At 41.4% G+C, this 144,179-nt stretch overlaps 1 protein-coding gene across 3 annotated transcripts; it reads left to right on the top strand.

Moving 5' to 3' along the window:
- Positions 1–25,200: 25,200 nt before the first annotated feature.
- Positions 25,201–137,200, top strand: FOXO3 (forkhead box O3; the record flags this gene model as incomplete). 3 transcript variants are annotated; one of them, XM_084227895.1, is made up of 2 exons in its annotated part: positions 25,201–25,833; positions 120,337–121,737. In XM_084227895.1, the coding sequence occupies 2 exons, from the start codon at positions 25,216–25,218 to the stop codon at positions 121,735–121,737; spliced, it is 2,019 nt and encodes a 672-aa protein (XP_084084021.1). The 3 variants fall into 3 exon arrangements, with proteins under 3 accessions (XP_084084021.1, XP_084084023.1, XP_084084022.1); XM_084227897.1 differs by lacking the exon at positions 120,337–121,737 and adding an exon at positions 137,114–137,200 and having other exon boundaries at positions 25,216–25,833; XM_084227896.1 differs by lacking the exon at positions 25,201–25,833 and adding an exon at positions 26,151–26,159.
- Between the last annotated feature and the right edge of the window lie 6,979 nt (positions 137,201–144,179).

Below are 144,179 nucleotides of genomic sequence, written 5' to 3'. Positions count from 1 at the left end.
CTCTAGGAGGCGCCATTTGTACTGCTGGAGCTAAAAGCCCACATGCAAACCCAAAGGGCAGGAAGACAGAAGCTGCCCAGGTCAGAGTGTGGGAGCAGGAGTACAGAGCCACAGCCAGCCATCACCTGGAGCAGGTGGCTGGGATTCTTCTCTCCTCATCCTTCAGATGGAACTGAAATGTCAGCCTGAAAAATGAGGAAGAATGGGCACCATTGTGACCCAGCTAGACTGTCAAAAAGTAAACCATACATGAAATTGCCATCAAATTGAAGCCTGATGAGCCTGGTGCCTTTACCCTAATGGGTCCGTCTCCTTGATACCATCTCTTAGAGGCCACTTCCTCATCTTTCCATATCCTTTCTGTTTGTTGGAATGATACAATAACCTGTGCCACTAAATAGAATGCCTCCTCTTCCAGGAAGCCTTTCTCAATCCTTCTAGGGAGAATGAATGAGAATGAAGTGTCTCTTTTTTTTTTTAATTTCTTTTTATTTTTATATTCCCCATACAATTGCAACCCCCTGATTTTGACCCCAATCCTTCCTTTCCCTGCCCCCCCCCCCAAAGTGTGTCTCTGGTTCATAGTTTTCTGTTGATTTTGATTTTTTTCTTTCTTATAGTTATTCTTTTTCCTGGTCCCTTATTTAGGTTTTCTAGATTCCTGTTATGAGTGAGACCATCAGTATTTTTCTTTCTCTTTCTGGCTTATTTCACTGAGCATGATCCCTTCCAGCGCCATCCATGTTCCTGCAAATTGCATGTGTTTATCTTTTTTGAATGCTGAGTAATATTCCATGGTATATATGTACCACATCTTCTTGATCCAGTCATCTATTTTTGGGCATTTGGGCTGTTTCCAAAGCTTAGCTATTGTAAATAGTGCTGCTATAAACATAGGGGTGCAGGTGTTCTTTGGAATTGATGTTTCTGTGTCCTTTGGGTAAATACCTAGGAGTGGAATTGCTGGATCATATGGAAGCTCTATCTTTAGTAGTGTGAGGAATCTCCACACAGCTTTCCATAGTGGTTGGACCAGTTTGCACTCCCACCAGCAGTGCAGGAGAGTTCCTTTCTCTCCACATCCTCGCCAACATTTGTTGTTGCTTGTTTTTTTAATATGTGCTATTCTCACTGGTGTAAGATGGTATCTCATTGTAATTTTGATTTGCATTTCCCTGATTGCAAGTGACAGTTGAACATTCTTTCATATGCGTGGTGGCCATTTGCATTTCCTCTTCAGAGAAGTTTCTTTTTAGTTCTTCTGCCCATTTTTTGACTGGATTATTTTCTTGTTTTTGTTGAGTCTCATCAGCTCTTTGTAGATTTTTGTGATCAATCCTTTATCGTTAGTGTTGGGTGCAAAAATGTTCTCCCAGTCAGTGGGGTTTCTCTTTGTTTTGGTTATTGTCTCTTTTGCTGTGCAGAAGCTCTTAAATTTGATGTAGTCCCAGATGTTTATCTTTGCCTTCACTATCACTGCTTTGGGTGATGCGTCTATAAAGATGTCTTTGAGGTGCATGTCATGTAGTGTTTCGCCTATATTTCCTTCTATATATTTTATGGTTTCAGGTCTTATGTCTAGTTCTTTAATCCATTTTGAGTTGGTTTTTGAGCATGGTGTTAGGTAGTAGTCAAGCTTCAGAGAATGAAGTGTCTTTTGTGACATTCTTCCGTGGCTTTTCCTTGCATTTCTCCAGTTGCTCCTACTTCCTTCTGCCCCGGATTGTATGCTGTTCCTCATTTATACATCCTCACTCCAGTACCTCAGGAAGACTTACAAATAGGGACTGAGTTTTATTTATCTCTGAGTCCCACCATAGCCAGGTCTGCATGGGCACTTGCACGTCACAAGCGTCATTGTTGGCAGGACTCAGTCAGTCCCAGTGTTGGAGCAGCTAAGCTTTGTTCTCCCTGTAGTAGGCTCTTGGGAGAGACTGGAAGGACAAGGCACAGCTCTTGTTCCTAAAAAACTTAAAATGCAACAGGGTGGGACCAGCATACGGAAAGTACCAGAATATGGTGGTAGTCTCTAAAATGGTGTGGAGGGTTTGTTCACTGCAGGAGCACTTGGTGAACACTGGGATGCAGAAAGGAAATCCAAGAAATTCTGGGTTTTTTTGTATTGCTTTTTAAAATTTTAGAAATAAAAACTGTATTACTCATTTTCACTATCTGACTTGCCCTTGGCCCCTCTCTAGGGCCCTGATCAGATAGCCACGGTCAGGTGACTCCACCTGGGGAATAATGGCAACCACAGAGCTGGGATCGGAGGAAATCACCCTCGCTTGCCCATTAGCCAGCAATGAGTCACCTCACAATACAGTTTAGGTGTTAGAGGAGGTCACCAACACGGCTACTTTTATAAAGACAAGATTTTTAATAATAGGCTCTTTATGATGTTTTAGAAATGATACAGTGGAGGACAGAGGTGGCCATGAAAATGTTTGTTACCCCATAGACGTGTTTGGATTGCTTGGGTAAAGTGCTTTAAGGAATTGTGGGACTTCAAAGTAAATTTTGTGCTTATTTTTGATAAGCACCTAAAAGAAAAAAACTTAATTGTTCTAAATTTGTTGATTTTTCCTGTGATAAATGGTCCAGTTATATGTTACTAAAACAGTAATGGGTAGTTTTGAAAATCAGTATCTTCAAGAGATGGGTGAGGTTTTTAACAAGAATGAGAAAGAAGCAGCCATATGACAGCTGTAATTGTTGCTATAAAGAGAACACTTTGAACATGTCTGGGAATATTACACCATGATGTGATTTGTGGCCAAAAATGATGTTGTGTCATTTATAAAAACTCCCACATCTGTACACTTAGAGTTTTTAAGTCTTCTAACTTAAGGGCTCATTTCCTAAAAAAAAAAAAAAAAATACACACACAAGACAAAATACCTCTTGGTGTCAAGAGAATGGAAGAAAAAACTTTGTATAAGTGATGGCTAAAAACTGAAAACTAGTACCATGAGTTCCCATTTATTCAATTTTCTTAATTTGAATCTCCATATCAGTATCTTATTCTGTATAGCAGTCATTAATTCAAAGTATGGAAATATACTGAAAACTAGAACCCTGAGTTAAAAAGTATTAAACTAAATTTTAAGAAGAGAATGAGGCCTTTCTAATCATAATCTTGAGAGCAAAAAGGTTTGAACCCTGCTAATGAAAAAAATAATAAAACACCTATAATTTTACTTTTATTGTAATCTTCAAAATATATTTTTGTATTTGAATACCTATGTATATTGATACACAGTATAGATCTGTAATTTTTTTTAAGATTTATTTATTTATACAAGAACAGGGGTACAGGCCAGATGCACGGGAGGGTGAGAGGATTCACCAAAGACAGAGTGGGGAAGAAAACAGGCAGACTGATGAAATACACTGCTGAGGGGAGCAGTGGGTGGCAGAAGAGGTCTGCCACACCATGTGGGATTCTCACCAGCTGGTGGGGATCGAACCTGCGCTATAGAGGCTGCGGACAGATTCACAGTGCGTCGCTTAACTGCCTGTGCCACCAGGGAGGCCCTAGATCTGTAATATATATATATATAAACATGCATGATGTTTAATGCCTGGGGTATATGATGAAAAATATTTGGACACTTTATTGGCATTTATTCTTTTTCTTCCACGAGAATTCAGGATCAAGTTTTCTCTGGCGACTGCCCCACCCTGTCCTGTCCAAGTCGGATGTGCTGTGTGAGTCTGATTCCATCCCAACTCTAGGAATATCCCACCCACTTGAGCACAGCATTTGGTTCAGGAATGAGCAAAGGGCCCCATCTGTCCTCACTGAGACAAAGGGAGATGCTTACCAAGGGTTTCTTTTATATATATAAATATATATACACACATACACACACACACACACACACAGATATTTTATTGTCCTTAAAAAAATATCTTAAGAAACTTACTTCATTTTTTTTCCCCAAACATTGACAGACTTTATTGTGGGGGGTTCCCACCTGGGTTCGCACCCTCTTAAATAAAAAAGTGCATAGAAAAGAAGGGATTTAGAAACCTTTGTAAAATATCTACATCCTGGGGGCACGTAAGGGGCGATTGCTGGGTGGACTGGAGGGATGGAGGCAGGGTCCTTGCCACCTGCATGCCTACATCCACCCTGAACTCGAGGGTGGGGGTGAGATGCTCTAAGAGGAACTGGGAACCCCCAGGCTAGAAACTTGCTTCAGCTTTTATTTACAATGAGAAAATATAGCATTATATAACAAAAGTTACAGCATATGGTAAAAACTATTCATAAAGTGCTTGCCAATGGTTTCTGACCCAGATGCTTCCTCAGTCTTCCGGGGCGTACAAGAAGAGAGAGACCTTGGGCCTTCCCCGTGGCTCAGCGGTTGAGCGCTGGGCTGTGAAGCTGCCCACAGCCTCTGCAGCGCCTGTTCGATCCTCGCCCAATGGGCGAGGGTCCCACATGGGCGTAGACCTCTCCTGCCGCCCGCTGCTCCCCTCAGCAGTGTACTTGGGTCCTTCCGCCTGCTCTGTTCCCCGCTCTGGCTCTGGTGAATTCTCTCACCCTCCCGCGTTTCTGAGTGTACCCAGTGCTTGTATAAATATATAAATAAATTTAAAAAAAAAGAGAGAGAACTTGTCTTTCTTTGGACTATGTAGCTTGTCAATATGAGGCCTGGCACCGCTACAGTGATTTCCATGTAATGGGCATGAGGCTAAAACCCAGAGAGGACCAGAGTGGAAAGACTCTTAGAGACATATGCCCTGGTGACAACGTGAACCTCTGGGTCAATCCTGACCTTTGGTTTTTCTAAATTATATGGGCCAAGAGATTTAGTTTGTTGGTTCTTTCATGTCCCTCAAAATATGAAAATTCCCAATTAAAACAGTTAAGGTATGGAGACATAAGTGTTTTTGGAATATCACTAATGGAAGAGCTGCCTTGTTGATTAAACTAAGACTTGTTCATAAAGTCTGTCCTGAAATATAGTCAGCTCTGTAGCTCAGAATAAAGTTGGATTGCCAGAGGGCCCTCTCTTCTTAGGGTACCTCATTTACTCAATTACAGCAAAAAGTTCAATTTGTTAAAAGTTGGCATCTGATGTTTTCTGCCTTCCTTTTTGGTTAATTTTACCATGCTCTCAGATAATCAGTTTCTTTTTACCTATTTCATACTAAGGGGTTAATTTATGAGACCAGTGGATTCTTCCTCCCAGGTGTGGATTGTAAGAGACAAAAGACTGATTTTTTTCAGAGAGCCTGGGAGTTGGAGATAGGAATTTGCATGCATGTTCTACTCACAGCCACAAGATGGCAGGAGGAGATCAGTAAACACTGGTCAAGCCCCAAGTTTTCTGGGCTTTGGAGAGGACATCCCCGGAAATGCTGCCTCCAGAGTGAAGATACCACAACTACCAGCGTCTGGCCAGCCTCCCCTTCTTGGGTAGGTTAGAATGGAAATAAATAACCTTTTTTTAGAGTCCCCTGAATAGCCATAAGAAGTATTGACCAAAAAAAAAAAAAAAAAAAACAAACAAACAAGAAGATGCTGTGAAGTTTGATAGTGAAGGTAAGTAAGAGAGGGCTACCTGCTTATGCTCCTTCCTCTCTCCTGTTACCTCTTTCTCTGACTACAGAAAAGGGTTCCTGGTTGTGACCTACCTTACTGTGATAAAGCAGGTAAAAGATAAAGATAGTGACATGCCCGAGAGCTGCAGAGGAAAGATGTTTTTCTAGAAATATTGGCGCCAGTCTATCATTTTTGTCTGAACCTCCTGGAACTTTTCTGGGCACACATGAACTGCCCTGGTGTTTAGTAGCCATGAACCAGCTGGGAGATCTCCAAATGCACTCCCAGTCCAGACCTCATCCCCTCCTTAAGTCAGACAGTGGCACCAACTGAGTTACACTCCCCCAAAAGAGCTGCAGCTTTACAAGTGCCTGAGGCAGTGGAGAAACATTTTCTTTGTGAGGGGGCTGGAGTGGCTCTAGGAAGGCGGGATTTGGAGCCAAGAGCTGTGGATGAGCTGTCAGCCTTGTTTGATCAAGTCTGCTTCTCTGGGCCTCAACATTCCCATCTCGAAATGAAGGTAATGCCGATCTCTCAGCTCCCTCACAGGCTCAGCAGAGATGACAGGAAATGCTAACTCTGATCTGAGTAAACTTTGTACATAATCATGTGTGGTGGTAAGAGGCTTTCTTTCTGGTCCTTGGTGTGGATTGCACCCTCTCCTGAGGCTAGTTGAGTGACCCCACTGGGAAAACTTGGAGTCACGTGGCTCATTGCTCTGAAGTATAGAGGGAAGACACTTCTCTAGCCAGCTGGCCAGCCAGTTTTGGCTTTTTTTCTCTGTCTGGTGAGTAACTTCATACTATTTCATAAATACTGTTTTTTCTTGGCCTCTTATGCTGTGAGATGAGCAACACAACTGCAGTGACTGTATCTTTTCACTTCAATCAGGAAATTCTTCTTGAGATGTCATCAAAGGTTTTTCTGTTCCCATCCTGATCTTACAACAACTCCACTTTACGTGGAGGTGAAAGTTAAAATTAGAGTTACTGGGATGAAAGCACTACCAGAGGAAGCAGAGTGCTTGGGGCTTGGCGTGAAGGTTCTCTCAAGGGATCTAGTTTTCTCCAAGTGAGGCCATGGAGCGTCTGAGACTAGCTCTTAACTGGAAAACCTGGCCGAAGAACAAACACTTCCTCAGTGGGAGTGTTTTCTGGAATGGGCACTGAGAGAAAGTCTGGTGATTCAAATGAAAGGAACTTGAGAAATAGAATTAAAGGGAAGACATGTCATTGGTACAAAACAGCTCTGGAACAAAGAGGCATTGGTGGAGTTATGTTCTGGAAGCACGGAGAAGGCTACATTGAAATGCTGAACCCAGCTGCTGGCTTGCTGAACACTGCCTGATGGGCCCTGCTGTGAGACTGAATGCGCATAGGGGTGCCTGACATTGGCTATTTTGCACGAATATTGGGACAATGGCAGCTGTGGCAGCAGCAAGAGTGGGGAGACCACAGCGAGGGGGTTAATGATGATTCATGGTGACCCTGCAGAGAGACTGATGTCAAACAGCATCTCAAGGATGCTTCCAGCAAGGATGTCAGCAGCAAGGGGGCTCAGGAGTATTGGGAGAGGATTTGATTGAGAACTCAGAGTAGACCAATCCACCCTAGTTAATTGCAGGGTTCGCTTAGGCAAATAGTGGTTGGCACAAACACTGACAGAGGCCTTCACTGGCAAGCCCCAGTTTCGCTTCCCAGGATTGTTCTGAAACATTACTCTTTCAGGAGTAATGCTCCAAACTTGGGTCTCATCTCCGAGGTGATTGATTCACTTTTCAGCAACTGTTTAATTTTTCAAAGTTATGCAAGATTAAAATGAGGGGGTGGTGGTGGTTATAAAACCCAGAACAAATGTTAAGGGCTTTATTATTAACTAGTCTCTTTTGAAAAAGATTTTTTTCTCCAGCTGAATGTTTCCTTCGACAACAGTTACAGGTCAGTTAATGCAGGAATGAAAAGTTATCAAACCCACTGTACACTACCACAGAATTCTCTTTCTGATGAGGAAGTATTGGCTCTTTCCTTAGCCTCATCCTGAAGCAAAAAAAAAAGTTAGGGATTTAGATATGGGGGAAGTTGGCATTCAGAGGCAAGATATCTATTGCTATATTTTACCCAAACTTTCTGTACGTGAGGGCACATTTTAATGTTCAAAGAAGTCAAGGTCCCTTCCACAACTATGGCTCTACTTTATTGTTCATTTGTTGAAAAAAAATTAGTGATGATAAGTATTTATAGTACCATTCAGATACCATTAAGTAATACCACTTAATTACCATTCAAAAATAGTCACATATGAATGTGTGAAATATTGTTTCCTGTCTCAGGCACCAGTTGGAGAATATTGGCGAAGCCATTATAACAAAACTCCTGTAAACCCAAGAAGGAAAAAGCTAAGCATTTCTATTCTTGAGGAATCTATCATCTAGGTTTTAAAATGGGTCTACACAGGGCTAACCTCACAGTCTTGGCATTAACACAGTACTGGGAGACTGAGAACTTTGTAACAAAGCAGGCAATTAGTTGGCAGTCAATATAGCCCCTTTCTAGAAGTGTTGCTGAGTAACTGGGGACTACTGAGGGGAAGGGCAGCGCGAGGCAGGTGATCTCCATGGTCAGGTCTGTAGCTGCTGGGAAGAGCCTGTGGAGAAATCAGAAGAGGCAAAAGTAATATTATGGATATCCTTTCCTCACTTGTTTTTCTACTTCCTGACTTTAACTCCTCATTGGCATGACAATGCTTGGTATACAGTTAACAACACTTCTCTCTGCCCTTGCTTCCCCCAAATAGGGTGAAGTCCAGATCACCTGTGATTGGAATCTATTCCAGGATCCAAGCCCAGCACGAGAGGAACAAGTGGCTATTTAGCAGGTCAATGCCTAGCGCCTTCTTTCAGAAACTCTCCAAGGCCAAGCCAGCTTGAGAAATGTAAATCTTGTGGACAGAAACTTAAGCTGAATTCAGCCAGGCTCTATTACAGGCTCATTCCAGTCTTTGAAAACTAGACTTCACTTTTTTCTCCAGAAATTAGTCCTCTTCCTCTTGATACCTTAGAGGGAAGTGGTAAAGAAAGAATAAATCAGCAGCCTGATCCAAGAGTAGTCAGCAGTCAGACTTTGGTTGTCAGGAGTGGGGAGGAGGGCAAGTCTGTTTCCCATCCTCTGGCCCCCAGAGAGAAGCCTGGAAGTTCAAAGTCTTCTTTGACATAGGTAAGAAGCTATCAGGTGAGTACAGGACGGCACCCTGGCTAAGCACAGGGAAAAACAGTGGAGTGTCATCACCCAAAGCAGTGATAGTGAAGGCAAAGATAAACAGCTGGGACTACATCAAATTAAAGAGCTTCTGCACAGCAAAAGAGACAATAACAAAAACAAAGAGAAACCCCACCAACTGGGAGAACATTTTTGCACCCAACACTAATGATAAAGGACTGATCACAAAAATCTGCAAAGAGCTGATGAGACTCAACAACAACAAAGAAAAGAATCCAGTCAAAAAATGGGCAGAAGAGCTAAAAAGAAACTTCTCTGAAGAGGAAATGCAAATGGCCAACAGGCATATGAAAAAATGTTCAACATCACTTGCCATCAGGGAAATGCAAATCAAAACTACCATGAGATACCATCTTACACCAGTGAGAATGGCACATATTAAAAAAACTAGCAACAACAAATGCTGGCGAGGGTGTGGAGAAAAAGGAACTCTTCTGCACTGTTGGTGGGAGTGCAAACTGGTCCAACCACTGTGGAAAGCTGTGTGGAGATTTCTGGACCTACTAAACATAGAGCTTCCATATGATCCAGCAATTCCACTCCTAGGTATTTACCCAAAGGACACAGAAACATCAATTCCAAAGAACACCTGCACCCCTATGTTTATAGCAGCACTGTTTACAATAGCTAAGCTTTGGAAACAACCCAAATGCCCAAAAATAGATGACTGGATCAAGAAGATGTGGTACATATACACCATGGAATATTACTCAGCATTCAAAAAAGATAAACACATGCAATTTGCAGCAACATGGATGGCGCTGGAAGGGATCATGCTCAGCGAAATAAGCCAAAAAGAAAAAGAAAAATACCGGATGGTCTCACTCATAGCAGGAATATAGAAAACTTAAATAAGGGACCAGGAAAATGAATAACTATAAGAAAGTGAAAATCAAAATCAACAAAAAACTATGAACCAGAGACACTTTTAGGGGGGCGGGGGCGGGAGGGGAGGGATTGGGGTCAGAATGGGGGGGCTGCAATTGTATGGGGAATATAACAATAAAATTTATTATAAAAAAAAAAACAGTGGAGTGTCAACCAAAGTTTTATATTTTACACTTGAGTTGGGGACATGGTGGCAACTATGGGAAGGAAATGTAATTGGGGCATATTATAATAAATCATAGATCACTAGGAAGTTTGGTAAAGCCCTGAGTTGAACCCTGGTTAAGAAAATTAGACTTTCCTAAAGATCACTGCTAAGACACACAAAAATTAAGAGAAAGCAGGTTGTCTTATAGTGATGCCAATTCAGCAGATATAAGAATCTTCTAGAGCAATGGACTTTTTTTTTTTTATGGTTAGAAGCTAAATGAGTCTGGTAACTATTACAATATTTTTCTCTTCTTTGCACTCAGGAGCACTTGGCATCCTTTATCAAAGCCATGATTATATTATGTACCTGCAAAAGGCTTCAAAAAAAATAATGTAATTTTGTGTAGCTCTGATGATTTGCTGATTCGGTAAGAAATCAGAGCCTACCATCAAAGGCAGCATCCATGGGCAAAGACTGTGGTTTAGATACCCACGATCTCAGTATTCAGTGATATCACAGGTATGGGAGAATTCCTCCTTTTCCTTCTTCTTTCTATCTTCATTCTCTCCTTCCCTCTCTTTCACATTTATGAGTGCCTGCTATATGCTGGAGATACAAAGACAAATTAGATACAGTCCCTGACCTCATTGGGCTTCTATTTAATGGGGAAACAACAGAGATGACCCTTGTTTTTGTTTGTTTTTTTCCTTTAAATTATAAAACTAAATCTAATGGTTAGAAATAGGTAGATCATGAAGAAATAACAAATGCCCACAACACTTAAATAAGAGAAAACAAAATCACACTGTTGCATTTTGCCTGAGTATCAATGATAATAGGCTAGAAGTTTTGTTTGTGAAAGGGTGCAAACAAAAGGTGTTACATAAGTGCTATTGAAGAAATTAATTAACACGGTCACAGATGTTAGTGCTAGAAAAAGCCTTTGGGATTCTCTAGTCTAGCCCTTTCATTTTATAGATCAGAAAATTGAGACCTGGGAAGGTCAAGTGGTCTGTGTGAGCTGAGGATGGAGAAGAGAACATCAGCCTTATCTGATGATCCCAGGCCTGGGCATTCAATAAATGAATTTTTACTTCTGTTTGCTTATTTTACTTAATTTTATTTTCTTCACTACCATTTTGAGGTATGATTGAGGTGCAAAGTACTGTATATTTTTAATGTGTACAACTTGATGGGTTTGGAGAGAATACACCTGTGAGACCATCATTACAATCAAGGTCATAAACTCATTCATCATTCAAAAGTTTATTTTTGCAGTGCTGTGAAGCTGTCCACAGCCTCTGCAGCATGGGTTCGATTCCTGGCTGGTCAGGGAGATTCCCACATGGCGCGGCAGACCTCTCCTGTCTCTCCCGCTGCTCCCCTCAGCAATGTATTTCGGTCCTTCTGCCTATTCTGCTCCCCACTTTGTCTCTGGTGGATTCTCTCACCCTCCTGCTCCTCTGGCCTGTACATCAGTGTTTGTATAAATAAATAATTTTTTTAAAAAAAAAGTTTATTTTCACCTTCTTTCTTTTTTTTTTTAAGATTTTGTAGGGTAAAGAAAATGTCAGGCTTTTCTGCCCTTCCGCCATCAGGATAGATGATGGATCCTTGTCCTGAATGCATGCCTGATGGCGGACACCTGGAGTAGGGTGTGGGCATAGGTAGATGGGATTCAGCTGAGTTAAGACTGTGCTTTTTTAAGGGCGGCGTCACGGGGGGACGCCAGCAGCACCAGTAGCAGCAGCAGCACCAGTAGCAGAAAGAGAAGCCGAGAAGCAGCGGAACGAACACTAGAGAGCCCAGATAGAGTGAAGACTTGCTGGGGGCTGGGAGGCCTGCCAGCCTGCCAGCCCCCCCGCCAGCACCCCTGCCTGCCATATGCCTGGTGAACCCCAAATAAAAAACCTGCAAAACTACTGAGGACTCTGACTCCTCCTTTACCCGGTCTGCATGGGATCAGAAAACCTGCACTGTGCCCAGTCCTGCCCCTTACAGATTTATTTGTACATAAAAGAACTGGGGTACAGTCCAGAGGTGTGGGGGGTGAGAGGATCCACCAGAGACAGAGTGGGGAGCAGAACAGGCAGATTGACTGAAATACAATGTTGAGGGGAGCAGTGGGCGAGCCAGGAGAGGTCTGCTGTGCCATGTGGTTTCTCCCTGGCCGGGGATCAAACTCGTGCTGCAGTGGCTGTGGACAGCCTCATAGGTTGGTTGCATCTTAACCCCTTGCACCAGCAGGGAGGCCCTTATTTCTTTCTTTAATTTTTTTTTTTTTCTTTTTAGTAAGAGCACTTAACATAAGATCTGCCCTCTTAGAGAAAATGTAAGTATACCATTCGGCAGTACTAAGGATAGGCCTTATGTTGTACATTAGCTCTCCACCACTTATTCACCTGGCATAACTGAAACTTTGTACCTTTTGACTGATACCTCCTCACAACATAGGACTTTTGAAAAAAGGATTAAGACAGTTTTTGCCCTCAGGTAACTTAGAGATTAGGAGGGAAGATTCCAACCTTGACTAAGCTAAAAGGACTAAGCTAAAAGAGAAGGAAGTGGGGTTCTGGGCATTACGTGAAAGAGAAAAAACTAGTTAGAGTCTTTAAGAGGAATCCTTTATTTCTAGACCAGCATGGTTCTGCTGGGTTCATGCAGCGTGACTGGCTGTAATGTTTACATCAGGTGGTGAGTGAACTCAACCAGCTACAACAGGGTGTGTGTGAGGTCAGAACCAGGGCCTAGTGCCCTCAGAGGCTGGAGGTGGGTCCTGAGCGATGGCCAAGTCAGCTGTCCTCCACATGGTGATGAGGGGAAGCAGAGATAGGGCTGGAGACTGTGTGGTGATGAGGAGAGACGGTGGTCTTTGCAGCAGACCTCACTGAAAGAACAGTTCCGTCGGGGCCTCAGTTGGGAAACCTCTAGTCTGTGGCTTCAATTTCCTCATTTATGAATTGGGGAGATCATTTTTACAGAGCTGTTGTGGCTTAATGATGATTAAACATATATAGAAGCTCCTAGTACAGGCGCTGCTGCTTAGCAGGTGCTCATTAATCTTAATTAAAATTAAATTGTTGAACTCCATCACCAGTAAAAGAAGAAATAAAAAACATTAAACCATCCCACAATTTCAAGTGCTTGTGAGAAAGTGGCCAAGGAGCGCACACGGTGCTGGTGAGAATGTATTGATAGCTTGTACAGCCACTTTGGAGAAGAATCTGGCATCCAGTGAAGTGGAAGAGGCACGTGTCTGTGATCCTCTATTAAGTATATACTATATATATTTATGTGAACATGCCTGGGAATGTTCAGAACAGCAATGTTAGCAATTGTCCTAAACTGCAAACAAGCCAATTAGCTATCTATCAACATTAGACTAGATCAATAAAATAGATATTGCTAGATCAATAAAGTAGATGTTGATAGATCGATGACTGTTCATACCATGGCCTATATGGCAACAAAAATGAATGCAACTATAAGAATAACAAGGAAATGATGACCACGAAAGTTAAGAGTAACTCATTTAAGGGAAGGCGAGGAGGATTTTGCTAGGGAAGGGATTTGTAGGGTGCTAGTGATGTTCTAGTTCCTGTTCTGGGTGTGGTATGGATGGTCTATGCATAACCATTCATTAAACTGTGTGCTGTTAAATAAACTAAATCATTCCGTGATTTTCTGCAAGCATGTTATATTTCTTGAAAAAATGAGAAAAAAGAGTATATGCTTAAAAGGTGTTAACAGGATACCATCCTCATAAAAACAGAACAATTAAAAAATAGAACTGTTTTTAAAGGAATTTTTAAGTGCCTTTGCTTCATAATGGATAAATTGAAAGATTGAAGGCTAATAAATTTTGTGGGATTTTTGTATATCTGAGAGAATGAAGTAGCATCAGGCAGGACCACATTAAGGAGCTCTAGAAGGAATTTTCCAAGTCAACTAACAGTCTCATCTTCTGAGTATTTCTTAAATCCAGAAGTTAATGACAGTTGACTTTTTTTACTACCACTGTAAAAAAGTGGAAGAGGGTTAACTCAAATAAAACACGTATAGACAAACCAGTTCTTACACTTTTGAGAAAGGAATGTAATGCCATTCTAATTGTCCAGTTAGGGACTCATTAATTTGAAAACAACAATTTATTGATAATATTGGGCTTATCAGGGGGGCAGAAAAGGCAAAGTGGCTTCTTCTAGACTGGGCCTTATGTAATTCTTTTTCCTGTGATTTCCCCAGGCAGGTCTGATTCTCCTCAGCAGGAAAAGAAACTTGATTTCCCCACTTAACCCAGAGAGTTATCAAGGCACAACTGAGAGTGGTTTCTGAGACCACTGACCTTCCCTTAACTCTTATGCCTTCCCTGCCACAGTTGTCTGCTATTAAAGGCTAACCTGTACAGTTTCTAGACTCCATGTGGGTCAAATGCCTTCAATTAGTTGCCATGAAAATCCATTCATCTTTCAGCAACATACTTTCATAACACAAAGAGTGAAAAGTGGGATCCAGTTCAAACCTCATCTTTTTATTGGTTGGTAAAATCTCCACAAAATCGAGAGTTTCACTCTCTGCAGTGAGCAGGCCTTCCTGACCAAAAGTGACTAGGTTTGGTGAGTTCCTAACCAGGACAGGTACTCCAGGGATTGCGTTCTTTAATGGGATTATTCACTTGACTTCATTGTTTTCAAAATACAGATTTTATGAAAGTTATTTTAAGTGTAAAAAAGAACCTTCAAATTAAACATTGGAGAAGTGAAGTTGCAGGAGGACTCTAAATGCTGTGCAAATGTGTGAAATTCAGATGTCATGCTTTCATGTGATCACTCATGTTTGGAGGCCTGGACACTTCCTCCCATGTCTCACTGAGCGATTTTTCACCCATTTTGATGGCCTCAGCTCTCTCTCCAGAAATGAGCACAAGTAGCCCTTAAAAAAGGTACATAAATGTGATATTAAAGAAATATGAACTATTCAGAGAATGGGGAAAGGAGTGAAGGTGAGCCTTTTCCTATTTGTGGAGAATACCTTCTGAGAAGAACATGTCAAACAACCAACTACAATGTCTTCTTCAGTGAGAACCTGCTTGCTCTCAGGTCATCTTTGAAGGCCAACTCCTGGAATGGTTTATAAAGCAGGTCCCACTCACACTATTAGCATTCCTATTCTGATAGCCACCACGAAAGGCTCCACCAGGACCTGCATGGAGCAAAAAGTTTCTCTAACAAAGGAAAAATTTTCTTCTAGGAAGTCTGAGCCACTGCTAATGAACCGAGTTCGAGCTCAAATACAATATCCTCATAGCAACTATGGTAGCTTTACTTGACCCTTTTCTATTCCAGGATGTAGTAAAACCTATTCATAGCCCCCCATCTTTGTTTCGTTCAAGAAATTTAAAATGCTTACATTAGACTTGCAAAATTTGCCAAACTTTAAAATGTTTCCTGTTGTCATCCTGTTTCACAGGTTTACTTAGTTTTTAGATGTGGATGTGGGAGAGGGAATAATCAGATTGAATGTGCTCAAGTCCTCAGTCACATCCTATGGGGGCTTTAGTATCAGACCCTTCCAGTAAACTTGACAATGAGTGGACAAACTAAATTGCTGCAGGAAGATGCAATATATTCTGAAGAGTAATGGTTCTACATATTTCCTTGATTTAAGTACCTCAATGTTTTAAAGTAATTTGTATTTAAGATTCCAATTACTAAGCATTTAAAATAGATTTTCTAACAAGTGGACATGGCATATGCTTATTTCACAGGTTTTCCCAAGATGAGACATGGAGTAAGCTGGACTACTCACAAAACCCAATGCCATCTGCCACAGGCCAGTCAATCGGCAATATCACATTAATTCTGCCTTCATGTCTTCCTTTCCTGTAGAAGTGATTTGTCGGATCTTACAACAGAATTTTTAAAAAAGGATTTATTTATTTATGCATACAAGAATTCGGGTGTAAGCCAGAGGTGCAGAGGGTGAGAGGGTTCACCAGAGAGAGTGGGGAGCAGAACAGGCAGATCTACTGAAATACATTGATGAGGGGAGCAGCGCGTGAGACAGGAGAGGTCTGCTGTGCCATGAGGGTAGCTTCCTGGGTGGCCTGGATTGAACTTGTGCTGCAGTGGCTGTGGATAGCTTGATAGCACTGTTTTTAACCCTTGAGCCACCAGGAAGGCCCCTTACAACAGAATTTTTTAAGTGTAGTCACAGTCTCAGTTCTTCTGCTGACTTTTTTTTTTTTTTTTTAAGATTGATTTATTTATTTATTTATACAAGCACTGGGTACAGTCAGAAGCGCGGGAGGGTGAGAGAATTCACCAGAGCCAGAGCGGAGAGCAGAGCAGGCAGAATGACAAAGTACACTGCTGAGGGGAGCAGCGGATAGCAGGAAAGGTCTGCGCGCCATTTGGGACCCTTACCCAGTGGCTGGGGATCGAACCGGCACTGCAGAGGCTGCGGGCAGCTTCCAACCCAGCGCTCAACCGCTGCGCCACCAGGGAGGCCCGTGCTGACTTTTTAAAAAGATTTATTCATTTTTTACACAAGAACTGGGGTACAGGCCAGATGCATGAGAGGGTGAGAGGATTCACCAGAGACAGAGTGGGGAACAGAACAGGCAGACTGACTAAATATACTGCTGAGGGGAGCAGTGGGTGCCACAGGAGAGGTCTGCTGCGCCATGTGGGACCCTCGCAGTCCAGCCGGGATTGAACCTGCTCTGCAGAGGCTGCGGACAGCTTCACAGTGCGGCGCTCAACTGCCCACACCACCAGTGGCGGCCCGCTTCTGCTGACTTTCAAAAGAAGAGTTGAGTACTTTCTTTCTTCAGTTGGCATACAATAACCAATGTGCTCAGCCTGGTCTCTGGGTCTTCAAGGACCTAAAATCTAATTGGGAAGGAAAAAAATGAAAAAGGTAGAAGTACTTTGATTTTAAATCTACTCATTTGTTTTTTAATAGATTCTTGTTTCTTATATTTTTAAATTTCTCCTCTATTTTTTGAAACATATTACCCACATTTATGTCCTGCCTCTATTTATTTCAATACCCCAAATTCTTGTGTGTCTGTGTCTTACTTTTTGTTTCTATCTGCTCTTATTTATGGGGACTTACTTCTTTGTCTTGTGATTTCTGTTTGTGAACTTCTATTCCTGAAACTTTTTATCAGCAGGCATTCTTTGGGGCCTGGGTTCAGATATTTTTCCAGAGAGAACTTGTATTTGCTTCTGCCAATTGTTTGGCGCACCCTGTAGTGTTCATCGCCACTGCTCATCACTCACAGTCACAAAACCAAGTTAGACTCATCAGGTTTTAAAAAATTTCATGGTATCATGAATTTGGGTCACCATCTTATATGTAGACCACACCCTGTTATAAACTCTTGTAAGATTTATGTATATATTTAAAAAAATTTAAACAAAGGCAAATTTTTAAAAAAATATTTTATTTTATATAATTCTTACATCATTTTTCATTTTTGCACAAAGCATATGCATTTTCATTTTGGTTATATTCCCCATACAATTGCACCCCCCCCCCCCTTATTTTGACCCTAGTCCTTCCTCTCTCTGCCCCTCCCCCTGCAGTGTGGCTCTGGTTTACAGTTGCTTGTTGATCACAGGCAAATTTTTAAGGCTCTTATTTTGCATAGCAGATCAATTTCACATTCATCTTTACTTGGTTTCTTTTGAGTCTCAGTTTTATGAAAAAGTTCCTTTTTAAACTTAATAAAATATATTTTTATTTTGTGTAAAATTATTTTTCCCAGCTTGATTATCACTGATAAATAATATTGTGTAAGATTAAGGCATAACACATGATGATTTGCTATATATTGTGATAGGATTACCACAATTAGGTTAGTTAACACATCTCACATAGTTACTTTTGTATGTGTATGGTGAGAACACTTAAGATGCACTCTCTAGCATTTTTCAAATATGCAATAGAATTAGCAATATAGTCGTCTTGCTGGAGGTTAGATCCCCAGAGCTTATGACCCAATTTACATTGGGAGACGTTCTTTATTATGATCATGGTCTTTGGCAGGCCTGAAGCTTTTTTTTCTGTCTCTCAGTCTCTGCACACTTATCAAAGTGGAAGATCAAGGATACTGTTGTTGGGCAGATTTTCTAGGAGATTGCTCACTTCCCAGGGGTCACACCTTAATTTTGTTTTTGGTCTCTGGTCTTCTTGTTTTCTTGCCAGCTCAATGATTCATGAAAAAAAAAAAACAACAAACATTTGAAAGTCTTTTCTAACTTTCATTTTCATCAAGAGGTTGTTTCCCTGGGTATCTACTCCACCATATTAAATTGAAGTTTAAAGACAAGGTTAGGGGCCTCCTCTGGTGGCGCAGGCTGTTGAGCACCGCACTGAGAAGCTGTCCGTAGCCTTTGCAGCGCCAGTTTGATCCCTACTGGAATGGCTGGCCTGCGAGGGTCCCACATGGCGCAATAGACCTCTCCTGCTGCTCCACTCAGCAGTGTATTTTGTTAGTCTGTCTGACTGTTCTGTTCCCCACTCTGTCTCTGGTGAATCCTCTCACCCTCCCGCGCCTCTGGCCTGTACCCAGTTCTTTTATAAGTAAATAAATAAATAAACCTTAAAAAATAAATAAAAACAAGGTTAGATGATGTATAATCAATAGTTAAGCAAAGTTGAGCTACAGTTTTTCAAGTGCTATTCTCTTCAGTTTCAGTTCAGAACAAACCTTTGTCCTCAAAGCACCTGAAGAGTAGCAGAGTGGAGTAGGGGTGACAGTGTGCAGGCAAACTGCCTCTCAGAAAAAAAAGTTGACTCCTTTGGGTACATTCCTAAGAGTGGAATTGCTGGGTCATATGGTAAGGGATCAGGGGGAAAAATAATAACAATAAAAAACAAAAGAAAATTAAAGGTAACTATAAATGTTGGCAATTGACTCAAAGTTTTAAAAAACATGTAGGAGAGCACCCCCTCCCACCCCCCCACCCCCCCCAACAAAACCAACAACCTGGTGGGGCAGATTTGACCAGACAACCACCAGTTTTGGATTGGTGGCTTGGTGCTTGGAGTTATGTTTTCTTATCTGGTTACAGCCCTTCTCAGTAGGCCAAAAGGCCCACATAAGGAAATACTGCTGGGGAGGCATTACAGGATTCGGGGAGAAGTATATGACATGGATTCAGAAAGTGAGATTGCTGAATCATATGGTAGTTCTAGTTTCAATTTTTTGAGGACCCTCATATTGTTTTCCATAGTGGCTGCACTATCCTTGGCCTGCCATTCACTGTGTGACCTACGGGGAAAAGCTGTAAAAATGTGAGGGATGGTCTCTGTTGAGGTAGGTGGTTCTAGGGATAAACTGAGATGTTATGGGTGTGGGACCTACCTGTACCCTTGTGTGTAGCAAATGGCTTTGCCATCACTCTCTAGCAGAAACTGACTAGATACACCTAAGGGCAAACCCTGGCATGTGAATAGGAGAGACTTCTAGATCAGTATTCTCAATCTTGACTGCCATAGATTCTCTGGAAAACATTTTTTAAAAATCAATGTTGGACCCTACCCTAAAAGATACTAATTCAGCTGGTCCAAGATGGAGCCTGGGCAACATTATTTTGAAAAGGCCTCCCTCCTAATATACAAAACCTAAATGCTTTAGGTTCATCTCATTTAACCCGATCCTTTCAACAATCCTAGAAGGTATTATTGTTATTTTATGAATGAGGAACTGAGGCTCAACGGTTAATTAACAGCCCAAGGTCACACAGCTGGTAAATGAGGGGAATCAGACTTTACTGTACCTATTTCTTACACACTGCAAATACAGTAATTCAGGGCCTCGATCATATTAAGTGACAAGTAAAGGTTATCATCATTATCTCAAAATACTGAAACAGCATCCTTTCCACTTTCTGTTGTCTGCACAATTCCATTTCAGACAAATCTTCACCGTTTTTCTGGTTCTCTTCCCCCCATAAACATACATATTTACCCTCCAAATGTATCATGGGGCAGTCACTGTCATGACTTGGGAGAGCTCTGCAGGGGTATATCTTGCCTGAAAGAGTCAAAGGGGAAAAGGAAAGACAGAGCTTGAGAGACTCTTGGAGAGGGTGGTGATGAAACCTGCCTGGATTGATGCCCCAAAGGGCAAGCCAAAGCTCACGCTCTTTGGTACAGAGTGTTCACTAAATGTTTTCCACGTGAGTAGTTTTCTGAGGAGTCGGGAAGCAAAGGTGTCAGAAAAAGTACAGTGAGCAGCTATGTATATGAATATTGGGAATCCTTTTTTTCTTGTCAGTTGGATGCTTATACTCTTTTATGTTTCCTCTCTTCATTGTTGAGGTGGACATGGAAGCCAAGTCCGAGAGGGAACTGAGCCCTTCGCTGACTGGCAGAGGGCTCAGTTCCTAGTGTTCTAACTCTGAGTTGGGAGAAAGTACACACCTGACCTGGGTCCAAGGAAGACTGGGTAAGGACACAGGTGCTAAGCAGTGACTCCTTCAGAAAGAGAGTCTTGGCATCTGCCACCGATGCCCTTGCAATTAGGTGTCTGAAATGGTTGATCTACTCATTCAGGCAAAAGAAATTTAATTTTTATTCCTTCAGTGACTGAACTTCCAAAATGGAGTAGAAAATCACCCCTTAAGTTATTTGTAGACATAAACAGGATATAATGAGTAGGAAGAGTTTTGAGCAAAACTTCTACCTTAGAGATAATGCTGGCATTTCTTCTGCATCTACAACCAAATTTCAGCTTTCCTGTACTAAACAGTTGAGGAAAAAACATGTGGGAGAAAAATGGAGAAGGACCAAGGAGGCTACCAGGGGAAAGCAAAAGGTCAAAGCCATTTCTGACTAAAAGAACAGTCACTGAGATTCAAATTCTGTTTTCAAAGCTTTGCCCATAGAGATAAATTACAAGGGTACATTCTTGGGGTGAGATGCATGCTGGATGTTTATAGTCACTGCCATTTGTAGTTTTGATCTTAGACTCATTTGAAACTTAACCAACACTGTTTATATAACCTCTTGCATTTGTTTTGCATTGTTTTAAAACCGAAGATACTGAACTTTTTAATGTCTTACTCTGCCCCCGTCTCCCCCCCCCCCCCAACTAACACTGTTAGGCTTTTTGAAGGAAACGTGTGTCATGCTGTCATGTCCCCGTCCTCCATTTTTCATCAGAAGGGTCTCAAAGAGCTCAATCTACTGAATTTTCAACTTCCAGTTTTTGGAGTGCCCGTGGGATATCCATCCTGTAAATGGACACTCACCATGTTTCTAGCGAAACTAGTGGCAGAGAGCCCAGACGCTGTAAACACATTCTTTCTGCTTCTTCAGGTTTGACTTTAATGACAAAAGATTAGATTTAGAGAAGGAAAAGGATGGGTTTCTTTTACAGTGTGTCATGAGTACTTAAAAACAAGCGACTGAAAGTTCTTTGATTTCATGCCCTAGCATGCCTGGTACAAGACCCTGGGCGACCTGGCCTCCCGGGGTTTCCGCAAAGCTCACCCGACTGCCAGACCCCGGGGGACATCGCCCCCGCCCCCGCCCACGCCTCGCCTACTCGAAGCTGAGCGTTGTGGTCGCACTTGGCCGTGCACAGCCACACTACAAACCAACAAACCAAATGCAAACGCTGGGCGTCCCCACAACGCCCGGCAGCACTCAGCGCCCCTTTGCAGACTTCCTCTTTCATAGACACCCCCAAGCAGCAGAAACGCATTTGCGCGAGGGCAGAAGTGTACACCCAAGACACCGGCACGTGTGGTTTGGGGCCTTGGGGCCAGGGAGGGCGGGCCCAGACCACGCGGGGTGATGTCCCCTCGCGGCCAGGGGCTTGCGTGTCAGTGATCCTGGGAGCGTGTGAAGCCTGCCCTGGACCCGGGGGCCGCGGGGCCGTTCCTGGGGCGGCCTCAGGATCCAGGGGGAAGCGCGCGGCTTTGTTGTGACTGGGGGAGCCGAGCGCGGGTGCCAAGCGGGCAGCGTTCCGCGGCCGGAACCCGCCGTTTGCAGAGAGGCTGGGGACCGAGCGCCACGCCTGCCAGCAGGCTCGGGGCCCGGGCCGCCCGCTACACACCCGCCGTGGGGGCGGCTGCCCGCGCGGTGGGCCGCCGAGAGCCCGTGGCGCAGGACCCGCCGCGTCCCCCAGCCAGCGCGGGCGGCCCCACGCGCCCGCCACTCGGCCGCGCCGCCCGCACCACATTCCATTTAAAAATAACACCCACGTGCGCTGGTAAACAAGCGCGCGCGCCGGCGGGGCCGCGCGCCCCAGGCGAGCCTGTGCGGCGCGCGCCCGCCCCGCTCCCGCACGTGTCTGCCGGCTCCGCCCGCGCCGCTCCGGCGCGCCTCAGGCTCCGCCCCCTCAGCAGGTCGCGCACCGCGCCCCTCCCCCGCCCGGCCTCGCGCCTGGCGCTCCTGGGCCCTAGCGCCCCACCAACGGCCGGGCGCGCCCGCGGAGCGCTCGCCAACTTTCCTCTCCGGACGCCGCCTCGTCGCGGCGGGACCCGTCGCCTCAGGTCTGCTCCCGCCCCCCCGTTCCCTGCCCGTTTTAACCCTCCCTCTCCTTTAACCCTCTCGGCGTCCGCGCGAGGCTCGTCTTCTGCTGCGCCCTCTCTTTTTCTCCTCGTCTCCCTCCCCTCCTTCCTTCCTTAGAATTTTACTCGATTGTTTATTATTTGCCGGGGGGCGGGGGCGGGGGGCGGAGAGGGGCGTCTGGGGCCTGGAGACTGCGGGCCGCGGCCAGTCAGCGCGCGGCGTGCCTTGACGAGTCAGCGGCGCAGCGAATGGCTGCGCGGCGCCGAGCGCCCGGGTCACGCGCGTGTGGGCACAATGACATCATCTGTTTGTACGCGTCCAACTAGCTTGATGCAGGGGCGGGGCCGCGCGTCACTTGAGTGACAGGCCCCGCGCGAAGCCTGGAGGCCGCGGCGGGCCGGGTGGGCGGACGCCTGCCGGGGCTCGCTTGGACCTTTTTGTGTATCGGGTTGCTGCGGAGCTCGCGCTGCGCTGCACGGTCTCCTCAGTGACTCGGGAGGACGTAGGGGGAAAAAAACACCTAATTTATGAAGCAAAGTGGGTAGACGCTGGGTGTGCGCGTGCCATGGGGTGCAGCCTTCGCGCACCAGTGACCGAGGTGGCCCCTGTGCGGGGCGCACCCGCGCGGAGCGTCTACACCACAGGCGCATCCCTGTCAGCAGTGCAGGACGCACCATGAGCCGTCCTGCCGTCACCTGCAAATTAGAAGCAAATGACTCCCCCTTCCCAAGGGTGCACACTCAGCCCTGGCCTCAAGGAGTGGGGAGTCGCCTGCTCTACCTCCGAGTTGCACTTCTTCCCTCGCTGGCCCTAAAACCCTTGAAAAGTGAGCACGGTCGCGGCGGAGAGCCCGCCTCCAGGTGCCCGGCCACACCTGCGGGCCTCGGCTCGCTCGCGCGCTGTGCGCACCAGCGCCGCGGCCCGCCGGCGTGTCCACGCCGAGGCACCCTTGCCGTGGGCCGCCAGCAGCCCCCCTCGGGTGTTGCTGGTGTCCGGCTCCAACGGGAAAGCGGACACCGGCGCGGCCCCAGAGCCGGGCCGGCCGACGCGCGCAGGCCGCGGCCCCGGGTGCCGGGCGCCCGCCCGGAGCCTGCCAGGCCACGCGACCGCCTCCGCGGCGCGCCCGGGACCCGGCCCCCGCCCCCGGCCAGCGGGCGCTTTGTTGTCATTGAGGCTCGGGCGGGGAGGAGGAGCCGGCGGCGGCGGGAGCCCGCCGAGCCCCGGCCCGCAGCCCCGCCGAGCGGCCGCGCAGGCGCGCGCGTGAGCACATAAACACACACACACACGCGCGCACACCCGCACGCACACCAGCCCCGCCGGCCCGCCGCCCAGCCCTCCCCCTGGGCGGGGACCGCCCGCCCGCCAGTCGTCAGCCTAGGTTGAGGCGCCCTGCGTGTGTCTATAACTTTGTGCCGCGGCCGCGGCCGTCCTGCTCGTGGAGGGGCGGAGGAGGAATGTGGACGGCGGCGGCGCGCAGGCTGACAGGCGGTGCCTCGGGCGGGCTGCGGCGGCCGGAGCGCCCCCTCCTCACCGCGCCCCGGGCCCGCGCGGGATTGGGCGTCCTCCCCGCGCGTCCCTGAAGGGAAGGAACCGAGGTAGGCGCCCGAGCTGTGCAGCGGGACGGCCGCCTTCCCTTCCCGGTGACTCCGGATCTGCTTCCGAGCTGGGCCAGGCGCTTCCCTTCCCCACCCCGTGACTCGGTGTTCGCGCCCCCTTCTCTCCCGCTAGTGTTTTTAAAGGACTTGAGTGAGAGGGGGAAACTGTCAAGATGGCAGCAGCGGGAGCAAGGAGGTGATGAACGCGCCCGTCCGGGTTTTCTGGCGGCCGAAGAGACTTGGCGCTTCCCGACCTGTTGGAAGGTTTATGTTCTGACTGGCCCCCTCCCTCCGCGCCTCGCGGGGAAGGGGGTGGAGGGCACCACGTCCACGAGCAAATAAACCACACAGCCCCCCCAACAGTGGCCGTCCCCGCTCGGCTCGACCCCTTGCGAGCCCCCGCCGAGCCGCCGGCCCCCCCTTCTCCGTCTTGCCTTCTCTGTAAGTGAACAAGGGCCCGTCGGCGCCCGCGGGCGCGGCGGGGAGAGGGGCGCGCAGCCCGCGCCGGCCCCGGGCTCGGGCCCCCCGGCTGGGAGGGGGCGGCCGGGGCGCGCGGAGGCGGCAGGGCCCGGGAAGGGGAGGAGAGCCGGGGACGCCGCTGACTGGGGCGCCGCCGCCGAGGGCGGCACTTGAGCGGGCCCGAGCGAAACATAAACAAACGCACGCCCGCCCGGGCTCCGCTCGGACGCCGCTGGGCTGCCCCGGCGCGGGCGGCCGCCCGCTTTAAAGGCGCGGCCCGCGCCCCTCCCCCGCCCCTCCCCTGCCTCCCCGCCCCGCACCTAGCCCGGGAGGGACCTGCGGCCCCGGCGGCGGCGGCGGGGGGAGGGGGCTGCCCCGTGCGAGCCCTTCCATTCGCTCCCGTCTCCCCCGCGGCCTGGCCAGGGGGCGGCGTCTGCGGCGCCAGGTTCGCGGGACGCACGTCTCCAGGTCTCCTTGCTCCGGGAGGCGGGCGCGGCGCGCGCGGGCAGGGCGGCCGCGGGCGAGGGCTGCCGAGGACTGCGCTCCCGCCCGGGATAACCAACTCCTTCCCTCCTCTCTCGTGCTTCCCCAGGCGGCGGCGGCGCCAGCGGCGGCGCCCGGGAACTCGAGCCTTCGCGGCGCCCCCGTCCCTCCCCCGCCGCACCCCGCCCCGGCGTGAGAGCAGCGCGCGAGAGCCGGAGCCCGAGCCCGAGCCCGAGCCCGAGCCGCGGGCGGGCGGGCGGCGGGCGGGCGGCGAAGATGGCAGAGGCGCCGGCGTCCCCCGCCCCGCTCTCTCCGCTCGAAGTGGAGCTGGACCCAGAGTTCGAGCCCCAGAGTCGGCCGCGCTCCTGTACGTGGCCCCTGCAGAGGCCGGAGCTCCAGGGGAGCCCGGCCAAACCCTCGGGGGAGGCGGCCGCCGACTCCATGATCCCGGAGGAGGAGGACGACGAAGACGACGAGGACAGCGGCGGGAGGGCCGGCTCGGCCATGGCGATCGGCGGCGGCGGGAGCGGCGCGCTGGGCTCCGGGCTGCTCCTGGAGGACTCGGCGCGGCTGCTGGCTCCGGGCGCGCAGGACCCCGGGTCCGGGCCGGCCTCCGCGGCGGGCGCGCTGAGCGGGGGGACGCAGGCGCCGCTGCAGCCTCAGCAGCCACTGCCACCGCCGCAGCCGGGGGCGGCCGGGGGCTCCGGGCAGCCGAGGAAATGCTCGTCGCGGCGGAACGCCTGGGGGAACCTGTCCTACGCCGACTTGATCACTCGCGCCATCGAGAGCTCCCCGGACAAGCGGCTCACTCTGTCCCAGATCTACGAGTGGATGGTCCGCTGTGTGCCCTACTTCAAGGATAAGGGCGACAGCAACAGCTCTGCCGGCTGGAAGGTGCGTACCCACCTCGGGCAGGCGGCTGGACCTGCCGGGCCTCCTGCGCAGCGCGAGTGCGCCTTGGGGCCGTCGGAGCGCGCCCGCCCGCGGGCGCTGGGGCGAGGGGTTGGCAGGGAGAGCCTCTGCGGTGAGGCTTTGGGGGTTCTGTGGGACCCCCGGAGGAGGGGAACCGGGAGACCATCACGGGGGGCCGCATTGGAGGAGGCTTCGGGGAAAGCCCGGGTAATGACCAGGTGAGGAGAAGGGGCGAGAGATGTCAGGGAGGGAAAGAAAGACGGACAGAGGGCATTCATTGACTGGAGTCCTGGGACAGCACGGAAGAGGTAGGTCCGCGGCCAACTTTAGAGTAATATTCCCCGTAGTAGGGGTGCAACAAGGGGCGTTGAGGTGGAATGCAAGGGCTTAGGGGGAAAGTATTTGATCTTCGGTGCCTGGATTTGTGGTTTCCAGTCCGTCGCTGGAACATGGTGCGTTGTCAGCAGCTGGAGGAGAACCCTTTGCTTCAAGTTTAGGACTTGTGGGTGTTAACTCCACAGGCACATCGATCCTATATGAAAAAGCTGTAGTTGTAAACCTTTTCCATGCGAGCTCTCTGCCTGTATTGACACCTTTATTCCTCGGCGACGTCTATCCAGTAAACCTGTTTTGGGGCTCGGAACAGGTCAGCTTGGCACCTCAATGCAGAAAGGTACACCTGCTCCACCAGCTGCACCTAGACTCTGGAGCTGTTTGAGGCAGGGGTCCAGGAGTGGAGAACTCAGGGCCTAGAGCTTCCTTCACCTGGGCCCTTTGGTGGCGGAGCTGGTGGGTAATGGCTTCTACCTATAAGTAAACCTGAAAAGAGGCTCTCTACTCTTGCATATCAGCCTCTTGGGGCACTGGACACGTGGTAGGGAGAGAGGTGTGGAAAGGCCTATGATGTAATGACTTCCTGCAGTTGGGCATCCAAAGAGATTAACTCCTGTGCCCCTGCTGGGATGCTGATATATTAGCAGCTTTGCTATTCTTGGGCACCTCTTCCTCTTGGCTCCTTTGCCCAAGATATGAATGTGTTAGTGCCAGGCAAGAGTCCTGTGCAGTTGGTGATACACATCACTTTATCAGTTGCTCTTATTTGCAAGTTAGCTTTTTTTTTTTTTTTTTAATAGTTAGTGGCTTCCTCCTTCTGTCCTTTCATTGTCTTTGGGGAGCCCTCTATTTTCCTGGGTTCCAGCAAATGTATAAATTTGAACAGTTTAACCTGTGTAGAAAGTTGCAGCACTGGAGAAGATCCTGTAGGTGAAAAAGCTGAAGAATTTAGTGTATTGACTTAAGTTTTTGTAAGAAACCTTGCAAACAAAGTGCTTTTAAAAGCATTTTTTTTTAATGGCTAGTATTGGTGAGGTCTTGCTTAGATACTTCAAAAGCAAAACCTGTGCTTTGATATTCCATAAATTATCTCATTTCTTTTCACAAATGCTGACAACACAAATCTTATTTTTGAATTAATTTTATTGTTTTGCACAGGAATAGCAGTTGTGTGATTTGAGGGCTGTTGACAGAAAGGATGAGAATTCCTTTTTAAAGCAGTGCTAATGGGATACCTTTAAAACTGAGTTTCCTAGTGAATAGCAATATCAATGTATAGTGTCAGGGAGGGTTGAGTCTACAAGATCTAACAAAAAGAATTTGCGGGTTTGGAATATTTTTCAAATTTCTCTCATTTGAAATCTAGTTCTGCATGTTTTGAATGTGGTGCAGAGGATCTATTAGTTAGAAGTTAACTCCTAACTTAGTCAAAAAGTTAATGTAGGAAGGGTTTTCACCTTTCCTGTGATTTTTTTTTTTTTTAGTATTACAAAACTAACTTTATTCCACAGATAACATTTCTTGCTATTGTATTTGTAGTTAAAGATATTAACAGCATAATAACACTTAGGCGTTTTGTTTTGTGTTCTTTTTTTTTTTTTCTTTTTCTTTTCTAAGATTAACTAGAGAAAGTGCTCCTACCAAAAGTAATCATGAATTGAGGCTGGGCTGGTTATGTTTTCATGTAGCTTATGGGACTTGCAATATAGATTTTGAGCCTAGTCATAAACTTTGTGGTTATATGTCATAACCATTTTTTGCCTCATGATTTCTTTTTTCCTTCTCTGCTATCTCATTTCCCTCTAACTAAAATCTTTTGAAGTGTTGTAACTTGAAATTCTCAAGGCTCAGTATGTTTAATACAGGGCGCACTTTTTGTGTTTTACTTTAAAATTTTTACATCAATTCTGTTTGAGTATCATGTGGCAATTAATCCTTAAAGACTATAGGAATATAATCTAGTTAAAGAGTTTTTGTAAGATGACCTTCATCAAAAGATGCAGCCATGCAAGAACTTCCAAATCTTTGATGAAAAAGGTCCTTTGAAACTAGGACTGGTTTCATATTCTGATTATGACTAATAGCCAACCTTATTTTTTTTTTTTTTTTGGGCTTGTGGTTTAGTGGGGGTGGAAGAAGAGGGAAAAGGGAGAGGTCAGGAGTTAATTGTGACCCATTTCCATGGGTCCAGGTTTCAGGAGTTGATTCCTATCATGATTAGTCATTTTGGAAGCATGCATGAGCATTTAAACCACACTACTTTCATTTTGAGTTATGCATTAGGGTTTTTAACTTCTAAAAATGCCTAGAATTCAGGTTAACCTAGTCACGTGTGCATGAAGCACAGTATGCAGGGTCTCAACCTTACTTCTTTTGTGGCATTTGAACCATTGCATTATGAGATCCTGTAACCAGAATTATCACCCTGAGATCATAGAATGAAAGAATTAGAAAAGAGGTCTTGAAGATCAGATTTAAGTCAGTGGTTTACAGCCCTTGTTGCATCTTAGAATCACCTTGAGCTTTCAAAAAATACCAGGACCCAGAAAATCTGGTTTTATTGGACTGGTGTGTGGCTTAGCATTGGGTTTTTCAGTGTTTTTTTTTTTTTTTTTTAAGTTTCTCGGGTGATTCTAAAGTAAAGCCAGGAAGAGTTTTGCTAATCTAGTTCAACCCCTTATTTAATAGTTGAAGAACCTGATTTTTCAAGTTAATGACTTTTCTAAGATCACACAGCTGGTTAGTACAGAGGTAATTAGTAGCCACAGTTCTGCATGTCCTTGTTCTTTATCACATGATTTTCCTGTTTAAATTTATCTTTTTTAAAAACACCACCTACTAAGTAACGAGTACTCTTACATAAGTAGAAGTTGCTTTCCTGAAAAGCATATTGCCTCTCAATCTAGAAATATCTTGGTTATTATTTCAGTGTCAGAAAGATAGACAAATAGTGACAGACAGAGGCTGAATGGGTATTATATTTGTTCATTGCCTGTACTATGGGTATTCAGAAATTATGAAGTGATAAAGGTGGCAAAAACCCAACATTTTTAATGAAAAGGAGCTCTTGGTTATGTTTGTCAGTTGCATACTTTGCCAGGGAAGAAAGGTGATGGCTGTCATACAGATTCCCTTACCTCAGGTATTAAAGTAGAAATGAAAATCAGATGTGGTTAAGAGGGGGGAGGGTTGCATTTCCTTTAAGTTTACATTTCAGATTAAGGTTACATTTCAGATTAAAGTTACTTGCACTGCACCCATAATTGAACTGTGAGTTTTCTTGGTCCTTCCTGTCTTGGTCAGAACCTCTTGGACTCCAGGGTTTATGTGGTAAGGCCTATGCATCTCCTGCCTACACCCACTCATCTGCATTTCCCATGGGTCATGGCACAACAGTAGGCAGCCATGAGTTTCTGTAGTGGCTCTCCCAGTTTCACAAATGTAGTATACAGTGTGATGACTTCTGCTGCTACGGCAGAGGGTAATTCAAGAAACTGAGTCTGCTTTCACGTGAGAATGTGTACTGTTGGCTTCTTCCCAGTGTAAAAAAGAAGAGGACTGAGTTGCCACATAACACTTATTTATGTCTTCATTGCTCTAGTTCTTTAGAGTGATGCATCCAAGTTTCTTTTCGATGTATTGAATTAAGAAAATGTTATTTTAATTGTAGTTTTTTTTTTTAATTTCAAAATGACAATCACAATATTTCCATAATTGGCTTGTGATTTGGGCCTCAGTTATCTTTTAGAGCACTTCACCAAAGGACATGTTAAGGTTGCATGTGAAGACTCTGCCTTCTGCTTGCCCCATGTTGCCAAAATGCTGTTTTGTAATTTCCTTTGGCAGTATTATCTTCGTCAGTGATTCTCAACTAATATACTTCCTCTTCCTACAGCAGCAGTACACTAGGGGGACTGTTTTTCCTCTTTTTCAAAGCTGTGTCATCGACCTATGAAGTGACGAAATTGGCCCCTTTAGACTTTGATCTGTGTGCCCCATATAGCAGAGACTCTTGAAAAAAGTAGCTGTTTGTTATGTTTATCTCTTTCTTAGAAAATGAAACTATAACAGGTTTATTTTTAGGAGATTTTATGAGTGTTCTACGTTAGGAGGATGACACGGTAGAAGAACATCGTATAGTTAAACTTTTTAATACCCTGCTTGTGACCTTTCCTTCAAACCTGCCATGTGTTTTTATGTGGAAAAATTAATGAAGCACTCTCCCACAAAAAAAAAAAAAAAAAAAAAAAAAAAAAAAAAACAAAACCTCATTTCCTTGGTCAAGAAAAATTTTGTTGTTACTTTTTTAAAAATTGTAGTTGTTAACTTTTTAAAAAATTTCAAAATGACAATCATAGTATTTCCATAATTGGCTTGTGATTTTGGCCTCAGTTATCTTTTAGCACACTTCACCAAAGGACCAGTTAAGGTTGTATATGAAGAATCTGTCCTGTGAACTGGGGGATCCAAAGAGTTGGATAAAAATTCAAAGTTGAGACTGTTTAGGCCTGTACATTCTGGTGAGGGACTTCACTTACTCAAAGTTGATGTATAAGATTCCAGATTCCTGGTGTTGGACAGGACATGGACTTTATTTTGTTTTCATATCTACTCACCTTGCCTGTCAGGAATGACTTGATTCTATTCTTGACTCCTTTTTCTTTCACCTTTTCTGTGGCACAAATTGAAGAACCACTTTAGATTTTGCTGCTGTTGAAGGAGTTGGAGTTGATACATCTATCTATAGGTGGGTTAGGATCAGTGGTTTGCAGCTGGTGTATACAGTAAGTAAAAAAAGGGATAGAGGAATTAAACCTTCTTCACTGGTTTGCAGTAAGTACCATTTACTTCATTTAAAAAGTATTTATCAAAGACATACTATGTGCAGGGCATTCTGCCAGTCCTCAGAGCAGTAGCACAAAGCAGATAAGATCATCCAGTTTACAGTTTTGTAGGAGGAAGACATGTAAATCTGTGCATTGTGAACTTGTCAGTGTTGTCCATTCTCTTTACCTTTTTTCTCTGTAGTTCTGCTTTCCCCAGTGCCTCAAAGAAGTTACTAACAAAATGGCAAATTTGGTGTTACATTCTGGCTTGGAGCTAGCCTTTAATTCTCTGCAGATCACTTTGGAGGTGAGGTACGAGACCAGTTACACAGCACTTATAGTTTGGGTTTGTTTGGAAAAAAGCTGGGGCCTTCCCAACTCCGCCTAATCTGGGGTCCCCAGTCCTGTCTCATGGAACTGACCGCTTTCTGGAGTAGAGTGGAAACTTGATGCAGCTGAAATAGTCTTCATTGCTTTTTGCTAAATTCGTAACTAAAAGAGGTCTTAAAGATCATCAAATTACTTCATTTTACAGGTGAGGAAACAGGCCAGGAGCATGTGAGTGACTTGTTCATGGATCTAGCGCTTGCAGGAGTGGACTAAAGAGTGTGTCTTCGTGAGCCCAGGCTACCACTGTTCTGTAATGTCTGTTGCTAACCATTGTGGTTTCACAGCTGTTTGTGTCAATGCTGTTCACCTCCATTTCTGCAAGTTCTTACTTCATTTGCTCCCCTGCTTCTCCTCCCCTTCTAGGCTGGCTCACACTATAGTAGCTATGTATCTCTTTTTGTGTTCGCCATCCACAGTCAAGGTCATCCTGGTGAAACAGCCTTCTCTCTTAACCCTACCCCACCTTGCTTACCTCCTGACTCCTTCGTGTTTCATTTGTCATTTTTCTGGGACTGCCTTATATTCCAAGTATGGTGTAAGAACTTGAAAGCAGGGGATGTGTCCATCAGAAAAACAAGGAATTCTGATATTTATTTGAGCTGTTTTTTGGATCACTGTGTTCTCAGCCTACAGGGATAGCCTTGATCTGGACTTCTGGCACCAAGAGGGGATAATGTGAGTTGGTGTTGAGGTGATGTCAGATGTAGCAACTTGGATGTTTGTCATTATGAAGGTGACATAAATCTTAAGAGCTTCTATCTTTGATGTTGATATGATATAGTATAATGATGAACTGATCCTCTGCAAGTCATTTCTTGCAGTGTCTTGTTTCCTAGAGAAGTGCCTGAAAGCTTCCTCAGTGCCAGTGACTATTCACCACAGAAACTGAGGGAAACCTGATCTTGAAATGAACTTTCATTATGAAAAGTTAGAATCAAGTGGGGGTGTGTACTGTCTGTGTGTATGTACTTTATGCAGTATTAATATTCACTGTCTAGAAGGTCACCATCTATTTATTCAGCCTAAAATGTACTTACCCACTTTATATTTCCTATAGTAGCTCAGCTGTTGATTAAAACTGTTATAATGTTCTGCAACTGGGGGCATAAATTCCACATGTTCTTGGAGTTTTGTATCCAGTGATTAGAAAATAAAAAGTATATATGAAGGAAAAAGTTAGCAAAGCAGTCTTTGAGATGGACCTTTTCAGGGCGAGTCTGTGGTTCTTCTAAGTTAGTTTTCTGACTAGGTAGTTAGACTAGTGATTATGATAGAAGACCCCAATTCTGATGGTATTACTTTCAGTATAGACTTAGTATCTTTAACTATTGTATTTTTTAAAAAAGATTTATTTATTTATGCGTACAAGAGCTGGGTATAGGCCAGAGGTGTGAGGGGTGAGAGGATTCACCAGAGACAGAGTGGGGAGCAGAACAGGGCGATTTACTAAAATACACTGCTGTGGGGAGCAGCGGGCAAGTCAGGAGAGATCTGCTGGCCATGTGGGGTAGCTCCCTGGCTGGGGATAGAACTCATGCTGCACTGGCTGCCAATCGCTTCATAATGCTGTGACTTAATCCCTTGCACCACCAAATAGTCCAAAACTATTGTATTTTTGACTAAACATCTTTTATTTTTCAGTATCACAATTTTCCCAATTGGAAAAAAAGCCCTGCAGCAGAGATCTGTGGCATAGTAGCATTTACCACACCTTGTTAAAACTAAAACGTTTGATTAAAATGTGTTTCAAACTACTTTTCTAGAGTTTGTGTCTTTCACTTTCCACTCAGGCTTTTTTTTTAGATTTTAGTCTTGAGACGTTTCCTCTGCAGTACATGAGTCACTATGATGGGCTGACATTACAGAAGTGAAATTACCTTCTCCAGTGGGCTGTGCTACTTCCAGGACTCTGCTGTTCCAGCACTCACCTGTGGTGAACGAGCCCTGCCCTGTTATCTTCTCGGGGCTCACCTTGCCTGGGTGTCTGATGCCCCCTAGTCCTAGTACAGAGGTGAGTGCAGAGTAAGGAGAGCTTGTGGCATACTTGAAGGGTGCAAGGCCAACCCTTGCAAGGCGTGACCTCTGTCCTAAACAAATGAAATGCATTAGCTTTCCTCTGGAGTGAAAGTCATAAATCTAGCAGATGTGCCTTTGGCAATTTATAGTATGTTTTTATAATTTCTTATTTATTTCTTCGCAGACTTTTGTACATGTGTGTGGAAGATTCCACGTAATGTTTTTCCTTTTGTTTTCAAATGAAAACATCAGGTCCAAGTGAAATGAAAAACTTGGTCCTGAAGCCATCGAGAATTTAAATTCAGAGCCAGCAGAGGGAGTACACAAGTCTAAGCTGATCCCACATGGCTAAAATAATACCTTGATTAAAAGATAAAGAATTCTGATAAAGAGTCCTTCCATGTAGATTTATGTCGTAATTAGAAAAAGATAATTTGGGGGAGGGGCGATTGAAAGCCTAAGGTAACTTTTTATAAGGAAATCCACTTCGGACCCCTAAACAGTTAAATGCAAGCATTTTTAACTGGAAAATATTCTCCCTTGCTTTTACATAGTTTTGCTTTTCCACTCCTGATAACATATGTGAGTATTCATGTATATTTAATATCAGACTTTTCAGAGTATGTTAAATGTATGAATCAGTGGAGTCGTTTATGTTTTAGTGCAGTTTGTTTGGGATTTTTTATATTTTCTAAAATTAACAGTCCGATTCAGATTTAGCAGTTATGGATCGACTGCAGATTATAACTTTGGAATATTTTACAGTTCTGTGATGCTATCATTTTTTTTTTTTTAAGATTACTTTATTTATGCATACAAGAACTGGGGTATAGGCCAGAGATGCGGGGAGCGGGAGGATTCACTAGAGACAGAGCGGGGAACAGAACAGGCAGACTGACTGAAATACACTGCTGAGGGGAGTAGTGGCCGAGACAGGAGAGGTCTGCTGCGCCATGTGGGTTACTCCCTGGCTGGCTGGGGATCGAACTAGTGCTGCAGAGGCTGTGGATTACTTCATAGTGCTATGCTTAACCCCTTGTGCTACCAGGATGCCCTGATGCTATTGTTTGTTATCACCCTCCACTTTGCCCCCATATTTTGGTGCTTGGTGGTTTATTATAACATGGGAGTGGGCTGAAGACTCTTCCCCTGCCGCCACCCCACATTCTTGTCTACTGGGAACCTCAAAAAGCATCCTTATTCAGAAATAAGGTCTTACTCAAAATGCGTTCATACTGGATTAGGGTAGACCCTAAATCCAATGACTGGTATCCTTATAAGGAAAGGAGAGGAGAGGGCACAGTAGATGATGTAGAGAAGGCCATGTGAAGGCTGAGGCAAAGGTGGGGATATTGTGGTTACAAACCAGGGAATACCAGGATCTGCCAGGAGTGGCCAGAAGCCAGGAAATATCCTCCACTGGAACCTTCAGAGGAACTTGGCTTTGTTGGCACTTATATTTTGGGCTTCTGGCCTCCAGCACAGTGAGGGTATACATTTGTGTTTGGATACATTAAATTGTGGTAATATGTTACCATTGACCCTAGGAAACAAACACAGTAGCATAGGGATGGAAGATACAGGAAGGGTTGCAGAAAGAAAAGAATAAAAAGGTTTTATCTGTCTACTTCTCTGTTTTTGAGCTGGACTTGTCATCTAATGTTGGTTTCAGGTATACAATACAGTGATTCAATATTTGTATATGTTGTGAAATGATCACTGCAATTAGTCTAATTAACATCCATCACCATACATAGTTACAATTTTTTTCATGTAATGAGAACTTTTAATATGTATTCTCTAAGCAATTTTCAAGTATACGGTACAATATTATTAACTATATTCTTTACACTGTACATTATATCCCTGGGACTTATTTTATAACTTAAAATTTGTACTTTTTCTTTCTTTTTTTTTTCTTAAAAAGATTCATTTATTTATTTTTTAAATATTTATTTATTTATTTATACAAGCACTGGGTACAGTCAGAAGCACGGAAGGGTGAGAGAATTCACCAGAGCTAAAGCAGGGAGCAGGACAGACAGAAGGACCGAGGTACACTGCTCAGGGGAGCAGCGGGCGGCAGGAGAGGTCTGCGTGCCATGTGGGACCCTCCTCTGGTGGCCAGGAGCAGCCGGGGATTGAACTGGCACTATAGAGGCTGCAGGCAGCTTCGCAACCCAGCGCTCAACCGCTGCGCCACCAGGGAGGCCCAAAATTTGCACTTTTTCATCACCTTCACCATGTCACATCTACTCTCCCCAGAAAAAGTTATATTTAGATTAAGTTATAATATTAATCATTAATATTAAATTAATCGGGGCCTCCCTGGTGGCACACGGGGTTAAGTCTCAGCAACATGAAGCTGTTGCCAGCCACTGCAGCACAGTTCTATCCTCAGCCAGGGAGCTAACCGACGTGGCATAGCAGACTTCTCCTGTCTTGCCTGCTGTTCCCTTCAGCCATGTATTTCAGTAGGTCCCCCTGTTTTGCTCCCCACTCTATCTCTGGTGAATCCTCTCACCCCCACCACACATCTGTCCTAAACCCCAGGTCTTATATGCATAAATAAATAAAATAAATCTTTAAAAAAATATGTTAAATTAATCATTCAAAATATTAATCATACTTTCTGCTAGTGTAAATTTCTACTTTCTTCATTCTGTTATGAAGGGTAGAGGGGAGGCATGAATCCCCCATAATTTCCCAGTTAGAATTACTAGACTTTGTCCCTCCCTCCCATTTCTGAGTGGGTGTATCTTGGGCTCCCCTCTGCCCCCATCTTTCCTTACTGAATTTCTTCTTGGCCTATTTTGTGATGCTCGTGGAATAGCTTTGTTTCTGAAGTGTGAACTTGAGTTTTATACCATGGCCATGAAGTTCTGGCACAGTTAGTTTTTGAGAGGAGAGAGGGAATCTCGGGTCATAAGTGAAAAGACAATATTGAATAAGATCCTTTCTTCCTTATTCCTGTCAGAACTGTAAAAGGTGTCATCTTCTCATTGTCATTGCTAATGGTGAGAATCCAGAATCTAGAACCCCTTCAGCTCCTTCTGGACTTGATTCAAGGCCTTTCAAAATCTCACACTTGAGGCTTCAGGCTCATATCCCCTCAGTATAATATTTATGTCCAAAGAGCTAAACTGATGTCCAAAAAAAACTCTGCTTCCTGAAGAAGCATAGGCTATAGAGTGGTTGTCCTCATAGAAGTAGTAGCAGCAGATTATTTCTGAGGTACTGGTAGGTGTTTGGGTTGAGTCATTCAAACATATTTAGGAATCAATATTGCATCTGCTTTGCACACTTGAAACTGATAGGTTATAATGCAGTGTTACGTCAATAAAAAATATTTACATAAAAAAGAATTGGATCTGTTTATTCTTATAGCTTGAAATGATAATTTTAGAGAGGAGACCCTGGGCTATATTGGAGTCAGTTTGGTTTTCAGAATAAAAAGCATAGCCAACACCAGACATTCTCAAGACCAGTTATTGTAAGAATGATAAAAGTAGTTACTGTTTGTTGAGCACTTAATATGTGCCAAATGCTCAGCTAGTCTAAGTATTAGACTTTTTACATCTAATACATATGATCCTACAAGATAGTACAAGATAAACATTTAAATATAAATCCCAATTTAAAGACAAGGAAATGGGTGGCGCAGGCGATTGAGTGCAGCACTGTGAAGCTGTCCGCAGCCTCTGCAGTGCAGGTTTGATTCCGGCTGGCCGGCCGGCGAGAATCCCACATGGTGCAGCAGACCTCTCCTGCCTCACCCGCTGCTCCCCTCAGCAGTGTGTTTTGTCAGTCTGCCTGTTCTGTTCCCCATTCTGTCTGTGGTGAGTCCTCACACCCTCCCGCGCATCTGGCCTGTACCCCGGTTCTTGTATGCATGAATAAATAAATCTTTAAAAAAATAAAAATAAAGACAAGGAAATGGTTCAAAGTTTATCTTGTTTGGGATTCGAGTCTTAAGTTTTTTTGACTGGAAGTTTTGTCTTCTATGCTCCACTGCCTCCCGAGGGTTGGGTGGAACTTTAAGTGAGAAGGAGGTAACAGTAAAAAATGAAATAGCTGCCATTTTAAAAGTTGCTACTATGTGCCACATTCATTACATATATTACCACTAATCCTCACATTAATCCTTCAACATACTATCTTGAATGCTTATCTTACAAGTTGTGGCTGACTCAGGGTGACTAACACTTCTCTGTGTGTTGGTGGGGGAGTGGACTTGGACCAATGATTTAGGCTTTTCCTCGATTTTTTTGCATGAGCTAATAATAGCTTTTAAGAATCGAGTCAGTGCCTGGGCTTTTTGTGGTGGAGTAGGAGTGACTTGAGAGTGTTGTCAGAATCTGGTTGGTTTGGGCATTCTCATTTCTGTTTGACCACAGCCTCACATGACCATAGTTTACTCTGGGTCAGATACGTAGTGTACTGTTTGGAACTAATAGAGTAATACAGAGTATGTAGAACTCCTTTGGATTGGGCTCTTATCTCTGAGAAATTTTTGTCTTGGGAAAACTGGGTATCTGTGCTTTTGGTAGAGACAACACCACCAAGAAAAATGGATTTCAGGAATAAAATTACAAGAGGTTCCTGGCAGAAGTTTGGCTGCCGAATCAGATCTCATAATTGAAGGTATTAAAAATATTTTTGTGAGGTGGTTGACTCTTTGCAGTGCAGTTACTAACGGATTTAAAGGCAGGCTGCCAAGGCAGAAACTGTTGCATAATGCGAATTGCTGGCCAGGTTAAAGTGTTTCTCTCTTCTGAAGAGCTTACTTCTTTTGTCTTTGAGGTAAAAATATGTATGAATAGAACCTAAAATGATGGTTTTAACGGGCTACCAGAGTGCAGTACTTATGTGCACTAAGATAAAATGTGGCTGGCAGAATACTAATCCCATGTGTGTTGGAGAAAATTTCGAACTCTCAGTTTCATAGTAAAGATAGGTGAATAGTGTCTGGATAGTGTCCAGAAGATAGACTGAAACCCTATGATAAATGTGGAGCTGCAGAAAGGTTCTGCCTGATAAATGAATATAACCAGGGCGGGCCAAGGGTGGGGGAGAAGGGGTGCACTAGGAGACATTTGCAATGTTAAAGTGTCAGTGGTCGTGGTGAACTAAGGTGTACAGTTCTTTATAAACCTGAAGGTTAAGGAGAGCACAAAATTTTATGCCGTAGAACTTACTGGATGTCTTCTTGAAAATTTGTACTACATTAGAAAGATCACATAGTTGTCATTAATTCACATAATTCAGATTTCAAAATGCTTCTTCCTGAAGTGTCCTCATAATTGATTTTCAAAATGATATTTCTTTCACTTTCACTATGAATTACCTAAAACATTGCTTTAGTTCCATGTTTCACATTAAGTTCAGCAGTGGCTGATGTTTGTGCTTCCTGCTCATCATCTCCTTTTTTTCCTTTTAATTTACCTAATGTTAGAAAAAAAAGTTTAATTTTCTTCTAATACTGTAATGATTTTATGAAGTAAATGTGTTCTCTGGATATATCCATTAGAATTGTTCATATTCATAAAAACTTAATTTTAAATTCAGTTTTGCTGTATATCTTCCAGAGTTTTTACTTTTACCTGATAAACTGTCTTGGGGCTTCCTTCCGGCATCCATTTCTAAAAGGATTAGTTAATTTCACCTTTATATATTTGTATCTTGGTCTGTACTCAGTAGCTTTTTGTCCAATTGGTAGAATGAGAAGGGACTTATCATCACTAGTTAGTCAATAGCAGTCCCATTAACAGCACTAGCTTGACATGGATTAATACACCCATCATGCAAATATATGGTGGCCCACAGGCTAAATTTTAAGCAAGATAACTTTTTAAATATAAAAATGGAAACTCTGAAGCTAAGCATTCTTCTGAATTTCAGTAAAAGAATAATGATCAATTCAATAAGGTTCATCATTGGTATAATCCTGAGAAACCTGGAACTGGCTTATGAAAATGTTGTGGGCCTGATTATTTTTAAGTTATCTTTGAGCTGATACTCGTATGTATCCTTTGGTACACTTAGGCTCTTGAGCTCCTGATAGACAGATAACTTCCTACTGAGCTCTCATATACTATTTAGTGGCCTAGATCTAACCTTCTATCTCCAGCCCTGCCCAGTAAAGATAGGCTTGAAGCCTCTGTTTGAGGCATGTCCTCTGCCGAGATGAATTTATTTAAATCAGTTCTTTTTAGTCTCTTCCCTTTTCAAGAATGGGCCTAACTTCAGGCTAAAAAGTCTAGGTGATCTGGCCATGTTTAAGACACATCAACTCTTTCACCTTATTTGCTAAGATGAAATTTGGTGCTTGATTCTAGGCATCATGTAGTAGGTGTTCTTTGGGAGAAGGGACGAGGTTTGTTCTGATGCTCTAACAGCAGGGAAAGCCTTGAGTTCATTTGTGGGCAGTCAGTACTGAATAAATGAAGTGCCGTGTGTGCTAAGTTAGGAAACCTAACTTGTGCTTGTGAAAACTACCGAGTAGTCTAAATTGATTTTAAGTGAATATGTTTATCAAAAAAAAATTTTTTTAAAGATTTATTTATTCATGCATACAAGAACCGGGGTATAGGCCAGATGTGCAGGAGGGTGAGAAGATTCACCAGAGACAGAGTGGGAAACAGAACAGGCAGACTGACTGAAATACACTGCTGAGGAGAGCAGCAGGCGAGATAGGCGAGGTCTGCTGCAAAATGTGGGATTCTCACCTGCTGGCCAGGATCAAACCCACACTGCAGAGGCTGCAGACAGCTTCACAGTGCTGTGCTCAACCGCCTGCACCACCAGAGGAGGTACCTTTATCAAAACTTTAAATTCTTATTTTTAAGATGCGTATTTATCCACATCTTAATTTTCTAATCAAATCAAATATTTTAAATTGATAAATCAGTTAAAACTGCTAAACAGTGGAAATACTGGCAGTCCAGAAACTTTCTAGGCTGCCAGTATTTGTCATGTTGATGTGAGCAGAGGCAATTTTTCTTTGTTACCTGCCCTGAGATTTCTTGCTCTGTACATTGACCACCAATACCACATTCTTCTAACTAGCCCATTTTGTAGTCATTCTGCCTTAAACAGGATCATGAAGCTTTCAAACATTTTTTTCCATCTCGTTACTTCTTTTGTCTGTGTATGTTAGGAAGGAAGAGAAGAAAATAACTAATTTGACTTTATCATCTATATCACATGATTTTGTGGTTACTGGGAGGATTTTTTCAGTTACTTAGGGCTCCAGAGAGTTACTTCATGAATCTCTTCCCTACCCTTAAAAAACAAACAAACAAACGAAAACATTTAATTTTGCCTTGGGGTAAATTTTATGTTTTTCTGGCACTTGATTTCAAAGTTGAACCTTTAAATGATTTGTTCATGAGAAGTCAAAGCTCTTTGCCTCAAGTTCCTGTTACTAAGTCTTCAGAAAAATAATAGAGCACCTTGTTAAAAGGGTTTCCTGATCTATCCTTTGCCCTGCAACCAACTCTTTGGCAAATGAGGGTGCTTCCTTGATCATCTTCCTTGAGGGCCTTTCTGATTTTTTAACATCTTGAGATCCATCTCAAGAGTTAAGAACCTCAGTTTTACTTGTCTTAGCGGCTCGCTCAGTCTTTTAACTTTCTATGTCTCCTAGACATTTTCTTAAAGGGGCTCATTACTGCCCTTTCCTCTGTCCCATCACCTTTCTCGTACATCAGTGGTTTTCAACCTTGGCTGCATTTGAGAATCACCTAGGGGAGCTAGTACCATCTAGGCCCTTTTCTAAAACAATTGGATCAGAATGCTGGTTATGGGACCGGGGCATCTTTATTTTTTAAAGCTGTAAGGTGGTTACAATAAATGCCTGGGTTAAGAATCATTCTCATAGAGAGATGAGAGGGGTATTAGCTGTGGAAGTTATCAACTGTGAGTTTTGGGCCTGTTTTCTACCCTGTCTTCCAAGGGAAGATTACAAGATAGAGTTTGCTCCCTGGAAACTCATAAAAAGGAGTGCTGTCAAGTTGGAATTTAATAATATAGTTGGATTCCCTTTCAATACAAGGATATTATTACTTAAGCCATGTTTAACTAGGATCTTCTCCTCTGCTTTCTTTCATGCATGTGGTTTCTTCAGTTTCTAACTCCAGCATGTTTTTTCTAGTCTCCATTGAACCCTAGTTAACTTACTTTGAAGTTTTCAGGAAATTGTAAGAAGTGACGGTGCTATTTCAAGTCTTTGCCTAAAACTTGAAAACTGAGACATAAACTATTACTAATACTATTATTACTCCTCTTTTGTGCAACCTAACCTGATATACCAGAGAATTTCATCATACCCAGATGCACTAAGCTAGTGATTCTCAGGGTGTGTGAAGCATCCACGTCATCCAGGGACTTGCTGGAAATGCAGATTCTTGGGTCTATCACTGACATACTGAATCAGAAGCAGTACTCTGTGTTGTAACAAGCCCTGCAGGTAATTCTACATGCTGAAGTTTGTGAACCACTGCTTTAAAGTCATTTGCTAAGTCTGGAATTCCTCTGGTGAAAGTTTAGGAGTCAAAAATCATAACTTTGATGCCATCTTGGCTTCAGAATCCTGCTAAGAGTTGGGGTGGGTGGGGAGAGACATCTTGTGGTGGTATCTGTTGAAATTTAGCAAAGGCCCAGCCCCTTGAGTATTCTAGACTTCCAATAGACCCATATTGCTGTGTGTAGCTGTCCATTCAGAGCAAGGGCACCAACCTCCCTCCTGCATGACAGCCATGAAGAATCTGTTCAAATGCACAGAGGAAACCAGTTGCTCATCCTTGTGCATATATTGTGTTGAAATGACTTGTGTTTAGGTCAGATACTTGTTTTGTGATGTTTTCCCCTTGTTTGTTTCGGTCTTTTGAGAATGTTCCTAGTTTTAAGACCAGCATTGGACCAGGGAAGTGGTCACAGTGACTCATCTACAGACAGTCGTGGGACATGTGGGAGAAAGATAAGATTAAAATGTGCTGGGTGTAATCAGTGTGAAAGGGTGAGTGAAGCGAAGGAGAAAGTGTGCAGTTTTCCTGGTGAGGTCAGAGGGAGGCAGTAGTGAGGAGATGGCATCCATCTTGGTTCAGAGTCCTAAAAGGCACAGGGGACGCAAGGCCTCTCACACCACAAGGTGAAACCAGGTAAAGAGCAAAACAAGTTAGCACTGCTTGTCATTGGATGCTGTAGTCCATTAAGCAGAGCCTCATGATCAGCCATATCAAACATAGCTGATGGCTTTAGGAATATAAATAGTGCAAAGAACAGTGGGCTGGCCAGGCCTTGGAAGTTCATTTCAGGATCTCTTAGCAGCTGCATTAGAATGTTGCCTGAGATCCATAAATCTTCTTCTGTCTCACACATTAAATAAATGAAAAAAAAAAAAAAGCCAGGATTAGTTTGGATTACAAATTCTTTTGCTCTTAGTAGTATACCTTTTACTATACGAAGCCCTACCCAAGACAGAATGACTTGGGTGCTGAACTGAATTCAGAGAGAAGGGCAGTGATCTGGGTTTTCTTTTCTGTAATGGGGAGGATGGAAAGCCACTTTCTTCAGATTCACTGAGATTCTTAAGAAGGATCAAGAAGGCAGGTTCAGGTGTTGGGACATTTGTAGGTTTATGCAGTTGTGGGGGAAACTGTGTTGAGAGACGTGCTTGGGGACAGTATGGGAGAGAGTCCTAAATATTGTCCTTAAAACTGTAAGCAGTATACAAAATTGGACTCCAGGGGAGTATTAAGGACTTTTCAGGTTAGAAGTCAGTCAGATGCAGCTGGAAACTTGAAGTACTCGGGGTGTTGGGATGCTTCCCAAAGCTGCCACTACTCTCAGATGAAATGTGTAAACATGTATGCGTTTGCTGCCATTTTGGTTTTCCAAAAGAGTGGCCACTGCTTGCATGTTTGGGAACAGGGAGAAGAGGGCATCTTAAAACAAAACATGGCATCAAGGATACCTTTAACAGAGAAGTTAAAGTGCCTTACAGAACAATCAGGCTTGTAAGCAAAAGCCTGCCTGGCAGCAGTCTAGAAGGTTTGGCTTCCAGCCTGAGGATCAGAAGAATCTGAGTCCTTGGCTCCTATGGCCCAAATCTAAAGACGGTCATAAGGGACATCTATCTACTCACCCCCTTTTAAAGTAGGAGATGCCTTTGGTTTTAAGGAGGTCATCCTTGTGTCCCAGCTTCTGCATGCTGCTAAATTGGGGAGAGTTGTAGTTAAAAGTGAAAAGTTACCCCCTGACCCTCCAAATGATAAAAATCATTATATTCTCTATTTGCATTGGTGTGAATGGGTGTGATGTGTAATCACAGCCTTAGATTTACCCATCATTTTTATGACTGGAACTAAAAGTGAACTGCTATTATTTGAACATTTATTATGTGCCAGACACTGTTAAAAGTTTTGTGAATGTTAGTTCTTCCATTCTACTAATGAGGAAGTTGATATAATGGTTAAGTGACTTGGCTAAGGCCATGCAGTTGTGATAGAGGTGGGATTCTTGCATCAGTGTGTTTCTACTTTGACTAAATAAACTCCAAAATCAGCAATTTATCCCAGCTCTAGAGATTTGGATTTTATAATACTGCCTGAGACTTCACTGAGCTGATCCTTCTTATCGTATCTCTCATTTTGGTTTAAAAGGAGAGAATGTAAGGGTGTTTGCATGAACTTCTGCTAAAATTGAGACATGTTCTGCCTGACCTGTCACTCTTGAGCCCATAAAGAACAAACTTGAATATTAGGTTGTAGACAAGCATTCACATTGAACGCAAAAGCATTTTAAGACTTGTACTCCTGTGAAGTGTAATTATTCTTAGGGATGGGACTCTCCAAACTACCTGTTTTCTCTAGGCTGTAAAGTAGATTTAAGTGATAGTCTAAGAAGGGTGACTCAGTTCATATGTTGTAGATTCAGAAATAAGAGACACAGAGGTGCTCTGATTCTGAACTGTATCTAAACTTCCCCGTGTCTCTCTCTGCCTCTCTCCTGTAGAAGTAGAAGTTACCTAATTGTATATCACCACTTGGTAAACTCCACATCTTGCTTCAGAAGCCAGTGCATCATCATGTGGGTCTAGCTTTCATTCTTTTCTTTGGATCCATTTCACACTTTCCGGCCCAGGACACTATGTATGGTGGTTTAAGAAGATGAAGTAACCAGATGATGGATGATGGAAACATCAGGAGAAGCAGGCCCAGGTTGTGGAGGACATGGGTGACTACATGATTGGCAGGGGTGATGGAGGAACAAGGGCAGAGGTCTAGTAAATGTACCTTGACAGAAGCTGGAGAGTTGTAGTGTGATTGTGAAAAAATATTGGGGCATTGGCTAGGTTTAGGACTCTTAAGCTATCATGTAACTTGTTCAAAGAACATTATCAAACATCACATATTGGTAATTTCTGTTAATGATGGCATCAGCGAGCATATTTTATCATTAAAATGCAAACAGTTTGGTTTCTTTCTCAATCATCGAACAGTGAGACATGGAACATGAGCCATTGCTGTTCTGATTATGAAAGGAAAGGGGGAAAGCAGTGTTACTGGCATGGTTCTAGAACAGTAAAAAAAAAAAAAAAAAAATCTGTGTTTTGGTAGTATCTTCCAAGGAGTTTAGAATTATGAATCAATTTCTTCTTTGTCAAAATCGAAGTACATCTTTCTATAAACTAAATCTCCTTAAGTCCCCAATGTTGAGGAATGAGAGGAAAGAAATAGGAAACTATGGTTGTGCCATCTTTTCCCCACTATCATCCTTTCGTGAACAGTGGCCTACAGCTTGGTGCCAAGGCTGTGTTAAAGGAACTTGGTGTTTGGTATTTCTCATCTGCATGAAAAATAAAAAAAGTCTTCATTTTTCCCCTGAGATGAATGATGGAGAGAAGGCTTTCTCAATATTTTAAAATTTAGGCTGCATGCTCACCAAGAAAAAGTCCTAAGAGCAATGTAAGCTATTTTTTTGAGTAGATACAGAGTTTTGACTATCATATAGGGACAAAATATTTTTCTTACACTCCTCATCCCCACAGGATAAAGGACAGATCACCCTCTTTCTTTGTTGGCTTGGTATAGTCATTTATTAAGTAAGTACCTTAAGTAAGTACCGCTTAAGTAAGTACCTACCGGGATTTAATAATCCTATATAACCTATACATGCAATATAGGGATCATCCTAAACATCATATTTTCCAGATGTGAGAAGCAGGCCTGGGGGCTTGTGACTTGTCCTAAAACTCATGAGGCATGGAAGTGAAGATGAAGCATGTGGTGAGAAGTCCACAGTTCCCAGCCCCACGTTCTATTATGCGACAGGCTTTCATCTAGAAGTTATGTGGAAATCTTTATATCTAGTTGTAAGAATTCAGAAACATCTCTTTCTCAGTCACTGATTAATAGCATTTTATAGAGAGGTTAAACTTTTTAGAATGAAAATTTGCATTCTGCAAGTAAACAGAGATGTCTTGGAAAAGACTGAAAAGAAAGTCAATGAGCTGCTTATATTAATAAGATGATGCATTTATTCTGTTTAACTTAATAGCTTTCATTTAGGTTTTTGTCATGTAAGTGATGAGTGGCTCTTCTGGAAGATGTTAAGGGGTGTGGCTGTTTTGGTTTTTTTTTAAAGAATAAAAATTTTAGGGCAGACTTCGGTATTTGTTTTTTCTTTCTTTCTGTAAATAAAGATAGGAAATCAAGTCTCACCCACTGCAGTGGCTGAGCCCGCCCCTCGATCTGTTATTCACTACCTATGGTAAGTGTAACTGGCCCCACATTGGCCAGTCCTGTCCTCATGACTTCTTGTACTCAGCCCACTCTTCTTGTCAGACCCACCTTACACTCCCCTCTCTTACACTCCCCTGTCTGCCTCAACAGACCTGTTTCCTAAGGGGTTTTCTAGAGGAAGGACTAGTCTGAGAAGCAAGCTAATGCTAAATTGATAATGGCACCTCTCAGTTGCAGAACTGAATGCTTTGAATGCCATCTTATTTTCTGAATGGGGAAATTAAAGATGAGAGATGTAAAGGAGTTTCTTAGTTATGAGCTGGCTCCCTGGTCACCACGGTCATCACCACTTTTATGCAGGATGACCACCTATATGAAGGTCATGTGCTTGGATATGTCTTCACTTCACACACCACTGTATCATTTTTTTCATGTAGGAGATGGTCTTTTTTTGTTTCCCTCCCATCCAGGAAATGGTCTTTTATTTCACTGTGGCTAGTGAAGAGTTGTTCTGTGGAAATGTACCAGTGGAGACTTCCTCAGGGGAGTAGAATGGTTTATAAACCTTCACACTTTAAACATGACTGCTGGTGGCAGCCCCATACTCCAAGGTGATTGGGAACTGAGTTTTCTTAGTGGTTATAACTTTGAGAGTTGTTACTTTGGAAATTGTTCCACTGTGTGCAAGGTTTCCAAGAATTAGTTACTCGTGCCAGAGGAATGGGCACAGTTAGCTGGATCAATGGCTTTAATTGGCAGCAATTTGCTGCAAGGGAAATTCACAGTTCCACCAGTCTTACTGCTGACAGCTCATATGTTAAATACTATTTGGTAGGCTTAGATATCATTTTCTTGTGTGTGTGTAGAACTGGGGTGCAGGCCAGAGGTGTAGGGGGTTAAAGGATTCACCAGAGACAGAATGCGGAGCAGAACAGGTAGATTTACTGAAATACACTGCTAAAGAGAGCAGTGGGTGAGACAGGAGAGGTCTGCTGCCACCATATGTGGGTTAGCTCCCTGGCTAGGGATTGAACTTAGTCCTTAGTGGTGATAGCTCTGAGACTTAATGCCTAGGCCACCAGGGAGACCTTGGATATCTTTTATTAGCAATTAAGTCCCCAGAACAGTAACTACTGTAACTACTGAAGTCTTAATTGATAAAGCTAAGCTCTTTGTATGTGTTGGAAAAGTTTGGTGTTCTTTGGAACAAGTACTTTGGCTTTGACATTGAGCGCAAGGGTGCCACTTCTAGTCACTTTAACGTTATTGGGAGATTTCATTCTTGACACTGATGATTGGTAGGTTTGTGGCAAATGGGACTTCTCATGCTGTGGTGAGTTAATCTGTAAAAGCTGTAAAAATTAAAAAATACAGCAAAGAATCTGAATAAAACTTCCATGAACAAAGTGTTCTTAGACTTATTAATGGAAAAAATTTTCGTTTCTCAGCAGTGAAGGTTGATGGCAGTGGTGCTGGCTTCTATAGCCTGGGCCATGGTCTAGCTGGTTCCCAGGGCTTACAAGAAGGACATGGTCATTCGAGGACAAGGCATGGGAATATGGTGCCTGGGTGATAGCTGTGATTATTCATTCATTTGTTTTCATTTAGCCAAGGTGGTGATACAGTGAAGACCAAGATGGAAGTATCGTTCAGAACTCATTGGCATGAGTTTACAGTATAGTGACCGCTAGGGACATGCAGACCCAAAGCTGCAGTACTTCTTGAGTGACTGAAATTAGGAAGGCCCTCATGGCCCAGAGTCTGAGCTTGTCTGGAAAGAAGGGCAGTCCTGCCGAGCTGTGCTTCCTGGCCTCTGTTTCTGCCCACCATTTTTTTCACCTCCAATGATAAAATGTCTGACAGTACCCTGTGTTGTTGGAGTTATTTTCTTTTGTTGATAAAAGTATTATACTGTTCAAAGAATTCCTTGTGGAACTTTTGCAACTCTCAAGGAAAAGTGATAAAACACAGGCCCCCACCCTCCACCCTCTCCTTGATAGTTTGCAGGGAACAAGGAGAAAGGGAGTTGTCTTTCCTTTCGCTTTGGCTTTGCTATTTGTTTGTGTAACCATGAAAGAGTACTGAGTCTGTTTTTTGTAAAGGAGATAACTCGGCTCATCCCTGACAGGCAGAGTGTTGGGTGAATTAGTGAGTGGAAGGCACATAATAATATGTGGCACTTTATGTCGTATTTTGATGATTTCAACTAGAATCCTGCCATCTGGAAACTGACATTTACTGGGATGCAGAGCCAGTTTTGCATGATACTGAATCCAATGTGTATTTAAAGTGGTTTGGATTCTCATGTGGCTAAAACCTAGGAGGTTGTAGGCTAATAGAATAATAATAATGGTAGCTTTTGCTAAGGAACCCTGTATAGCCTTAGAAGCACTCTAATGGGAGGTAAAAAGTAGGAATCTTACTTGGTTTCACAGCAGTGAAATTCATGGTAGCCCGCACAGACTTGGAACTTTGGAAGGGAGAAGTTGAATTCACCATCTATGACTTTGGTCCTTCCTTTGCCAACAACCATTCTCTAAAGCCTTCAAGCCACGAAGAATCTTTGCCATCATATTTTTCCCAGCTACTAGGAAAAAGGTTTCCCAATGAGAGTTTAAATTCTGTTGGAGATTCCTAAATCCATGCCTGATGGATCTCACAGTTGGCTCGCAGGCCCCTTGGCCTGGGGTCCAGCTGCTGACTGTTGAGTTTGAGCCCAGTTGGCAGTAGGTCCAGGAGAGCCCTCTTCACTTCTTCAGCATTTCAGCAGAGTGAGGCCGGGCACTTTTTCTCAAGGCAGCTGAGAGTCTCTACAAGGTGTGCCCCATGTCGTCCTCCAATTTAAAGATGCTTTTTCCTCCCATTAGAGTTCTTCTAAGGCAATTCAGATGACGCCTTAGGAAAAGCTATCATCGTTATCATTATTCTATTAGTCTATAGTCTCCTAGGTTTTAGTCAGATGGAAATGTAAACCACTTTAAATACACACTGGACTCATCCAATACAGTATCATCCAATACTGACTGCTGCAGAGTGATGGGGGAGCTGTAGTGGGCATCCATGTCCTTCTTTCTGCCTGTTGCCCTTATGTGTCCTTTAAGGAAGGTGCATGGGAGAAAGGTGGGGGGCACATGCCAGAGTTCTGCTTCTACCTCATTCCCACAGTTTCTCCAGGCTGCTGCTTATTTCCTCTAAAGACCAACACAGATGTGCTGTTCTTGGATGGTCTCAAGCCACCTTTCCCTAAAGATGTTCATTTAAAATTTATGTTCTTTTACGCCCCTCTTGTGCCACAGACACAACTTCAGAAATATATGCAGCATGAAAGGATGAAGTCTCAGGGTAAAGGACAATATAGTACTGACAGGTGCTAGAGTTAGGCCACAAATTTGGCCTTTGGGTTTCAGAGCAACTGAAGCAAAAAGGGATGTAAAGTCAGATTCCAGATTTGTAACTGTTTCAGATAAAAACAGATTAGTTTCACAGAAGCTTGGCTTTTTCTGTTATTGAGAAACTTTTTCTCTTAGGACATCATAAGGAGAGCCCTGATCTAATAGATGACTTTCTCATTTGAAATGTGGTTCTCAAAGGTATTGAGCCAGTCCATTATTTGAACATCCTTTCCTCAGTGGTGCATTTACACCTGTCTATTTAGGCTCATAAGTCCTTTTCTGGCATCCAAGGAGTTTGGTTGGGTGTGTATGGCTCTAGACCTAGGAAGTGGCTGGGACTTAGGGAGGAAGCAAATGGACCAGGTTTTTGGGGAAAGTTCTTAGCACATTCCATTGGAGAAAAACAAGGTAGTGTCGAAAACAGGAACGAATGAAGGGGCAGGTGAGGGGAATGCCAGGTAGCTGCTCTTTAGTTGATGTCAGCCCAAGTGCATCGGCATACTCTAGCTTCCAACAGGAGGATATGAGCCAAACCTGGTTCTTACAAGGTGTGGGCCTCAGCAAGAGGCTCGGAAGTCAGTAAGGCAATTGTGTTAGTATTTATGCAGTGCTATCTTCACAGTAAACCGGAAGGCTAGGGTTATTCTTTTTCAGTTGGTAAGAAGCCAAGCCTCAGAGCTGGGTCTGGCCCTGATATTTCAGGGGGTATTTGGTGCACCCAAGGGACCAGGCTTACCTAGCTTGTGTTGCACAATGAAGACAGACCCATTCGACCACCCTGCTCCCGACCCCTGCCTCCATCAGCATTCCCTATCACTTAGAACAGTTGCTTAGGGCTGGAATAAGTCTCTAGGTGCCAGATGAAGGGATCCTGAGATCAGCTGGTTCTAGAACTGCTCAAGGGAGTGAGCTGGTTCCATCGAAGGCCATCAGATGTGGGGGATTGATGGGAATTCAGTGTTTGGCAGTACTGGGAGTTTTGTGTGCCTACCTGTGGTAACTGTATTATGCTGATTCATAAAAAAAAATGTGTGTGTATATGTATTCCACAGTTTGCCTTTGAAATAAAAGCTGTGGCTCACTGCTGGACTTGTTTTTTTTTTCTCCTTTCCATTGTAGGCCAGTCCATATTTCTTCACACAGACAAGGCATTGTTTAAAGTACAATGTACTCTCCTGCTTTTGCATTGTCATCAGAAACCCTTGACGAAATGTTTAATTTCTGAGGTTATCTGGGCTTAGTTGACTGGAGCCTAGAACTTTCCTTCTGTCCACCTGTGTTGGGTTAAGTCACTCACAGAGCACACAGATATTTTTATAGAAAACCTAAGGATTTCTGTACTTTGAGATGACTTGGACCAGTGTTTCCAAACTAGTAACATGAACTAGGACACAAACTGAAGAGTGCTTCCCACCCCCTCTTCACTCCTAACATTTTGCTCTTCCTTTCTCATACCCTCCATTGACAGTAAGGCCAAGGGGGCTTGACTCCTGTAAGGGCCCAGGACTGGCCACAGTGCAGGTTTTCTGATCCCATGCAGACCGGGTAAAGGAGGAGTCAGAGTCCTCAGTAGTTTCGCAGGTTTTTTATTTGGGGTTCACCAGGCATATGGCAGGCAGGGGTGCTGGCTGGGGGGCTGGGAGGCAGGCAGGCCTCCCAGCCCCCAGCAAGTCTTCACTCTATCTAGGCTCTCTAGCGTTCGTTCTGCTGCTTCTCGGCTTCTGGTGCTGCTGCTGCTGCTGCTGCTACTGGCGTCCCCATGACGCCGCCCTTAAAAGCACAGTCTTAGCTCAGCTGAATCCCATCTACCTATGCCCACACCCTATTCCAGGTGCCCGCCATCAGGCATGCATTCAGGACAAGGATCCATCATCTATCCTGATGGTGGAAGGGCAGAAAAGCCTGATATTTTCTTTACCCTACAACTCCTAAGTTTAACTAAGTTTAAGTTTTCATCTGAATTCAAAGATCATTTTTAATGCTACTTTAACAGAGCTAAAGGCTCTTATTGGGACAGTCTGCTGACCTGTTGTGTTGCTTGTGACCTCATTTAAGAATGTGTTTTATTTCATCTTCTTTAAATTAACAAATTCAGCAAAGAGATAATAGGTATGAGTAGTTTTGTAAGTAAATTAACTTTTGAACTCTAGTATGTATTAAAAGTCTTCTCTGTACTAGGGCTTGTTCTTTTTGCTAGTGTGTGGATGCATTGACTTGTGTCATTGATTGGATATACTCTTAATTATTTTTTAGCTAAACTATTGAAAACTGTAAGATTTACCGAAAGACACAAATTGAAGTTGTTATATTCTTTAATTAATGAGCTATTACATTTTTAAAAATCAAGATTTCAGAAATTCAGTTATAGTCAACTCTACAAGAATGTCTTTGATATCCCAAGTAAGAAATTTGTATATAGTAAACACAGTGAGCTCTCTCCCTGTCTCATATTCTAAGTCCTAGTCTTCTCCATCTCTCGCCCTGGGAGGCAGGGCGAGCAAGTAAAACAAGCAAGTAAAAAACGAAAACACAGAAGCTAAGAAGAAGCTTAGAATATCAAGATACACTGCATCAGTCTTTGTGGTGATTCAAGATGCAGTGACCTGCTGCCTGGGAAACAGTGGCTGGGGCCTCCCAGAGTACAGTAGGCTGGAGAAATAGAAAATATAATTTGACTGGGCCTTACCCTCATGCTCAAAGCCTCAGCAGGATGCTTTCTGCTTTTCTGGGATTATTTTCTGCAACTAGGCAAAAACAACAACAAAAAAAACCATCCCTAAAACATACAGTTTGTCCTGGTGTAACTGGAAAGTAGAAAAGCTTTGAAAAGGAATTCTTACAGTTTTTGATGGAAAGTAATGATTGTATCTTAATTTCTTAACATTTATTAAGTAATCATAGTGGTGTAGGTTCTGCATTAAGACATTTAAAAATTGACTTTCCTGAGAATTTTTCCTAAGACACAATAGCCAAATCTGGATCAAGAGGTATAGACTTCCAGTTACAAAGAAGTCATGGGGATGTAATGTACAGTGTAGGGACTCAAGTCAGTAATACTGTAGAAAGAAAATCTCACTTAGGATCGCAGTGATGGTTGTACAAGTGTGAATGTCTTAATGCCACTAAATTATACAATCAAAAATGGTTGTAATTGTAAATTTTTTTTTATGTATATCTTGGCACCAAACAACCACCACAACAACAAATCACCAAACCTGTTTTTGGCCTCGGTGGAATTGGGATAATTTGAATTAAATCTGTTTTGAGGAGAAAAATGGATGCCATCATGGACCATGCCCTGCAGAGCTGTTCTCCATGCTCCAGTTTCCCTTAACTTCTTCAGAAAATTATTGTTTTCGAAAATAAAAATCTAAAGTGGTAGAGAGAAATATAGACTGTATTTAAACTGGCTTTTGTAATTTTGCCTGGTCACACACAGCCCACATTCTGGACCTCCCTGACGTCAGCGCCCCCCTGTGCCCTCTGCCTGGGAGTCGGGATTCTTGACTAGGCCAGGCCTTGGCTGCTCTGGGCCACACAGATGCAGGCACAACCCGGATCCTTGTTTACTTCCTCTCTCAGGGCTTGGGACATTGAGTACTAAGAAGGACCCAGTGCCTGCACAAGCTCTTCTGCCAGCGTTCTCTCTCAGCCCTATCATTCCTGTCTTGGAAAGTGCTTCATCTCTGAGACAGTCTTTTGTTCTTAGAGTGCAGGCATTATTTCCCAGTCAGGCTCCCTTTCCCAGATTCCAGTGTAGACTTGCAGGCCCACTCCCCTGCAGTCTAGCCCAGGGGAAAACCTCTGCTTTAGCTGCCAGTAACTTTATAAGCAGGAGAAGGAGCCAGGCAGGGGTGGGTCTTAGAGGGAAACCAGCGCCTTTTTTTTTTTTTTTAAGATGCTTATGGGAAAATGAAGGGGCTTTTCGATTGTACAGTGTTGCCTTATTTGCCTTATTCTAAGGCAGCCTTCTAGTTGCAGATGTGCTAAAACTTTTATATGGAATGCTAGTTAAACTTAAGTTAATCCTTGCAATTTCATGAGTAATCAAAATAAAAGTATATTGCCCAGGATGAAACTGTTGCAAAAATAAGTGGTATATTGTTCCAGAAATTAATCTTAATCAAAGGATATGTTCTGTACACTGTCATAATAAAAACATCAGTGTTAAGACAAAGCCAGGCACATAGCTATATAAAAGTAAATGTGAAGACTGAAACTCATGGACAGTATTTAATTTGAATCTCCCTCTTCTGGGGATAACATTCAAACTAGAGAGGGAGGTAATGGATAGGCAAAATGAAAATATTATATAGAGACTACCACAGTCAAAAATTATGAATGTAGAATTATGACTGATGTTCCTGTCAGAATTTTGGATGCCATGCTCACCAATTCTATGATGGTTCAAAAATAAGCAACTTTTCTCATTTTAGTCCTGGAATTATTGCTTTTTTATAAGACTCATACAGTTTGCAGACCAGAAGAGCTCTTTGTTGGTCAACCTCCTCATTTCATAGAGGGAGAAACTGAGGCCCCAAACTCAGTGGTTGTCTCAGAGTACCAAGCTAGTTGGCTAGGCAGAGTGGTCAGGGAATATTCTTATCACTCTAGATTACGTCTATATTTAGAAGATGTTTTTGCCCACCTTTGAGAGTTTTACAAAGACCTATTTGGGGCATGGGTAATATTGTGAATGCTCAGGGTACGGAGATTTTCTTTTGCTTCTGGGATCTTAGAGTTTCTCTTTCACAGCCCAGGTGCATGGACTTACTGGGAGATATTTCAGAACCTCTGTTTTCATATTTCTACCCAATAATGGGATAAAGGGGGTCTATTTAAATTCAGGATATCCCTGTAATAGGAAGGTGGTCATCCCGAGGGTCTATATGCCCCCTGAGGGAAGTACTATTTGAGCAATAGTTCCTAAAGTGTATTCCCTTGGAAATAGTAGTTTTGCATTTGGGCAGTTAGGTTAAGGAAAGTTTAAATGGTATATTCATTTTCTAAATAGGATTTCTCAGGGCAGTCCCATCTCAGTGGCAATCCCATTACATCCTTAAGGTAGTTGGATAACTCAGGAGTCAGCATGAAATCCAAAATTCTGACTCATCAAGCAAAAGCAGAAGGATCAAAACCAAATTAAACTGTTGCCCTGAAGTTCACTTTTCGGTCAGGCATTCAGGAAGCAGCGCATGAAAATTTGCTTGGATATGGTTTCCTCATAGTTCTCTAGGCAGCTTGAAATAACACCTTGAAGTGTCAGTAAACAAAAATCCCAGTTTATCAGTTTTTCTTTCCATCTGATTGAACAAGTTGTTGTATAAGGAGGTAAAACAAAACTTTGTATTCCTGAAGCCAAAGGTTTTGGTATCTGCTCTTCATTCAGTTGCATATAAGTTCCATTTGTCTTGAAGGAAGAAATTATGAAATTCTTAGAATGTTAAATGTATATGTTTTTTTTTTTTTTTTAATAGAGGCATGTTTTTTTTTTTTATTTATTTATTTGTTTGTTTGTTTATACAAGCACTGGGTACAGTCAGAAGCGCGGGAAGGTGAGAGAATTCACCAGAGCCAGAGCGGGGAGCAGAGCAGGCAGAAGGACCGAAGTACACTGCTGAGGGGAGCAGCGGGCGGCAGGAGAGGTCTGCGCGCCATGTGGGACCCTCCTCTGGTGGCCGGGGAGCAGCCGGGGATCGAACCGGGGGCGCAGAGGCCGCGGGCAGCTTCACAACCCAGCGCTCAACCGCTGCGCCACCAGGGAGGCCCCCTAAATGTATATGTTTTAAGACTAACCATTGCTGCCTCTCTATTTTAAAAGTTTGGAATATTGTAGTCTAGAAATATAAAGGGAATACTACTCAGTAAATAAAAAGAAACAGACCACTGACACAAAACATGGATGAATCTCAGAAACACACAGAAGAGTACATACTATTTCACTAGGTGAAGTTCTAGAAAAAGAAAACTGGGCCTCCCTGGTGGTGCAAGGGATTAAGTCTCAGCACTGTGAGGCTATCCGCAGCCACTGCAGCAAGAGTTCAATCCCCAGCTGGTGAGGGAGCAACCCACATGGAGCATGACTCACCTGCTGCTCCCCTCAGCAGTGTACTTCAGTCATTCCACCTGTTCTGTCCCCCACTCTGTCTTTGGTGCAGCCGCTCACCCCCCCACACCTTTGGCCTGTACCCCAGTTCTTGTATGCATAAATAAATCTTTTTAAAAAAAAAAAAAGAAAGAAAAGAAAAACTAATCCATGGTGACAGAAACAGATTAGCAATTGCTTACAGATATAGGGGTGGGAGGAGATTGGCTAACAGTCATAAGGGAACTTCTAGGGAGATGAAAATGTTTTGTAGCTTTATTGTGGTGGTTGTTATCCTGGTGTATACATTTGCTAAAATCCATCTAACTATGCTGTAAATGGTTCATTTTTGGGTATGTAAATTATACCTCAATAAAGTTGCTTTATAAAGAAAGTTTAGGAGAGGCTAAAGAGGTTGGAATTTCTTTATATAACTTTATGTAACTTGAAGAACCAGTGGTACATTTGGGCTAGTTTTTAAGCACTGTGAGCTAGACTTTTGCTTTTATATTTCTTTAGTTATTTATTTGTGATTAATCTTCCCACCATTTCTACCGTCCTCTTCGTTTTATGACTTGAGCAATAGAAATTAGTTCCTTTCAGAATCTTACAGTCTTTGTTAGTAGTAAGCAGGGATGCATTCAAAATTCATCTCAAATTATTTTTTGGGGCCTCCCTGGTGGCGCAAAGGGTTAAGCATCACACTATGTAAAGCAGCCCGCAGCCTCTGTAGCATGAGTTTGATCCCTAGCAGGCCAGGGAGCAACTCACATGGCTCAGCAGACCTCTCCTGTCTCACCCACTGCTCCCCTCAGCAGTGTATTTCAGTAAATCTGCCTGTTCTGTTCCCCACTCTGTCTCTAGTGAATCCTCTCACCCCCTGCATCTCTGGCCAGTACCCCAGCTCTTGTGTGCATAAATAAATAAATCTTTAAAAAAATTTTTTTTAAAATTATTTTTCAAGTAGGTTTCTGTAAGCTGGTACTTTTCTGGAATGGCAGTTTGGTAGAAGCATGAATGTGTATGGTGCAGGGAGAGGGACGTGTTCCTCAGATCATTGTGCCCTAGTTCTTCACACATGTCTAATCTTCACACATGTCTAATCTTGGTGTGAATGCTAAAAGAAAGTATCATGAATTTTGCTTCTGGCATTTGTTTACTGTGTCTGGGACCTTGGGCTGCATATTTGTGGTGGTTTTGGAAGTGCTGAGAAGCTGTTTTGTTGAGAGGGTGCTGAGATTGGTTGGAGGGGGCAGTAATGCAGTGGGGGAAGAGAGGAGGGAGATTCTCAGTACTTCCTTTGCTCTTCAGTCTTTCATCTGTTTCAGCATCATTAGAAACGAGAGAGGCCATTTTCCTAGTTTGTCCATAGAGAAATGGATGCATGCTTAGGGATGTATAATTTAGTGGGGAATTTGAACATGTAGGTATTGGAAATACTGTTGAGTGTTTGTTTTTAAGTTTCACATCCTCCATGTGCAGTCAGAGTTAGCCTCTAAGAAAGAACTAGCTTGTTCTTAATGGATCACATTAGCTGGATTTGGTACAAGTGTTTTTTCTTAGAAGGGAGGATTACACATTATAGTAACAAGATGTTCTTTTATTTCCTAGTTTATCAAAAGATGTTGATTGTGAAAGAGGGTGTGCAGATATTGTAGATCTTAGTGTTTTTAAATAGATGAGCTTGAAAGAGTGAGAAAAGGTTATATCAGAAGATTAACTGTGCTGAAGGAAAACTAAATACTGGTGATGGGGAGAGGGAAAAGTAAATATTTTTCTCATTGCTCCGTATTTATTTTGGACATCTTTTGGTTTTGTCTTGTTTTGTTAACTTTGACTTTTCTTAAAGCTGCTAAAGCATAAAGAGGAGAGATGGCACAAAGTTGAATTCTTATTCTTCCCCCTTTCTTCTGTTTCCTTCCCCAAAAAGTTGTTGGCCAATTAATTTCTAGTGGAGTGGGAAGAGGTCAGCCAGAGATCTTTAGATTCATTGAAGCTGTATGAAAATAGGTGAAGTTTGTGAAACTTTAGGGAAGATAAAAGAAGATTCCTTTTTCTTCTTAAGAAAGTTGTAGATTGTCAGAAACTTGTTTAGTACTTCTAAGATTTAGAAGCCAAATAAAGAAAACAAAACTGCCAACTTAACTGAAGTTTTGGTTTCTTGTTAATTGAGTAAAGGTATGAAAATGGCCTCAAGGATCCAGGGCTGCAACATCTTGTTCCCCTGGGGTTTCTCTAGCCAAGAGGCAGTTAGCCCTTTATTCCTGCCCCTTGTCGGCCATGATTCCCTCCTTGCTTTTGCCTCCCCCCTCCTTCTCTTCTTTTGGGTTGGGCCATGTTGTTTTTGAATTACTGCTTTCTAAACTGTTAAGAATATAGAATGCAAATCTGAACTATCTCCCCAGTGGTGGCCCTTGAGTCCCCTGGGCCTCTGGGTGTCTCAGTGACCAAGTCACTGTAGGTCAGGACAGCTTGGCCTCATCTTCAAATCTTGCTTTGTTGAATCTGGCAGCGCTCCAGCTCTTTGCAAACTGACTGCTGGCGAATAAGAACAGGCTTCACCCAAGCAGAGTTTTGTGGGGAGGCTCTCCCTTCCCTTTGTGTGATTATAAAAACCATTTCAAAACATGTGTGTTTGTGTGATTAAGGGAAGATGTGTGATTTAGGGAAAATATGTGATTTAGTTGTAGATTTTTGTGATATTTTCAAGATATTTTCATGGTGCTTCCCCAAACAACACTAGCAGAAACTGAAAGTTCACTTTATCCTTTGGGTATTTTAATGTTGTACTCAAGGAGAGAGATTATTTTAGAAGCCTGACTTCCACTCTATCCAATCCTCCTCCCCCATTGGGCTTTACAAATCCTTGTCAAACCACACACTATTGAAACCAAAAGACTATTGCTTGTTGTTTTTTTTTTTTTTTTGTATTTATGAGAGGTGTGAGCATATAGTGTTCTTAGGTGGTGATGTGGAATGCCAGTTGAGTTTTTTAGGAATAGTGCAAGTATTTCTGAAAAAGGTAGAGTGAAAATACTTTCCATTATAACTATTATTCACCAACTCAATTTAAGCTGCATTGAACTAATACTACAGAAAAACTTTGGTGCTTATTATATTGAATTCATTTCTCAAGCACAGTCATTGTTTGTATGAATTACACTGTAAGTTTTTGTTTCTAAAAAAGCTCAACCATTTGGTACAAGAGGACCCTTTTGTCTGTTCATTATCTACTTACTGTTCTCGCTGTCTTAGAAATATGCCTTAATGGAATGAAGGCATGTTTGTTAATACAAATCTTGAAAATTGGTTGTTTACTCTAGAAAAGAAAGGATTAATAAAGGCAGAAACTGTAGACTCTGCAGCCTTGTCTCTCATTCCTAAGACTTTAGGACAAAATCTGTGTTTCTGTTTTAAATAATTGTCTAAAAAAGCTTTTTCACACATGTGGAATCATAGTGACCTCTGTGAGATCATATATTATGAGGGGCCTTCTGGTGTTAACATGCCACACTGCCATTTTATCTTGTTAGTAATAAGTTTCATAGTTTTGCTGGAAATTGATTTTATAGTAATGGCCCAGTAAAATGCACATTTTATTGGTGACAGCCAGTTTTTCCCCATCATTCTCTCAGACTCTGCCTAGGTCCTGCTTCCTTCTTTCTGTCCTTGCTTAAGCTTACCATCTTTATTTTTTCTTCCTAAAATGTTTCCTTACTTTGAAGAATGCCCTCCAAACTTAGATTATATAATCTATCAGTATGTTATTTTATTGTAAAGGTCAAATGCTTTATTCTTTATATTTCTCTTCACCATTCCATTATCCCTTAGCACTAAAAGCATTTTTGCTATTATAATGCCATTTTTGCTATTTGCCAGTGGTTTTGAGGAGTAATGGGGCCCTATGAGAAAGTTGCACTGCCTATCTCCAGAAATATGTCTTTACATAAGATATTTGGAATATGATTTGATTATGATTTCAGGGGCTTTATGGACCCACTAAAGCCCCATTCATTAAGTCCTGTTTAATGTCCTAAATTTAAAAAAAAAAAAGGCTCAAAGTAAAAGAAGGAATGTGGATTCAGAAATACAGGGAAAAAACCATGTTCAGATTACTTGAAAAGTTATGGGCTGATGAGTGATGAACATCACAAGTATGTTTTGTAAGTAGGGGAGAAAAATGTTTGTGAAAGGATGGGAAAGTTTAACCAGCAAATGGAATCAGAGATAGAAACACTAAGACAGGACATGAAGAGAAAAAAGAGAAGTGAATGTGTTCCTATCCATAGACAGAAATTTAGGGAGTTTGTGAGAATCTAGAACCCTGGTCAAATTGCATATTTTATCTAAAAACAATAATCAGTAGTTGGATGACTTTGGAAAGTACTTAAAACACTATAACTTTTGGGCCTCCCCGGTGGCGCGGTGGTTGAGCGCTGGGTTGGAAGCTGCCGGCAGCCTCTGCAGTGATGGTTCGCTCCCCCGCTGCGGGGCGAGGGTCCCACATGGCGCGCAGACCTCTCCTGCCGCCCGCTGCTCCCCTCAGCAGTGTACTTCGGTCCTTCTGCCTGCTCTGCTCTCCCCTCTGGCTCTGGTGAATTCTCTCATCCTCCCGCGCTTCTGACTGTACCCAGTGTTTGCATAAATAAATAAATAAATCTTTAAAAAAAAAAAAAACACTATAACTTTTTATGAACTTCAAGATCATATCAGCAAATTGTAGCCCCTGAGAAGTGTCGCAGTAAAGAAACTAGTGTATATACAGTGTTAGCTACAAAGGATAATTTTTTGCAGAAAAGTTAGAAATGCCGATAATAGATAAACTAGTGCTTTCTAACGTTCAGAGTTTGAGTTTAGGATGATAATCTGAGCCACAGTAAGCAGAGAAGATCCCAGAGGACTAGAAAGAAAACTTCGCTCTGGAGGTGGCAGAAGGTGAGTGAGAACATAACTAGGCCATGCCTAGTGGTATCTTCACTTGTCCCAACAGCAGAGTGCCACCAGACTGTGTTGAGACAGACAGCTCAAGGGTGAAGCGCCTATGATGGCTGTATGAGAGGCCCAGATTTGAGAATGTTCTGTTGGACCATTAGAAGCAATGTTACCTGAAGATTCACTTTATGTTCCCCCACCCATTAAAACCTGAAGTCTACTAGAGTGAGAATAGCTAATAGGTTTAGTTATAAAATAATTGTGATTCTGAGTGTGGAAGGTGTTTTTCTTTTTGGCTGGGAAGATGCTCATTTAAGAGAAATTGCTTTCTTATTGAACAGAATAATTGTGCTGTTTTTAATTGGACCAGGACATCTCTGTGCTGCTTTGTTGTATTTAAACCCATTCTGGATAATGACTGTGAAATTATGGATTCTGTGGGCTAAATTTAAGCTAGCAATACAGGGCAAAGGAAGGGGTACTTGGATTTCACAGTGTTGTAATAGGATCAATTCCTTGAACCCAACATTGTCTTGGTTAAGTACCTCATGTTTTAATATGTGTGAAGGATTTCTGCACATAGATACTGTGCAGTATTAATAGGCTTTGGTGGCTCATTCTGGAGATGTGTATGTGGCTGAGTCCAGCCACAGCATGTGCAGTAGCCAGAGAGCTATTTCAGGAATAAACCTCATGTTTCCTCTAATTTTTAATAAGCACTTAGGTTTGCCTGACTCTTGAGATGTATCACAGAGTCCATCACATGCCACCTACTACAGTACGAAAGAGGTCCTAAAATTAGAATTCATGCTTTGGTTTTTTTAATTAATGGTTCTTCTTCCTTTGCTGAAACTTATAGGCAGCCATATTTGTTAAATAAGCTCTTCTAAACCTTCACGAATTTTTAGATAGAATTTGTCAACTCAGACTAAAACTATAAAGAAAATAACTTATTAAAACACATAATTTCTCTCATGAAGTTTCAAGATTCCTAGAGGCATATTTCAAGATTCCTAGGGGCATATTTGCTGGGGCATGTATCTTCCTTTTAGGATCAAGTCCCCATGCAGTTCATAATATATTATTGTAGCTTCTCTCTGCTTGAATCCTTAACCTCCTCCCTATGACCTTGTCCTCTTTTATTTCCCCCAGTTTAAGGAGGGAAATACTGCCTTTACCCCTTCCCACCCCCTGTGCTTCTCTCAGTTTGAAGCAGTCCTTTTTTCTTCATCATTTCTTGAGTCACCTCAGCCCCCTGGGAAGGAGTGGGTCAGCTGAGTTCTGCTGACTTGTTGCCACCCAGCATTGCTGATGCAGACTTTGACAGGGTGGGGGTGACAGGGGATTAACAAGCAGTTGTTGAATGATAAACCAAACTGTGGCACGGCACTGCAGCAACCACAAGCAGGATGCCTAAAAAAGAGCCACCAGGACACACTGACCCACTGCTCTGAACCAGCTGTCTGTGCTGGGGCCTGCTGGGAAATGGGGGGAAACCTAGTGTTTCTCTTGAACAAAGTTGTTTTAAAAAAGCATGAGTCAGAAGCATAATTCCTATAGGTTTGGGGCTGTCCATATTTATTGGGTGGGGGGGAGGAGTATTTCACATTTTAATTGTGATTGATTTATTGGAATTTCACCATCATGGGAACAGAAATTTAGGGAAAGAACTCTAAATATGTTCTGGGAAAGCTCCCATTCGTAGAATTGGTTTGGCAGACAAGTAACTTCCAGGAATGCCACCCAGATTGATGTAGAAAGATGTGAACCCTTTTCCTGGTCTCTTTTCCTGGTATTGCAACCTGGCTGGTAGTTAGAGACATTGGACCTAGGGCAGGGGCCCTTACTCTGCATGCAGGACCGGCCCCCTCCTTTACTACAGCTTCACGTGATGACCATGTCTTACCTGTGCATATTCTTTCTCTCTCCCTTTTTCTTTCATATGTAATTAATTTTAAAAGACTACTAAGTTATTATATCAAGAACTTGAGATGTAAATTGACTTCATATGAAAATTGGATGGATTGCATACTCCTACATCATAGTAACTTTTTGAGAGCGAGTTGATTTTTATGCTCTTCATTTTCCTTTTCCTTTGTTGTTATTCCAGTTAATAAGGAAATGACCCTTCTGAATTGAAACAGGTTTGGGAATGTACTTTAAAAACATAACCTTTTAAATTGGGATTTTTCTTTTAAGTCATGGCAATTTTATATAAAAGAAAAAAAATCATAGATTCTAACTTCACTTATTCTAGAATTGAGAAATATATTAATTTCTATACATCCGTAATGCACTTAGCTATGCCTAGAATAGTGTTTTTGTGTACATAGTACTGAAGTTTGTTGATTTTTGTTTTAAATACAGTTATTTCTTCTTTGAATGGTGTTTGACGTTTGATTTAGGATGTGCCATAAATTGCTTAAGATTATAAGTTTTTCGTAATGACCTTTCATGTAGTATGTGCCTTTCCCTGGAACTCAAAGAAAATGTTGTGTTACCACAAAGATGCTTCTCATCTTTTCTCTTATAATCAGCCACGGAAGGCTCTCTCAAGTTCCATGTGCCAACTTTTGATTGCAGTTCAGTGGATTTAGCTTTCTAAAATCCTCCCATCGTCCTTAAAACAAAAACAACTCAGTCCATTAAAGTATGACTCACAAACGTAGAACTGCTTTACAGTAAGGATCTGAGGAGCAAACCCAGTTCATATCTACCACCTTGCAGTGGTTTCTGTTAAGGACAATCACATTTCTTCTGACAAATTCTAGCCCCCTTTTTTGATTTTCACTTGACTGTGGATGTGGATTTTCCCACCTCAGGTTTCCTTCCAGAATGTAGCCATATTTCAGCAAGAAAACATTGGATGGCTGCTTTTTTCCTTAAAAACCCTTCTGAATCTGAATCAGCACTATCTGGGCGAGATTGAGTTGCGCAGTTCAGTGCCCCTAGATATCCCTGTCTTTCAGACTTGAGGACTGAGCTGTTATCTTTGAAAGACTATTTACAAAACCTGCTGTGCTCTCTGGGTGGACAAGTTTAATGTAGATTGGTGCTCCATACATGCAAGACTTGGAATGTTTATTTGGTTTTATTATTAAAGTATGTGTGTTCACTGAAGAAAGCTGCAGAGTACAAAAATGAAGAAAATAAAATCACCATAATTCTGCAGTTTATTAACATTTCATTGTGTTTATCTTCTCCTTATTTGGTTGGATGGAATTATGTATTATACCTATAGATTTAAAACCTGGTTTTTCTCTTAAGCCTTAGGAACTTTGTGGTTCACTGTCTTGAGTATTTTTTTAATAAAATTATGGCTTCTTTTCACTGTCTTTAAAAAATCATTGATGACTTTGTTGAAAAAAAATTAGCGTATTTTGTGATAATTGTAGATTCACATGCGATTGTAAGAAAGAATATAGGGATCCATGCAGCATTATCCAGTTACCCCTCATGATGATACCTTGTATAACTATAGTACCTTATAACCAAGATACAGTACAGTCAAGATACAGAGCATTTCAACGTCACATGGATTCCTCCCATTTCTCATATATAGCCATACCAATGCCTTTCCCCTACTTTCACCCTGATCCCTGGCACCCATAATCTGTTATCCATTTTTATAATGTAGTCATTTCAAGATGGTTATGTAAGTGGAATCATACAGTATATGAGCTGTTGGGATTGACTTTTCTCATTTAACCTAATTCCCTGGAGGTTTCTCCAAGTTGGTACAGATATTAATGGTTCATACCTATTTATTGGTAAATAGTATTCTGTTGTATGGATATGTCACATTTTATTTATGCATTTATCAGTTGATGGCAGTTTAGCTTGTTTTCGGTTTTTTACGATTTTGAGTAAAGCTGCCATGATTATTTTAATTTTTTTATTATTATTTTTTAAAAGATTTATTTATTTATTTATACAAGCACTGGGTATAGTCAGAGCACGGGAGGGTGAAAGAATCCACCAGAGCCAGAGCCAGGAGCAGAACAAGTAGACTGACGAAGTACACTACTGAGGGGAGCAGTGGGCGCGGCAGGAGAGGTCTGCGCACCATGTGGGACCCTCACCGGTGGCCAGGGATCGAACCAGCACTGCAGAGGCTGCAGGCAGTTTCGCAGCCCAGCACTCATCGGAGAGGCCCCATCATGATTATTTTTATACAGATTTTTGTATGAATACAAGTTTTCATTTCTCAGGGATCAGTGCCCAATCATGTAGTTTTAATGGCAGCTCGATATTTTATTGTATGGCACTGTTTTTCATTGTATGAACTAAATGTTACTTATTTAGTTAGTTGTTTCTAGATAGATTATTAAGGTACACCCCCACAAGATTTTCTGATGTTACAGATATCACTGATGAAAATCTTATATAAGTCTTTGCTTATCATTTTATTCCTAGAACTGAAATTGATGTCTCAGAGTATGCATAATTTTGATTTTTTGCTTTTTTACTCCATTATCTTTTCTTTAATAAAAAGCTTTTAAACTCTTACTAGCAATATGTGAAAAATACCCATTTTTCATATCCTTGCCAACATAGAGCATTATTACTTTTAAAAATCTTTGTAGGGCCTCCCCGGTGGCGCAGCGGTTGAGCGCTGGGTTGCGAAGCTGCCCGCGGCCTCTGCGGCGCGGGTTCGATCCCCGGCTGCTCCCCGGCTACCGGAGGAGGGTCCCACATGGCGTGCAGACCTCTCCTGCCACCCGCTGCTCCCCTCAGCAGTGTACTTCGGTCCTTCTGCCTGCTCTGCTCCCCGCTCTGGCTCTGGTGAATTCTCTCACCCTCCCGCGCTTCTGACTGTACCCAGTGCATGTATAAACAAAACAAACAAACAGACCAGCAAACAAATAAATAAAGCATGCCTCTATACAAAAAAAAAAAAAAAAAATCTTTGTAAATTTCTACTATACCCCTGTAGCAGCTTGACTGTTAGTTTTCCAATGTCCTTTACCTAAGAAAATCTTCCAGAATAACAGGTATACCATCAAGATCTTATTTTTGCATTGAGTTTGGGACCCTGCTGAAATGCCTGTGTAGAACCTCAGGGAATTTGCTGTCAAGTGGATACAAGGAATTACAAGAAATTGCGCTGAGCCTGCCTGTTCTCTGTGTTGTCTCTTATTATACCGCACATTCATCCAGAAAACCTAGACAAGGGTGTGCTATCATAAGTGATAACCTTAAAAAAAATAAGCCTTTGAGATGTAAACCATTTTTTATAAAGGCTGACTAATACAAACAATACAGATGTGCATGTGTTTGTGTGTGTAAATAATCTCTATTGGAACTGGTAAGAGTAAGTAAATAGGATGTTAAAGTGTTTTTTTCTTGCCCCATCTTATGCTGAATTGTTGTGGTATTTTTTCTGTGTGACCAGGCCATAATTTTGAAGGATTAATTTAGGATTAAAACTATGTATCCATGAAAACCTGGAATATGTATTTGTATTTTTCTGAGATAAATGAAATTTTTGGTTTGAAAATTATTTTCTGGTGGGATATGGGAAACTGACATTCCAATATAAAGCATTTTTTTTCTTTTTTCATGCTTCAGTGTCTGTGGTGATTTGTCCTTTACTTGTGGTACTGTATTTAAGATGAATCAGACTGATTTCAGTAAACGTATTGTTAGAACAGCAAATCACTTTTTTAGAAGGTTGGGTGATTTCAGAAGAGATTGTACTCGCTTACTTGTTTGATGCTAAGTTAGTGTCCTGTGCTGAAGAAAGACCCCATAGAAATAAATAAGCAAAGGAGGCTGGCAGAATTTGACATTTCTTTTTAAGTTATATGAAATTCTTATTTATTCAGCCATTTAAATACCTTCTCCAAGATTTTACAATCTTTGTGCTGAACACTAATAATAAGTGCATTGAAATGATTAGATCAAGTAAAGTGTCATCCAGTTTCTCAGGAGATGGTAAAGAAAACTTTCTCTTTCCTTGTCATTTTTCCCATTTTATCATGACCCTTAGTTCTTTGGTGATCTTAATATTACGTTTCTATAATCACGTCCATTTTTGCCTAAGAAAGAATGGAAATAACATCAATTGTGTTCATTTTTATTTCCAGGTACTATATATAATCTGACTTCCAGAGTGTTACTTTTTGTGTTAAGCGATGCAGAAGGGGTCAATGCTTAATGGTGGGAGAGAGGAATGATCACTGGGGGATTTTGGATAGCATTTCCTTTGATCTCAGACTGTACAGCTTTTCCCAAACTGATTTTTCCTTCAGCACAAAATAACCCTGGAATCTACTAACTTAATTCAAGCTCAGAGTTCAGTTCTATTTTTTTAAAGCATAAAAGTTTCTCTACATGGTATGCTTATTTTTTTTTTTAATTTAAAAAAGTAATTTTGTAGTGACTGTAGCTATAATGTTCTAATTTTGGTTTTACAAATCTTGTGAATCTGCTTCTGTGAACCTACCTAGGTAGCACTGGATAAAAATGCATCATTTAGTTATCCAGTTAACTTTAAAGCTATTGTAAAAGCGTAGACCAGCCCATGACAGTTTTCATACATGTTAAAGAACTGTATTGTTTTTCATGATAGTGTGTAAGGAAGACTGATACAGATGTTCTGTGCTGCTCTGGGTTATATTAATTGACCAATTACACTTACAATGTGTTTTGGTTCCATATCACGATGATTTGTCTCCAGTGACCCTTTTATTGCACATTTTTTATTGTTGCAGTTCCATTTCCATTGTATTGCTTTGGCAACTATAATTTGAATCAGATCTGAAAGGGGTCCAGAATAAAATATATTTTGATATTATGTTGACTTATATAAAACCTTTGATATCTACGTGGCTTGTATAGACTCTTTGTTAAGAGAGGGGTGCTATTTCTTTACGTTTTAATTGCATTTCCTCCTTCAGTGCACTATTCTAGAATAAATGTTTTTTATCTGAAAAATGATTTTAATTTATAAAGCAGTCATTTTATAATGATCATGGGCATAGCTTCTGGTTTGAGAACTCTGAGAAGAATCTTTGGCTATGAAAGTGACTAGGGATAGTAACCGAAGCTTCTGTGAAGGAATGTGGTGTTGAGGATGATCACATGCAGACAGCAGCATCAGACTCTCAGGCTTCTTTGGCTAAAATGGTGGTGATGTTTGATTCTCATCTGAGTGGTTGTTAAGAGATATATAGCATCATGTAGAAGTAGTTAATTGAGAAGGTCAGAAGGTACTACAGGAAAGGAAAACATTTTTGACAATTTAGATCAAAATTTTTGCGTAGATGTTTTAGAAAGCCTTGCTTATGAAAATCTGAAAGCACGATGAATGTCATAAGTAATAAAGGGAAACTAAAAGACAGTCATATCTACTGGCAGTATATTCCTTGGTGAGTAAATGAGGTGAAGATCTTTTGAGTTCTTTGCCCTCTTTAGTGGCAGATTATGTTTTTGTGGATTACTCTATCTTTGGATGACCATGTGGAAGAATTTCCTGACATATTTTGTTGTTGTTTTTGGATTTGGATAACAAGTATTGGCAATTTGCCTTTGCCTCAAGTTAATGAATAATACTGTTCTAAAACTTCATTGTGGAAGTTTCATATATATTTACTAGTACAGAGTATCATTTTTGACATTGACTTATTTATGAACAAGAAATATTTGATTCACATTTATGTTTATACCGTGTTAAAACAAGAAATGAATGTTAGAGTTTTAGAACTGTGTTGGAACTGAAAATGAACAACAGCCTGTAAATTCAGCCAGAGTAAACAACCAGGCTGGATGTTTTGGGGCCCAAGTTTTTGAGGGCTGATTTTTATTGTTGTTGCTTTTGGTTTGGCCCTCTCCCCAACTCCCCCAAGTATCTGTAAGATTTATTATTTATTTCTACAAGCACTGGGTACAGTCAGAAGCGCGGGAGGGTGACAGAATTCACCAGAGCCAGAGCAGGGAGCAGAGCAGGCAGAAGGACCGAAGTACACTGCTTAGGGGAGCAGTGGGCGGCAGGAGAGGTCTGCGCGCCATGTGTGACCCTCCTCCAGTGGCTAGGGAGCAGCCGGGGATCGAACCGGTGCTGCAGAGGCTGCGGGCAGCTTCGCAACCCAGCACTCAACCACTGTGCCACCGGGGAGGCCCTGGATGAATTGTAGTGGCCCCATGAGAAAAGAGAAAAAGGTATTTTTAAATCCAGATACTTCTGTTTTGCTTTGCTGATTTTCTTCACACAGTTCTATAGGGATCTGGCCTTTTGGCTTTATTATTTTTTTATTTTTAAGTTTAAAATGTTACTTAGGCCAAGATAAGCTCTTTAGGTGAGTTCATAGTCACATTCTTTATTTTAAGTAGCCTTCTCTTTAACCCTTGCTAATTTTTTGGATACTTATTGTGTATCGGACACTAGTAGGGTCCTTTATGTACAGTGCTCCTGATCTACACCTTTAAAGCTACTTATTTCTCAGAAAAGGAAACAGAGGCTTAGAACTATTAACAGCTTGCTTAAAATGGCACTTCTAATAGATAAAAGAATAGAATTCAGATGGAATTATGGTAATCACGCCTCCAGCCCCCTTTATTATTGGCCCACAATATGATCAACTCACTTTACAATGAATCCTTCCTATAATATTAAATACAAATCATTTTATGTGTAATACTCACTTTAGATTGCTACCAACTATACCATGCAGTTGAGGCATTTGTGTAACTGCTGGCATATGAGCCACTCTGGCCATTTTTATCTTTTGTCACACTGGTCCATGATGGTTTTTTTTTTTTTAAGATAAGTTTTGTTTTTTTAATCTTTATCCATTCATATAAGTGGTTGTTTTTGAATTGTATGAAAATATTGTATGCTCTGCTATAGCTATGGGTCCTAAAGAGAGTATTAAAATGAAAATTTCATTTAAATTGAAACAAGAAATTATAGAACACGATGGTTTCTTGTAAAAGTTGGTGAATTGTTATAAGAATTTGGCTTTTCTCATCCATTCCATTAGAAGATAATTTTTTTAATTTTTTTAAAAATTTATGCATTCGAAGATTCTTAGTGATTTTGAAATAACCTTTGCCAATTTAAGTTATTTATTTTTAATTTTGTCTCCTCAATGTCAATTAAAATGAAATTCAGTATGTTTGTTGTTTTATTGTACAAATCACACTTATAAGCTTGGTTATGTGCCAAATTTCAAATTATGCTATCTTAAAACAAGTTTATGCAATATCAATGTACTACTGGGTTTACATTCTGTTTTTACTGAGTCTCTTCTGTAGAATGGATTAGTGTCTTGACTGTAGAACAGATTAGTGTCATAATAAAGAGTCTAGTGTATCTTATTTCCAGAGACAGTTCAGGTGTTGTTGGAATTACCTTGGAAAGAGATTTGGTTGTTTTGTTTTATTTTAACACAGGGCATATTGGGACCAGGCCAAGACGGCTAAGGGGAATGAACATGGAAATGTAGTACCAGGTTGAGGTAGGACAGCTTCTAAATCAGAAGAAAATAAGGTTATGGGAAGTGATATAATGCAAATACTTGTAAAATGTGGTACATTTTCATCACTCAAAAGACCAGAAAATTAAAAAAAAAATTTTTATCTTGGAATATAAGTGTGCCATACTTGATAATTAATTGTTTTGCAAATTCTCATTGGTAAAATGTTTTGGATTTTTTAACGTGGGAGTTATAAGTAAATTTGTGCCACTAAACAACATTGTTCTGAAAGAGCACAATTATAAATTTAAAAGCGGTGAGGCAGGATCAGAAAACAGCTAATTTGGTTTTAAGTGTTTTCAATCTGGAGTTTGAAAGGTTCAGAGCGGTGAAGAAAAGGAGAGCCAGTCTAAATTTCTCAAAGGAAAGGAAAATTTATTGCGCCCCGGGCGGACCTCATGGATCCAAGGTAGGGGTCCGTGAAGCCGCGCCTGTTGTGAGGAGAGATGTCCCTTTTATAGGGTGAGGAGAGGTCAGGCAGGAAAACTGGGTTGACAGGGGGAAACAGGTTTAGGCAGAACAAAGTTGTTTTGGGTGGAGCCGAGTTGTTTTCTCCTGTTTATGGCTTCAGTTTAGGCTTGGTGGTATCAGTGGTCCTGGTGTCAGGGCCATCTTGTCTTTTTCTATGTGGGCTTCCTCATTCCTGGCCCCTGCATCGACCTTTTAGAGTTATATGTAGTTTGGTAGTCTGATCAAATCCTCTTCCTCGGTTGTCAATAATGTTCTTGTCAGTGAATAACTAATTGGTGCTCTTGCCTAGAATTCCATAAAGTCTGGAGTTGAGGAAATCTTTTTGAAACTGATTCCTCCGTACGTCACCCTTTTTGTTCACCACCACAGACTGTACTCTGGCTCCCCTTCCCAAGGGCAGTTCATTGGCACCTCTGTCTGGTAGGGTTGTGTTTTCTGCATAGTAATGAGGCCTCTGCAATTGTGACATTCCTCCTCCTCCTCACCCTAAACTCTGTGGGTTCTTGTGCAGTGCCACTGGTAGAACAAAAATCAAAAGGAGAAAAGGGGGGAAAAAAAATCTCAATTTGATATGTCTGCAGAGTTGCCATGGAGTGACTAAGGAAACCCTGTTAAAAACTTTCTTCTTCCCTGGAAGCAGCCTTGTGAACAAGGCAGGTTCAGAAAGCCAGAGAACCTACAAACTTTTTCTAGTCCCTTTTCCAGCCTGTTCTACCTTTAACAAGGGCTTAGTGATTAATCTGCATATTTTAAATGGCTAACATGTGTATTTTCATCTAAGCACATGCTAATTTGCACAGCTTTTATTTTTTTTATTTTTATTTATTTTTTTTTTTTTGCACAGCTTTTAAAAGCTGGCAATTTTGCCACCAATTGGTGATTTTATAGGGTCGGTGTCCCATGAAGATAGCTCGACAAGAGTAAGTTAAAGAAGGTGAAGCTAGTTCAGTCAGCAAGTGTCCATATTGGGTTTTGTTTGTTTTATTCTTTTGTTATATTTAAAAAACAAATGAGCCCCTGATTATGGTTGAATATTTAGGATCAAGGTATTGTCGTTGGTTCTCAGACTCATGGAATTTAGAACTGGGCTTTTAAGTTAACTTGTGTATTTTGTCTTTCAGATGCAAAAAGGGCATACTTAAGAGAGGAAAGATTATTTTTATAAAAAATGAAATACTCTGGAGCAATAATATTTCCTGTATGCCCTTATTCAGAATTTTGCCTTGCTAATATTGCGTTTTCTGCTGTTGGTAAGATTATGTCTTGAAAATGTAATAGTAAGATATGTTTGTTTTTGATCCTGTTTGTCTTGCTCTACTCAAATGTCCAGATGATTGTGAATAAATTCTGTGTAGCTCAAGGGCATCCCCTATATTGTTATTTTTCTGCCATCATGACATGTTGTAAGAGATGAACATTTTTTAAGAGGGTCACAGATTAAATTCTTTTGATGCTTTAGCTAAAATGAACACTACGGAAATTTCTTTTTGCTCAATAAATGTTCCTTTATGCCTACTATGTGCTAGGCACTGAAACTTATGTTCTTTAGCAGTAGATTGTCTTGGAAGAACTGATCTTAAGGGGTATCAGTTTCTCAGTTCAGCATAGCAGCATTTTGAGAGCCGATGGCATGCTTGATCTCAGTCTTCTGCTATTTGCTGCCATTTTCCAAGGACCTTGGGATCATAGAATATCAGAGTTAAAAGACATTTAGAAATTTTAGTTTAATCCCGTCATTTGGGATGAGCCCCAAATTCCCTGAGTGGACAATGTAGAGCGTTAGCTAAGCTAACACTTAGCCAAGTAATTCTGCCCATTGTGAAGGTTTTGTTAGCCAGATCTCCAAATTTTACCTTAATTCAAATGGATGATTACCAGATGATGTGATGCAGAAGTTATTGGAGGTTAGTTCTTAAATATCTTTAAGAGCAACCTTCTATAATTTATAGTCCATAGAGTAATGGTGTATAACTGGTAAGAAGAGTAAATGGATTATCTCTAAGCCATACTGTTTTTAGTCTGTTCCCCAAAGTGAATGGTGAATTGTCACGTCTCTTCCAAAAGGTGAGTGCTCAGAGACAAGGTAGACGTGGGAGTTACTCTTAGGAGAAGGTGGTAGGTAGGAATAGTTGTGCTGACTGGGGGTAATGTCCAGCATTCCTGGAGATGCACCAGGGTATTATTACATATCCAGATGCCTATGCCTATGTTCTAGTCCCAGGTTTAACTACTCAGAGCTGAATGATCTTGGGCAAAAGTATAAAGCTCTGGATCTTGATCTTTTTAATTTTAAAATTAGTTAAATACTGTTATGTTTCCTTCTTTCAAGTTGATGGTGAAAATACAGTATTGAGACTAGAAGTGATATTGTTAAGAAAGGAAGAGGAAGGCTAAAGACCAGCTAGGCGGGCCTCCCCGGTGGCGCAGCGGTTGAGCGCTGGGTTGCGAAGCTGCCTGCGGCCTCTGCGGCGCCGGTTCGATCCCCGGCTGCTCCCCGGCCACCGGAGGAGGGTCCCGCATGGCGCGCAGGCCTCTCCTGCCGCCCGCTGCTCCCCTCAGCAGTGTACTTCGGTCCCTCTGCCTGCTCTGCTCCCCGCTCTGGCTCTGGTGAATTCTCTCACCCTCCCGCGCTTCTGACTGTACCCAGTGCTTGTATAAATAAATAAATAAATCTTTAAAAAAAAAAAAAAAAAAAAAAAAAGACCAGCTAGGCAATTTGTTTCTCTTTATGTAACTCTGTGGATTACCTTTGGGGCTAAGGTTTGTGTTTCTGGGTTGGCTGCATGAGCCAACAAAGTGACCTCTTAAATTGGAAAACCAGTAGTGTTCCCTTGCCTGTTTCTTCACACCATACCCCTTTAGTGGCCAATCTTTATGGTCCTTCAGTTGAAATGGAGGGCCTGACAATTTACTCGAACATGCTGGTAAGATGCCTAGAGGACTGAACTATTGACTCAGGACTGCTGTCTGCCGGGGCCAGAGTCCTCTCAATAAATTCAGAAAATGTACTTGTTGGATTAAGAAGAAAAACATGTATATATACGTATATAGTTTTGAAAAAAAAAAAGTTGGGGAAAACCTATTATAACCCATCTTTAATTTGTGTAAATTCCTTGAAGATTTGGTCATATGAACATGAGCTTATTTATTTATTTAGATGCATTAAGAGATTTTCTACTCTTTGTTTTGGGTGTTTGTTTTTTATCAAAGCATAGGCTTTATGACAACTCTTTTAAATTATTAAATCTCCTTTAATAGGACAAAGATTAGATGGACTTGCAGTGTATTTAATTATTTCACTATAGGAGAGCCCTTCTTTTCCCTCTTTATTTTAATATTCTTTAATTTTATCTTTGTGTTGATATTAATATGATAGTAACCATTTTAATAATTTCCTTTAAAAAGAACTAACTCTACAAGTCCTGAAAGTTGCTTAGGTTCTAACTGTGAACTTTTGATGAGGACTAGGAAATTTTGACAATAACTACAGGGAAAATTGCCACACAGGAAACTCAGTAGAATTAAGAGAGGAGGATTTAGTGCTCTTAAGTCTGTGCAAATGAAAATCATGAGACTGGACCACTCAGCCTCTTCACTTTTGTGCTCTGAGCCAAAGAGGCAAAAAGAATAGAGAAAGGAATGAGTGTTGTGTGTGTGTGTGTGTGTGTGTGTTGGGTTTTTAGAGTGAATCCATTCCCATTCTGTGGCCTTTTTAAGTAGGAAAAAAGTGAGAGGGGTAGGATATGGGTAGAATTGGAAACTTACAAGTACAGTTTTAAACTATTCAGAAAACAACTCCCACGCTTTTCTTGTGCTTACACTTTATACATTTTTCCTGTGCTTCCTGTCTCCCCCAGCCCCACCAATTTGTGACCTAGAAAGGACATAGACTTTTCTACAGTTCTGTTTAAACATTTGGATAATTTTGCAGTATAATAAAATTGTGTTCTATTTGTATTCTCTTTAGAACAACAAGCAAACAGACAAAAACCCAAAATGTGGTAATTTATTTTGAAATTTACCTGTGGAAAAGTTAATCAAGTTGTATAGTTTGAATATAATAAAACTTAATAATTTAAGTTTTGATAAACAGGTACAGCTAAACTAATCATGATAGAAAACATGTCAAATATTTTCATCACTTCAAAAATTCCCCCTTTGCTCCTTTTCAGTCCCCGACTTCTAGCCTCTGGCAGTGTCTAAGCTGCTTTTGTCTTTTCTAGAATTTCATATAAATTGAATCACTGCTATATGTAGCCTTTTGTGTTAGCACCTTTATCTTAGTTAGCATAGTACAATTGAGTCTTGTCCATGTCTTACTTTTACTGTGGTTTGTTCGTTTTAATTGCTAGGAAGCATTCCATTTTATGAACATTCCATTAGATAAATATAGCAGATTATTTTATCAATTTAATAGTAGATTAACACTGAGTTGAATAAAGCTGCTGTGTAGGAGGAGTCTATGGAGGATATACATTTATTTCTTTGGTGTACATAAATATATAGGAGTAGAATTACTGTTGTATATTGTATGTTAACTTCATAAGACACTGCAGTGATGCAGCTGTTCATATCATCTCCAACTTCGTAACTGTCAATCATTTACATGTATCTGTTGTTGAATGTACTGAGTGTGAAATCATAGATCTTATAGTTTTAATTTGCTTAATCATTTTCTTACTTTACTGTAAAGTCCAATTTGTACATTTTATGTCCTAAGAAATTTTTATCTATTCTAAGTCATAATAATGTTTTTCTTCTGTTTTCTTTAACAAATTATATAGTTTTAGCTCTTAATTTTAAGTCTCTGATCCATTTTGGAGTTCATTTTAGCATATTCACTTGTTCACTGAACATCTTTGACAACTTACTATATTTCTGGACTCTCTTGTGTTCTATTGATCTGCATACCTTAATATCACATACCATCATGTTTTATTACTGCAGCTGTATGCCTACTTTTTAAAAATTCTTCGGACTGTTCTGGGGCCAGTCTTCTTTGATTTCTTTAAGCAATGTCTGATGATTTTTGGAGTACAGGACTTGTACATCTTTTGTAAGATTTACCCCTAAGTATTTCATTATATTGATACTTTTGTCTATATTTAAAAAGCTTTATTTCTAATTATTCATTTTTATTATATAGGAATACAATTGGCTTTTGTGTATTGACCTCTCACAGTTTTGCTAAACTCAGGTATTAATTCTGATACATTTATTTTTTTTATTATTTTTTTTTAGAGGCGTGTTTTATTTATTTGTTTGTTTGTTTGTTTATATATGCACTGGGTACAGTCAGAAGCGTGGGAGGGTGAGAGAATTCACCAGAGCAGGGAGCAGAGCAGGCAGAAGGACTGAAGTACACTGCTGAATGTGTTGAGGAAAATGTTTCACACATAAAAACAAATCAAAAGGCAGCATGAAACCATGTAAGATCTTTAACATAGTACTTGGTCAATGATGCTATGTATCTTTGGGTTCCTAAATATCAGCATGAGAGCCTTATGATGTTAACCTTTTTTAAAGAATTGACACTTGGCATTATTGATTTTTCTCTTGCTTATGTTTTTAGTTTGATTCATTTCTGTTATTTCTTTCCTTTGCTTCTTGTTTAGTTTGCTCTTTTTCTGGTAAATTAGATGGAGTCTTAGATTTTTCATTTGATATCTTTCTGTTTCCTAATATAAACATTAAAAACTATAAATTTCCTGCTAACTACTACTTTAGCTGTATCCAACAATGTTCATTTTTACATTCAATTCAAAATAATGTTGTTGTTTATCTTGAGCATCTCCTTTGACCTAAAGTTTATTTCAGAGTTATTTAATTTCTAAGTAATTCAAAGATTTTCCAGATACCTACATATTTTTTTCCAACTTAATCTTTTTGTGGTCAGAGAAACTACTTTGTATGATACCAGTCCTTTTAAAACATACTGAAACTTGTTTTCTGGCCTAGGATATGGTTTATCTTGATCAGTGTTCTTGGAAAGAATGGTTATTAGCTGTTTTGCGTGGTGTGGTCTACAAATGCCACCTTTAGAACAGAGCCTGGTAAACGGAGAAAAAAAGGAGCTCTGGGTCAAGGCAGAAAGCATTCTGCCTATATTCTGCAGATGTGGTATCTTTACTTTCTAATTTGGAGCATTTGTGATTTGAAGAAGAGATACCTACATTTCCGTATGCTAGTCATTATTTGAATAATTGCCTCTTTTAGTCACCCAAACAATATTGAATATCCACTGAGTACTTCTTAGTCCTTATTTCCTTATTCCTACTTCTTAGCAGTTGGAGTATGCCAAACAAATGAAATAAAAATAATTTTCCTATTCTGGTTACCAGTTGGATTCTTGCATTTATCTCCTAAGCTTTGACATTCAGAAAATGGAAGTGGAATACAGTATATTCTCAGCTGTAAAGTTGATCTCATTTCCTCCATTGACCATCTGTATCCAGTAACAAAAATTTCATAGCCATATCTATTATTTAATTACTTAAAGTAATGAATGGGTTGAACCATGCTTGCCCCACTTTTAAAACAGTTCCTCCTATAGGCTCTTGCAGTAGGAAGCTAATACCTCTGATTAAGAATAAAGACTAGACCTACATAAGCATATGTTGTATTGCTGTATCTGAAGTCATGAGGGTGTGATTAATGGTCCTTAAGAGTTTTAATTTGGCGTGTCTTGCTCCTAAATCTCACTTAAGCTTGGTTGCAAAGCCTGACAAATGAGTCTTCTGTACATGCCAAGCTAAGACATGTCACCACCTTCTTGGGGCGTCATTTCCTAAACCCGCCTGGGTTCTTACAGGTTAAATTACAGGACCAAGCTTTCATGGAGTCATAGGGAATCTCCACAGATCATTCTTTGAGAATAGTTAAATAACATTCCTTGCTAAGAGGATGGTTCATTTCCCAAATCAGTTCTCACAGTGTCCTTTGTTAGATCTTTAAGTTAATTAAATCTTTTCCTTTTATTTTTGGAGTCAGAAAAACAGACCATGCTGATATTTAGGAACCCAAAGATACATAGCATCATTGACCAAGTACTATGTTAAAGATCTTACATGGTTTCATGCTGCCTTTTGATTTGTTTTTATGTGTGAAACATTTTCCTCAACACATTTAACAGTACATAATTTTTTGTCTGTCCTTTTCCTTAAATAGGAGGGAGATAGTTTCTTAGCAGGAAAATATGTGGTGGTAAAAGGTCTCAGTTTATTCCATATGATTAGTAGATGCTTCTCCAAAAACTAAAATTACCTGCTTTTTGGTGGAGGGGCCCGTGTGTTTTTCCTATGGTATTTTATACATGGAAGGAGCTGTACACTTTGAAGACATGATACTTTTCTGGTGGAATTGAGAGTATTTGTTTTGTGAAGCCATGTTTCTGATTCTGTTATTTCTTGGAAAGAACTAATAATTTGTTTTTAGTAAAAATTTTATTTTCCAATAGCAGCTGCTGTTGGCAGCTTATTACTGAAGATTTCAAGTTATGGCTTTTAATTGGGGTGTGAGTAGAAAGAAACAAATTAATATTATTGTTTTTACTGATACAAGTTGCTTTCTTTGATATAGGGCCTATGTGAGCATTTTTATTGCATTTATTTTTATTATTGACACTCAGCAAATGGTTCTCTGTGCCTATGGCCTCCCACGATATCCAGAAAGTTGGCACTTTATTAAATGTTTGAATGAATGGCACAGCCAAAAATATTAAAATGCATAATAGAATTCCGTTCTTCCCCCCTCCCCACCCCACCACTTCCAAAGAGAATTTTGGGGGTAGCTAGTATTTCAGTTGTTCAAGTTGGATAATTTCGTTTGGATGGAGAATCTATGTTCTTGTGAAATTGGAATTTATGAAATAAGACTGGAAAAAATAGTGTGTGTAATTGGGCACATCCTGTACTCTGTGCAGTGAATTACCAAACCAGTGTAATCTCCTTTAAGCACTTTGGAAACCAGGCTTATATATTCTTGCTCTGTCTAAAAAGCTAGGAGTTGCCCACGAAGAACAGCAGTTCACCCAGGCTGTAGTCATCGGGATGACATGTGGATCCCCTGCTCGTGTAAGTGAGATAGCTCTCTTGCTGGCTGACATGCTTGTGTGAGTCGCACAGGCATCAGCTGCCATCATACCAAATGAGGGTCAGCCTTGGTTATTTTATAAAGCCATGGCAGGAGTCATGTCCAAAATACAATTAGGGCAATGTCCAGAAGAAAGAATTAAGTGTGGTGCATGATGTACCTCAGCTACTAGGTTGAAGTCATTGGCATGAATCTCTCATCACGTTGCCTAGTTTCTCTTCAGTCTAGTACAAACATTCTTGGGAGGGAGTAGATGGCTCATTAGAATGAATGAAAACACCTGAAAAAGCGAAATCCAAACCTGGGACCAAATTAGGTGTTCACACCCTCCTCACCTTGTAAAGCATAAAAGCCTTTTAAGTATTCTTAAGATGGTATGCAGGAGGACATGTGTATATGGATGTTTTCCTGGGAAGTGACTAGGTAGTATTTGCTAGACTCTCAGAAGAGTGAAGAGTTCATGACTCTATAGGATGAAAATGTCCTGACTTGGCATGGTAGTGGGCATGGCTGTGAAAAGGAAGTTAAAATTTTAAATTCAAGAGAAAGGAGAAAAAGCATTTTATTTTTTTGTTTTTGCCTTCATCTATGCCTTTCTCTATCACCCTGTTCACTCCAATTCTGAATCCTTTTAAGGAAAGACTTTGATTTCCCCTGTGGGCAATAGTATTTCCAGTAGTAGGTGAGGCCACTTTGAGACATGGAACTAATTTTTAAAGAACTTTGTGCCTTGAAAGTACTTGTTCTTCTCTGCCAACCCCAGTCCTTTGGCTTTCCCAGAGGTCTACCAGCCCTTTTATACTCTGGCCTTTGCACTCTTACAGACTGTGGTCTTGAGCATAGCATCTAACATTGGTTATAAATGAGTCTGGAATGAAAGGAATCTGTATTTGAATCTGAGTTCTACTACTTATCAGCAGTGTAACTTTGGGAAAGTCACCTAGGCCCTTTGAACCTCACATTTTTTAAACTAGAAAATGGGGACAGTAATATTCCCTATAATACAGGGGTTGTAAGGATTAAAAGAGACTATGTTATAAAGTACCTTGCATAGAGCTTCCAGTAAACCTTGGCTACTGCTGTTACATGGTGATGTTGATTAATCTTTCCCCAGCTTGATTGTCAGCAACTGAGGGCAGGAACCATGTTTTATCCTTTTGTATATCATCTAGAGCTTCTAGAATAATTATTCCTGGTTACTTTTTCCATGTGGTCCCAAGTCTCTAATGCACTATAATTACTGTTGAACCTCAGTGTTTCTGAGGTTTTATAACTTTTTACGGTGTCAAGTCCATATTCATTGGATAAGACAGAGACTTGAATTCAGTTCCATTATTTCACAAATGGCAAGGGTCGGGGAGCAGCTTCAAGTCCTGTGCTGCCTAAGGTAGGTCAGACATTTTTTCTTGTTCCATGTTAACTTCTGGGATCATTCTCCATTACCATCTCCACTTCAGCCAGGCTGAGCCTTCTCAGTGTAATCATATCCTTTTAAGACTATTTTCCTTTCAGAGCATAGATTCACACTGAAGTTCATGTCTTACTTCTCCCTCTAAGAAAACAAAGAGTATGTGTAGAGGTATCTTAACTCAGTAGCTCTCACCAAGGTTAGGGTGTGTGTATGTTTGCTCTCCCGTAAGGGACACTTAGACACCCTGTCACAAGTGGAGGGCTGCTACCAGAGTTCTAGGTGGTAGGGGCTAGGGATGCTATTAAATATACAATGCACAACCAGCCCCCCACAGCAGAGTTATCCTGTTCAAAATGTCAGTTGTGCCAAAACTGAGAAACCTTGCCTTAAGCCTGACACCTTTTGGGGGGGAAATCAGAGAGCTCTTTAGCTTCACTAAGTCGGGCCACTTAGTGCTTGCCAAGTATTGCCTGATGCCTGATGGCAGGATGTGCTGGAAGGACTTCAGAATTTGGACTCTTGTAACCATGTTGATGTGACATTAGTTATCGTTGTGGGCCTGAAGCCACTGGTAAGTAAATCACAAGTTCTGTCTGGAGTGTTGGAAAGACGTGTTAGGAATAGTTAGGGCAGCTGTCCTGAATGTCCCTCGGAGAACAAGAAAGTCAGGGAGAATGCAAGCTTTCTGTCTTCAGGCTTACTTTGAACCTGAGCATTACTTGAAACATCCAGTAGAAGTTAGAGGAGTGAAGGAAGATGGATCTGGTCCAGGGAAACTTTTGCTTGAGATCAAATGAGAGGAAAGAGTCTCTGTACCTTGGAGAGTTATTAGGCTATGATTGACTTTTTTTTTTTTTTCTGCATTAGTATAGTTTGTCTTTCTACATCTCTTTCCTTTCCCTTCTGCATAGTTTCCCTGTTTCCCCTTCCTCCCACAGACACATAGGCCTTGAGGGGGCGGCCTTTTTGCTCCTCAGAAAGCAGTGTTTGTATGTGAGGAGCAGCAGGCATCTTACTGGACTACTCCTTTTATGTTGCTGAATAACTTACACATCCACTTTCCCAGTGGCTTCACGTGGATCCATTTGCCTTGCTCTTTTATCCTGAGTAGGGGTGGCAGCAGCACGAACAGCAGACGTAGATGAAGTGACTCATTTTTTGAGATGTCTGTGTGAGAGCCAGTCCTCCTGTGTGCTGTCTCCCATTCAGATATTTTTTTCAGAAACTTGCTTTTCTTGAGTTCTAGAATTGTGCATAAAAGGACTTAAAAATAAAACAAAACCCAAAAAACAATTGGAAGTGTTTCCCTTCCTGAGCTGCAGCAAAAGCAACAGGAGGGTCTACCAGTTCCAGGACAGTGGGAGAGGCCACAGAGGGCACAAAAGTTTTGAGCTCAGAAGGAGCTGGGTGTCCACTTCTGTTTCGTGGCACAGTCCTCTTTCTCATCTTGCATGTCCTGCACTAAAACAGCCTCTGAGCTTACCCAACCATCTGCTGATGATTTCCAGCATCAGGTTTGGGGGAGGATTCTTGGGTTAACCCTCGGGATGGAGATCTTGAGCGCTAGGTATCTCAGTAGCCTTCTCTTGATAGTATGGAAGTGGCCTCCTTTCAGGATTTCTGGGTCATGGGTGGGAGTGTGGGTAGGAATTGTAGGGTATTTTGTGGGTGAGTAGAAATATATGGGCCAGGTAGGTTTTTGTGAACCTGCCTGCAATTTAAATCTTTCCTTCATAATGTCTCACCTCACTGTGGGTGGAGAAGCTTACCACCTCTACCTTCCCAAGGACAGCTTAGCCAGGTTCAGGACTGATAAACACTGGCTCAGCCCTCTTGTGGGCTTCTGGGCTTGGTTTTCAGTTGTGGAAAAGCTTGTTGCTTTTTTTTTTTGCTTTTTTTTTCCTGTGGGCAGGCCTTGTCAAACTTTCTGTTCCCAGGTAGTGCTTTTTTGATGTTGTTGTTATACACAATCACAGTCTCTTTCCAGGAAGGCAAGAAATCTACCCCTCTCAAACTCCTAACCTTTGTTAAAAAAAAAAAAAAAAAACACAAATAGCAAATAAAATAAATACCAGTTCGTGCTGTTTCATTAAGGAGTAGAAAAATCTCAGCTACTAAAATTCATGTCTTTTGGCTGTGGGTTCATAAACAGAACTTAACTAGAAAAGTTTTCCTCTTTTCACGATATGAACTGTTCTTAATGTTTCTGTACTTATGAAGAGTTGATATAAGAATTTTCTCCTTCAGTTAGAAAAAATAGAAAACAACCTGAAGTTATATTGGTTCATATGTTAAGTAGATTGTGAAGTAATGGAGAAATCTGTATTCCTCAGTGAAAATGGGTGTCAAGTTAATGTGTAGGTAGGAGTCACTGTGCCACCAAGATTTTGACATCTGGATTGTGTACACATTTCAACAAAACACTGTAAGCTGGAGCAAGGAAATTTCATTCTTACCATGAACTTGTTTGATATTCTGTATTATAAGTGAGGTTCTTTCACTTGCTTGGAGACAAAGTCCCTATCAGATGGCACCTGGGCTTCCCATGGACTTACCTTGTGTCTATGCTGAAGGTTTGGAATGTGGATGGTGGAATTCAGGGTATATCTCCTTCCTATTTTCTGAGGAGCCATTTCTTAGAATAGACTAACGGTAAAAAATCTTTTGGTTTGCTCTAGAAAGATACAACTCTATGGACACAAATCCAAGGAAGTACAAGTGAGTATTAGTTTTTATAACTATTTTAAGATGCAAAAGAAGGGGACATTATCAAGTTTATCAGACCAGTAGGTTGTTGCTTAATAAATATTGGCAGGATCGCATCTATAGGTTCTGAATGAGTATACTTTTTAGAAAAGATAATTTGTAGTGGTAGGGCACATTCTGTAGTTTGGAAAGAAGAGCTTAAGTTGCAACCTCATTTTTGTAGGAAATAATAGAAAGTTAGTGTGCATTTTGGTAAAGTTTTACGTGTATTTTATATATCTTAAAATAAACTGCATAAAAATGAAGGTCAAAGGAGTCACAGTATATCCTTAGCTGAGTAGAAATGGGTTCTGGTATTTCTCTCTCTCTCCTTTTTTTTTTTTTTTTTTTTGCAATTGCATGACATAAGACTCAGACTAAAAGGTTTATTTACTGAATGCAAGCCATATGCATGGAATTAATGATTTTATTTGGTTTTATAGTTTAAGCAGGAGGGTTGATAAAATGATAATAAATGAACTAGCATTTTTGCAGTTATGGTTTTCTAAATAACTGTTATTTAGTTTCCTGTGAAAAGTTTAATTCCTTAACCTTTCCATGTTTTTTGGTGAGTTCACTCAATTGTTTAATGTTAAAATAATGATTGGACTCATAGTTTTATTAGATCTTAGATGTGGTTTCTCCCTTTGTGTAGTCACAACTGATTTCATTCTTCACAAATACAGTGAGAACCAATGAAGAGCTTAGGTTGCTCACAGGGCCAAAGCTAAAGGCATATCCCTTGTCTGGCATGAGATACTAGTCTTCATGGTATTAATCATTTTTACTAACCTATGATGGTGAAAGTAATTATTTTTCTAAAACTAAAGATATCCTTATTCTGGGAAGCTGTGGTGAGAATTTTGAGCTCTGCTGCCTGTGACGGGGTCTTCTGATGAGACCTCTTCTCTGTGCCTCAACTTTGGTGAGAGAGAATAATGCAACTTGGAGACTAAAGGCTGGAATCCAGCCCTACCCTGTCGCCTGTCAACTGAGAGACCTTGGGTGAACCAACAACTTTACCTTATCTTTAAAATAGAAATACTATTACTCTGTGCTGGGATTTAAATAGGGTTGTAGAATATTGAGGTTCTGCCTCTTCTGTCACAGGTGCTTAGTATGCAATGGTTTCTTTCCTGCCTCTTACCTTCTTGTAAGGGAGGCCAGAGAATTTTTACTTAGACTTGTGTATAAATTCATCTGGTGTGTTGGATAAGCTTAGTTATCTGCTTTTCCTTTCAGTTCTTTCTAGGTAGACCGCTTGGCTTAGAGGAAGGTCGGATTGAGGGAGGAGAGAAAAAGCTGCCAGCTCTGAGGGAGAGGAATAGTCTCTGCTATTAATTGTAGGTGTACACCTCAGTATGACCCTAGACTTCCAGAAAATGATAATTTAGGTCCAGTATACTCTTGTAAGATAGCTATTGTTTTAATGTTTGGGCATTGAGAAGTGTTAGTTACTTAAAATTTCACTTACGCTTAAGCCCCGTGTTATCCTGTGGAACAGATAGGTAAGTTGTATTAGGTGGCCTGGGTAGAATTACAACACTGTTAACATTGCAACCTCTGAGGATGCTAGCTTTCTTTTCTGAGGTCTCAGAACTCTGCTGGTGTTGCCAGTGCAAATACCTGTAGTATCCGGTCTCCTAGCAAGTGGTTGCTTTTTCTGAAATATCTGTTACTACCTTAAGGCAAACCTCATTATTTCAGTCCATGTTCCTGGGTTACCTAATGACTTGAGTACATATATCAGTGATAAACAGACAAGCAGACCATTGATTTTTGAGGCGAAGAGCAACTATATAGCCAGGGAGAGAAAGATAAAATCATTTTATAAGTGACAGTGGTTCAGGGTACTATATCTTCTTAGATGTGTGTGTGTGTGTATTTTCCCAGAAATCATTGATTTCATGGATTTTTTTTAACCTCTATCATTCTGCTTATTTTAGAGTAGAATGCCATGTGAGGATAATTTTGTTCATGATTAATATGGAATTAATGGAACATTAATATGTTTTGCAACTGGCCATGCCAGTATTTTTACTAGAACTTTAGGCAATTTTAATGAATCTATATACTCTGATATAACTATCAACCAGGTACTTAAAACTAGGGGACTTTCCAGAGGTATCACATAGGAGGTAGCATGTAAGCTGAGCCTAGAATCATGACCAGAGTTTCTTTAAGGTGAAGAAGGCTAGATGAACTCCATGAGGATAAGGGCTGTGTGTTTTTCATTCACCATGTGTTTCTAACCCCTACCAGTGTGCATGGTGTATGGAAGGTATTTCATAAGTGGTTGTCAAAGGAATAAATGATTGAGCAGTGAGAACCCCAGGTAGAGGGAAGATAAGAGAACAGGTCTGGCCCAAGGTAGACAGGAGCCTGTGACGGGCCTTGAGTAACAGGACAAAGGGTTTGTCTTTATATTGTAGGGCACTGGTAGTTGGTAGAGACCCTCTTCCATGCCAAAATGCTGATTTTTTTTTTTTTTAAGATTTTTATTTTTGTGTCGAAGATCTGGGTTATAGGCCAGAGGTGCGGGTGGTGAGAGGATTCTCAAGAGACCGAGAGGGGAGCAGAGCAGATGGATTCACTGAAACATACTGCTAGGGGAGCAGTGGGCGAGACAGGAGAGGTCTTCTACACCATATGTGAGTAGCTCCTTGGCCAGGGATCAAACTCAGGCTGTAGTGATGATAACACTAAGACTTAACCCCTAGGCCACCAATGAGGCCCCCCAAATGCTGATTGATGGTGCTTCTCAGACTCTTCTGGGTCTAGTAGGAGGAGGAGGACTTGGTGCTCTCTGGTAGATATCCAGCAGGGGTCCAGCTGGATATGGCAGTCCAGTTGCTGAGAGTTTGTTATCTAGTAGTCTGCAAAGGGGGGAAGGAATCACACATGATCTTAGCCAGAAGGCCAAGAAGTGATTAGAAATCCAATCTTATATTAACCATTTTTAGTCTGTACCAGTCTCTGCCTTCACTTCTTATACAGGCTGGTCAGGAATCTTTGGGGACTGTTGGAGTGGGAAGAGCTAGAGTCCTGGGTGCGGGCAGTAGGGCAAGGGTACGTTGTTTCCAGTTATTAGATCCCTTTAGCTATTACCAAGCTCAGTTATTTCTGATGACTCTCCCATAGTTGATTCATGAGTGCTGAGTGGGGTATGAAAAGTGGTCTCTTTCCTCTAAGAACTTGCAGTCTTATTAGAGAACTCACACCCCTCCACCCCCCACCCCCCCAAAGAATAGCAAAACAAAATAAACACAAACACAGATAGTGTAACTTGCAGTATAGTTCAATGACGAAGAGCACAGAGGATGGAGTCAGAGTGTCTAGGTTTAACTCCTTTTTCTTCTACTTATCAGCTGTGGCACCTTGGGCAAGAGACTTAATGTCTCCCGCCCTCAGTTTGCTAATCTGTTAATAGTATCACCTACTTCATAGGGCTGTTGCAGGGATTAAATGAGTCAATATACATATATGTACTGTATAATGAGTCAGTAGCACTTTCATATTTAAAGTGCCTAGGATGGAGTTTGGAACACAGTGAGTACTATATAATTACTTCAGAGGTAGAGTCCCTAAGCCTGTTTCCTCTTTATAATAAGGACTTCACAGGATTATCGAGGTTTAGTGAAATAATGTCTGTAAAGCACCTAGCACAGATCCAGGCAGAGACTAGTTTGACCAGGTTGACTCAATCAGTTTAACCAGAGTGCCCAATCAGTGTCCAGTCATTCTTATTATTTGATACTTGTCCCTGGTCTAAGTTTGCTTGGTTTTTTTCTCAGAGCTATGGAAAGATAGACTGTATTTTACTCATCTATTTTTGCTTTCAGTTTCAGGATCTACTTTTGTGTACAAAATATGCATTTGTTATCAGGCTGCTTCATGCCAAGAAAAATGACAAAATTACTTCTCTCTGCTCTTCTCTCCTTCTCCAAAACCCTGTATGAGCTTGAAGTCCCTGGCTTGCATATTTAAGTATTAACTAAGATAAAATATGAGCTCAGGATGGGCTTTCTAATGCCTAATTCACAGTTAACCTATTTTCTAAATGTTTTCTCTCACACAAGAGAACTAGCAAAGACAGGACAGTTGGGTGGTCCTTTGAAAAGAACTCTATTTGAGAGAATTGGGGGAGGTGGAGAGGAAAAGTGGTGTTTCTCCAAGGAGCTTTGTTGCTTGGTGCATGACTCTTTGGTGCGCCATTTGTTTTATCCAGGACATGAGATAGAGACAGGCAGGAGGAAGGAGGCTCCAACAAGATTCTAAGCAGGTTCTGAGATGTTGAAAGAGTTTAAACCCACACTATCTGCCAGTTAATTAGGAAGAAGTGGAGCAGCACCCTATACCCTGGATCAGGGTGTGGAGGACACCTCCTCCCTCCTCCACTCGCACTGGCAGGCAGAGATAGTGGTAGGTGAAAAGGTTTCCACACAATGAGTGGTCTTTCGATCTCTAGGGACTTCTAAAATTGGCATGGGGGTATCGAGGGTAGCTTTTGCTTAAGATCATGTAATAGTTAAGAATTTGGGCTTTAAAATCTCATGGACTCGAGTGTCAGTATGAATCCCTCAACTTTCTGACTGAGAACCTCGAGCAAGTTCTCTAAGGTCTCTATATGACTCTATTTCTCAGAGGCCAAGTGTCACTTGAGGGTTAAACTGAAGTCTGCATATTAAGTGCTTGGCATAATTCTTAGCAAAAAGTAAATTAAAAGTCATCTATTATTGGTGGTGGTGGTGATGGTGATGATCAGCAACAATCAGGTGAGGCGAGCAGATAGAGGAGGAAGCAGGCAGCATCCCAAGGAAGAGGGATCAAAGTTGCTTTCTAGATTGTGAAGGACTTCCAGGACCACCTAGTTCAGTGCAGTGGGAAAGACAAGTAAAGTTCAGAATAAGGGTTGTATGGTTTTCTGTACTTTCTTGCCGTGGGTGCCTTAAGGTCCAAGACGGTGGACTCAAATAGGGAAGGTAGGGAGAACTATTGGGCAGGGAGTGATTTGGTAGTTTGTGTCAGTGTAGGGGAAGGTTTTTTGTTTGTTTCTTTCCATCTTATTCAGTATGTTGTACTTTGATGGCATGGTGAAGTAAAGGGACAATAATATTAGAAGCAAATAATTGTTTTCAGAAGGGATTAGGAGGAGGAGGTAGAAGCTTTCGTTAGGTTATATTTCTGCTTCATGGTAAAACCTCTCTTTCAACATTATTATTCTATAATCTTTTTTTAAAACTCTTTTTTTCTGTCAGGAGACATTAAATAAGCTAGGTATCCACTCTTCATGTGCTTTTCTGAGGCTTTTTTATGAATAAAGTAGAACTTGTCTTTAAACACCTTTGATAGGAATTTAGATTATAAACCAATGAAGACAGATATTTTTTATCCAGAGATCCCAATGACCTTGATGGTGAACCTGTGATAAAAGAATTAGAAATACAGACCAGGGGATTCACTTAAAACTGCTTGCCTGGTCATGTAATTCTGCACTTCTGGGCCTGAAAAAGGAACAGCCTAGCTGAAGCTTAGGGGCCTCCTTACTGCCAGGTCATCCTTGAAGCTCTTTAAACAAATTTGTAACATGATCAGTATATATATGATCTCTGTGTGTGAGGGAATAATTGGTTTAAACTCTGTGTTGGCACTTTCCAAGAGAAGATTATTTCTCCTGGGTGTGGTCATAGACAGATGGCATTAGGGAGCCCAGCCTGTAGGTTTAGAATGGACAGGGGACAAAGGTATAGGAAATTTGGGGGGTATGAGTAATAGTACATTCTAAACAAAGAGTAAGAAAGGTATGAAGAGAGAAAAGAGGAAAGAGAAAGGATAAAAGAAGACAGAATGGTAAGAACAGAGAATAAGAAATAATCCTAGTAGGATAGAGAAGGAAGGTATTAGGTAGAAATGGTTTTAGGTAAGGTTGAGATAAAAGGGCAGAGATGGAAAATGAGGGGGTGGAGGTGAGTACATTTGATTTGAAGGAGATAGTGCCTGAGGGATTTCTTTGTGGCTGGGAGACTTTCTAGGGAATGTGAAGATTTTGGGTGTTCAGGGTGACATTCAGAACCTGATTGAAAGAAGGGAGCAACTGGGCATTTGTGTCTAATAGGAGTAGCTTGAGCTCTTGTGCTTTGGAGTGGGAAGAAACCTGAAGGCAGCTTTGCTTATCCATTTATGTTAATTATATTGTATTTTATGACTAAAGCCTATCTTATCTTTTTTTTAACATTTCTCTAAATCAACCATAACATAAGCTTTTTTTTTTTTTTGGCTTGTTAAATTGTATTTATAATTTATTTGTTTATTTATTATTACTTTCTAAATTTTATATTTTTTTTACATCATTTTTCATTTTTGCACAATGTATGCATTTTCATATTGGTTATATTCCCCATACAATTCCCACCGCCCCTTGTTTTGATCCTACTCCCTCCTCCCCAAGAAAAAGAAAAATACCAGATGGTCTCACTCATAGCAGGAATTTAGAAAACCTAAATAAGGGACCAGGAAAAAGACTAATTATAATAAAGTAAAAATCAAAATCAACAAGCAACTCTAAGCCTATCTTATCCTTATCAGGTCAGCTAGTTCCACATTTCCAACTTCTTTCTGTGAGTTAGGTTCATTTGCATACATCTTGTCATTTCTTTCTAAAACAAACTTTTTGTGATTTGTTTCACTTTTTTAAATAAAGGAGAAAAAGCTCTATTAGAGTGTCCAATTGTGCTACCCTTCCTTATTTCAATCCTGTTGCCATTAAGGGTCATTGTATTCCTTCTCAAGGAACATTGCTAAAAGTCTGTTAATTGATTAGAGTACATAAAAGAATTATGGACTTTTGGATCCTTTATTGCTTTTCATGGAGTAGAAGTTTGTGTGTGTGTGTGTGTTTATAGTATTTTGTATGCAAATAAAATATTTCAGACATTTTAATACTATTTTTTATTTTTAACTGAGATGATATTGGGGTACTTCCATCAGGAATAACTACCATAGTGTGCCCACCACCTACACACTTCTCTGTTCTTTCTCCTCCCTCCCACCCCTCCCCACATGGTGTTTCAGTTCTGTAGTCATCTGTCAAGGTTTACTTATTAAGTTTGTCTTTATCTGATTTTGACATGATTTCTAAAATATATTAAATTGTACATCTCTGGGGTAGAGGATCCACCAGAGAAAGAGTGGGGAGCAAAACAGGCAGATCTACTGAAATACACTGCTGAGGGGAGCAGTGGGCGAGTCAGGAGAGGTCTGCTGCGCCATGTGGGTTGTTCTCTGGCCAGGGATCGAACTAGGGCTGCAGAGGCTTCGGATTGCTTCATGGTGCGGTACTTAACCCCTTGAGCCACCAGGGAAACCCTGTACTACTTTCTTAAAATAGATTTGTGGAACTTAATTCTTCACCATGGGTGATGCTATTTTCTAAATCTTGTGGTTTTGAGACGACAGATGACTATAGCTCTATTTACACACACTCTAAAGAGTATCTGGGTGGGGATACAGTGGTGAGCAGGACATACACCATCCCTCCATGGTTGGAGTCTGTCAGTTTTGAATGATGATGTAGACCCTTCGAGCGGGAAAAGTGCCAGTCTTTCTTGCCAGCCATCACTCTCTTTAGGGACCTGATTTATACATGTGATCATTTTCTCCTCGAGTCTACAAACCCTAGCCCCTCAATCCACATGAAGTTTGAGGTTTTGCTTTCTTGGGGTGGCGGAGGGGGGAGAAAGAAGGAACGAGAGGGACACATAATTGGTTGAGATGAAAACAGGATAGTGTTGATGGAGGATTTTTCTACTCTCTAAAAGTTAGTTTATAATCTTTAAAAAACTCATTTTTTTCCCTTATAGAAGCACATTAGATAAATGAGGAATCTACTTGTTTTTATGTGGTTTTTTTTTTTTTTTTAGGCTTTTTTATGAATAAAGTGGCACTTACCTTCAAGCACCTTAGTTTGGAATAATAAATCTATGAAAACTATGGTGCTATGTTTATGACGACCTCATGGTCTGTCCAAGTTTCATCTACAATTTTCACTGTCTTCCTGGTTTAGAACACAGGCCAGTGGGCTTCTGAAGAGACTAAGGATGGCCATTGCTTATAGAATTACTATTACTCATCTGACAGTATTATTTGTCCTTGCAAAAAAATTTTAGTAGAGGTAACTAGAAAAAGAAACTGATTTTGTCTGTGACATGAACTAGCTCTGAAGTGAACACATTCCATTTCTAGATGTTTTCCAGGAGCAAGTCCTCCCTTAGGTACCGACTGTTGGGTGTCTCCTACTAGTTGTCAAAGAGCAGACTTCAGCATGTACTCCCTTTTTCTCTTTCCCCCAAATCTTAGGTGTGAAGATCTGTGAACAGATTGCCAACTGATAAGTATAAGAATGTAGTCAGGGGGGTTTGAAAATACTTAGTTAGCTTATGTATGAAATATTTTTAAATCACTGATCTTTCAGTCTCAATTTAAAAATTCTGAAAATCAGACATTTAAAATACAGAGTATATATTCAACAGTTACCAAGATTTTTGCTTCCTTTGCTTAATTTATCGTTTTTTCTTCCATAATAAGTTTAAAACAACTCCTAAGCCTTTTTTTTTTTCATATTTTCACCTCTATGTGCTTCATTTTCTCTACTATATGTACCATATTTCATTGGCATGATCTATTGCCCAATTTATAATGATTTTTTTTCAATTATAGAAAAAATGGCTTTTTTAAAAAAGATTTATTTATTTACTTATGCAAGCACTGGGTACAGTCAGAATTGCGGGAGGGTGAGAGAATTCACCAGAGCCAGAGCGGGGAGCAGAACAGATAGACTGACGAAATTCACTGCTGAGGGGAGTGGCAGGAGAGGCGCGGCAGGAGAGGTCTGCGTGTCATGTGGGACCCTCGCCGGTGGCCAGGGATCCAACTGGTGCTGCAGAGGCTGCGGGCAACTTCGCAGCCCAGCGCTCAATTGCTTCGCCACTGGGGAGGCCCTGCTTTTTAAAAATAGTTGTTTTGTTAGAATCCACATATGACATTTGGATGTTAAGTCTTTTTTAATCAAGGGCAACCTCCAGCTCTCCTCCCCCATTGGTTTTCTGTGCCATTGATTGACTCCTTGTGGAAAGTGGGTCAGTTGTCCTGCAGAATGTCCCACATTGTGGATATATCTGTTTTCTTGTGGTGTCATTATCTTGTTCTTCTATCACTTGAATTTCCTGAAATGGAAATTAGCACTTCAGGTTTGATTAGATTCAGGTTCAACCTTTATAGTTGCCCAGTACTGTGTCCTTCATATTGCTTCACACCAGGGAAAGCTGCCTTAATCTAATTAATGAAAAGTTTTACTAGTGAGCACTGAGCTTGGTTTAGACATGGTGCCAGGCACTCTGAGGACTTCAAAGCTGAACACAGCATAGACTCGCTGCCTTAAATTTCTTTTTGGAAGCATATTATGACCAGCAGCATGACAAAGGGTAAGTGTAGTGGGGACAAGCAAGTGAAGAATTAGCCAGTCAGATAGAAGCACTCTTCTATCAAGAACACTTACCTTTGGCCTTTGAAATATTAGCACTCTGAAAAATACAGAAGCATAATACTTTCTCCCATATAATAGCAACTATGGTCTTTCTGCAACCAGTTTTATTCCGTATAATTTTTTCTTGAGTAACTTTTATTTCTCCCAAACTCACTGTTTTTGCATTATTTAAGGTACTATGATATTGTTGTAGGTGTCTTTTAATGCTCTGGGTCAAGCTAGGACCTGTATATATCCCTATAACCTCCCATATCTATTCAGACACAAAATGTAAAAGAAAAAGCTGGCACCATGTTTGAACTGGAGATCCATGGATGTCAACTGACTGTTTCTCCATCTCATCCTGCCTGGCTTGTATAAATTTAGAACATGGAAATGGAACACAGTGCAAAAAACTTTTAATAGACACTAATATTTCTTTTTTTTTAACTTTTTTTTTTTTAATATATACAAGAACTGGGGTACAGTCAGAAGCGCGGGAGGGTGAGAGAATTCACCAGAGCAGGGAGCAGAACAGGCAGACGGACCAAAGACACTGCTGAGGAGAGCAGCGGGCAAGGCAGGAGAGGTCTGCTGCCCCATGTAGGGTTCTCCCTGGCCGGCGGGGAATCGAACCGGCGCTGCAGAAGCTGTGCACAGCTTCGCAGTGTGGTGCTCAACCACTGCGCCACCGGGGAGGCCCACACTGTAATATTTCTTTTCCTTATTTCCCTTCTTTGGGGGAGGAATATGATGGAGAAGTTTACACTTAATCAAGAATGAAGTTGGAGCTCTAAAATTGTGTGTGGTATTTATAAAACTATTCTGGAAACCTATGAATTAGCAAGTATTGCCATGTTACAATCTTTTTACTGATCTCTTCTAATTTCTTGTAATTTTTTAACTTACCATAAGAAAGTAAAATTCAGCTAGAAGATACGCTCTCAATTGAGGCTTCATAAGTCAGAAACTTAAGCAGAACAGGGACTATCCAAGATATTAGTAGATTCAAAATAAAAAACTCTTCCGTGTATTTTAACATTGAATATGCTGTAAGATACTTAGTGCTCAATACTGGTTGAATAAATAAAAGGTACTGGGACACTGGTGTTTACTCTTTTTTAGAAGTTGAAAATAAACAGTATGATTACAAAGGGGCAAACCTTTAGCTCCCCTTTGTAAGGAACTTTCACTCAGGCACTCTGGGAAGGTGTGTGTGCAGGGGGCAAGGCGGGGGTGGGGAGGGTTGGTAAGTGGGCACATACAAGAGCAGGTTTTATCTGCTGATTTTTTTTAAGATTGTGTGTTCATAAAGAATGTAATAGTTAAGATATTTATAGCCTAAGAAGCTGCTGACTAAAACGCTGGATTTCATTCATAAAAGAAAAATGGTATTTCTTCTTTAAAAACCAATTCTGTTGCAAATGACCAAAAATTATTAGGGATCAAGCTTTGATGCATTTATTGCTTGAAGGTCAACTACTTAGGTCATTATAATTCTGACCCCCCTTTGTGCCTACAGTACAATGAGCTCTTTGATATGGTGATACCACATTCTCAAGATGAAGGAAGGTCACATGTTTGGGGCATTAAGAGCATGATCTACTCTTTTTTCAGTTCCCTGTTGTAAGTGGCTGTTGAGAGTCAAGTTGAGAGGGGAAGCTGGACTGATGAATGGCTTTTGTCTACCTTTGTACTATTTTTTTACCTTTTTTTTTTTTTTTTTTTGCATAGAAGTCAATTTGATTGTTACCACTTAAAAGGAAATGTTGAAAATCATCAAGCTGAGAACCAATTGCCCAGAGCAGCAGACAGCCTTCGATTAGGCTCAGTTTCTCAGGTTTTTATCACATACTTGCTGAAGGAGTTTTGATTGTCTCCAAACACTCCTCAAGTCTATGGCTTCTTTATGTTCCACTGGGAACTTTTGCTAAGAAGGAGGTGTGGGTTGTTAGGTGGACTGTGGAGCCAGTCCATCTGGGTTTAATATAAGGTTCCACAATTAAAACTATTTGATCTTTGGGGACTTCTCTGTGCACAGTGTCCTCATCTATAAAATGAATTAATAGTGCAACCTGAAGGATGCAGAAAAAGGTATCCTTCTTTGTTACGAAGAAGCACTTGGTAAGCATTAGCAACTTCTGTTATGTGTGTAAATTTATTTAGAGATGCAGTTCAGGTATTGAGTATGTTAGAGAGAGTGAGGATAGGATTTCTTTTAGGTGACAAAGGATATTTTCTTGAGCAGTTCAAGTATTGGGGAAGAAGACTGAGCTGGGATTGAATACAGTAAGCAATGGAAAGATTCAGGGATGACTTCCTCTCTGCTTTAAAGCCACTGGGAAAGGAAAAGCTTATGCTTCAACTGCCAGGCCCTAACCAAAACTAGCGTTCTTTTTTGACCTATTGGATCCATTTGCCAGTAATTTGAGCTATGATTGTTAGAATGGTTGAAACCAAATTGTGTATTTGAATTCCCCTCCACCCTCCCCCACACCCCATTCTGCCTAGGAGAGAAAGCTGGCTCCAGAAGAAACTAGATCTTTAAAAGTTTTGCACTTATGGGATTTGCTTCAGAGTAATTGGGGGTGGTGGTGCATGGATAGGGGACAGAGTTATTTATATGTACATATAATGAGATTGGTCATGAGGCTGGATGACGAGTACATGGGAGTTCATTATAGCAGTCTTTCTACTTTTGCATATGTTTGAAACTTTCCATAGGAAAGAGTTTTTTTTAAATGATCAAAAAGTACACGTTGCATAACAAATTAAATGGTTTGATACCATTAATATAAAGTTTTTAATCATGCAGAGAATATTATATGTTGTTTATGCATATATATATATTTAATGAAAGTCAAACTTTGTAGAGTTCTTGTTTATGACAAGGATGAAAGAAAAGTGGAATGAGCAGAGGAAACAGGGTGTTTCACCTGTATCTATAATATTTTATTCCTTTTTTACCAAAGTTATTTGAAACATCACCAAATAATAAGTTTTGTTAAAGGTGAGTATTAGGTATATGGTGTTTTATATGCTGTATATATTTTTTCTCTTTAAATTTTATCACAATTAAAAATAATAAAATTGTATGATTCCCTGACAAGAAATGTTTGTAGACGTGGGGTGCTGCAAGGGGTGTGAGAAGTGCCTTCCCTTGTTAGAGAGGCCCATCCTCACAGTGGCGTTTCACATTGTAGGGGGTGATGAAATGGCCCTGGTAGGGTTGCATAATGGGATAGAAATAGAGGTAAGAGGGTCAGAATAAAAGATAGTTAGCTAGGCAAAATTAGTGTTTTCCAGAACATGCTTGACCTATTTGCCTTAGTTAGAAGGTTTGGGCTAAGTCATGGGGGATGAGTTAGTTACAATGACTCAAGTGTTTAGAGACAAGAAAAAGGAACATTTTTTTAAAAAGCCTGACTTTTGTGTATAACTTAACTGGTTCCCCTGATAAAACTTCTCAGAAAAAAAAAAGAAAGCCATTTCTACTACTGATTGGTGGTCTGTGTGCTAATCTTGTCAGCCTTCTCGCATAACTGGGATTGAGCTGTGTCACCCCTCCCACTAGGGAAGCAAGCCCTCAGTTTGAGGAGTGAGAAGACCGATTGTTCTGAGGCCTGAGTTCATGGCCTGCTTCCAAAACTCGACTAGCACCTCTCTTCCTGCTCTGGAAGAAAGATGTGGAGATTGGAGTGCTCATTGTGTGCAAGGCCATTCTGTGTGTGACTTAATATATTTATAGATGCTTGTATATCTATATAGATAAGGATATAAGTATAAATCTATTTGTAGGTGTGAGTATATGCATTTGCACACATAAAACATTAACTTGGTATCTTGGGAATATAGATGTAAGATGACCACTTCTTGGTATTTTTGTTCACTGACCTCTCAAAAGATCACTGTTTCCTATGCTCAAGAGAAATCATTGGACAAAAGGAATGGATAATCCCTGCATGCCTCATGGATGATGGTACATGGGGCAGGACAAGCATCTGCTTTCAGCTTTGTGTGCTGGGATCCTAGAAGCTGAAGGAGGTGGCCTAATTAAAAGACCATCCCAGCCCTTTACCACTGTGTCTCAAAAAATAGCTCCCTATGTAACCAGGGATGAAGTTCTCTAGAGCATGTTCTGGAAGTAGTGAGGATGAGGATTGGAGTGAGCGCACCACTCAGAAGGGACCTCCCTCTGGGAAACCACAGGAAGCAAAGACCACCCAAACTGGCAACCACTGGCAGAGCTCTCTCTGTTCTCAGGAGGACTTAGTTCATGTCCGGTACCTATCAAGGTTTATTTGTATTCCCTGGAAGAATTTGAGAGGTTCCAAGACCCAGGTTACACAGGTAGCTCTAAAGCTTCCTTCTAGGCGGTCCCAATGAGCCACCTCTGTTTACATCCCAGGTGCTCTGTAAGAGCCACCCTGCAGATGGATCCAAAGGGCTTCTGACATGCTGAGTGAACTGCTGTTTGGGAGGGTATCTGGGTGCCAGGCAGTTCTTTGCCTTTGACCTTTAGATTAGTTTATAACTTTGTATCTTCCTCTAATTAAGTTTTCCCCACTTAAGTTTTCCCCAAAGCAGGCAAAAAGTAAAATGAGGCATGAAGAGAATTCACATATACTAAGTTGTAATTTTCCATTACCTACTTTTCTCTAATTTTTTGGCTACTTTAACACTACTTAAAAAAACAAATTTTTATGTTTATGTTTGCTAAGTATCATGTGAATCATCTTCCTTGAGGTCCTGCTGAGTGCCGTGACACAATATAGAACATAGAGAGCCAGAGAAGCCAGCCTAGAGATAGGCAGGGGGCTTTGTCCTAGAGTCCTCCTTCACTTACTTGTACCTTGTTAGGGATTTAAAAGTAGAAATCTTTGGGTCTCCTCCAGAGTAGCCAGGGGCAAGTTCAGTCAGTAACAGAATGGGGCAGTCAGTTGTTGAGTGTCTTCTTGGACGTGTAAGAGTCACATTAGATAAGCTAAGCTGAATGGATTTACTATACACATCAGACTCCTGCCTGATAAAGACAGAAACATGCAGTTTGTTTTTCTGGAGGTGTGGTTCTGCAAAACTGTATTTCTGCCAGTATTTTCTCAATAACATCTTTCTTTCCCCCTGAGTTTTTCTCCCCTCATGAAAGCCAGCAGTGCGTCCCTTCCTCTTGTTCTGGTCTTTTCTGTCTCTTCAGTAGCTCTTTGGTCTTCTTATGTAGTGAATATCTCCATTAAAGAAATTTTTCTCTGCACTTCAGTTGAATGATTATAATACCCAAGTTTTCTGACATATACTCAAAGGTAGCCATATATCAAAAAGAACATCCTGAAATTCTCATGAGTGTTAATAAAAATTTAATTTGTTAAGCAAATATATGTCCAATTCAAGTCAGTAAAACAGGACAGAAAATTATGTTTTCAAATTTGTAAAACAAATGTACTTAGAAGAAAAAATGAAAACAAAATATATCAAGCTGTCAACAATGGTTACATTAGGGTAGTTGGAATGAGTAACTTTTTACCATTCTTCAAATTTTTAGCAATGTCATTACGCACATACCTTGGAGATATTGTGGGTTCTGTTCCAGACTACTGCAATAAAATGAACAATGCTATAAAGCAAGTTACATGAATTTCTTTGGTTTTTCAATGCGTATGAGTTATGTTTGGACTATACTATAAAGTGTGCAATATCAGTGTGTCCTAAAAGAAACAATGTATATATCTTAATTTAAAAATGTTATTACCGAAAAAAAATGCTAACCATTATCTGAAACTTAGCAAGTTATAATTATGGAGGGTATGGTAAAAAATGCAAAGTGCAATAAAACAAGATATACCTGCAATTGCATACTTACATTACTACCCTTACTACCTCCCTCCACTCCCCCATACACATTTATACAACATTTTTAGATATATTGGCCAGGGGAAAATAAGGAGGAGTATGGTACAGAGCAGAGGTTTTCAAATCTAGTTAATTCTAAGAGACCCAGAGATGCTCAGAAGGTCTGTCTGCAGGCCTGAGGGAAGATCAGGGTTGTGAGAAGAGACTCTGGTCTTCTACACCCACCCCTGCCGCCACCACCACTAAAACACAAACACACTTTAAAAACACCAAGAGAGTTAAGTGCTCTATTGATGAATATATGATTTGAAAATCACCAGTATAGAAACAGTAAACTGTGGCATCAGAGCCAGGAAACCTTGCAGTGTGTGACTCTGTGACACTGGTGTTCCCCTCTCTGAGATGATGGGTTCAGGTGAGGTGATGTAGGAACTTCTCTGTTCTGATATTTTAAGACATTTGAGAATTCCAGGCAGGTGGTATCAATAAACTCAGGTAAAGAAGGCTATGACTCCCTGCCTCCCCTTGCTGCCTCTCAGTTTTCAAGGCCCCTGTAGGAGCAGCCATGTTAGCAACCCCTATGTGGGTGACAGTTTGAGTTTCTAAACTGTGGTTGGTTTTCTACACAGGAGCATGTGTTTAGGATGAGGAACTGGGAACCAGCACAGTGATGTGTACTGTGCTGTTTTTAAAGATGACTTACTGTTTCAAAAGCAGTAAGTTTTAGAAAAGTGGATGGCACTGTCAGCATAAAGTTATTACCAATTGACAGTAGGGAAAGAGCCAGAAGAGTGACCCTCGGAACCCTGGTACCAGTGCTCCCTGGACCTCATACAGGTGAAAGCCCAGAGCCTGCTTTCTTTCATGTGCAAAGCTAAATCTCTACCCCCAGTTCTGGGAAAGGAAGCGAGGACACCATTGATTTCCATACTATTCAAGCATTAGCTTTTTGACTTTTGGGGAAAGGTTTCCTCTCCTTGTATATAAAGTAGGTGGTGTAAATAAAGCCATGAGTACAGCTTATTGGTCACAGTGTATTGGACTGAAATGAGAGAAGCCAGATGTGACCATCTAATTTCTCACTGTATTTTACTCTCAAAAAGCATTCTCTGGATTGGAAAGCTCTGCTTGAGCAAAGTTGCAGTGACCCCAGGGGACAACAGTGACAGGGGCCCTTCAGAGGGGAGCAAGAGTTGCTGGACAGACAGGTTTGGGTTTGCTGTCAGGATGAGCTTAACACTCCTAACCTCACCCTCAAATCCATCTACTGCAATTGCCTAGGCACCTTGTTTTTATACTTTATTTGAACAATCTAACTCTCCCTAAAAAGTGCCTATTGATTTTAAAAACTTGGATGATAAATTGTAGTCTTGGTCCTATAGCAGAGAGCTGTAGACTTTACTTTGTAAATATTGAACACCACACTGCACACATTAAATTGAGTCAATCACTCTAAGGTGCAGAAAAAGAAAATTTGCTCATTCTCGGAGTTACAACCTACTACAGAGGCATTATCAAACAAAACTATATACCTGTGAAATAGACCGGTTCAGAATTGCAAAGCACCAAGCATAAGACAGCTCTGCCTTTTGAAACGAGATACCAGCTTCCACATACATGGGGCCAGAACACTGATCTGAATGCTGTAGGTATTGTGCTTAAAGTTGGAATTTGAAGGGAAGTGATGGTATATGAAGAGGAAGAGAGTCACTACTCCCAGAGAGATGCACAAAAAAGGGAAGTAAATTGTTTTCATTGGAAAGGAAGTTTGAGATGATGTTGTATGGTAATAAGAAGGGTGGAGGCTTTGAAAAGTACATGCAGGATGACTGAAAAGCTTATCTGCAGCACAGTAGGCATTAGGATAGTCCAGTGAAAATTTTCCAGGTGCCATAATTTAGGCAGCAATACATATAAACTGAATTAAAATGGAGATTCTTCCTTTCTCCAAATCCCTAAACTCCCCCCACCCCACTGGCCTTGGCCATACTTCCCTATGTAGGCCTATGTATTACGTCATTGTGTGCTTTAACAGTAGTGTACAATTAATTGATGAGCTATACTTTCAGAGACCACAAACATATATTAAAGAAATTCGCAAAGATAGGCTTCATCGGTAACAAAAATGTCAGCATTTCTTGTGAATGTATTCCCATTTATCCTGATGTTTAAGATTTTTTTCCATGTGTCATTTTTGCTTGTGTAAACCTTTTAGCATCTATTATATTTGCATGTTAGAATATTTTATCAACTTGGGTTTTTTTGATCCTTCACAATTTCTTACATACAATTAGTAAATATGAAATTTGGATTATTAGTCATGCAGTGCATGTAGTGCTTTTGCACTTCCTTTTTATTGCTTTGAGTGATTTTACCCTCTCATGTTAGGTTTTTCTATAAAGTTGATGGATCCTGTTCATTCAACTAATTTGTATTTGGCCCGACTACTTGTTGGCATAATTGTAGATACTGAGCTTCCAGTTACTACTGATTAGAAACAAAATTAGTACTTAAGTGTGATGGGATTGTTTTAGCTAATTTTGGTTTCCTTGCGATGCCTTTAAATTTGAATTATTTAAAAATATTTGATCATCAGTAGCAAAAAACAAACATTCCTACTAATGCTATTAAATCATTTCTGTAAATGCTTTTGAAATCAGTCAACTTTGGTAACTTTGACACATAAAATTTCTTAGTTTTCTTCCCCTACCGTGTGTCTTAAAGAACCTCCATAGTTCCACTAAGCACTTTGTGTATTTTTTTAAGATTTGTTTTTATTTATGCATGCATGCAAAAGCTGGGGTTTACGCCAGAGGTGCAGAAGATGAGAGGATTCACCAGAGACAGAGTGGGGAGCAGAACAGGTGGATCTACTGAAATACGCTGCTTAGGGGAGCAGTGGGCGAGACAGAAGAGGTCTTGCTCTGCCATGTGGGTTAGCTCCCCGGCCTAGGATCAAAATCATGCAGTGGCTCGCAGTAGTTTGATATTGCTGAGATTTAACAAACTCTGCGCCACCAGGGAGGCCCCTCTACTAAGCACTTTGAACATCGCTGGGTTAATCATTTTCTGAAGTCTCTTACCATTCCAAAATTATGTTTTAATTTCTCTGTGCCATTTTTCTCTGTACTGATTAGAATAATAACATTTAATGTATCAATCAGAGTTGTAATAACTGCTTGATATAGATTTAGTGTATAATTTCCTTTAATCCATTTTGGGGTCTTTAGTGACTTACTATAATTGTTCCCATTGCAAACAGGATGGGACATAAGGATCAGGGGTTCATAAGCAGCCATTGAAAAATTAACTCTTAGTTTGCATTGTTTTAGACAAGTCTTGGAAGAATCACAGGTAGGCATGTCTGACCCTGTCCAGCTGAGTAGAGCTAAGTCCAATTAGTGGTCCCGTAAAGCTAATTTATTCTGACATACTGAACTCATTTATATAGATTTAGAGTATAATCTGTATTTCACATTCTTTGACAAGTGCGTCTAAGCTTCCCAGTTAAAGAATTTCTGTGTGCTTTCTACTTTTCATCCAGAGAAAGTAACTCATAATATGTTAAATAGGTTTTTAAGCTCTCATTTCTCCACCTTTCAGTAATCTCTCTGGAAAACTTTAGTCGGAAATTTCACCCCAGTTTTTATGTAGTGCTGTTCTACAGATGATGACTTCATTTTTCATTCACTCTTGTAATTGTACTGTATAAACAATTAGTAAATTCTTTACTGAGGGTTGGCTTGACCTTTTTATATGTAGTAAGCTGGATGGAGACAGAAAGATGAGGACAGGGCAGGCTTAGGGGGAGGCCACTCGAGGACCACAGTTTTACTTCTGTGACTTGTTTTGAGGTCACCTCAGAACTAGCATTCACCCTTTCAAGTGCCTAGAAACAATTCCTAGGTGGGGGGAGAGGCAGCGGATGGCTGGGTCTTGAAAGCAAGATGAGCAGCTCTCAGAAGAAATCCACAGTTGCTATTTTGTTGGTTTGTTTATGGAATGAAAGATGGCTTAACAGCACTCCAACAGTTTCTTCTCTTGCTCAATTTTCCTTGCTAACTTAACTCTAAGAGGAAAGGACATATCCTGTGTGTTCTGCTTTGTTTTGTCCCTGCTCAGCCAGTGAGAGTGGAATACCCGACCACCTACACCACCCCCTAATGAAAGTGGTCTTGTCCAGAGCTGAACTATGGAAAATTAAGGCAGTGGAGCAGGAATGGTAAGACTTGACTTGGGTTTAGAATCCAACTGTGATTGTCCCTGGCCTCATCTCTAGGTTGAAATAACTTCAGAGGTCTCTCACTGGTGACTAGTGGAAAAGGAGCACAAAATTGTCAAAGTATTTATTCTGGGATGTACCATCCCTTGGATAGTAATTTTTTAAGATAGTAATTTTTCCCAGTGGAGAGACTGATCCTGTGCTGTTGTTCCCCAGTGTACCCAAAGAGCCTGCCTGTAGAATCTCATATCCCTTACGCACATCTACTCTGTTGGGAAAGACCTGTGTGTGACTCATGGACCAGGACACTGCTGTTCCATGCACACAGGCCCTGGGTCTTGTTCCCTCTTGCCCCTGAGGCCTTCACTACTTAGCATTTGGGTTCTGGAGGCAGACCCCTGGAGTTCTGATCCTGGAGTACCCACACATAGCATGTAGTCTTAAGTAGATTTCTTCAAGCTTCAATTCTTTTGTGTAAAACAGGGAATATTGTCACCAACCCCATTGTTAGAACAGTGCATAGTAGATAATAAGTATACAATATATGTTAGCTTTTTTATTATTACTAATCTTCCCTTACTGGCATCTACCCCTCGTTCAGTCCCCATATTATTGTTCCCAAGTTCAGCAATGCAACCTTTGCCAAAGTGTATGGACAGTCCTCGCCGCCTCCTTTTTCATAAGGGTTACTTCTTCCTCCTCATTAAAGCACTGTGTTCTCAGCACTGTGATCACTACCCTCCCATCCTCTGCAGTGACTCTTGTTCACATTCTGCCTGCCATTCTGCTGTATGATTTCTAGATTTTCTCTTCTTCCTTTTTTTCACTAGGTAGAATCCTCTCCTATGACTTTCATTATTTGACTGCTCATCTTACAGGTCTTACATCTTTCTTGACTTTCCATTCTAAGTCTTAGGTCCATCCAATCCACCCTGTTGTTTTTCTCTCATGGCCTCCTGTTCACCTTCAAAGCACTATTCACAAATCTATTTGTTCAATCAATAACTGTCCCAAACTTCCTTATCTTCCCCTAACCCCACAAAATTGTAAAATGCATGAATGAGACCATGGGTCCATGTCAAAGTTGTTTTCTTGTGTTTGTATACCTGGTGCATGGAACGACCTCCAGAAGTACATGTTTGAATGTGATGTATGTATATATGTATGTAAGACCCTTCCAGAAAATCAGCCCTGGCCATTCAGGTGAGGCTAGGGGAGATGCTGTTATTGCATCCACCCCGTTTGTCCACCTAGATCTATCCACTGTGTCTGAAAGTATTATGGAATTGTGCTATTCACTTTTTACCTTCAAATCACAGGATCCTTATTAAAGCTAATGATCAGAACACTGAAGTAAATTCCAGATGCTACTTCCTAGGAGGAATCAGGATGGAGGAGCTGGGTAGTTTGTTTAAATCCTAAGCAAAAGGAAGTTGGGATGATTAGATTTAGGGTATGTGTACATAAAGGCAAAATATTAACCAAATAAAATCACTTTCTAAAGCAACTGTCAGTCCATCAAACTTTCATTTTGATTTGGAAGGGGGTTGCTGTTTTTGTTGTTGTTGTTTTTTCCCTATTTAAAATTTCCTTTACAAAGGAAAGGCGCAGATGGTTACAGTTTAATGAAAATGAGTTGTGGGTGAAGTGGCCAGCCCTATGCTAGGAGTTTCGTGGGAGACACCAGAGAAGTTGGCTGACCTGGTCCAGTGACCTCATTGTCTTAACAGGGATGTTGATGCTTTGGGGCTAATGCAGAGCTAAGACTTTACTGGTGTGGACGCAATAGTATATGAAGAAGGTGTATAAGGATGTTGAAAAGAACATTTTAAATCCTGAAATAAAGTCTTTCAACCCACACAGGCTTAGAGTAACTGTGTAGTATTTATCTGTAAAAGGTATATAAAATATTGGTTATTAAGTGACTTCTTTCCCCTGAGTAAGTCACCCATCTTTTCTTCTTCTGGGAATGGCTTTGTTTTCATTTAGTGCTACTTGGAAGGTCCTTGAACTCTTCCCTTAGGTGTCATTGGTTAGAACTGGCTGGGAAATTTAGTTTCTCTTTTTTCTCCTTAGCCCTGTGCCCAAGTAAACATAAACATTCTGTTAGTAAGGAGAAGAGAACAAAGTGGTCTTTCCACTAAGTCAAAGGTTATGTATGTTTTTAATATCAATAGCAGTTGATATATTTTTTATGTTTGTACCCACTTAATATTTTTGACAATTCAAATATTTATTTTCCCAGTTACCAAAAAAAATCCTGAATCTTAAAGATTAAATGTTCTCTCCTACTGTATTTGTATTATGTAGTCAGTCTACTTGAAGCATGAGTATGATTCCTAATAAAATGAATAGTATCCACATTTTAAGCTTTTAAATGCTTCTGAAGTTCAACATGGACAACTTACTTAAATCTGATACTTTATACTTACTGAGACTTTTAGTGCTAAAGGTGAATTTCCTGGGAGATGGAGAACCTGTGAAAAGGGTGTACTTATTTCATTAGTGCTGGGTTTTCTTGTGGATGCCAACCTTATTCAGCATGGTCTAGTTCAAAAGAGAAAATAAAGGGAGGAATTAATTTGTCTTTAAAAAAATGTGTTGAGAGTTTCATGTGTCAAGCATACAGAAAAAGAGATGTAGTTGTGCTTTTTGGGGGGCAATTTGATTCTTTCCATTTGTCTTTTATCTTATGACTTCATATTCATAATGTACCTCTCCTCTGAAATATTTTAATATTCATCACTGAAAAAAATACCACATAAAAGAGCCATCAGGAATGACAGAAAAAGCTATAGGACTTTTCAAATGCCCAGGTGCTGTATAAATTTTAAGCATTTATTAATTTTTTTCTATTTTTTTGGACCTCATATAGATTTAAGCAAAGTAAAACCTATTTACTATAGTAAGAATATCTCACTGTAACTTAACTGGTATTTTTTAAATGATGGCTTTTGCTAAATTCTTTTGGCAGCTACTCTAGTCTGAAAGCACTAAAAATTGATTACTTGCTTGTTGTTGCTAATAGTTCTTTTTTTTTTTTTTTTTAATGTAGCCCCAGTCACCCAGCCTAGGCTGTGGTCTCTGTGTATTAGTATCTGGAATGTGTGTACAGGGATCTGCTGCCAAAGTGGAGTGAGTTGACTCTAATTTACTCCTGGGTGTCTGCACTCTTTTCCATGTATATCCACAAATAGTATCACAACAAATTAACATAATTTTCTGATTGATGTAAAGAGTAACCAAAGAAAGCTTGTGTTTGGTGGCCAAAATACCACACAATGTGAGTAAAGTAGACCTGCTAGCCCACTTTATAGCTCTCTAATTGATAATTATTTCTCAAAGAGCATATTATTTGGTCTTGTGGCAGCAATCCAGTATCATTCCAAAGGCATTGGACGTGTAGGTGCATGTGAATACTATAGTAAATATATGCCTCTTTTTGCCAAGAATGGAAGTAGATTATCCAGAGGAAGGGGGCGGGAAAAGAAAATACCAATTTCCTATGTACCAGAACATGTCTGGTTTAAATCAGTTAGTTAACGACCGTAGAGCTTGAAGTCTTGTAAGATTTTTACATTTTACAGTAAAGGCTCCTGGTTCATATTTAATAAGGTAGAAAATTACTCTCCTCTTTTAGAAACTTGGAGAGAGTATATAAATGTGTAGATGCATGTGTTTGCTCTTGGTTTATGGGCTCTGCCTAGTATGTCTTCCTATTTGCAGGTCTAAAGTTGCTATATACTATGAGGAATGAAGAAAATGAATGTGGTAGCTAAACATGGAAGAAGGAAAGCCTGAACTTCTCCATACAGGACATTTTACAATGACAAAGTTACTGTGGCAAGGAGAAGGACCAGAGCATTTCCACCAGGGTTAAATTTGGGATAGCCTATAAACAAAAGGATTAAAGAGAAATTCTCCCCTCTAGGAATGGCCCAAGGACTCCATGATGGAAATCTGCACCCTGCAGAAACTCAACAAATGATGCTAAGAGCCCCCATGCAATAAGTAGTAGGTTGTCAAGGAGATGGGGAGCGGTGGACATATGCAGTCTGCTCTCGTGTGGTAGAAGAGGAAGGCAAGAAGAAATAAATCTAACCTGCTGCTCACCAGCTCTGCCCCTCATAAGCAAACCATGGCATTGAGCAACAGCTGAGAAGATGGTGATCAATCCAGATGACACTGCAAAGTGACTATCAGGGAGCTTCTTTCCCCCTTCCCCTCCTCTTTTATTAATGGTTTGTTTTTATAAAGCCACATGGGGTCTTCAGCAGAGCCAAGTCAGAACATTCAAAATGCTGGAGCCATGTGTGTGTGCCTTTCCTACTTGTGACCTCATTTTCCTCCTTCATCCCATTGGCTTATGTTCCTTTTCGTTGATATAGGGGTGGAGAAAAAGCTTAGTTTTGTCTTTTACTGTTAGGGATCTATCGGCATTTTGTAAGCTAAAGCAGTGAGCTGTCAAGAACCGCAGATGTCTGTGATTTGACTCTATTGGTCTGCAGACTCTTAGGTTGGAGGCAAAGGAATGCGTTACACACTTGTGGCACTAGCAGCATAAGCAACAGTATACTTTGTATCAGTTCTCCTTGTTCCAAATCCCACAGGTGTGACACAGAGGGACGCAGGTTGATTCCTGCACCTGCAGTGGGTATGTTAAAGGAGAAGAAACCCTGAGTTTAGGAATCCTAAATTTTTTGTAATGGGCATTAAGCACCACTGCCCTTTGCTCTAGAGGGAGACACACCTTTCAGGGTTGCTTACTATGCAAATAAAACATCCTTGTAAGATAATCCAGAACAAAGGACCATTAGTATTTCGCTTGCAATACTTACAGAAACACCAGCTGCCCATAGAGGATTGCCACCCATCCTGGATTTGTTAAATTTATAAGCTAGTGTGATTTTGTTTCTGTCCACAAATTAACATTAGGACTAGTCTATCTTACTTGGGAAGACTGCTGATGTCATCGCTGTTTGAATGAACCTGATGTACTTGTTTCAGGAGAAACAGCTAATATAAGATGGTAGTATTCCACATAATGCCTCAGAGAGTTGGAAGTATATTGCTTAAAGCTATCTTTGAACCTGAAAATGGCCTAGCAACATCTGTTGCTGTGTGTTTCTTTCCTCCCTTGTCTTGATGGAAACTAATTAATCTCAGCAGTCTCTGTATGTACGATCATTGGTTAAGCTTTTGGGAAAGACATACCTGCTCACGCTGTGAGCTCCCACACATTTTCTGTTAGCAAATGGATAATCTGATTAAGGGGGACGGGGCCTGAAAACCTTCAGAAGCCCGGAAGTTGTGGGAGAGAATTTTAAGGCTATACCTACTCCATCAGACTCAACCAGGGAGGTAGTTATGAGGCCAGAGAGCCTGCATCGTTGGAAATGATCTTGGAATCATTGACGCCTAGTGTCTGGGGACCACTGGGTCATGCTCACTGTGACACTTGCTGATTGAGGAGTAGGCTCACCCCCAACTTAGACCATACTATTCATAGTCTTTTCTGACGAATTCTTAGTGTCGCTATATAACTACTTTTGCCAGTTATACTATCCTCTTGCCGCTTGGGTGAAAGGTTCTACTCTACTAATGCAAGTGCTTTCTTACCTATCAGTGTACATGAAATATATTACAGCCTAATGCATATTGGTACTAAAATATTGCATTCCTGTTGTGGCCTTTAGAAAAACTGTGAGTTAACCCATGCACACTCCGTAGTTTCATTAATCAGAGTTGGGGAAAAGGGGCAGAGCTCATACATTACCTTACACACTTGGAACATGCTACATTTTCAGTTAGAATACACTGATCTCTGAAGAATTCAATGTATTTTTTTTTCCTTCAGAATAGTGGAAATGTGTCTGGTTCTTTAGTTAGTAGAAATGTCCTCTCTTTATTTCATCGCTTTACATGGACTTTTGAACTGTCTGCTGTTCATCTCTACATGTAATTTGCACCCAGGAGTGTCCTAGAATAATGATTGATTCACTTCGTATTTAGTAATATCATATTGGTCATCAGCCACTTTTGCATCCTGTGATTTTAAACAAAAATCCTGCAAAACCAGTATAGGGAAATGCTGCAATTGCAGGTGAGGTTGTAGGGTAGGGAAAGCAGTTCCTCAGGAAGCTCCTTATTAGCTGAATTTCACTAGAGTGTGGATGAGAAAGAGGGTACCTGTAGGCCTGAGTCAGTGTGCAGAACAGAACTGACTGCTGTATTCTTTATTCCCATAAAGAAAAAGTATTAGTTTTGTTTTGCAGTGGCCAACATGAGATATTCTATTATGTGGTATTTTCTTTTTCTGCTTTTCACCAGTAATACCTTGATTTTTGATGACTATTAGAATTATTAGTGCTGACATTTGGAAGATACACTGTTTCCAAATGCATACACAAATGTCTGTTTTGTAAATACCAGGCCAAACGTTTTCTTCCCTGGCTGAAAAATGTGCCTCCACCCCTCCCAGGCTTTCCAGGGTGTGGGCCTGTGCGTAGCTGTGTGACTGTGCCCACATGCTGGCATATATTTCAGAGCTACCAAGAAGAAATTGGTTGCTCTTGAAATAACAAGACAAAAAAGAACAATTTTTCTGAGCCATAACATCTGAAGAGCTGGAAACAGTCAATGTTTATATGTGTGATGCGAAAGCCAGTGAATTTCATGTGAAGGAAGGGATTGTAAACTAAGAAGAGAAAAGCAGTTTTCCTGGATTTCAGATATCAGACTCTCAAGCTGTTTAACTCACCCACTCAGCACCTCCACATCCATCCCCTTAATGTGCTTGCATTGTCAGTGATTTCTGCTTCTGCAGGTTTTGATGCCAGAAGACAAATAATAAAATAGCATGCACATGCAACCTTAAAGCTGCTTTCTACCAGAATTTTTGACTGAGGTTAAACAGAAGCATCCTGATCACTTTGTCAGTTGGCAGACAAAAGGCATCATATTTTAAAAATTCACATAGTTTTAAAGCAAGCTAATCTTCTCTGGCTCAATAATAAGCTAATTACATGTTTTAAATAGTATAGAGCTGAGTCCCTGTTTCAGATTAAGCTTCTTAATAGCAAGGTCCAGGACAACGCAGACATTTGCCTGATGTCTCTGGCTTGAGGACCCATAGCATGGTGCCAGCTTGTTGAGGGCCTGAATAAACCTGCCAGGGACAGCCAGGTAATACTGGCTGGACTCAGTCACGGGTTCATGCTCCCTGAACACAGAAGCCAGATGTGCCACTGAGGAAGGCCTGGGTACTTAATGATTATGGCTGTGATCATGTTTGGTTGTTCCCTGTAAGTGGTGGTTCCAGGTCAGGTTAGGACACTCCAGTAGTACCCCTTTTGTGTGTATGGGGGGGGGTGGTCATATTTAAAAATGATCTGATTCCAACAAGGCTTATTTCATGGCTAGTCATTTTCTACCTTCAACCTTCCTTTCCTAATCCTAGGTTCTATATGCAGAAATTTAGAGATGGAACATTCAATTCAATAATATGGATTTTTGTAGTTTTTAAAGCTTCATGTTCCTTGGTCACTTATTAATGGTGCTTTTCTCATTAGGCAGTTTGATAACTTCATAGGGAGTGAAGGTGGTGAAGGCTCTTTTCTGGTGTTAGCCACAGGCTTGATTTCTAGCACCACTACCTACCAAGCAAGTTACTTAACTGTTGGCACCTCAGTTTCCTTCCAACAGGCTTGTGAAAATAAAATGAGATTTGTCAAGTGGAAAGCATTGCCCTGGTAGGCAACAAATACATTAAGTTTCTTCAAATTGCAGGTGAAAGAGGCTCTATTTGTATTTCTCTTGTTATCTGTAGTTTTGTATATGCTTCTAAGGGCTTTACGCCAGCTGCATTTCCAAGTAATAGTGAGGGTCCCATGGCATCCCAAGGTAAGTAGATAAGCTCTTACTCCTGGATCATCCTTTGAGCACTCTGCCAACCCCTTGTTTCATCAGGTAGCCTTGCTTTTATTATCCCTTATTGTCAAGACTCTTAAGCCTACCTGTTAGATTAATATATCATCTTATTTTTGGAGATTGGATTGTATAATTGAAGTTAATACCCAAGGGTGAGATTTGTCAACTTTAAAACAACCTAGATGCTTCTTCACATTTTACAATACTTATTTCTATCTTCACTCAAGTGGGGATCATTTATTCACCCCATGTTTTGTACATTTTATTTTAAAGTATAATTCATGTGTGCTTTTTACTACTGCCCCTTCCCACTAATTCACCTGCTATATAGCAGCCCCACACTAGGTACTAAAGTTATAAGTCATGGTGTCTGATTTTGAAGAGCTCAGTATGACAGAGGAGACAGACTTCTATTTCTTGAATTGTAAATCAAGACCGAAGTTGGAGGGAAGAAGGGAAAGAAGGAAATTAACCATCCGTTGTGCTCCATGTACTTCATCACTTTAATTAGTGTGGTAATTCACACACTGGGACTAATATTCTGTTTCTGTGTGGTATTGTTGCTACCTCTCAAGGCCAGGAGATCTGGGTTTGTCTCAACTTAGCTGCCACTTACTAGCTGATTGAATTTCCATTATGCAGGGAATATATAGGTATGCCCTGTATTTCAGCTGCTCACTTTCTTTCTCTGTAAAGTCAAGACTGCTTGTTACTGATGGGTTTCTCATCCACCTCCACTTCCCCCAGTATTGCTTTTTACTGAAGTTCCTACTCTCATCATTTACCTAATGCCATGAAAGTTATTCTAAACTCTCTGATGTATTCTGAATTCTGGATATGTATTTCTGATGCCCTTTTAATTCTCTCTCTTGCCACCCACAGTAAGTTTCAAATTGGAAAAACTTGCAGCTTTATTTTTTTTCATCAGTGAAAATTGTGTTAGTAACAAAACTTTCTCAGTTTTACTCTGCAGAGTCACTAGTATCAAGGATGTTCTGTAACTTCGTGACTTTAACCCCTTGAAGTGCCCAATTCTTATGGTTAGCAGTCCATGGTCTTAAAAGAGAATTGAAGTAGCATGTGTGTGCTAAGCCCTTGAGGGAAGGGGAAGTGGATTCAGTAACATCAGGGAAGAAGTTGGAGAAAGAGGGTAGGGGTGGTCAAATGCTCCAGCTTTGGCCAGCTTTCTGGTGTCTGTGTTCCTTGGACTGCCTACCCTTAGCTGCTGCTTACTTAGTCTGTGGGGAGAAGGATGTGGGGCTGGACGTGGAAGGTTGGGGGGGAGGGACAGGGTGCTGCAGGGAGTGGGTGTGGGCAGAGGTTGCAAAGCTGCCAGGGTTCTCTGTGTGCCGGAAGTGCAGGTTTGGCTGTGAGGAATGGAATGTTCCCTCTTGCCCTCCAAGAGCAGAAACAGCTGTGGAAGAGCTTGAAAAGAAGATTGCTAAATGAAGAAAATAAAAAAAAAAATTAATATGAAAATAAAGCCCACACTAAAAATTCTAGCAACGTTGTCTGTAACACAGTGGTGGCCATCTTTTTCACTCGAACAAAAACTTTATTTCCCCATCTAGGATTTCTTTTTCAGTTGAGGGCGGGGCAGATTAGATTGTTTGCTCAGCTCTTCATTCTCCTAAGACTTATGTCTCATTTCGTTTGCACAGAAAGTAGGTTCCTTTTGCTCTTCACCAGATTATTATTATTTACTATTATTTTTATTTTTGCTCCTCCTGGTAAGAGACCAGAACCTGTTGCTTACTGCATGAAAACTTGAAACAAATGTTAGTTTTCAAAGGAAATCTCTGTGGGTAGAGGATTATTGTCAGCAAATTGAACGGAAATCTTGTTTCTAGCTGGAAATTTAATCCTTCAGCCAAGTTCCCGACAATATTTATTTTAGAACGTCGTCTTTTAAAAATAAGTCCCTTAATGGCTTAAGCTTTCAGTGCTTTAGACAAGAATAAGAGTGGGACTAGCCTGGAACTCGTCTTACACATCAGGGTTGATTGTGCAATACTTTATGTGTTTATTTAAGTTTTCTTCTCTGTCTGAAGGACTTGTTTGGCTATTACAGCTGATAGTCCGTATAGTCCAAAATAATAAATGTTTCTGATTTTAGGCCTGTTTTACACTATTGAACTTGCTTTTGAACTACAAGTTAACTCTAACGCAGGTAAAATCTTGTGAAAGAGGACAAGCCAGCTAAAACTTAGACTAGCAATGTCTCCTAAGAGTACCAACCATGTTTCTTCTCCCTTGATGGTGCCACTACTTGGCCCTTTACAGGGTCCATCCAAGGATCTTTGCACTGAGTACAATGATGTAGTGTTTTGCTCAGTGAAGGGGTGAGGAACAGAATATTTGGTTGTTAATAATCCTGACATTATCTTACTATGTACTTGTACTTGGGTTCTTAGGGAAATTTATTAATACTTTGCTATGTTATCAATAGAAGCTGATAAGTACTTCAGGATTCGGCTATGACTTGTTTCAGTGGCTGTTTTTACCCAATCTGTCTTTTTTGGTGTTTCATTTGAAGGGCAGTTTATAAAAGGGATCATATAAGATTGCATGATAATTCAAGAGGCTTCTGAAAATTATAGGGATTAATTCCTGTCCCAGCTCATCCCTTCTTTTGCCTGTATCGATTACTGGTTTTGTGAAAGTCTACCTGTCCTCTTTTCTGTATTCTGGGTGAAGAACTGGCACAGGGCAGAATGAGATGTCTGTCCACCAGCAGTGCAAGGTCAAAGACCCATCCCCCTCCCCCTTGCTTTTTTCCTCCAGAAAAAAAGTGATCTGAAAAAAATGTTCTAACTCTCCATATTACTCTGCACACATAATCATATCTTTTTTATTTTCTAAATGGTGGAAACTCGGACTTAAAGAACAGTAACTGTGTTTCCAGACCTGGGAAGACTAAGAATCACTAACCTGGAATCAGATTCTCAGTCATTGGAAATGTAAGGGGGAAAATTCCAGTGGTACTCAGCTCTAATTGCACACTGGAATAATCTGTGGAGCTTTAAAAAGGCCTCTTTCCCCCTCAACCCATACCAATTGAATCAGTCTCCAGGAGTGAGGTGTGTCTAAAGTCTCCCCAGGTGATCTAATGGGCAGCCCTGGTGAAGACCTAATACGTAAGAGAAATCAGGATCTGTCCAGAGAGCTGCCTTTGAAAGAATCTGACACTATAAATCAGTTTTTCTCTCTTGAAGCTGTATCTTTGCGTTGCTTTGCTGTGGCACACAGTCCCAGGGCCTCCTATGACTCCTGCATGATTTCCACTGGCCTTTTCCTTGACATTATCATCTCCAGTTAAGCAGATGCCTATATTAAAATTCAGGCATTTTGTAGCCTCACTCTGAATTGCCACTGCCCACAAGTCAAAGCAGTGAGACCTACTTGAAATGCTGTCTCCTATAAGGCAAAGTAGATGACTACTGTCATAAAGGCAGTCTTTTACACACCATCCCACAGAAATCCCTCATCGGGACCAGGGAGACACCTGAAATATACCCGGCGGAAAACAGTGGGTCTGACTTGGCGTTTAATAACCATAAATCTTGGGCCTCCCTAGTGGCACAAGGGGTTGAGTGCAGTGCTGTGAAGCTGTCCGCAGCCTCCGCAGCGCTAGTTCAATCCCCGGGCAGGGAGCTACCCACATGGCACAGCAGACCTCCCCTGGCTCGCCCACTGCTCCCCTCAGCAGTGTACTTCGGTCTGTCTATCTCTTCTGTTCCCTGCTCTGTCTTTGGTGAATCCTCTCACCTCTTGCACCTCTGGCCTGTACCCCAGTTCTTATAATCATAAATAATTAAATCTTAAAAAAAAAAAAAACCCTTAACTCTTATTTTGCTGCTTTTGAGAGTTGGGGGATGGAAGGATGGAGAGGGAGGGGCTGTCTTTTTAAAATGCTGAGACTTGAGGCTACTAGAGGGAGAGGGTGGTGGGGTTGGGAACTAAGAGGTAGGGGTGAGGGGGTGACCAGCGGTGTATCATAAAGAATTATGGGTACTTTGATGGTGGGTGTAGTATGGTAACATATATCTGAGGAGTTGTGAACCTGTTCCCTTAAATTATATACAGTATTATAAACCAATGTTTTATCGCAAAAGAAAAAAAAAGAAAAACACCAAAACCTAAATTTACCATAAAAAAAAAGGCCAGGCTTTTAAGAGTTAAATTACACAACTCCCTTTTTATTTTTAAAATTAGTGGATTCCTTGTTGCTGTTGCTGAGAAGGATAAATTGATACCACATGTTGCTTCCAGACAAAACCCTCTCTGTGCTCCAGGGGAAGCACATGCAGCTGGTGTCTGGGTTAGTGGACAGTCTCCACAAGGTAAACATGCTTTGGAAGAGGTTGAAGTGGACATAGGGTAGCAACCAGTTAAGAAATAACCAGTTATACTCCTGACTGGCATAGCACTTCTGAAATACTTTTAAGAGTTTGAAATCTTTCCCTGGAAGCAACTGCCCTCTTACCTTTTGGCTTAAAGAATGATGCTCGGAAAACAGTAAGTGAACCTTTGTGATGTCACTGCTTTCGTGTGTGGGATCTGACAGTTGAGAGCCTCTTTTGTGCTTGGCTCTCTGATGAGTGCTTTGTATGCCTAATTTCATTTAATCTTCCCAGAGATCCTAGAGTTAGACAGATAGGGTGTTTTTTATACCATTTTATGAAGGGGACAGCCTGGATTAAATAAATTCCCTAAGGACATGGGACAAACACCAGGACCTGGATTTTACATTGAACCTGGCTGATATCAGCCTGTGATCTTCCTTTGCCATCTCCCATCTCCCTTTGCCTCCCTCTATTGGCCACCTTAAATTGAATGTATGAATTTATGCCTTTGTGTAAAATGTTGGTGGAATTTTTTTTTTTTTTAATTTCAGGATCAGACACCTAATCTGGTTCCGTTGTCCTCACATTTAGTCTGTATGTAATGGCCATGTATACTTTCCCAGTAAACAATTAAATGTATCTTGCAGTAGAAGACTGTCTTCAATATAGCAAGAAAAATAATTACTAGTTTCTGGGGGCAGTCATCTTTATGCTAATTTCTTTGGGGAGGAGAAGCACAGGTTCTCTAGGCTGTAGCTGTTAGGACCATAGCACAACTGAATGTGAGTTCCCTACCGCACATGCCTCCTTGAAGGATTAGGACACTAATTGCAGCTGCAGTCACAGGACACAGGCTCAACAGTATTGTTACTAACTATACCTAAAGAGCTTCTGCCCCTACACAGGACTTGCTGCAGTATAAATCATTTTGTAAAAGGGGAGATTGATGAAAAAATGAGATGGATATTGTCTCTACTCTTCAGGCACATTGTGATAGAGTTGCTTTAAGAGTTCTTTAAGTCTGGCCCAAGTTGAAGAAAAACTGGTGTATTTGTACCTGACACTAAAATTTCTTTCTAGAGATATTTGCTTTCCAGTAATTCATCAGCATCTTGATTTCTCAGTAATGGATTCAAATAGCCTGAACTGTTCACATGGCTTTAGGTTGGGATCATAGTAACTGCTTGGCTCTCTTAGCAACTAGATGTTATGACAGAATGCCCTGAGCTCTAACAGTCGGAGACCTCCTTGGTGATATTTTCCTTATCACCATAGGGATGTAACCATAACCACATTCCAAGTACCTCCACCGGTTAATATTAGCCTCCTTCACAAGGTATTTCATAATGTGTATTTATGTGATTAGAAAAATCATTGTACTTCTGTCACACCATTCCTCCTTTACCTTTCTTCCCCAACCCCCAAATTAATAAAACGTATTAGAAATTTATACTGTTTTGGTAAGATTATATATGAATTCATGGAGAACCATGGAACAATTTTAATAATTTTATATTTTTAAATAAACAGTGCACTGGAGTGTTCTTTAGATAAAGAACTTAAAAATAAATCATAAGTGAATTTTGCAATTGACTTGTCTTTCTATAAATTCTATTTCTTCATGCCTGGGATATTGAGGTGAGAGAGGAGTAGTTTGAAATCTTATGGAAATCTTATTCTTTAACTTTTGTTTTCAGAGAATTTATGAGAAAACATAACATTTTTGTCATTTTTTTACCTTTTCCTGCTGTACTGAAATTTAGATCAGGATATCAGTGATTAGAATTAGGATCTGTAAGGAACACAGCAGAGTATATTTCTGGCATCTGACCCTGGCAAAGCGAGTGCACATTTGAACTGGGGTTGAACAGAGGGACCATAGTTTTTGGCCTTTTTCTGTGCTCCCCCTTCATCTGTGATGCCCCAGCTCAGGATTTTATAAATGGTGACCAATTAGCCTATATGGATAGAAGGTTGCTGGGATGGAGGACTATGATATGAGGATAGTGTTGGCACATTTTTGGACGTGTGTATTGTCTTCATAATATTACTGGAAAAAAACCTGCCCAGGTATTGTGTAGGCAGTATGCCTTAGGGAATGCATTCTGCCACGAATAATCTCAAAAATGAGAGCTGAGTGAAGATCGGACTCTGAAACTAGTTACCCACTTAGTAAGTGGGGTTTCGTTTTGGAATCTGAGGGAATTAGCATTGGTTTGTGTGACAGCATCCACTATTCTCTCCTTAGAATGAATGCAGTGTTGGCCAACTCAGTTAGGACACACAAGCTTGTGCTATAATAATCCTTTACCAGGTTTGTGTCTTCTGAAAGGCAGACTGTCTCTTTTAAATTTTTTTTTAATTTTATAAAAGACCCCCCAAATTATTACCCCTATTTCATAAATAGAATTACAGTGATAAAAGACTGTGCTTTTGTATCCTTTTAGAAGTTTTTCTTCAAATGTTAGTACAGATAGGCTAGCTGATTAAATGATGACTTATAAAGACTTTGGTGACAGACCTATGAGAGTTGTAGAAAGCATTGGTTTGGAGATGAGAAACCAAATTTCAGTTTTAGTTTTTGTAGAGATATAACTGTGTGGTCTTTTGTACGTTATTTAATCTCTCTCAGCCTTCATATATATGATGAGGGCACTGATACCAGCTTTGCAGGTTTGTTACGGCGGTTAGAGACAATGAATCAAAAACCTATAGCCCAGTAACAGACAGTGCTGTAATTTGGCTTGGTTCTTAATTCTTCAGCCTAGCAATTAGGACCTTGGACCCTGATCCCATGTGGTTCCAGCCCTAGAAGTGGGTATTCTAGCCCCTTTACACAAGGCCTTACAGAAGCTTAATTTCTGTAGCTTTTAATTTTGTAAAATTACGCACATACATTGTTGGGGTTTAGAGTTACAGTAATAGACAACTACACAAAAATCCATATAAGGCATTTTAGAAATTTGTAAAATTTGGGTTTTTTTTCCCCCAGTCTATACCCTAAATGTTTTTTAAAGGGGGTATGTATAACTGGATGCTTATGATTGGTCTCTGTTAATTCTGGACATTAGTGTGAACTCTACAAAATCTAGAGCAAAATTTGAAGCTCTGACCAGTGTCCATCTTGCCTCAGGACCTTCCTGTTTTTCACCAGGTAGCTTGCTCTAAGTTTTTGTTTTATATATCTAATCATCTGAGTACTCAGTAGAACTACCTTGTACTTGCTTGCTTTTTGAATCATGCAGAGTGAATTTTAAAAGCATGTTTCGTATCTATATCATAGAGAAAATGTTTTACTTTTTCACGAAATGTGTTTTCTGAATTATTAGTTAACTATGCCATTATTCTTTTAAAAGAATGAAAAAGAGGCCTCCCTTATGGCACAGAGGTTAAAGTCTCAATGCTATCAGGCTATCGCCAGCTACTACTTTATAAGTTCAATCCTGGCCAGGGAGCTAACCCACATGGGGCAGCAGACCTCTCCTGTCTCACCTGCTGCTCCCCCTAGCAGTGTATTTCAGTCAGTCTGCCTGTTCTGCTCCCTCTCTGTCTCTAGTGAATCTTCTCATTCCCCACACCCACATCTGTGGCCTACACCCCAGTTCTTGTATGCATAAATAAATAAAATATATCTTTTTAAAAAATTAAAAATGAAAGAGTGAATGGGACACAGGTTATATATCCTGGGCAACATTGTTTCATCATATACCTAGCATGTTGTCTGTTTTCTTCTTTGCATCTTCAGATGCGCCTTATGGCAATTGTAGAGATGCTGACTTTTGCCCAGCCTAAACTGAGGTCCCTTCTTGCATAGAAACATGCATGGCAAACATTGTGAGTATTTTGGGTTATTTACTTATGGCAGAATCCCACTGACTCTCTGTTTTTTAAACATTCTGGTAGAACACATGTATTTGTATCTTTTACATAAATACAGTTGGTGATTGCCAATTTTTAAAAAAAACTATAACATTTAGAATGGTTAATATTTAATATACAGAATCAGACACTATCTTTTGTCTTTAACTTGCAAATAAAAAGTTATCTGGCCTGCAGATCTGCTGTTCCAGATATGGGGACTATCATCATCTCTTCTCTATTACTGTTTATGAAGCATTACAGACCAGACTGAATCTATACTCTCGGCACTGAGCTCTCTCCACCATGGACTCTGCCTTATAATAGCAGTGAGAACGCCTCACTTGTAGTGTGACTGACTCCAGATGTACATTATCATATATCATCCTTGTCAGGGAGGTATATTTTAGATGTCGTGATGGCTATAATGAGGATGAAGAATTGAAGTTGTTATAAACCAATTCAAAGATTTGCTCACATTCACATGCTTGGTTAATGGCAATGGTGGGACTGGATCTGGGTCATTCCTGTCAGCTGGGTTTATCTACTAATCAGGATTCTTGAAAAATGAGTATAGACATTAAGATTTTGAGAATATTTTGCCCTCTTACTTTTTCTTTAATAAACTTTTTATTTTAGAATAGTTTTCAATTACACAGACGTTGTAAATCTAGTCCAGAGAGTTCTCTTATACCATCTCTTGTTATATCTTATAGTAATTGTTTCAACTAATGAACCTATAGTGATACATTAGTATTAACTAAAGTCCCTACTTCATTCAGATTTCCTTATTTTTCGCTGTTGTCCTTTTTCTGTTTCCACATCCCATCCAGGATACCACATTGCATTTGAAAACAGGCAATCATGTCTCCTTAAGCTCCTCATGGCTCTTTTGATGGAGCATGTGATAGTTTTAAGGAACATTGAACAGGCATATTAAAAATGTCCCTTAATTGGGAATGTCTGTTGTTTTTCTCATGATTAAACTGAGGTGATGGAAGACCATAGAGCAAGGTGCCATATTTCATCACATCATATCAAGAGTACATACTATTAACATGATTTACCCCTGTTGATGTTGCCCTGATCATCTGGCTTGAAGCTGTTTGCCAGGTTTCACCACAGTAAGCTTTTCCCGTTTCCGTATTGTGTTCCTTAGAAGGAAGTTACTATGCTCAGACCATATGCCTTAAGAGAGGGAGTATCAGTATAAATTAGGTAGAATTTTTCTGACTTACCTGCTTCTGTCAACTCAGCAAATCCTACTCTCCCCCCTTTTTTTTTCTTTTTTTCTGATGCCTGCTATACAGATATTGTAGCAGGAGGAGATGGAGCCATAGAAAGGACAGCTAAAAATCCACACCAGTTCTGAGTTAGTAGACATGGTTAGGAAAAGGTTGATGATGCTTCCCATTAGTGGGAGAGGGTGCCATGAAAAGAGTCCCCCTCCAGATGATTCATTACCCTTAGAAAGCCAGGAATGTTTGTTGCAAAGTACTGGGAGAAAGTGATATGGTACTCACTTACAAATGTGACCTTCAGTATGGGAATTATAATTACAGAAAGGACAGCAACACAGGAATTTGGGAAAAACAATGTCAGTGACTTTATATATTCCCATGTCTCCCAGATATGATGCCATTTTCCAGTTCCTAGATATGAAACCTGCCACTGATGTGTTGTCATTTAATTCTAAGCCAAGAAGGGTCATGCAAATTTTTTTAAGCCTTGGAAAACTAAAGGAGCCTATTAAAAAAATTAGTTACCTGATTAACCGTTTTTTCTAGGTGCTCACATTTGGACCATCCTGGCTCATAGTCTTCAATTTTTCGTTCTCTCTCTGCAGAATTCCATCCGGCACAACCTGTCGCTGCACAGCCGGTTCATGCGGGTCCAGAATGAGGGAACTGGCAAGAGCTCCTGGTGGATCATCAACCCTGATGGAGGGAAGAGTGGGAAGGCACCCCGACGGCGGGCTGTCTCCATGGACAACAGCAACAAGTACACCAAGAGCCGTGGCCGTGCAGCCAAGAAGAAGGCAGCCCTGCAGACAGCCCCCGAGTCAGCAGATGACAGTCCCTCCCAGCTCTCCAAGTGGCCTGGCAGCCCCACCTCCCGCAGCAGTGATGAGTTGGATGCTTGGACCGACTTCCGCTCACGAACCAATTCCAATGCCAGCACGGTCAGTGGCCGCCTGTCACCCATCCTGGCGAGCACAGAGTTGGATGATGTCCAGGATGATGACGCGCCACTCTCCCCCATGCTCTACAGCAACTCAGCCAGCCTCTCACCCTCTGTAAGCAAGCCATGCAACGTGGAGCTGCCACGGCTCACCGACATGGCGGGTACCATGAATCTGAATGATGGGCTGGCTGATAACCTCATGGATGATCTGCTGGATAATATCACGCTCCCATCATCCCAGCCATCACCCACTGGAGGGCTCATGCAGCGGAGCTCTAGCTTCCCCTACACCACCAAGGGCTCCGGCCTGGGCTCTCCAACCAGCTCCTTTAACAGTACGGTGTTTGGACCCTCGTCTCTGAATTCTCTGCGCCAGTCTCCCATGCAGACCATCCAAGAGAACAAGCCAGCTACCTTCTCTTCCATGTCACACTATGGCAACCAGACACTCCAGGACCTGCTTACTTCGGACTCACTCAGTCACAGCGATGTCATGATGACCCAGTCAGACCCCTTGATGTCTCAGGCCAGCACCGCTGTGTCTGCCCAGAACTCCCGCCGGAACGTGATGCTTCGCAACGACCCAATGATGTCCTTTGCTGCCCAACCTAACCAGGGGAGTTTGGTCAATCAGAACTTGCTCCACCACCAGCACCAAACCCAGGGTGCTCTTGGTGGCAGCCGTGCCTTGTCGAATTCCGTCAGCAACATGGGCTTGAGCGACTCCAGCAGCCTTGGGTCAGCCAAACACCAGCAGCAGTCTCCTGTCAGCCAGTCTATGCAAACCCTCTCGGACTCTCTCTCAGGCTCCTCCTTGTACTCAACTAGTGCAAACCTTCCTGTCATGGGCCATGAGAAGTTCCCCAGCGACTTGGACCTGGACATGTTCAATGGGAGCTTGGAATGTGACATGGAGTCCATTATTCGTAGCGAACTCATGGATGCTGATGGGTTGGATTTTAACTTTGATTCCCTCATCTCCACACAGAACGTTGTTGGTTTGAACGTGGGGAGCTTCACTGGTGCTAAGCAGGCCTCATCTCAGAGCTGGGTGCCAGGCTGAAGGATCACTGAGGAAAGGGGAAGTGGGCAAAGCAGGTCAGTGCCCATTGCTATGGCATAACAATAACAAGGTGGGGATACCTGGAAGGGAATCTGTCTCTTAGTTACTTTGCACTTTAATCCACATTGGAAAATTGAGACCCATGGAACAGTGCTGCACAATTTCATGGCTCCCAGTCAGTTCATCTGCAAGTTGGGTAACATACCTACAAAGTAAACAGGGCTATCAGTGCCCCTCCCCACAATTTGCTGACAGCTCAAAAATTTTACTGCCAGGAGAAGAAACACATTTTTACTCTTTCTGAGATTTCATTCTTCTTTGTGGGCAGTCATCCTTGCTGACCTCTGCCTACTTCCTGGATGGATGAGGCTAGAGGCAAGGAGGGGGAACTTGGGTCCCAAATGTCAAGGTTAAGGAGCCCAGCATATCAACTTTTTAGAAAAATTCTCAGGTCCAACATTACTTTTTCAATCTTTGGGGTTAAGAGTCCTTCATCTTTTTTTCCCAGTAAAGTAATGATTTGCTTCTAATTTAACTGTACAATATTTACTCTGAACTCTTTTATATGCATTTTTCCACCAGAAGTAAGATTCTGTTAGATTCTTCACCATAGTACTAAGCGTCTTTATTAATTGTTAATGCTTGGCATCTAAACATTTAAAATTCACTTAAAACATTTAAAAGAATTAAATTGAAAACAGAAGTTTGTTAAAGGGAGCACTTACGTGTGCTTCTTGGTCCACATTAATACTGTCAGGTTTCAAACAGTGCGTGAATTGTGAATGATAACAGACATTTTCTAAGTTGTGGCATCTTAATACTGTTGGAACCAGAAGGTTCAGACAATACGATGTAGCCTTTGATTGGGAATCAGGAGTTTATGATTCAGCCCCACTTCTATTCTCTGGAGTATGTCACTTAACCTTTGAGTCTCAATTTCTAGTCTTATAAAATGAGGATAATAGTCCCTGTTACTTCACAGGGTCATTGCAAGAATCAAAGGCAATGAAGTACGTGAAAGTGCTTTGTAGAAGTGTAGTGGCTGAAATATCTACAATGTAATTAGGTAAACGTACTGACTGACAAATGAGTAAGCAAAGAATCCAGAGAGGTTGGATTATTTGTCCCAAGATCATACAGCTAGATCCACAATCTATATTTCTTGGATGACTTGAACCATAATATTTCTTGCTAATTTTCTCTAAGTGTTAAAAAATAGGAGGTGCTCTGAACTGAAGTCAGAGTGGTGGTTACACAAGCCTGCCCTGCAGCTCTCCTCAAGAAGTAAAGTCAACAGTGGGGTCTTCTGATAATAGGTCTGCACCCCCCCAGACCCTCCCATAGTCAAAGGGCTCTTCTGTGCTCCAGCTCCTTTTAAAATTTTTAAATCTCAGCAAGTTACTTATACCCTTCTTTAAAAAGTATAAAAGTGGAATTCATAGCCATAAAATCCTGAGCCTTCTTTAACCCTCTGCCCTGGTGAAAGAATTACAAGGGTCTCCCATGGTGAGCTTAGTCCAGCCCCCGGGTAGTTGTAGAAAGGGGAATGTCAAGAGTGTTGTGATGCTAAAGCTTCTCAGCTTTCCCAGGCAAAAGCAGGCCCTAATGGAACCCAAACATCTGTTTTAAGTCATTTAATAGCCCTTGAGATGGTAAAAAGACTGTAATGGAAGCTAAATAGGGTAACATACTTCCATGCCAGCCTATTCAGTGCCATACCAAGACTTGGACTGGTGGACACTTGCCTTGAGACATTTAGGTATCTGGCTTTTATAAGAATAAATAGTTTATATCTTCCTTTAAGAAGAGGAATATGACTTTGGCTACTAAAGATTCAAATAAGTTTTCATTTTGTTGTAGTTGTAAGGAGACCACTTTCTGGTTCATTCAAAATAAGTCCAGAAGAAAATGTACTAGCAACTTTTGTTTGATTTTTCAAATGTAGTTTGAAATAGCAGACCTTTCTTTGGTATGTGTAATTCTAAGAGGTTGCACAAAAATATTTTAAGGAAGATTTAATTATTTCAGTTCTAAAAATAAGTTTAATGAATTATGAGCTTGATAATAAATAACTGCTTTGGGGATAATGCATTTTATTATTATGCCCTAATATAAAACCTTAAGGTTATATAGTCATCTTTTCTCAGAACATTTTGGGGGAGGTGGCTTTGAGAATTAAAATGTTAAAAATGAAAAGTCACCAAATTTTCATGACAGTAAATTAGCTCAATATGAGCTAAGAGAAGTATCCTAAAGACACTGGGGGGATTTGAGTGGTGCAGGGTTTGATTTCTAGGTTTCGGAGGTCCATTTTGCTTTGTAACGAATAGTTCCTCTAAACAGCCAGAAATATATGACCTAAGATATATTCTTTATGTTTAAATTTAACTTGTGGCTGTCACTTTGTTGAAGACACTTGTCCCTAAATTCACAAAACAAGCCTGAGGCCACAACCTCAAACCTCACTTCTCCCAAATTAAGCCACCCCAGCTTCCCAAGAGTTGTTCTATAATGGTTTTCTTGGCATGGCCTTTTTTTTTTTTTTTTTTTAAAGCAGTGATCAATAATGTTCTCCAGATTCACTCCCCAGCTTGCTAACTAAAGGTCATGTGACCCAGAATGGATCTGATCTTGTTGTGGAGTTAATGGAACAGTTCTGTCCAGTTGACAGACAGTCTTACAGAAAGCTATGTTAAGATACTTCTCTGGAGAGCTGTGTGTTTCACACATGTCATTCATTTTAGAATGTGTGTAAAATCTTTTGACCTGTGGGTCTATCAGGGAAAGAAAAAAATAGCCATACCTGTTAATGAATGCCAGCTGCTGGGGTGCATTGGGCACTGTCTTCCCTCAGACACTCATAAAGCTTGGTGCACACACTTATAAATTGGTAGCAGAGATGTCCTTGAGCTAGTGTGGTGGATGCTAGACTGAGCTTCCAGTAAGCACTCCTGAGCTTGACATGTGTCCCCTCTTGAAGGGAAAGCAACTTTAGTCTGACTGTAATTTTGATCAAAAGATGCCTAAATTCACAAACTCTTGTGTTCATCTTCATCTTCTGGCATTTGGAGACCCCATTTGGGAGCAGCCCAGCACTTACTTTTGTTTCAACTACTTTAGGACAAGACTGGAAAATATCAACCAGGAAAAGCCCCGATAGAGGAAAAAAGGAGGTGTAGTTTTCTTCTTGTTTCTGCCACTGGCCACGTCACTAACGAATCTCTTAGAATTTTACGTTCCTCATCTGTCAAAAGAGGACAGAATCATTGAGTTTTAAAGGGGCATAGCATATTTAATTTTAAACCTGAAACCTACCATTCTGTCTGGCATGCCCCTGGTAGAGAATTATGTGATGCTATGCAATTACAAATAAACACAGCAGTACACCAGGGTGGAAAACCAGACTCCTGTGTCAGAAGCCATTGCAAATTTTTAGGCAGGCTACTTCCCAGAAAGAGTAAATCTTTTGATGCTTGTTACACCCATGTTTAAATGTTGTGATTCTATTACATCTTTAAATATTTGTATTGGGGTAGTAAGACTAATTCTAACCAAATATAGGCTATTTTTGTCATGTTTTTATCTTGATGTAGACTTTTCAGACTGTTTCAGGTAGTAGATGGCAAATACGAATCTGTGTATTGCATGGAGGCTATAGTCACTTGCACTTGTGGTGGTAGTCTAGTCTTGGGTTATACTACATCAGGCTCGAGAGTTCTACATCTGCAGGGATCTTATTCTTACCTTTTTAAAAAGCCTGAAGTCTGACCTGTCATTCATGGAGAGAATGGCTGTCTGGATCTTTTTAGTGCTGACAACAGTAAAGGAAAATTGACACAGCTGTGAAAAGGGGTTTTCTGTGCAGAGGCTGGTGCATTCCTTACATACATTTTTCTCCCTGGAGAGCAGTGACATCGAGCACTAAGGCTTTTCTTCTGGGGCCTGCTGGTTTTATGATGCATCACGGCACCTCTGGCTACTCTGCTGAGCATGGTGATAGAGCCTGAGTGACTCTTGTTTTAAGCGGCTGTGGTTATAAATGGCTTTCTGCAAGGTCTCTTTTGGCCACAGAGCTTATGTGGAACAGAAATAAGTGAGGCAAAGATGACCAGAATTTCTACTGATAATTTTTGTAAATTATTAATTTTGTAAATTTTTGTTAACTTCCTGTTAAATGCTTCTTTTTAGAGAGCTCATAATGCTCAGTACTCAACATCTCATACACAACATTTTCTACAGGTAGAGTCTTCTGCCTGTTGCCACCTGTGCTTTTCACAAACTTACCTTTCTGTATAGAGATAGTTGAAAAAGTCTTGTCACGATCCAGTTCTGTGTCATTGCCAGAGGTTGGCCTATCTATCCACTGTGGCTTTGTAGACAGGTAGGATGTTTGCTGACTTTTTCTCTTCCCCAATTTCGTGGGGACCCATTTTTTTCACACTGGGTTTTATTACAAAAATGGAGACTCCGCACTCTGCAAGAGATAGCACCCAATTCCCCCTGGTTTTGTTGATCTACTCAATTTGGTTTCCAAATAAACATTGCTTTCCTCATCCTCCAGATTACTCTGCAGTTTAGAGTTTCAAACAATAAAATGAATCAAAATTTTGTTTGCATATTAATGACAGTTTAGATGTTTAGAGGTTCCATGGATGACAGAATACTAAATCATTAATATATTTATGGGTATGAAGTAGAAAATGGATTCTGTGGTCAAATGTTTGAGGAATACCATGTTAAAGTGAAATACGGTTGTTTCCAGCAAGACTTCTCAAAGCTTAAAAGTTAATGTATGTTGTGAAATTTCTAGTGTTGGATTGTATGTAGTGTTCCTAAACCATAGGACTACCATTGGTTCCTAAACCAAGGAACCATACATAGTAATACCATTCAAAGGCACATCCTTAAGAGATCTTGCCCTAAAGTTTTGATGAAATAAGTCACCACCCCTTTTGTGAACTATGAGTTCTTTAGTTCATTGCCTCTTTCCTCTCTGAGTTTTTGGTACACCCTTGTCATATATCAAGCCTTTCTCAGTCTTGGAGTGGGTTCTGCTTTTGAATGGACTAGCTGCCTGGCAGAATGGTAGAAGTTCTTAAGAGAAGCCTGAATTAAGAAAATTCATTAATCGAGGATCTGTAGTGTACTGGCACAGGGGATGGAGGTCAACAAAGTAGTGCCTCACCTCAAGGTATGCATGGTGTGCTTGGAAAGATGGAAACAGTGCTTGTGGTGGTGACCTTTTGAGGTGGAGGAAAAAACTTAGACGGAGGGTTGGAACAAAGACCCATGGGTATGTGACAACCATACATGCTCGTTTCTAGGACCCCCGCTTTGTCCTCCTCCTTTCTCATTATCACCTGTCTGTCCTTCCGGTTTTTGTTTAAGAAATAAAAACATGGATCTACCATTTCAGGAGATCCACATTAATAGGACGGACTTTAAACTAGGTCCAGTTGCTGGTTTTTTGTTAAAAGCCCTGCAGGACCTTGCCTTAGTTTATGTTTGATTCTTAGAGTTGATTTATCACAGTTGAACATGAGCCACCCACACACTTCAGCTCCCTGTCTCTGGGGCTCTGCCCTGAGGGAAACCGTGGATTAAAAATGCCTTCTCTGCAACCCCCTCCAATCCAAGTTAAATAACATCTGTGTGACATGGCAGAGAATCTGTGGGAGGGTGGCAGAAGGCCACCATTTTTGTGGCTTTGTGTCAAGTCAAGTCACTCATCTTTGAGTCTCAGTTTGCTTATCTGTAAAATGGAGTTTAAATGAACAGTGACCTCACAGAGCTCGTGTAAAGACTAGTTCTGATACAGGCTAATGTTTCTTGACAACTTTTTGAAAAAATATTTAATGATTATTGATATTTAAAATGACTAGAGATTAATGCGGAATAAAAAAAGCAGCCAAGACACTTAAGTCTTACACTGTTGACAGGAAGAGCAACTACTTTCCTCAATAAACTAGAATCAATCAGGGCTTTTTCATTAAAAAGGTATTGCAGTTACCTTTGATGTCCCTTAGAGTCTTGCCTATCAATTTGGGGGTATCCATGAGAGATACTTTTCTCCCCACCAACAAAGGGAACTTCTGCCCCAGATGGAAGCAGGAGGTTTGTATGCAGTACATAGAGTCATCTCTCCTTGGGTGCCTGTTGGGAGCGAGCCTGGGAATCTGATCTTCCCCTCCCTTGGCAGGGCATCCAAGCCACACAGAGAAATAAAGTTGCTCCAGTTCCTCTTCAGGCTTCTGGGAGCAGAAAGATTATCACACAATAAGTAGCATGATGTGGGCAGTGGCCTGGCAGTGGACCCATACACCCCTCGCACAATCTGGTGACCATCCTCCTTTGGGACTAACATAATCCCACCACCTTGGATTCAGAAAATCTGGTCATTGTATCCTTAAGCTCTCTTCCAACTCTGAGCTCAGTGTAACCCAGAGCAAATGGACTGTTTGCCCAGAGCTTTCCTCCCAATGAAGCCAGGACCAAGTATGGAACTGAAACCCACAGCTCTCTGACAGGCTACTGGGTTGCAGGTGTTTTGCTTTGTTTCTTTCTCTCCCATTAATAGACATGGACCTTACTCTGTAATTCTACATGTTCTGTTTTTTTAATAAGCTTTTTTTGCTGATATCTATGCTATTTATTAAGTGATAAGAATCACTTAGTTGGAATGAAGAGTTCAGAGGGTTATTCCAGACACACACACACACACACACATCTCTTTCTAATGAAAGAAATCTGAACCATAGGATTTTGGTTTTCTTGGGGGGTGTTTGATTTGATTTCTGACAAGATGAAGATTTATCTCATTCCTGGAATCTTATTCAGACAGCTGACTTTAGGACAGTCCTTTGTCTTTCTGTCAATCTTGGAACCACCCTCCAGACCCTCTTTACAGTTCTTTCTTGGTTTCTTCCCTCAGTTACACTTGTGTGGTTGTTGCATCTCGACCACCATCTGTGTCACCTGCAGGTCCTGGACCTACCTTACAGGTGGATGAGTGCTTTAGACTATTTGTGGAACTAAAAGAGCTGATTTTGCACTTGCACTTTCAATTTCAGAATCACTTTTGGAAAAGTTAGGCGGCCTCTCCAAACTCTGTCTATCTAAAGCAGGAAAAGACAACTTTAGAGACCCCTCCCTTCTGTACTGGAGTAGAAACTGTAGATGGTCAGACTCTTTACCTAAGTACACTTGTATCCAAAGGAGGGATCTGGCACATCGCAGCCTTAAAGACATGCACTCCCAATTGTAGCTCCACCTCTCCCCAGCCAGTAAATGCACTCAAGAGTTACACAGGATAGGACCACACCCAGCAAACATAAACATTGTGATATTCAGGTCATGGTTTATGGCTCTGAGCACTTCCTCCTGGACTGTGGGTCTCTTTTGTATGTATATGGTGAATCACTTTAACAATAACAGCAATTTGAGAGTTAGAGTAGCAAGACTCTTAATTTGGATACTGATAGTAAATGATGTGTATGGTAAGATAAACAGAAAGGGTAGGAAATAGTGGAATTTTTTATTAAAAAACATACTGTTGTTAATTAGTAGTTTTTTAAAAATTCAATGAGTTAAATATTAAAATTGTTTTTTTTTAAATAATAAATTTTATTTTGATATTCCCCATACAATTGCAACCCCCCCGTTCTGATCCCAATCCCTCCCCTCCCACCCCCCGCCCCCCCAAAAGCGTCTCTGGTTCATAGTTTTTTGTTGATTCTGATTTTCACTTTCTTATAGTTATTCATTTTCCTGGTCCCTTATTTAAGTTTTCTAGATTCCTGCTATGAGTGAGACCATCCGGTATTTTTCTTTTTCTTTTTGGCTTATTTCGCTGAGCATGATCCCTTCCAGCTCCATCCATGTTGCCGCAAATTGCATGTGTTTATCTTTTTTGAATGCTGAGTAATATTCCATGGTGTATATGTACCACATCTTCTTGATCCAGTCATCTATTTTTGGGCATTTGGGTTGTTTCCAAAGCTTAGCTATTGTAAACAGTGCTGCTGTAAACATAGGGGTGCAGGTGTTCTTTGGAATTGATGTTTCTGTGTCCTTTGGGTAAATACCTAGGAGTGGAATTGCTGGATCATATGGAAGCTCTATGTTTAGTAGGTCCAGAAATCTCCACACAGCAAAATTGTTCTTTATATTCATCTATAGATGATTACATCTTACAAGAAACCAGAGTTTTAGCTGGTTTTAGCTCCCCCCCCACCAAAAAAGGCATTAAAATTCTAGATCTTGCTCCACAGCAGTAGATTCTGTCTGGATTTATATAAGATGAAGCCTTGGCAAATGTGAGTAGGTCTAAAATACTTTTGGGAGATTTAACTCTTGAAGAGTGTTAAGTATTAGGATTGGCAGAGGAGAAGAGAGGACTGTGGTGTTGATTCATTCAGCCAGCCTTTATTGCTTCTCCATTCTGTATGTCAATTTTCCAGGCTGCTTGATACATCAGGAAAATTTTGCTTCCCTGACTGGAATTTATGCTGCTTGAGGAAAAATGCCATGTCTCAGTCATTTTAAAATAGGTGCTACATATGCATGTGATTTGCTTTCAAGCAGTTGGACATATTGGGAGCTCATTGTAAAAAAGTAACCACTCCAAGCACTGTATGGTTAGGTGCCAGGTGAGTGGCTTAGGAGCTTGAGTAGTGGACCCTTTGGAGAAGGTGGGGCTGGAGGGGCCCTCTGAATGCATTGGTGTGATTCACATGGGTGGGGAGAAGAGGAATCCAGGCAAAATGTGACTGAACCTGACCCATCTGACTGACAGGGAAGGTTTGTTCCCTGCAGCCTTGGTGGAAAGTAAATCTGGATGAGCATGGTGCCCCAAATAGTTTAATCCAACTATGGTTTTTGGTATTATAATTAAGGTTAAAATAACCTCTAGTCCAGGGCCTCCCTGGTGGTGCAAGGGGTTAAGATGCAACCTATGAAGCTTCTGCAGCCACTGCAGCATGAGTTTAATCCCCCGGCCGGCCTGGCAGCTACCCACATGGCTCAGCAGACCTATCCTGACTCACCTGCTGCTCCCCTCAGCAGTGTATTTCACTCAGTCCGCCTGTTCTGCTCCCCACTGTCTTTGGTGAATCCTCTCACCCCCCATACCTCTGGCCTGTACCCCAGCTTTTGTATGCATCAATAAATAAACCTTTAAAAAAACAACAACCTCTAGTCCAGGGAGGATCCAAATGGCCCTTAAAGATTTTTGCCTTGGGGGCCTCCCCGGTGGCGCAGCGGTTGAGCGCTGGGTTGCGAAGCTGCCCGCGGCTTCTGCAGCGCCGGTTCGATCCCCGGCTGCTCCCCGGCCACCGGAGGAGGGTCCCACATGGCGCGCAGACCTCTCCTGCCGCCCGCTGCTCCCCTCAGCAGTGTACTTCGGTCCTTCTGCCTGCTCTGCTCCCCACTCTGGCTCTGGTGAATTCTCTCACCCTCCCGCGCTTCTGACTGTACCCAGTGCATGTGTAAACAGAACAAACAAACAAATAAATAAATAAATAAACATGCCTCTATTTAAAAAAAAAAAAAAAAAAAAAAAGATTTTTGCCTTGAAATCTATTCCTTGAAAGAATGTCTTCTTAAATTCTATTCTTAATTGGTTTCAGACTTTACAAATCTTTAAAAAATAGAAAATCTCTGCAACTTTGCTGTTAACAATATTTATATATATATATATATATATATATTTCTGCCTTGTCAATCACCATATTTGACTCTGGGTACACAAAGTATATTGGTTAACATAATCCCTGTCCCAGTATAAAGACAGAAATAGGATATTCTTAAGTCAAACTTACTTTCACCATCAGTAATCCCTGCAGTTTAAGCAACAGAAAAGGCAGTGCCTCTCTGCAAGTAATCCCTGCTCTTTGCCCCTCAGCTGTGACAGGCGTGGATGTTTCTTCTTTTGTGTTTAATCAGCATGGCACACAGGCTGGCTGGAAGGGCAGTTCACACTAGGTCCAGGTTTTGAAGTGTCATAAGGCAAAGGGCTCTTGAGCGGCTTGTCACCAGTCTTCACAGATAGGCTGCCACCTTGAAAAAGCCCAGGGATTACTGGGTGACAGCAGAAAGATAAGTACTTAGACAAGCTTTTACATAAACTCAGCTTTTATTTTTTTTTAATAATAAATTTTATTTTTATATTCCCCATACAATTGCAACCCCCACGTTCTGACCCCAGTCCCTCCCCTCCCTCCCCCCACCCCCCAAAAAGTATCTCTGGTTCATAGTTTTTTGTTGATTTTGATTTTCACTTTCTTAATAGTTACTCATTTTCCTGGTCCCTTATTTAAGTTTTCTAGATTCCTGCTATGAGTGAGACCATCTGGTATTTTTCTTTTTCTTTCTGGCTTATTTCGCTGAGCATGATCCCTTCCAGCTCCATCCATGTTGCTGCAAATTGCATGTGTTTATCTTTTTTGAATGCTGAGTAATATTCCATGGTATATATGTACCACATCTTCTTGATCCAGTCATCTATTTTTGGGCATTTGGGTTGTTTCCAAAGCTTAGCTATTGTAAACAGTGCTGCTATAAACATAGGGGTGCAGGTGCTCTTTGGAATTGATGTTTCTGTGTCCTTTGGGTAAATACCTAGGAGTGGAATTGCTGGATCATATGGAAGCACTATGTTTAGAGGTCCTCCAGAAATCTCCACACAGCTCTCCATAGTGGTTGGACCAGTTTGCACTCCCACCAACAGTGCGGAAGAGTTCCTTTTTCTCCACACCCTCGCCAACATTTGTTGTTGCTAGTTTTTTTAATATGTGCCATTCTCTCTGGTGTAAGATGGTATCTCATAGTAGTTTTGATTTGCATTTCCCTGATTACAAGTGATGTTGAACATTTTTTCATATGCCTGTTGGCCATTTGCATTTCCTCTTCAGAGAAGTTTCTTTTTAGCTCTTCTGCCCATTTTTTGACTGGATTATTTTCTTTGTTGTTGTTGTTGAGTCTCATCAGCTCCTTGTAGATTTTTGTGATCAGTCCTTTATCATTAGTGTTGGGTGCAAAAATGTTCTCCCAGTTGGTGGGGTTTCTCTTTGTTTTTGTTATTGTCTCTTTTGCTGTGCAGAAGCTCTTTAATTTGATGTAGTTCCAGCTGTTTATCTTTGCCTTCACTATCACTGCTTTGGGTGATGTGTCTGTAAAGATGTCTTTGATGTGCATATCACGTAGTGTTTCGTCTATATTTCCTTCTATGTATTTTATGGTTTCAGGTCTTATGTCTAGTTCTTTAATCCATTTTGAGTTCATTTTTGTGTATGGTGTGAGGTAGTAGTCAAGCTTCATTCTTTTGCATGTAGCGACCCAGTTTTCCCAGCACCATTTATTGAACAAACTTTCTTTGCTCCAATGCATATTCTTTGCTCCTTTGTCAAAGATTAGTTGACCATAAATCTGTGGGTTTATTTCTGGATTTTCTATTCGATTCCATTGGTCTGTATGTCTGTTCTTGTTCCAATACCATGTAGTTTTGATGATTATGGCTTTGTAGTATAGTTTGAAGTCTGGGAGTGTGATGCCTCCATTCCCGTCTCTTTTTTTCAGGAGAGCTTTGGCTTTTCGGGGTTTTTTGTGATTCCATATGAATTTCATCAATAATTGTTCTATTTCTTTGAAGAATGACATTGAAATTTTCATTGGAATAGCATTGAATCTGTATATTGCTTTTGGTAGGATGGCCATTTTCATAATGTTTATTCTTCCAATCCATGAGCAGGGGATGTCTTTCCATTTCTTTGCAGCTTTTATTTTTTTTAATAGTGTAAATAACTGAGTGTCTTTCCAGTATCTGAGTGTCACCTTTGCCATAAAAAGCTTCTTGTTTTAAGCTTCCCTGAAACATCCTCATCAATCTAATAATATAGCTCTGATGCTACATTAGAACGCATCAGAGCCTATTAGAAAGACAAAACCAGTAAGTTTAACTTTTGTTTAGGGAGGCTCCTCAACTGAATATGAATTTCACCTCCAGCCCAGCCAGAACTTCATGCTTGTTCTGTTTCCTTCAGAAGCTATATTCAGTGTCTAAAATGCACATTGGCAGTATTTGTCAAGGTATATAAGGAAAGCAGTGGGTAACCTTCGTGCATTTGTGAGAATTTCCTCCTACTTTTTTTTTTCCTTCCATATCATAGTTAGTATTAGGGTCCTGTTCCTTTCTTCTCTGCCAAGAAAATAAAACAGTACTGAAAAATCCAAATTTGTCACGGTGGAGTTAAGTTGTGGGAGGACAGCAGTAGGAACATTTATGTTTTATTCCCAGATTAAAGTTGATTGGGACTGTTATGTTTTGTGTAGTTTTTTGGAGGCGTTGCCCTTCTTAGAATATCATGTGATTTAGTGGTGATAATTAGGCAGAAACTTGTCTTCCCTACAGATGCCAAGATTATAGAGGGACTTACTCTCACCAGAGACCAGATGACAGCATCCCTAGATATTTTTAGAATGGGCCTCATCATTTGGTCTCCCCATTTCATTTTCCTTGCATCAACAGCCTCATTTCAGACTGATTTATTGGATTGGGAGGGGATCTTCTCCCTATTAATGAAAGTCACTGGTGGGACCTGACAGCATTTACATGTTTATTGGTAGTTGGCCTGTTGCCTAATAACTGCAAAGTGATGGCTGTAATTCCCTTCAGCTGTATGCTTCCCCTTTTTTCCAGATGTTTTACTTAATCTCTGATGTGTTTTTAAATTTAAAAGGGCATCGGTATGTGTACATAAACCTCAGGGTTAACTTAAGCATCTTTAAACAATGTAAGGATAATGGGTGCTGCGTTGAAATCCTTAAAACTTGTATCCAGCCTAAGCATCATTCAGTTCTCAGCCCTGTAGCTGCTTGCATCATTTATCATGCCCCCTTACTTGTTCATCTCTTGATGGAGTTAGATAAACACTCGCAAACACTGAGCCGCCAAAGAGTAGTTACAATTCTGAGGCAGATGAGTGGCTGCTTCTTTATGATTATTTTTAATCTAACATTTTCTTAGTGAATGGTGATTCTGGTGTTCCTTTTTATTTCTGTTCAAGATCATCTGGTTTCTTTATGTTCTCACAATGTTTGTCTTTCTCTCCTGTGGAGTGGGAGTTTATTAAGCTTGTCATCTGTGAGGGCTGCCTCCAGACTGGACTGGGCCTCTCTGGGCTCAGCTACTAGGCACAAAGTCCCCTTCCTGAGCAGCCCGGGTGGGGGGCATGGCATGGAGCTGGGTGGCAGAGGCTTTGGGGCATAGCCCCACACATGGCTCCAACCCCATCCTGTAGAGAGGGAAGAGTAACTGTCAGCACACAACCTCTTTAATGATGTAGTTCTCTGAAGACTCTGGGCCTATTGCTGAGGGAATGGGTATTTGGCCTGGAGGTTGTTACTTGTTGTTGCTGTAGACTGCCCAGTGTGGGCCTCCTGTTGCTGGCTTGAGAGCTGATACCCTGGTCTGCTTAGAATGATGCCATGTTTGGGGCTTGTAAGGCGCCCTCTGCCTTCTTCCCTCCTGTGCTAACATAGCCCCTGCATTAAAGCAAGTTGCCTGCTCTGCCTCTGTACTTGGGGAATGAAGTATGTCACCTTCCCAGTATGCACTGGTTTCCATGACTGAATAATTAACACCAAAGGGAACCGGGGGATGGGATCTGAATTAGGTAATACTTCACAATGTCTCCCTTGGCACTTACAGTAAGTCAGGATCGGGACTTAGAGACTGTGGTCCCCTGATGACTAATTGCATAGTGAGGTTAGATTGTGGTTTATTAAGTATTATTGTGAAGGAAAAAAACCAAATCCTGTTCCAAAGGAACCACATCTAAACTGAAGCCCTTTCCATCCACATCTTTGGCCCCAGGTTGTCACCACAATAGCACTGGCCCCAGCAGCCTAAATTCCTCTTAGAGACTGAGATCCGATATCTATTTTAGCATTTTTCCCCTCTGAGATCAACAAGCCATTATTTTATAGTCGAGGATAAAGCAAAGACGACCTCCCCAAAAGCCTGTTAGGGACACCAAATATTGAAATTGGGTTGAAAAAGGCGTCCTCTTTTCTGCTTTTATAGTCTCTGCCTCTAATAAGACAACTTGGGTTCTGTTTGGAGCTCTAGCAAGGGTAGAAAGGACCCTGGCATGTAACATCGTAAATACAAGGCCCTGCTGTCTTTCTGAATGTTGGTAGTGAAAGGTGAGATTGCCAGCTGGCCCAGCCACAGCACACTTGTGAAAACTCCAGGTGACTATATGATAATATCTCCTCTAAAAGGGGGGAGAAGCATTTGTATGTATGTGGGTGAGCTTATTGATGCATTTTTCATTACTTGTTCATCTTATCTAGTGAGTTCATGTTGCTTCACTACCACTTTTCTACCTGTTTCTTGGCTTAGAGCCACCTTTTTTTCTACCAGGACAGCCAACATTGTCTCCATAAACAAAAGATCTTATGTCTTGAGACCTGTCATGCCAGCTCCTTCAGGTACTTCTCTATGAGGGAAATATGTTTTCTTTTCCTCTAAATTTGCTGGGCTCAGTGGTAGCCTGCAGTCTAGGAAGACTTGGATACGTACATTCAGGTCTTTTTTGTGTTTTGCCACTGAAGGCTGTTGGAGGCAAAAGAGTAGTAATAATGATGATCATGATCATGTTAGTGAAATATTTTCTGAGGGGGATTTTGGTGTTTATATAATTTTTTTTCTCTGCAGGTTTTTGGTATAAAAAACTAATTCCTAAGGTGGCCCATGTAGCGTTTACTTACACCTTTTACAGTGGAGGAAGGCATGATTACTCCCATCCTGCAGTGCGGACTCATTTGCCTTTGTGGAAAGGAATCATTTCATTTCCCCGGGTATTGGGGTATCATTGGGAAGGCTGGTAACCCAGGTCAATTCGTCCGTGATGCTGGTGGGGGAGAACCAGGAAAGTCCAGCTCCGAAGCTTAGGGTGACTTAACTCACCTGGTTTTAGCATGAAAGTTCTGTGTTCCAGGAAACCCCACAATCCAAATATCTATCAATAGAACAAAGCCCCATTTCACCTTGGATGTCCCTAACTTGAAAAGAACCCATTGACATACCCCTAATTTGCTCTTCTTTGTTAACCTCCCAACGTGAATGACCCTGTTTCCTTTAGGCTTTTTACCTTTAGAGCATCTTGTAATCAAGCACAGAAATATGGTACACTGTCTCCAAGCTTTGTCCTTAGAACTCAGACATTTTAAACCAGTGTAGCAAAACAGATTTACTGTGAGTTTTCCTTGGCTGGGAGGCTGGGTGAAGAAATGAGAGACAGATGAAGCGTGAGGTGCCCACTATTGCTGTTCCAATGTCCTTAATCATCTTTGGTTTTCTTTTTTCCTCCTCTAGACCCTCAAACTGACACAAGACCTACCAAGAAAACCCTTTGCCAAATCTGCTCTCAGCAAGTGGACAGTGATACCGTTTACAGCTTAACACCTTTGTGAATCCCGCGCCATTTTCCTAACCCAGCAGAGACTGTTAATGGCCCCTTACCCTGGGTGAAGCACTTACCCTGGAACAGAACTCTATATATAAAGTATGCAAATCTTCCTTGTACAGGGTGATGAGCCACCTGCCAGCGAAGGACAGCACCCTGTCAGCACTACCCATCCTTGTTCAGAGCACACCGTGAGCCCCCCTGGTGATTCCGTGGTGTTTGAACATCACGATGGTTTATGGGATATTTTAAGTGTTGTTTTTGTGTTTTCCTTTGAACTTTCTGAGTTTTTCACATGCATTAACTTGCAGTATTTTCCTGTTAACATGTTAAACCATTCTTCCCCCTGGCAGATTTTAAAAACAGAAGGAAAACGTTGTACCAGTTACCATTCTGGCTTTGGGCGGCACAAGCATTTGAGCTTGTGGAACTCCACAAACTAACAAATTACATAAACTGGAGGGGGATTTTCTTTCGTCTTTTGTTTAGTAGAAAACTATCCTTTTCTAAAAATTGAACAATGGCACAACTGTTAGCTGTGCGCGCACCAGTCCAGGGCTGACCCTGCAAAGGCAGCGTGAGTGGGGCTCAGCGTCCCTCCAGTACGCTTCAGTTCCAAGTCAGGGGGGTCTGTAGATGAGACCCCCGGCGCCTGGTTACACTGCCAGGCGCGCAGGGCCTGAGTCTTCTGTCAGCATCCTCAGTATGTTGGTTAGAAATTAGGATCTTTTTAGGAAAGACATCAGCTCAGCTGTCCACTTATTGCCAAGTGCCACTTGAGGATTTAGTTTTTAAGGAGAAAAGGAAAAAAAAAAGTAGTTTTGCTTTGCAGAAGAAACAAACTTACAGGTGAGCAGTAAGCCTGCAGGGAGAAATGTGTGGAGAGTACAAGCCCGAGTCAGTGCAGTGGGAGTTCTCTAACTTCATGTTTCCCCAGATACACACCCTTGATTACTTTCCGCCTTGCTGTGTATAATCTGACCTACTAGACGTGTATGAGTGAAAGGCAATAGCATACAAACTGATTTTTTTATATAGGCTTAGATAATTGTGCAAGTGACATGATGGAAGTACAAGATAGGGCAGTTGTGACTCCCCTCCCTACTTTTCTGCTTCTATGGATTTGATTTTTTTTCCCCAAAAGTTATGGTGCTGTATAGGTGCTTTTTGTTTAACCCAGAACGTGAGATTAGTTACCCGCTTTGGTAGACAGAATAGTTGGGAACACCTTTGGTACCTATGAAACTGGTATGACGGCGCTCTGATTAGCACAGCATATGCATACTTCTCCAAAGTGATAGATGAAGATTCTTTTCTTTGCATAAAAAACATTAGGCAAACAAATGTATAAATATATTTTATCATGTACAGTACAAAAATGGAACAGTCTGCATGGGCGTTAGGAATACAAGCTAGTATTCCAGCACAGACCTCCCTGCATGAGTTCTTGCTGATGCTTGCACCGTGCAGTGGGCACTGACTCCCTTCCACCAACACGGACGTGCCACCCAACCCCCCTGCACCCACCACCGGCCGCCAGGCGCCCCCTTGTGCACCTCTGCTTTATAATTCCTCTGGGGGTGATAATGGTGGTGATAATAGCTCCTAACATAATGAAAGTTCCATTCGGTATTGTTACACGTCTCTCCCGCCTCGCTTGGGTTGTTATGTTTGAGCGATGGCCCTGTTGATTTCACCCTGCCTTTTACTGAATCTGTAAATTGTTGTGCAATTGTGGTTATAGTAGACCTGTAGCATATCACCTTTTCTAAATGGCTACAAGTTTATAATCTTCATTTTAAAAGTATGTATAATTTTTAAAAATATGTATGCTATCCACATGGTCTGCTTGTCAGTGAGATAGACTTTTGCTTACTATATTCCTTTATAATAATGCTAGCCACTTCCTTGATTCTTTGGTAGTCTGCTGTACACAAGAACTGTCCAACATCAGTGGAAGCATGCCGCCTCTCTGGGTGCCTGAGTGATGCTGCCCTGGGTGGGGCGGCAGTGGCAGCAGCTGGAGTGGCGGCGGGTGGTGGCGGGTGGAGGGTTATCTAGTATGGGAGGATCGGAGCACTTCCAACGCCGGGCCCTGAGAATTTCTCTCCTGAGCGCATAGAAACAAGCAAACTAACAAAATAGCTATTTGCCTAGCAGTTTTTTAGACCTTGGGAGTTACTTTGGGATTAAGAAAGGTAACCCTCAAATGTGTTTTAACTTTAAAACACTGAATACTTTTCAGACATCTGGTATCTCATTTACCCCCACCCTCCTGATGTTTGCTGGATTTCAGGCAGAATGTCTTACAAAATGTCCTAGAATCAGATTATAATTTTGCACAGCTGAGGGAGGGACACAGGTTTGAGAACAGGGCAGGCACCTTGCAGATCAGGAAAATGGTGGTGGAAGGGGGGGGTACTTTGAAGTATTTGTTTTAATAACTCAAATATCATCTACATGTAGAATGTTGTGGAGAGCTGAGATCAGGGTAAAGTCCCAGGAGGGGGTGAGGCATGAACAGATCCTGGCAGTCCTGCTGTCACCCCGGCCACCCTCTGCTGGTCATCCACCTAGAAAGGCCAGGCTCTCTTAGACTAGCAACTTCTAGGGAGGTCTTGTTGGGCTGAGGTGCAATCTAAGCCTTCTGTCTCTCAGATGGAGACCCTGCTTTTTAGGAACAACCAGCTGTTGATCACCACATGGAGTTCTCAGCGTCCTGGGTTTCTCATATTAGGTCTTCTGATCTGGACTGTCTCCATAAAATACTTCATAACACTGGAGGCCTGGCAGCTGTGAGGTTCGCATCCTCACGAGAACTGTTGAGGCTACCCTCAGCCTCTAAATAAGCTGCATTAGGGAGCCTTCTACTTTTTGATGGGAATCTAGAATGAAGGGTAACTAATGCTGAAAACATGGCATGCACTCTGGGACTGTGCTGTTCTCTTTGGGGCTCCAGAACCAGATACCTTTTTAACCAAAGTTAGAAAAGAGCTTTATCACAAATCTTCATTGTCCTGGTGTGAGGACAGACTGCCAGGTTCGACGTACCCCATTAACTGTGAATGAATCTGAGGTCTGTTTCCTTTGTTGCATCCTCTGCAATATAATAATGACTGAAACACATTTTTTAAAATTTCAGAAGTTATTTCTTCTTTTATCAGAAGGATCGTGCACACATGTTGTTCAGTGTGGACTTTGTGTCTGGTGTTGAGTTTCTGCATCACGAGTGTGTCACTTCCCACCTGGCTTGCTGCTCAGGACAGGTATGCCCAGTCTCAGGGTGTCATTTCAGGCTTCCAAACTTGTTAGAGATGGTAGGGACGGACTTCACCTCTACCTAAAGAACTCCGCCTAAAGAATAAGGCTCGTTTGAATCTCATGGAAAAAGACTGTCAAGACAAAAGCAGAAAAGAGCCAGTCCTGTTTCACGCGCTGATGCTATGGGCTGGAAATGTTGCCTTTTCTCTCTGAAAGCAGAAACAAAACCCTGACAGCTCTGAACTGATTTTCTTTTCCTTGCAGTTTTTGAGGAATAACTATGATTCGGCATAATTTTTTTTTTTTTTTAATTAAGAGAAGCGTATTTTTTTGTAGAAGTGCAATCACTGGCAAAGAGGTACGAAAAAGTTGACCTCGCCCAGAGTCTGGGGATGGCAGAGCACACGAGGGAAAGGGAAGTCCCTGTGAAACCACGTCTGAAAATGAGATCTGAAGGCAGATGCCCAAGTAACTGAAAAGTGTGTTATTTTTGATTGAAATCTTTAGTAGGTAACATTTTATGCAGTTTGAATGAATGAAATATTTTCCTCTCATTTGGTTTTATTTGTATGTATTTTTCTTTAGTGAGTGATTGGTTACTAGGCCTCTGCCACACTCCAGAAATATTTGTGCGGCTGCTTTAAAGAATTGTGTGAATGGTCACTTATTTCCCTAAAATTATCTCATTGCCTGGCAATCAGTCTTTTCTTGTATACTTGTCCTAGCACATTATGTACACGGGAAATGTAAACAGATGTGAAGGAGGACCAGAACAATTAGTTAATATTAAAAAAATGTATTGTGCGTTTTGGCTTCACATGTTTAACTTTTTTTAAGAAAAAAAGTTGCATGAATGGAAAAAAAAATCTGTATACAGTATCTGTAAAACTGTCTTTATCTGTTTCAATTTCTTGCTCAAACCCCATACAAACTAGAAATTAAATATGGTGCATGGCCATATGCAAACACCTAAGAGTCCAGCAGTTGATGCTTTGGTTTGCACCTCATCCTTTCTTTCAAAGCGAACACTATCATATTGCATTCCTACTGAGGATTTTGTCTAACCATTTGTTGCCATGAATTAACTCTGCCACCTTTCGTAAGAATCAAAACCAGTTTGATTTGGGAATCTTCCCCTTTCCAAATGAAATAGAGATGCAGTACTTACTTTCCTTGGTGTTTGTAGATATTGCCTTGTGTATTCCATTTAAAACCGTAATCTAGTTTGTAAAAGAAATGGTGACGCATGTAAATAAAGCATCAATGACACTCTAGCTTACTCCAAGAAGTCGTTTGTTTTTCTTCCCTTTTCCTTTAACCCCAGAAATGAAATAGCTGAATTTATCTGAAGGTCTTCCTGTGGAATTACTTCACAAAGCTGAGAGATCCTATTGTGAAATCTCCAAACTAAATGAATCTTTTTCTCTGGCCCACCTTTGACTTCTGCAGACAACCGGTTTAATAAAAGTGGGTTCATGGTGTTATTCATGATGACTGATAGCCACTTTAGGCATGCACTGAGCTTACCCTGGAGGAGTTTTTAATTAAGGAGGTGGGATTTACATTCTCCCTTCACTGAGTGTCAGAGGTCTTGATCTGTCAAAGTTTTAGCCCCAAAGAGGTACTGCTCACGTGCGTCTAGTTGTCACAGGCTCGCCTGCATATCAGAAGTCAAACACGAGACTTCAGACTTCTGGTGGCAATTATTTCCACTGTACATTTAGGGCCTCAGTCAAGTTAGAAGGAGCTCCACCCTATTGTAAAACTATTCCTAGTAGACATTCTAACAGACACACTGTAAAACTTACTCTACTTTTAGAAACACCCTTGGGTTGGGTTCAAAGTCCCAAGCAATGCAGTGGACTCTTATTTCAGATCAAGTAACTGAAGAGGATTTTCAAGTTTACCCTTTGGGACAAATTCTACATTGGGTGGAGAGTCACGCTGTCTGTCCTAGTTTGTCCTTGCTATTGTTTTAGTGACGCGGGTAAGCCCCCTTCCCCCCATCTTCAGATAACAAAACTGAGTGGGTGGAGAAGGCTTACCAATTTTAATTTTGTCTTCCAAAAGATTGAAGATGGCTATCTAGTACTAGCTATCACAAGATCATCAGTAGCCAGGTAAAAGGTCAACCAAAAACTAAAGTCAACTTAATGACCAGCAATTATTCACGCTATCTCAGCGGACCAGACCCTATGATGGGCACCAAGAGAACCAGCACCTGGGCCCTGCCTTCCTGTATTCTAGGAAGAGTCTCTCCACCTTGATGAATAAAGAGCTAATTCTGGCTGACTCTCCCTGCTTCAGCTTCTTGTTTAAAAGAATAATTTAGGCTACTCTCAAGCACCTCAAGACTTCGATTTTGCAAATCCTTTAGTAGAGAGGGAAACCTTTTAAGCCAGCAAATGTGACATGTATCAGCCAAGTCATCCACACCACAGCTGGAGGGAGCACAAGTGTCAGAGGTGGAGGAAGATAGAATTCCTAGACACTGTGTGCCAGACACCCCTCCCGCCCCAACGAGGGGTGCGACTTGGGAAGTAGGGAGATGGCTATGGGGGAGGGGGAGAAGTCCCTGGTACCCAGGGTGTCTCTAGGCTCAGCGCAGCAGGAAGGGGCAGGGGAGCGTATTTGAGTGTGGAGATGAAGACAGCACCGCCAGTGCACTGGCGCTGGACTCGGGCCTCCACACCTTTGGAGCTAGAGGAAGCGGGGTCCTGCCCCCTGGATTTTCCTCATTCACAAGTTCAAACAGGGAGTCTATCAACAATATTTAAGACCTAAAAGAGAATTAGATTGTATGTTTGTATTCAGCCTACTGTCTATCACAGTAATTTTGCCTTTCTCTCTGAGGACCTCTCTAGAAACATGACAAACATCCTACTCCCACTCAGGAGAGAGGAAACTTGCATGGACACAGAGCCTCGTCTGTGACTCCTACAGTCGTCCATCCCATCAGCACCTACTGTGTGCCTGGCACTGTGTTTGTTGTAGGCCTAAACGGGCTGAGCTTAAAAATGAAGGCCTGCTGGCAGGAGCTCTTGAGAGAATGAATCCCACGAATGCTGCTAAGAGTATGATGGAGGGTCAGAGGATAACCCAGAAGTGAACAGCTGACAGAAATGGGTCAGACTTTTATAGCTGAAGGGATCAATCTCAGGGACAAAGACGGGGCAAGAAAGGTTGGAACATATTTGGGAAACAATACATAGTGGGCTTGTTTAGGGTTTAAAGAACTCAAAAATGACAGGTGAGTCAGAAAAGTCGGATGCCAGAAAATTCCAGACTAAGGAACTTGGCCCCAGCTAGGGAGATGGGAAGACCCAGGGCAGCTGCCCTGATTAGAGGGTCCCCTAGGAAGAGTTCTGAGGCACACTGGGGAGGTGGAACCTAGGAGGGGGATGTTGAGGAAATGAGAACGTGATTGTTCTAGAGCTATTGTCACCTGCTACCCACAGGGGATGATGGCCCACCGGCATGACCAAGAAGCTGCTCCAGGTCTCAGGCCTCTCAGCCACAGGCCCCGCAAGCTGCCCAGGGATCAATAACTCGACACTCCTGTAACTTTCTAATCCGTCAAAGGTCCTGATCTAGAAGAAATCAAGAAACGTGATTAAGTCTGGGGAGCAGAGATGGGTTTCAGCTTTCAGCTCAGAGCTGTGTTAACTTCCCAGAGTGGGAATGTTTTATAAAGATGAATCCAGCTCCTAAAGA

This window comes from Talpa europaea, assembly GCF_964194135.1.
Source record: "Talpa europaea genome assembly, chromosome: 2".
Lineage (NCBI taxonomy): Eukaryota > Metazoa > Chordata > Mammalia > Eulipotyphla > Talpidae > Talpa > Talpa europaea.
This window is presented reverse-complemented; position numbering and strand designations above follow the sequence as displayed.